Here is a 133,636-nt window from a genome sequence, read left to right as displayed (position 1 = left end):
TCGACCCCCAAACCCACATGTTGAAATCCTAAGCCCCAAAGATGATGGTATTTGGGAGTGGGGCTTTGTGGAGGTGATTCGGTCCTGAGGGTGGAGGCTTTGTAAATGGAATTTGTGTCTTTATAGAAGTGACCCCAGAGAGGCCCCTCCCCACCTCCACCCTGCTGGGGCACAGGGAGAAGGCACTAGCTATAGCCCTGGAAGGGGGCCTTCACCAGAACGCGACTGTTGGAGCCTTGATCTTGGACTTCCCGGCCCGGAGACCCGTGAGAAATGAATTCTTGCTGTTGATAAGCCACCCGGTCTGGGGTGTTTTGTTATAGCAGTCCCAGCAGACTCAGACCAAGGGGAGAGGCCTGGGATGCTGGAGGTTGCTGTAAAGCTAATGAGCGGGAAGTACAACTGAGTTACGACCACGCGCAGGTGTGGATGTGTCCCGGCTGTGTAAATAAGGTTTGCCTCACATTTTAAATGTAGTTAGGGAGGTTACTATTTAAAGAAAGCCTTTCTGGAAGGAGGATATTTACACCGTGAGGAATCCAGAGCCACACATTTGATGTTTCCTTCAAGTAGATGAGCACCGTTACCATGGTCTTTCGTCGGCATCCTTTCCTTCCCAGGATGTGTGTCTAAGCCCCCACGTGAGGATGCAGGAGCTTATTTGTCCGACGTCAAAGCTGCCTCTTTCCGTGGGGGAGTTCATTACTTCCACGCCTCCGTGATCACATTCAAGGCCGGAGGACACATTCACAGATGCTTAAGATATCCAGGTGATCACGAAGAAGCCCTTCTTTGCTTATGATTTATCTGAATGTTTCATAGGTCAGATTCATAATGATTCTTGGAAAAAACCAACCATTGCCACTTAACATCCTCCGTATATCTTTTAAACCCAGAAGACCATCTAGCTAGGGAAAATCCGGCCTGTCCGTGGTAGGCCGCAATGTTAATCTGCATGGCTAAAGGAAGCCAGGTGGTCAGCGGCCCCCACATTCACAGCGCGAGTTTAGTGAACAATCACAAGTTGTGTATAAATCGGTTTCCATGGTTTGTTCATCTCAGCTGCTCTGCAGGTGGCTGAGGACACACAGTTTATCTCTGCACGTTATGGAATGAGCCATGTCACATTTTCCCCTAGCGTATTAGACACGAGTGTTTCATAAATATAAGGCTCTGTGTCGAAGACGGGAGTTTTACCCTGACAGGTTAAGGGACAATGATGGTCCTGGCTTTATTATTTTGTCTTCTGTCTTTTCTGTTTCAATTACCTTTTGTGTTGCCCGCAGGAAACATTTCTCTCAAATGCATGCAAGACACCGATGAATTCCTTTCCGATTTGAATTCAGTGGAGCCCAAAGAATACGCTCTAAGAAGTAAGTAGGTTTTTTTGTCCTGTTGGGTAGGTGAACACAGGGCAATCTAGCTTTGGGCTGGGAGGATTCTAGAAAAACTCTTGGTGATTAAAAACACAGAACCAAAGAAGGAAGGCAAAATGAGCCTCAACTTACAAATTGCTCCAGGGCTCAAGGAGGGAGATGCAATTTTTATTGCACAAGAGCAAGAGAGGAAGTGGTATTTAATTCTAGCCAGAAGGAATCTCATGAGGACCAACCTCTTAATGAGACGAGAACTGTTTATAAATTGTAAGATGCTGTTTACTATTATCGAAGTTGGTAGCATTTTACTGTCGTATGAGATAACGTACTAATTTCTTTTTCTAGATGTTTAGTCTGCTTTTGATAATGAATTACTTCATTATTTAGGGAGCAAGTTTTACCCATTATGTACTTGACAATAAATTCTGAGGAGTCTGTTGGTGAAGGCACTGGCCCACACCGGAAGAAGTTTGACTCTAGCCAAAGCTCTTTGCATGTCAGAGGCCGCCATAATTTATTTTTGGTTAGTTTCCCCAAATTATTCTCACAACTAAAGGGACACATACCTTCCTGCCAGAAAGGGGCAGGAAATCAGCGAGGTAACCTCTCTTGGAGAATGATCCACTGTGGATGCTGAAGAAAACCACTAACAAGAAGCAACGTAAAAACTCAACTCTTTCCAAAACCAGAAAAACCGCCCTAGGGATTTCCATTTGCACTTGAACGCATGACTAATTTATTTTGTATTGGAAAACAGTAGCAAATACACATCATATAGAGAGACAAAAGTTGTTTTGTTTTTTTTTTAAGATTTTATTTATTTATTTGACAGAGAGAACAAGTAGGCAGAGAGGCAGGCAGAGGGAGAGGGGGAAGCAGTCTCCCCGCTGAGCAAGGAGCCCGATGCGGGGCTGGATCCCGGGACTCCAGGATCATGACCTGAGCCGAAGGCAGATGCTTAACCGACTGAGCCACCCAGGTGCCCCGGAGAGACAAAAGTTTTGATCTAATATGGGGGAATTCAAAATAGCACACATGACTGGAAGCAATTGCCACTCAACACTGGATTACACGTCCTGATATTTAATGAGACATTGGAAAACATATAAATCCAACTAATTCAATGGCCATCTTCAAATCCCATTTTATTTATTTTTATTTATTTATTTATTTTAAAGATTTTATTTATTTTTTAGAGAGCGAGCGAGAGAGAAACAGCATGAGAGGGGAGAGGGTCAGAGAGAGAAGCAGGCTCCCCGCTGAGCCGGGAGCCCGATGCGGGACTCGATCCCAGGACCCTGGGATCATGACCTGAGCCGAAGGCAGACGCTTAACCATCTGAGCCACCCAGGCGCACCCTCAAATCCCATTTTAGAATTGATGATGTTTTGTTAGAACAATTGCTGAAACCAAACAGGGAACATGCTGACAAACCTGGGCCATACACGCTGGCCAAGAAAACCCTAGGGTTCAGGGACCGGCTGAGACCGCTGGTGATGAGGTGGTGGTGCATATTGTCATTGTTAGTCACACAGCCATGCTGACACTCTGTTTGCCTCACAAGTTACTCCGGTCGTGTTCAACAATATTCTGTTGGTAGGGGCCTGGAAATTGAAAATCTTTTTTTTTTTTTTTCAGTGAAAAAAGTTTCCCAAAGGTGAATGGTCCAAGAAAGACTCAAATGATTTATATAAGTGGGATAGATGACCATTAGTTAATTTAGTAGAGGAATATTACCTGTAGTTGTTGTAATTGATTTACTTTCTTTTTTTTTTTTAAGATTTTATTTATTTATTTGACAGAGAAAGACACAGTGAGAGAGGGAACACAAGCAGGGGGAGTGGGAGAGGGAGAAGCAGACTCCCTGCCGAGCAGGGAGCCCGATGCGGGACTCGATCCCGGGACTCCGGGATCATGACCTGAGCCGAAGGCAGTCGCTTAACCAACTGAGCCACTCAGGCGCCCAAGAATTTTTTTTTTTTTTAAGATTTTATTTATTTATTTGAGAGAGAGGATGAGAGGAGAGAGAGAGCACATGAGAGGGGGGAGGGTCAGAGGGAGAAGCAGACTCCCCGCCGAGCAGGGAGCCCGATGCGGGACTCGATCCCGGGACTCCGGGATCATGACCTGAGCCGAAGGCAGTCGCTTAACCGACTGAGCTACCCAGGCGCCCGTAATTGATTTGCTTTCTAATGCCCCAGAAAACACTTGACACTGTTGCTTTGACATTTTGCCTGAGAGTTTTGAGCACACAGCGTGGTTCTGACCTTCCTTCTCAGCGTGGTCTTCCTGGCACTCATGTGAATGGAAAAATGATGAGTCGATATTTAGAGAGCACTTTTACATGGAGGACGGCTCCCAGCCTACTGAGTTCCAGCAGCCCCACTATGAACAGGGAGTTTTCTCTATTTTATAAATGAGAAAAGGGAACCACAGCCCAAAATAAGTGGGAGAGATAGGATTTGAGCCCAGGTCATAGGATTCTCAAGCTTGCACTTACAATCACTGCCTAAAATAAGCAACGAGAGAAACAAGAAAAAATATGGCAAAAAGGAATAAAGCAGAAGCACACGGGCCAATGTGGGGGGAATATGCAGAAAGAACATCAAGAAAGAAAGTTGTAGGGGCGCCTGGGTGGCTCAATCGTTAAGCGTCTGCCTTTGGCTCAGGTCGTGATCCCAGGGTCCTGGGATAGAGCCCCCCATTGGGCTCCCTGCTCAGCGGGAAGCCTGCTTCTCCCTCTTCCACTCCCCCTGCTTGTATTCCCTCTCTCGCTGTGTCTCTCTCTGTCAAATAAATAAATAAAATCTTGAAAGAAAGAAAGAAAGAAAGAAAGAAAGAAAGAAAGAAAGAAAGAAAGAAAGGAAAGAAAGGAAGAAAGAAAGAAAGAAAGAAAGAAAGAAAGAAAGAAAGAAAGAAAGAAAGAAAGGAAGAAAGGAAAGAAAGGAAGAAAGAAAGAAAGGAAAGAAAGGAAGAAAGAAAGAAAGAAAGAAAGAAAGAAAGAAAGAAAGAAAGAAAGAAAGAAAGAAAGAAAGGAAGAAAGGAAAGAAAGGAAGAAAGGAAGAAAGAAAGGAAGGAAGGAAGGAAGGAAGGAAGGAAGGAAGGAAGGAAGGAAGGAAGGAAGGAAGGAAGGAAGGAAGGAAGAAAGAAAGAAAGTTGTAGAAGAATACATGCGGGACATAAAGGGGCCAAACATGAAATTAAGGTGCTGTGTTGCTCAGGGAGATGGGTGTCCATCAGACAGACAGTGGAAAGAGAGGCGTGAGAATGATGATCTCCAAATTGAGTTAGACGTCGCCTCCGAGTGGGACCAGCTGGTCAGGCTGGAGGTGCGATTGGGGTCCCGTCAGATCTCAGATGATGAGTCACGTTTCACTTTTTCATCTGGGCGATAGGAACATAGGTGTTTCTTATTTGTGTCTTTTTAACACATCAAATGTCATGTAATCGTGTGTTAAAGTTCCATCCCCAACCTGAAGCCCAGAGAGGACAGAAGCAGGACCTCAGAGTACAACGGGGAGAGAGGGTTCCGGAAACTCCGGCAGGGAGGTTTGGTGTTGTAGGAGGGAGCTGGAGTCGTGGCTGTTCAGGGCAGGGGAGAGACTGACCTTAGCGCCAGCTGTGGGTGGGGACTCCAGCTGTGGGTGGGGGAGCTACGTTAACGGGTGTGGATGTGGCTGGAGGGACGAGTTTGGTGCCGGGACTCTAAACGGAGTTCCATCTCCCCCTTTCCATCATGCTTTTCCAGTTGCTTTCCAACACATGTCCATCATCTTAAAGGGAACAAAATCCATCAAACACTATTTGTGTGCTTTGATTTTTGCCACCCTCTTGGGTTACCATCTGATTTTATCCCCCTTTTGTTGCTGAAGTCCTCAGGCCAGTATTCTGGCCCCTCTCCTCCTTTCGTTTTTTGTTTGTTTGTTTGTTTCTTATTTGCTTTTAAACTCCATAATCCACTGCAATCTACATTCAGTCTCATATCACATACAAACCTCGCCCCCTAAAAGACCTAAAAGACCTCCTCCCTCCTGGCTAATCATTTTCCCCCCCTCTCAGTGGCCTTTCTCCTTGAGCACTCTGGCATTATCTGCCTTCCTCCTTACATGCACCCATTTCTAATTCATATTAGTTAGGCCTCCTGTAACAAAGTACACAGATTGGGGGACTTAAAGAAGAGAAATTAATTTTCTCCCAGTTCTGGAGGCTGGAAGTTCAGGGTCAAGGTGCTGGGAGGGTTGGTTTCCTCTGAGACTTCTGTCCTTGGTTTGCGGATGGCTGATGACACCTTCTCCTTGGTGTCACTCTGTATGTACAAATATCTGTGTATATGGACGCTAGTCAGATGGAATTAGGCCCTACCCTAACAGCCCTGTTTTCACTTAATCACCTTTTATTATTTTTATTATTATTATTTTGAGAGAGAGAGAGGTGGGAGGGGCAGAGGGACTCTGAGGGAGAGAATCCTAAGCAGGCTCCACACTCAGTGCCGAGCCTGACGTGGGGCTCAATCCCATGACCTGAGATCATGACCTGAACCAAAATCAAGAGTTGGATGCTTAACTGACTGAGCCACCCAGGTCCCCAACCACCTTTTTTAAAATACCCTAACTCCAAGGATAGTCACAGGCTGAGATGCTGAAGGTTAGGGTAACAAATGAATATTGGGGGAAATATTCAGTTCAGCCCGTAACACCCTGTAAAGCCCATTTTGGACTTCTAAACTCCAGAACAAAGCCACAAGGTTCTGGTAATTTGTTTCAGCAGCCATGGGAAACTCATACAGATTTGCAGGAAGCTCACTTTTATTAGTTTGGCCACACAGCTCAGTGACCACATTTCTTGTTGTTTGTCCTGTCCTTTTTCTCTATCACCATTTTCCATTCTATGCCCCCACATCTCCTTGTTTTTCTTGCTGTGTTTTAAATATTGGACCATAATGTGGAAAGGTGGATTTATAGAATTTAGATGTAGATGTATCTATATATCCATATATCCCTTTGGGTTGTTCTTTTTGGGTACTTACTCCTTTTGGCTTTATGTATGTTCTAGAATAGTGATTTCATGTCTCTTGTCCTGTCCTGTCTTTTCTCTGGAAGAAGGGTTCCTGGAAGCAAAGGCTTGTGGTTTATGCCCTTTCATATAGGCACTTGGTATATATGCAGTCAGATGCTCTACCCTTGACCTACAACCCCATAGAGATTTGGTATATATGTATATAATTTAATGAGCAGATGACCAGAATACATAATAGAAACTCTATTAAAAGGAGACACTGAAGTCGTATTATGTTTCTTTGGTCCTAGTAGACAGCTGATTGGTTATTTCTGCAGATCTTTTGCCATGGCCCACCAGGTTCTCCGACATCCATTATCCTGGGACCCCATCTCTTTATAAACTTATCACACCTACCCTGAGCACATGGCTGCTTCTTACCTCCAGGCCCACAGCATCCCCAACCAGGTCACACAAACATCTTTGGTTTGGATTAGAATACCCTGGAGAGTGTTGTGGGTTGAATTGTGTCCCCAAAAAGATATATTGACATACCCTAACCCCTGGTACCTGTGAATGTGATCCTATTTGGAAATAGGGTCTTCGTGGATCTGCTCAATTTAGGATGAAATCATGCTGGGTCAGGCAGTGCCCTAAGACAATGACTGGTGTCTTTGTAAGAGGGAAATTTATACACAGAGACCCACAGGGAGAATTGCTGTGTAAGGACAGAGACAGAGATCGGAGTGATGCATCTACAAGCTAAGGAACACCAAGGATTGCCAGCAACCCCTAGAAGTCAGGAAAGAGGCATGAACAGATTCTCCCTCAGAGTCTCCAAAAGGAACCAACCCCCCTGACCCTGTGATTCCAGACTTCTGATCTCCAGCACTGTGGCACAACACATGTCTGTTGTTATAAGCTACCCAGTTTGTGGAAATTAGGACAGCACTAGAAAACAAATACAGAAAACTATGGGCTCCCAAACACACTCTCCAGATTAAAAAAAGCATGCATCTATTTCTGAGATGAAAAGCAAAACAAACAAAACAAGCGGTCTCAGGTAGATCCTGGAACTCATTTTCTTTGAGATGTACCGGGCCCGCCCATGACCATTTCATAAAATCCACCCAGACCATTTATAACACCATCTGCAGCAGAGGCGTTTCAGGGGATGCTATTTATATGGAATGAAAACTGCTCAGCAGAGCGAGGCCCCCCTTGGGTTCACATGATGTCTGCATGTTCCTGCACTTAATTCCTCAGGGACGGAATGGGGGAGGGGGGGCTTCTGGTTCCCAAGCAGTCTGCTCGGCTTTTCATTTCCTGTTTTCTCTAATCTCATAACATCCTTGAAATCTTCCCCAAGCAGTTATTTGTGCTTTAAAATTTTTTAACCCCTCAAGTCCCTTCTCCCTGGTCCCCAGGTCAAATTTCTCCGCCCAGCCTGATGGCGGGGTTGCTGAGCTTCCTCCTCTGATAACTTACTCCCTCTGGCTTCATCTTTCATCTCTTGGAATAGTTATTTCCTGTCTCCTCTCTGTGTGTCTCATCTTCTTTCCCGGAAGGCAAGGCCGATCAGGCTAGCTGGTCACTGGTCCCAGCTGAGCCTTTGTTCTCTTGTTATCACTGGAGGACTGACCATCAACTTGACTTGGATTCTCAGACGTTGCCTCTTTTCCCATCTGGCTGTCGGTCTGGAGGGTATTTTACGCCACGGGTACTGGAGCTAAGGACAGAAAAATTGCTGAAAAAAATAAAATCTAGTAGAGAAAGGGTGAAGGGTGGCATCCACTGAAATCTCTGGATTAGGCTGGAACATGGCCCCCCGAATGACATTGACATTCTCGTTCCTGAGACCTGTGAACCTTACCTAATATGGAAACAAGATCTTTGCCCATATGATTAAGTTAAAGATCTTGAGATGGGGGAGATTATCCCTAAAGGTGATCACATGTACCCTTAGAAATGGGAGGCAGAGGGAGATTTGACACACAGAAGGGAAGGTGATGTACATAGAGGCAGATATCAGAGTGATGTGGCCACAAGCCAAGGGATGTCAGCCGCCGTGAGATGCTGGAAGGGGCAGAGAATGGTTCTTTCCTGGAGCCTCCAGAAGGAGGGTAGCCCTGCTGACATCTTGATTTGTGCCCAGTGATACTGATTTTGGACTTCTGGCCTCCAAAATTGTGGGAGAACAAATATCTGTGGTTTTAAGCCACCAAGTATGTGGGAATTTGTAATATCAGTCACAGAAAACTACTATACCTGCTATTCTTGGTCTCTGAGTCCAAGATTAATAGTTGACCAGACACAGGGGGACTACAAGAAGGTGTCTGTAAAACGCTGCTTTAGGAACTTTGGATATCAGATTGTAGCACACGAAGATCACTTTCTTGCTAACAAGGAGATCTCTGGCAATAGATGGCTGGCATTCTAGGTGTATGTCCTGTATCAGCAACTTAGTGCAAGGACTATTCAATTCTCGTTTTTAAAATTCTCCAATGTAACACAGCAATCTGGGAGGTGCTTAGTAAATATTTGCTGGTAATGCTGTAGATGATCATTACTTTCAGGATTTATTTGTGGCTTAGCATTCTAGAAGCTTCCGCTGCCTTCAGCTTCATGGTATAAATGCATCCATATTTTAAAATATAAGACCACTGACCAGGGTCTGTCTTTCCTCCTTTCCAACCCAGAAGTTAATCAACTCCACATTTTAATATCCACATATTATCACCACCATGTGAGAAAGCCTATCTGTCTGCCAATTAGCCCAGCAGAATTGAAACGGGTTGTTTTTCATCTTTTGGAAATGAAAACTTGAAACAATGGCCATGTGATTTGAAGTAACGGGTGGGATTAATCATTAGTTTATCCTATGCCTCCCTCCCAAGACAATCATAATGTATTTTTATTTGGATGGCACCCACGGCCCAGCATCTTGGGCTCCTGATAGAAACCAATTAAGCAGGAGGCAAGAAAAGGGCAACTTGTCCCTTTGAGTTCATAATCAGAAAGGAAGCAAATGCAATTGAAAATTTGCATGCATCCAAAATAACCTCAGCCAGAAAACCATAAATCCAATCAGTTTACAAAGCAGAACACCAACTGGGAAAAAAAAAAAAAGAAGAAGAATTTGATCTTCTCAAGTGAATAATTGGATGTCTCTCTATATTAGTGCTTTAGAGTTTTATCTAAGGGTAAAGTCAGGCTCAGTATTGACATCTCTCTTGTTTTTATCTCCTAGGACTCTTATAGTTCCAGATCCTTAAACTTCAGGCTACAGCATTTGGGATACTCAGTGATAGAGAAAGGAATCGGGAATCATTTAGCTTATCTCTAATAAACACATCCAGTTTTTTAAATTGTTGCTGGTTTTCTTGACACACGGAGGACCTCAAAATACATTCATGGAGCTGGATTTGGGGCATTTAAGTTTAATTTTTTCAAGGTGTAATTCAATCCAGCAAATGTTTTTAGAGGTCCTCCTCTGAAATATCCATTAATGGAAATAGGCCCTCCCTCACATGGGAGACAGACAGGTAAACCATTACATGCCTTTTAGTGTGATACACCAAGCAAGAGTCTAGACAGCTTCCCAGGGGAGACCACCCTTCTGCAGAGACCCAAAGGATGATTTAGCATTTTCCAGGCAGACAGGAAGGACATTCCAGGCAGAAACGCAGACAAGTGCAGGCCTGGTGAGTTCTGTGTAATGGAGCAGAGGAAATGGGTGTGGGTGTGAGAGGATGAGCTTGGAGAGGCAGGTCCGGTCACGAAGGGCCTTTTAAACCACCCTCAGGAGTCTGGAATTAATCCTAAAGATCAGAACAATTGGGCCTGGCTGCACAGAGCATCACCTGGGAAAATTTAAAAAACCAATTAATGCCCAAGCCACACCCTGACTTCATTCTTCGTGAGGGTGAAGCCTGGGTCTTAGTATTTTTTAAAGATGCCCCAGGGGATTCTCATGTCTGCCCAGGCTTGAGCATCACAGCTCTAGGTAAGAGGTCTGCAGCTTCCCTCTAAAGGACCAGATAGCAAATACTTTGGTTTTGTGGGCCACACAGCCTCTGTTGCAACTACTGAACCCTGCCTGTATCTAGAAAGCAGCGTTAACAACACGTGAGCAAATGAGATGCTATATTCCTATAAAATTTTACTTACAAAAAATAGGACCACAGTGTGCCAACTCCTACTCTAGATAATGACAACTGAAGAATTTATTTTAAATGTACACTGATTTTTAAAATTTTTAATATTTTATTGTTTATATATTATACTTACTGAATAATATATGAATCTATTCTCACTGTAAAAGAATCAAAACAGCACAGACCAAGTTTAAGTAGTTTTTTGTTCCCTCATTTAATTCTCAGTCCCCTTCTTGGATGACAGTTGTTATCAATGGGTGTATATCCTTCTAGAACTTTCCAGAAACTTCTTGCATTTTTGTGTATATATATCTACTAGAAAGATACTGTTTTGGGGCGCCTGGGTGGCTCAATCATTAAGCATCTGCCTTGGGCTCAGGTCATGATCCCAGGGTCCTGGGATCGAGCCCCGCGTCGGGCTCCCTGCTTGGCGGGAAGCCTGCTTCTCCCTCTCCCACTCCCCGTGCTTGTGTTTTCTCTCTCGCTGTGTCTCTCTCTGTCAAATAAATAAATAAAATCTTTAGAAAAAATATTATTTTGTTTTGTAAAATATATTTATTATTCTTTTTAAAAAAAGATTTATTTGAGAGAGAGAGAACACTCGAGCAAGGGGTGGGGCAGAGGGAGACAGAGAATCCTCAAGCAGACTCCCCACTGAGCATGGAAGCTCACCAGATAGGAAGGCCAATGACCTGCTGAGCCCGGGTCTCTCTGCCAGTTGGGTCCATTCCGCTGCCACCCAGCTGACCACCAATAGAAGAACGAAGCCCAAGCTTTGCTTTGGGCCTTGACTTACTCCACACTAGCACTGGGAGCGGTTGGACCTCATGTCACAAGGAGTGGGAGAGTAGAGTGACAACAGCTTCCTGGGACCCTGCCAACCTCTGTGGTGACAGGAAAGAGCACCTTGATTTTCTGTCAAGACTATGCACAGTTGGGGAGTGGTAATTCTCCAGCATCTAGTTGCTGTTCCCAGGGATGATAGCTTCTAGGAGCCCAAACGGAGAGAAGCATCTCTTCATATTCTTACTAACACTTAATTCCATCAACCTTATAATTCTCTAGCCATCAGATGAGTAGAAAAGAATGGTGTCTAATTGTGGTTTGCTGGGGAGGCTGAACAACTTTCTCAGATTTATTGGATCCTGGGATTTCCTTCTCCAAGAGTTGCCTGTTCACGTCCTTTGCAGATTTTATTTATTTATTTATTTTTATTTTTTTTAAAGATTTTATTTATTTATTTGAGACAGAGAGAATGACAGAGAGAGAGCACATGAGAGGGGGGAGGGTCAGAGGGAGAAGCAGGCTCCCCGCCGAGCAGGGAGCCCGATGCGGGACTCGATCCGGGGACTCCGGGATCATGACCTGAGCCGAAGGCAGTCGCCCAACCAACTGAGCCACCCAGGCGCCCTCCTTTGCAGATTTTAAATTAGCTTCTTTGACTTTTAAAAAATTACTGATTTGTAAGGGTTCTTTATATAATCCGAATGCAATGCTTCATCCAAGTTTTTAATACGGTAAATAGGTCCTCTTCTCCGAGAGTTACATTTAACTTTGTTCATGGTGCCTGAGAACAATGGTAAAGAAGGGAGGGACGTGGTCAGTCTTGTAATTCAGACAGTTTAGCTCAAAAGATGGTTGCTGGTTGCAAATGACCGAGTGAATGCCAGCTCCAGGGTTCTGCGGAGACAGAGAGTCATTCCCAGGGGAGGGAGTAAGGGAGGCTCAGTTATTGTCATTACAGCATCAACCTGGAATACTTCGAATCATTTAAAAGAGGCCAGTGATAACAGATCCCTGCTGGCTGAGCCCAAGAAGCCTGAGCAGCAGAACTGGCCAGAAGAGTCAGGAGCACATGGTGAAAGTCAGGTTACCCCAGACAGCTCATCAAGGACTGTTTGCCTAGTTCTGGCCGGGAGGTTTTTAAAATCATGTATTATTATTATTTTTTTTAAAGGCACACATGCAGCAGAATGCAGTTCCTTCCATCTGATTTTTAGGTTAACTCTCAGAAACCCAATTGTTAGTAAAGAGAAAGAAATGCAAGAAGAGATGCATAATCTGCCAAGCTGTATGTGGAGTTTTTCTCCCCACTCATTCTAAGGACTATCATTATCTTTAGTTATATATAAGAACTTATATACCAAACTGACAAACAAAAATGGGGTATTTTTGTGTATTTTATTTTTTTTAAAGATTTTATTTATTTATTCATGAGAGAAAGAGAGAGAGGCAGAGGGAGGAGCAGGCTCCCAAGGAGCAGGGAGCCCGATGCGGGACTCGATCCCAGGACCCTGGGATCATGACCTGAGCCGAAGGCAGACGCTTAACCATCTGAGCCACCCAGGCGCCCTATTTTTGTGTATTTTAGAGGGCAAGAGGCTATGGGTTCAGGTCAAGATGGATTTGAATACATAGCTCTGATCATTACTAGCTAGTTTAAATACCCAGCTCTGATTCTCGTGAGCAATTAAAAAAGGGCAGATTTATATTGCTGTTTACATTATTTACCATCTTTTGCCTCCATTTATGAATCTGTAAAATGGAGATTAAAATGATTACTCATAATCTCATAGGATTGTGTGAGGGGTAGAAGAGACAATGGACAGAAGGCATTCAAAACAGTGCCTGGCACATAATAGACTCCATATGTTGATTGTTGTTGGCATAATGTGAGGATCTGGCTCTGGCAACTTAGGTCATACCAAGTAATTTTAAGGGAAAGTGATCAACTGGACCATATTAATCAAGCTTAGAAGAAAATCCAACTGTATCCTATTTACTATATTCTCGAAGCTAATGACAGTGAATTGAACAAATATGTATACTACATGAAGCTGAATTATTGGAACAGATGGTCATCAAAGATTTAAAATAAACACAGTAGGGGAGCGTGGGTGGCTCAGTCAGTTGAGTGTCTGACTCTTGGTTTCCGCTCAGGTCATGCTCTCAGGATCGTGAGGACGAGCCCCACACGGGGCTCTGTGGTCAGAGGGGAGTTTGCTTGAGATTCTCTTCCTCTCCTTCTCCCTCTGCCCCTCCCCTTCTCTCTCTCTCTTTCAAATAAATAAATAAATCTTTAAAAAATAATAAAAATAAATACAATAAATAGAATCAGAGAGCTAATGGAGAACATTGGTAATACAAAGTGTGAATAAGAAATCATAAAGTCAAGGGGCGCCTGGGTGGCTCAGTTGGTTAAGCATCTGACTCTTGATTTCAGCTCAGTCATGATCTCAGGGTCCTGGGATGGAGCCCCACGTGGGGCTCCATGCTCAATGGGGAGTCTGCTTAAGGATTCTCTCCCTCACCCTCTGCCCCTCCCCTGACTCACGTGCATTCTCTCTCAAATAAATAAATAAATCTTTTAAAAAATCATAAAATCAAGAGGGACTATTAGAGTAAAACTAGTTGAAATAGATAAATAGCACAATAAATGGGATAAGTAGTAAGTAAGGTAGATGGAGGCCAAGGACCACGAGGAGCTGGAAGATCCATTTAGGAGAACTGCAAGTATAGCCGGAAGGGATAAAGAGCTGGGAAACAAAACACTGAGAGATTTTGGGGCCAGAAGTGCCGTTGAAGGAGAAATGTAACCAAACAAGCAAAAGGAAGAAATATTTAACAAATAATAGCAATATTTTCTCCAGAATTAAAAGAAGATAAAAGACCTCATATTGAAATGACGTCATTTCAGTCCAGACTGATAAAGAAAATTCACATCCCAGCGTACCTGTCAGGACCCAACTAAACTTAAGAACATGAAAAACAATGAGGAAATTGTAAAAATTTCCAGAAAGAAAGATAATCAGACACATGACTTCGAAACAACAAAGGCAGAGCTAAAAGAGAAACGCTACGTGTATGGAAACTGAGTAACATGTTACAGAGAACCCCTTTGTCACAAAAAGACCTGATAGTGGAGGGTTCACAACATGCTCACAAAACACTTAGAACGCTGGGTGACAGTGAAACACCAGCTATCAAAATGAAAAATTCTAAAAATGGAAAAGCTGCCCAACACTCTCTAATAAATAAATAAAATCTTTTAAAAAAATAAAAATAAAATTAAAATGCTATCCAGTTGTTTTAACTTTCATTTCTCTAATTACAAAGAACTCAGGATATTTTTGTTTGTCAGCCAGCCATTGAAGTTTTCTCTTCTGTGAAGTACTGTGTGTATCCTTTGCCCATTGTTAATGGATTTGCTCTTTGATGTGCAAGAGCTCCTTGTTACTCTAAATACTGGTCCTTGTCTACCTGAGTCACTGAAAACACTGAGACTCAGTAGGTTATCTGTGCGCTCCTTATCCACAGCGTCCTTTTTGGGGCAGAAATCCATTCTTCTGAGCCTTCACTTTCTGTTCCAGTCTTTCGACAATCTTTGTTCTAGTCAAGACTGGCTACATAATTGGCAGGGCTAATGCAAAATGAAAAGGCATGGCCTCTTGTTTAAAAATTATTAAGAATGTCAAGATGGTGACAGCAGATCACACGTAAAGCAAGTGTGGGGTCCATGTGACTACACAGGTCACATGCCCACGAAGCCAGTCCTGGTTCTAATACCGGAACCATATGGTTTTTATTATTATGGATTTGTAGTATATTGCCTATCTGCCTTTAGTCTTCTTTTGTTTTTTGGGATTTTTTTTAAAGATTTTATTTATTCATTTGAGAGAGAGCACGAGCTGGGGGAAGGGGATGGGCAGAGGGAGAAGCAGGCTCCCCGCTGAGCTGAGAGCCCAAAGTGGGGCTCTCGATCCCAGGAGGCTGGGATCATGACCTGAGCTGAAACCAGACCCTTAACCAACTGAGCCACCCAGGCACCCCTGCCTTTAGTCTTCTTGTCAAAGTTGAGCTAGTTAATTTGTAGACCATTAAGGATTCATACAAATTTCAGAAAATTTGTATTCAGAAAATTTCACAAGAAGTTTATTGAGCTCCTTGGAATATCCAACTAAAATATTGATTGAAATTGCTTCAGATTTATAGATTATATGGGGTAAGTTGACATCAGTTTTGTATTAAGCCATCATTGGGTGTCATGCAAATTACTCCAGTCTTTTTTTGTGTCCTTACGTGAGATTTTACATTTTTCCTTGGTAATCTTAAATCGTATAAACAATTCCTATTCTATTTTTACTACTTCTGTGTTTCAACTCTATACAAGCTTTTTTTTTTTTTTAAAGATTTTATTTATTTATTTGAGAGAGAGCGCACACATGAGCAGGGGCAGAGGGAGAGGGAGAAGCAGACTCCCTCGCTGAGCAGGGAGCCTTTTATGGGGCTCAATCCCAGGACCCTGAGATCATGACCTGAGCTGAAATCAGACCCTTAACCAACTGAGCCACCCAGGCGCCCCTGGATAGCATTTTAACTTTCTTTTTTTTTTCTTTCCTAAATAAGCTCTACACTCAATGTGGGTCTTGAACTCATGACCCTGAGATCAAGAGTTGTATGCTCTACTAACTGAGACAGCTAGGCGCCCCTGGATAGCATTTCATATCCATTCATTGCCAAAAACATGAAAGCTGGATGATGCAAAGAAGAAATAGGAATTGGCATCTCTGGGGAGGGTATACTGGGGGAGTCACTCTGGAGCACAATCTGGTGGGATTTACCAGTATTTATCTACTTTATGACTCAACAATCCCACTCACGGTTGTATATCTGGTGTGTGTTTCTGAGCGAAAGCCTCATGTAGGTCTGTATGGAGACATTCGGGGTGTTTCTGTGGGTGGAGGCCATCTCTGTGTCCATCACCCAGGGAATGGCTGAGTCTAAGATTCTGATGAATTATTACAAGTAGTTAGAAGGTCTGAGCATAGTAACACCATAAATATAGCATGAATAACACCACAGACGTCGCCCTGAGTGACATGTGTAGAAACAGGAGATCCGAAGCACAAAATCATTTATATAAATTATAAATACACTTACACAAAACAAGAACACCTACGAATGAGAGGACAGATGTCAAACGTACGGGGTGGGGGTAACAGGGAAGGGAGAGAGGAAGGGAGAGATGAAGAAAAATGAAAGGAGGGGCACCTGGGTGGCTCAGTCAGTCAAACGTCTGCCTTCGGCTCAGGTCATGATCCCGGGGTCCTGGGATCGAGCCCTGCATTGGGCTCCCTGCTCAGTGGAGAGTCTTCTCCCTCTCCCTCTGCCTGCCGCTCCCCCTGCTTGTACTCTCTCTCTCTCTCTGTCAAATAAATAAATAAAATCTTTAAAAAAAAAGAAAAATGAAAGGAAATGAATTATTTAAAGTGAAGGACACAAGGACACATACGAACATAAACAAAAGAGCTTTGCAGGACCAGGGTGAAGAGTGCCATTAACAGGGGAACATGGTGACTGTTCTACTCCTGAAGGAGCAAAAAAAAAAAAAAAAATTGTCTAAAATAAGGTCCCACAAAACTGGATAAAAAATGTTAAAGACTGAGTATTTTCTCCTGGCTGTACGGGGGAGAAAGAAAAGCTACCAATTTTTAGCTATGTCTTTTGACTCCCTCAAAGCATTTATTATTTAAAAGCATTCATATTCCTAATTTTTTTTCAGCAACAGACCAGGCAACCAACATGAGAACATACATCACTGTTCTCCCTCAGTGAAGATGGGCTGTGGATACAAGATGCAGGCTCACAGAGTGGCAGCTAAATGCATCTGTCTCTCTTCTTTTTTCCGTCATTTCAGATTGATTGCTTTAGGAGGTGGAACCGAGTGCCTATAAATTCATTTGAAAGTAGCAGAAAGAAGCTAACCTTGCCTACTTCTTTTGCTTTGGAATTCAGTGTACGACTCCGTCGGGAAGCTGGGGAGCAACGTTCTTAACGGAAACGTGGACAGACTGGGATCGTACAGTGAGTGCCTCTCCACGCACGCTCCCTCGGGGGGCTTCCGAGGGCAGTATTGCAAGCTGCATGTCCTGCAGGTGAGCGTGGCGGGTGCGCACTCGTGCTCTCGGGGGACGGCGGAACTTCGCGATAGGGCACCCCGTACAAGCCCATCGCTTGTTTCTCTTAGTAAAAAAGCCCCAAACTCTAAAGATGTTTGGCAAAACGTTAAAACTAAATTGCAAACGGCTGCACTTGCATGTTCTGAGTGTGGGACGTTACAGGAGGCGGTTGTCCACAAACCGCCTGGGCCTTCAGACATTCCTCCCGCCCCATCGTATGGGGCAAGCCTTCTGGACAACCTCCGTGTAGAATCCAAGGTCAAGTCCCAGCCAATGTTTTTGGCCATTAACTCCTGACTCACCATCCGTTTTGGGAATACCAAAAGGTATCTCAGAGCTCTGAGATAGGAATTTGAGGTTATTTTAGCAGATGGGCCCAGACTTCTTTGAACATCACTGCATGTGCCTGAGGTCACAGGGCTTATTATCTTCAAAGCATGATAGTTCTTTTACTGCTGGAAAATAAAACCAGGAGCAACACAGCCTCCTGTTAAATACAAAAATAGACTTTATGACATCACACCACACTAACATAAAAATAACGGGTTGGCTAGAAACAGTCACATAAAATAGCAAGAAGAAATCCAAGCTCTCTAATATAAATGCTATAAAACGGTCTTGCAATGGTTAACCACTGGAGATAGAGAAATTATCACCCAACTCCACTTGTCCCACTGAGGGTTATGATAATGACTGCTTGAGAGTTTAATCAGTGTGTACAAATGTTGTATCTCATTTTTGAAGCAGATTAATGGTTTTGATATCAGAGCAAAAGGTCAGGCCTACACAATCATGTAAGTTACATGTTTAGAAGAAGCATTCCCGAAATTTTTATTTACGGTTTGATCTTTTCTTTATTGGGACACGCATTCTAATCACGGGCTTGACTGATGAATAAAATCTTTACTTGAGATGTTGTGTCCTGCCATAGAGAAATCGCCACTTGGCAATTCTGTTGGAAATCGTAGGGCCGCCAAATCTTAATATGACCCGTTCCAGGGGGGGCAAGGGGGGGACAGATGCATGGGGGCAGATCCCACACTGGTGGTGGCTTTGTAAACAATCAGCTGCGAGCTTTGATTTCAAGATGAGTGCATCTGGTCTTCTGTAAATTTAACTCGAACCACTCTGTAAAGGGACAGCCATCTCCAAAGATGTCAGCAAACTTCTTTCAATACCTTTCTCTCCCCTGTCCTAATCTTCTTAATTCTCGGGCAGTCCACAGCAGAGGCCTCAGAAAAGATGGTGCACGTATACTGTGAACATTAAAATGAAAGAGCGTTGTGGCATTGTGTTTTCCAGGATGGAGCCGAATACAGCGTGGGTGTGTGTGTCCCTGATTCTTGTGCCGAAAAGGATGTGACTGTGATGTCTCAGTTGGGTAGGTCCGAAAGATACCCAGGGAAACTATTGTCTTAGCATAAAGTTTGAAGACTCCCAACTCCTTGGAGCCAAGAAAGGCCATTCCTTCAGGAATGACCAACCTTTCATCCTGATAAGTCCAATACCCGGAGAACAATGGCATTTTGGGGATTTGGGAATGGAGGCCAAGGGATAGGAAAGGAGTAGTAGGAAGGAGGAGAAAGAATAAAGAGAAGGTAAGGGCTGAATCTTCACACAATCAAAGTTGAAATGTAAACAATCTTCCAGGTGTCCACAGTGGCCCGGTTAGGCCTGAAGAGAGCAGGTGGGCCGTGTCGGGTTTCTATACTGTGAATGTTCTCTGCTGTGGCCCATGTGTGGGAATCTGTCAGGTGCCAATTCCAGAAGGCCATTCTGAACTGGGATTGTGTGCAGCTGATGTGTTGTCATGGATTAGCGCTAGGAGCCCCGCGTTTGGTCCTGATTGTCACCTCGCAGCTGTGTGATCCTGGGCAAATCACTTAATCTCCCCACATTTTAGTCACTTCCTCTGCACGGAGAGGGGGTGGACCTGGAAGTTCAGTGTGGCTCCCTGCGGCCTTGCAGACTCTTCTGACCTTCGCCTCACAGAATGAATACACTTCAGTTCACATGGAAACTGGTTTGGTTTCCTCTAATTCTTTCAAAGTGTTCAAAGAAAGAGTTCTAAAGCCCAGAAGTTTTACTGCTAGCATCTTTTGTATTTATTCCGGTCATCCAAATGAGAACTGACACGACACATTAAAAGGAAGACACTGGTTCTCTATACTGACTGAACACTTCTGACACCAAATGTGTGTGTCTCCCCCCCCACCCCCACATTCCTCAATTCTGACACTACCTAGAGAGAGTGCTGACCCCACAGGTTAAGGGCTCATTCCCGCAAGACTCTCCCCCACTAAAGACACCAATCCCAAGTAGTGGGGCCTGAGGTTACCCACACTTCTGTCTGACGTGGCTACAAATCAGGGGTTCCCATAGTATCTTCCACAGTTCTGATAATTCACTCTCATGGTTCACAGAATGCAGAGAAACAGTTTACTATTACTGGCTTATTATAAAGGAAGAGCCAAATGGAAGAGATGCACAGGACAAGCTATTGGGAAGGGACGCAGAGCTTCCTCACCCTCTCAGGGTGACCCTCCACCCCAGCACCTCGATGTGTTCACCAGCCCAGAAGCTCTCAGAACCCCTTTGTGTAGGGTTTTCATGGAGGTTCCATTATGTAGGCACAATGGATTAAATCACCGGCCATTGGTGATTGACTCAATCTCTGGCCCTCCCGGAGGTGGGGGATGGGGCTGGAAGTTACAATCTAATCCCAGGACTGGTTCCTCTGTCAACCAGCCCCTTCCTCCTGGAGTCATCTTGTTAGCATCAACTCAAGTCTGGTTGAAAGGAGCTTATTATGAATAAGAGCACACCCTCCTCCTACCCCTCTCACTCAGGAAATTCCAAGGGCTTTATGAGCTCCATGCCAGGAACCCAGGCGGAAGGCCAAATATAGGTTTCTTATTATATCACAATATCACACACGTATTAAACATCTTCCTTTAAGTGTTGATATTGCGATTAGTTTTCAATAACCTGACACTGTCCTCTGAATTTATGATTATCCCTCCAGATTCGGGTCCAGTATCTGTCTCCCTAGACAAATATTTTATGTGCTGTTAAAAAGAAAACCAATTGCTATGAATTAAATCTCAATTTCAGTTCTGGTTGGCGAAGCCATCAATATCCTAGCAACAAAGATGAATGTGCAAAGTTGTTATTAGATTAGCATTTCAAGTGAATAAGTGGCTCACTCAGTCTGAGTTAATGTTCATTATTATTTAAGAGATTTATCAATTAGCCTCATTTTTTCTGGCTAATGCTAAGCTGATTAGCCAGAGTTGACATTAGAATAAAGTGGAAGGTGAGACGCTATTATCAATACAAAGATATCTTGATTGTCTTTGAGGACCTGGGAAAAGGAAGGGCCCTGCCTGGGGTGGGCCAGGCTGACAGGGGTAATGTATTAGGGGAGCTTCCTCGGCCGTTCCCTAAAGCTTTTTGGTGGAATTGCCATTATTTCCTTTACAGCTGTGGGGGCAGCCAGCCCAGCCATGGTGCCCTGTAGCTAGCTGTCTGCAGGCCTCGCTCCCCCAGAGCAGGAGAGCAGGGGCTTCCCAGGTGGGCACCGTTGCAGACAGGCCTAGAAGAAACAAGCCCAAGGGGCGCCTGGGTGGCTCAGACAGTTAAGCGTCTGCCTTCGGCTCAGGTCATGGTCCCAGGGTCCTGGGATCAAGCCCCGCATTGGGCTCCCTGCTCGGCGGGAAGCCTGCTTCTCCCTCTCCCACTCCCCCTGCTTGTGTTCCCTCTCTCGCTGTGTCTCTCTCTGTCAAATAAATAAATAAAATCTTTAAAAAAAAGAAATGAGCCCAAGATTGCAGAGAGAGGGAAGACAATTCTGGGCAGGGCAGAAGGTATTACTTCCAGGCAAAAAAACTGCACCGTGTGGTTGCCATAGGATCTTATAACATTTCAGTCACCTGACTCGGTGTGAGTTCTTGAGAATGAAAATATGTCACACCTGGGTGTTGAGAGTGTGGACCAAAAGGAAGCCAACCTCAAAGTAGGTTAGTATTTATTCATTGTCTTCCTGAGGACAGTGGCCCAGGAGACAGTAACTCAGGTTGCCCCAAGGAAGGGCTCCGAAGCCCGTCAGCTACAGGGGATTCTATACGGGAAGCAAAAGGGGGTCGCACGCTTGCAAGCAGTTCTCCAAATACGTGTGAGTCACAAGGCATAATTTGTTCAGTTGTAAAAATCAAGGTTTTCTGATTTCCACAGGGACATGTGGAAATTTTTTTTAAATTAATTTATTAATTTAATAATTAATTAAGGCAGACGCTTAACCGATTGAGCCACCCAGGTGCCCCTAAAATGGAGCTATTTTAATAATGACTCCCTGAACTACCCACAGAAGCGCCTCAAAAGGAATCCAAAACATTTCACGGAATACCATGTTGTGTTCTCAGTTTAATTCAGGAAATATGTCCCGAGTACGTTTGCCTCTGGTCTTTGTGGGAGATCACATGTGTGTGCAGAGGGGGGAGAATCGAAAGCATTGGGAGTCACTCATTTGGGGAACCCTCCAATTTAGTGAGTAGGAAAAGGCCGTGTGTGCCCGAAGTGAGAGGCGCTCAGGAAGTACCCACGGGAGCTCCCGGGGAGAGCGTGGGACAGGCGGTCGTGAAGGGGAGCTCTGGGGAGCCGCGGGGTTCGGGGCAAGAGCCACACTGGAGGGGGCAGAAGGGGACGCGCGGGCCTGAGCGGGCCTGCGAGAGCAAAGGGGTTGCTGATGGCGCGTGATGAGATGTTGGTGGGAAACAGATCAGAGGTCCCCTATTCCCCTGTATAGACCTAGAATCTGGCCGTGTAGACACTTAGCTTCAGTCGACTGCACACAGGCTGCCAGCTGGATTTATTAACTACAGCAGGATTTGGCACAGGGTGTTGGCACTTCCCCTCGGTGCTGCTAGGACCCAGGACATCGAGTCCGGTCATTTGGGGAGGGCGGCCGTGCCCAGCAGACCCAGCCGTCCACAGGCAGCCCCATTCCCGAGTCTCGGCTGGGTTCCCGGGCCCGCGCTGCCTCAGCCCGTGTTGCCACCTGGCGGGTCGCTGTGTTTAGGTGGCTAGGGCTGTCCCTAACAAAATACCACAGACCGGGGGGCTTAGCACCAGAGATGCACCTCTCCTGGTTCTGGCGACTGGAAGTCCCGGGTCCCGGGGGGCGGCTGGGCTGGTCTCTCCCAAGGCCTCTCTCCTGGGCTTGCTCGCTGGGTGTGTGCTCACATGTGTGTGTCCAGTCTTCCTTTCATACAAGGACACCGGCTGAATTGGATACTGTGATGGCCTCGTTTTCACTTAATCACCTCTCTAAAGGCCCTACCTCCAAATCCAGTTGCAATCTGAAGTCCTGGTGCTTAGGGCTGCAACATAGGAATTTGGGGGATGGAAGGGGGCACAATGCAGTCTGTAAGAGTCTCTTCCCAGAGGCCCTTTGATTTTAGGGCCTCCAGGGCCCCATTCTGTTCTACTCACTCTCTCCTCTCCTGACGCTCGGCCCCCCGGAGTCCTGCGATCTCCCCAAGAGGAGGGTACGCGCCTTGGGGGCAGGGGGAGTGGTGTCTACAGTGCAGCCCTCGGACCTAGGCCCCCCACTTTAGGGACCACTCCTCCGGCTTTCCGCTGGCTGTGTCCTCCCCGATGAGATGTCTGTGGGATCAAGGGGACATGCCCACCTTCCCCTTCTCTTCCAGTCACACTCTGAGTATCTAGAACCCCAGAATTCCCTGCCCAGCTGGCTGCCAGCCCCCCTCTAAGGGGGTGCTGTGGGAGAGGGTCAGGCAGGTGGGGCTTAGGTTGTCCACACTCCGCAGGTAAGGCACTTGGTGGTATAGGAGCAGGGAGAAGGTGGGAAGAGAGAAGTGGTGGGCCGGGAGCTGGAGGGGGCCACCCTGCAGAGCCTCCCTACCATGTGTTCTTACCCCCGAGGGAATGGGGAGGATAGGCCTGAGTGTCTGGAGGCCGAAGCTGATGATGACTTCAGTGTAACCAAGTTTAATTCTTTGGTTACCTCCCCCAGCACACACACACACACGCACACACACTTACACACACAGCATCGTTCTGGCTTCTTGGCTTGGCCAGAGCTATCCCGGGGTTTACAAGTGTAAGTATCCAGCCCCCTGGAGTATCTTTGGGGTCACGAGGGCAGTGTTAACCCTCCTCTGTCCTTCAGGGTCTGGACACTGTTGCTCAGTGCTTCAGACTCCATCCAGGGGCAAGCGCTGACTCCAGAAGGGATTCCCCTGAGGCAACGGAGGTGAAGTGGGTTGTAACTTGCTTTAATAGGCTTTGGGGCCTGTGAGGCAGCCCCCCTAGGATCCAGATACAGGAAGATGATCGTTGGAGACAACTGGGAACATTTTCTGGCTGCTATGAAGCCTGTGCTTCTTGAGATAGGAAGAGTCAGACCTAAGGAAAAGCAACTTTTTAAAAAACTATGGAAGATGAAGGAAGTGTAATCTGGAAGGCCAGACATACACGTTATCATTCTGTTCCTACTTCTGTTGTCTTGTACTTCTTGTTACATTCAGGGCCCTAAGTTACATTTTTTTAAAAAGGTTTTTAAGAGTGTAGATAAACTACGAAGCTTTTTGCCATCTTGATTTTGGATTTCCCTGTGGCCCCCAGTACGTGCTGTGCAGTTAAGGCTGACAAAGGAAGGTTCTGGCTGCTGTGGTCTCCAAGGAGGTTTGCAGGTCCCTGCAGGGACGGAGCTGGGCTTTGCCTCGTAGGTCTGGGAGGTTGACTTTCTCGGGGCGTCCGGACTCATCAGGCTGGAGGGCCTGATTCACATGGCCCGGAGGCTCCGGAGTGGGTCATGGATCAAACAGAAGGCCAGTTGATTCCTTTTAAAATTCCAGCGAGGACGGACATGGTGGCTGGTCTATACGCTTCTGTTTCAGTGGAAGAGTTTATTTGGTAAATTCAAGTACAACCAGGCAGTAGCCGTTGGGCGGGGGGTGGGCATTGATTCAGAGCAAATGGAATCAGATACTGAGGAAACTGCCACCGTGTCCCCTCTGGGGACCTGCTTGATGGAGCACCCTCACCCGTGGCCAGTGCTGACGACACGTGGACAACCCCTCCTTCCTGTCTCCATCCTTAACAAGTCACGATTAAGAATCACAATTAACACATATTATTAATCTTGTAGTGACCTATTGGGACATTTCAGAAACCCTCTGGTCACAGTCATGGAGGTAGAAGGACCTTAGAAGACACCGTGTCCAACCCACCCTTCCTCATTAGCCAGAGGAGGAAATGAGACCCAGAGAGGTGAAGTAACTTACCTAGGGTCACACAGCAAGCAGGCTCAAACCGAAGCCTCCTGAATGCAAGTCTAGGCAACGTGTTGTGGTGAAATGAGGTAGCGTGAGGAAATAAAAAGACCGCACTCTTCAGGTTCATACAGACCTGAGTGGGTTCTGTCCCTGCCACTTAGCAGCAATAATAGAGACAGCAATGTTTATTGAGCTCTGACTGTACCAGGCACTTCCTAAGTGCTTTATAGCTATTGCTACATTTGGTTCTCACAACAACCCTATAAGGAACTGTTATCTCCATTTTACCAAGGGGGAAACTGAGGCACGGAGCAATGAAGTCACTTGTCCATGGTCATATTATAAAGAGTAGATACAGGCCCTCAAACTGCAGAACCTGTATTCTTAGCCACTTAATACTCATGCTTATGTGCACGAGTATCCGAGGAGAACTTTCCTTGTCTGTAAAATAAGGTAAATAATAGTTTCTTGTAGGTTGTTGATGGATTAAAGATAATGTCCAAAACATGTCTCATACCTAATGGGCACTTAATATTTTATTTTTTTGGTATTTATCATTGCCACTCCCCAACATTTGCCGAAGTTCTGGAAGCCCCCTGGTCCTGTGGTGCTCAGTGTGTGTGCTCTGATCAGCAGCACGAGCACCTGGTTTCTTGTTAGAAATGGAAATTCTCAGGTCCCACCCCAGACCTACTGCATCAGCCCGCAGGGAGGGGAGACAGGGAGCAATCTATGGAGCAACCCTCTAGGTAATTCTGGGGCACGAGAAAGTTCCAGACCACGGTCCTCATCTTACCACTAAAATCCCTACTAATTACTTGCAGTGACCATGAGCTGTGCCCTGAGTTGGTGCTTCTGAGTTTCCATTTTAAACTGCACCTTTCCCCAGCCTGTGGGCTTCCACTGTATTTTTTCATTTCATATTGCATTTATCTCTCTCTTGTGGGAACCTGTTTGCAAACAGATTTGAGCTGGCCATGGCACCTTTTAGGATTGTCCTTCCCAGTGCTGTGCTGGGAGAGGATTCGAGAGTCTGGGCGGGCTACAGATTCTGGAGAGCACGGTCCACATCGCGCTGGGCTGAGTTCCTCCTCCTGTGAATCTCAGCATCTTCGTGCCTTATTTTCCCCATCTGTACATCAGATATGTGAAAAGCCAGCTGCCCTGTTTAATGTCAAAGTTTTGTTTTGAAATAACAGATATGAAAGCTCTTGGAAAAGTTTATTTATTGCAAAATAAAGTAGTATTAATACAATCTCTCTTTTTTTTCCCTTGGTAGATATTTTAAGATTCAGAAATACTTCATTTTTGGCCCCTTCTCTTTCTCTCTTTACAATAAATTCTTCCTCCTCATCTGGCGTGGTTGTGGCTAGATGCGCTACTGGAATGTTCCCCTTCGACACCTTTGTTGCCGTGTGTCTGTGAGTATGGGCATCTGGGGTACCTGGTTGGGATGTGTATGTCGGGGCTATGTTATCAACTTCCGCTCACCAACGATGCATAGTCAATTAATTTTCATTCCTGAGTGATGTCTGGCCAACGTTCCATGGGAGATCACCGTGTACCTTAAACGAGAAAATTCGGAAATGTTCAAGAGGAAGGCTGACCACACCCACATGTGATTGAGTTTCAGAGTCACTGAGAAATGTATCCTGTCCCAAAATAGTCCTGTTCCTGTCATGTGACTTCTGAAGATTAATTTCTTTTATTTGAGGCATGGCTTCTCCCACAAACACCTCAGCAATCCTACCTGTTACTTTTTGTTTGCATCATGCACTGGTCCTCCAGACAAGCTAATAGAATTGCTGGCCTGTAGCTGGAATAATTGGTAAGAGGCTTTCCTGAAAACCTCACTTATATAACTGCCCCTCCTGGGAGACGTCCATGTCTTTACCACCACCCCGTCACCCGCATCAAAGGCTACCTTTATAAAAACTAGTACCAATTTGATCGATTAAATAAATTGGTTTAATGAACATTTTAAAAAATTGGTAACAAGGAGTTCTTTCCCCCAAGTTCAGCTGCTATTTCTACTTTTCACTCCTGTTTCTATGCATGTCTGTGAGTTGGGTTCTTATTCATTTTGAAACTATATAATTCAGGTGAAAGATATGAATCCTTAGTCATATCAGCCGCAAGTATCTTCCTCAGTGTTTGGGTTGCTTCTGTTTATTTATTTATTTATTTTTTATAATTATAATAAGGAATTTAGTGAAATCCATTCATCTTTGCTTTTATCATTTCTTTCATTATTTATTCTAGAACACCACTCCCACTCCTTAAAACTGTTAGATATTTATCTGTGTCTTAGTCGGGGGCTTGAGTGGTTTGTTTTTCACTGGGCTCGTTTCTCTCATGTTCCCGTGGCATTGGTGTGAGGGGAGGCTTGGTCACACCTGTCTTCTCCCTGCAGGTGCCTCACCTTGCTGGGCGTCGTCCTGCCCCTGGCCGGGACTGTCTACGTGGCATTCAGGGGGAGGGGGTGTGACGACAGGGCGCCACCCACCCCTCCGGCCCCTGACAGGAGTCTGCCTTTGAGAGAGACACAGAGGACTGAACCGAGAAGCAGAGCGGGTTGCCCGGCCCATCTCTCACTATCAGGAACCCCAAGCAGAGGAAAAAGTAGGCATTTTAAGAAACTAACACCACTCATGAGAGGTGACTCAGATGAGTCGCAGTTGGAAAATAAACCCTACGGTGCTGGAATCTGGTGAATGCCCCACGGCTTCTAGATGCCAGTGTGGAGGTTGGGTCTCTGCTCTTTACAATGCGGTCTTTGTTTGCTATCAGAGTGTTAAGGCAAGGCCGCTGGAAATGCTGCTTTCTTTCTCGGGGACAATTATCCAGTGTGTCTTTGTGCTACCCAACGACTAGGTCAGAGCAGAGCTTGGCTTTCACTGGAGTAATCCTTTCGAGAACAATTCCATGATCCCAGTGTCTATTTTCAGTGTCGCAACTATGCAGATGACTCACAGAACCCCCCTGGCATCACTAAGGTAAAGGATTTACGTAGAAATCAAAGCCGGGGGTAAGTGCGCAACTGGCTAAAGGCGGGCGGAGGGTAGCTGAGCCAGAGCGAGATACCCCACCTAGTGAAGGGAGAGCTGGACGGCAGTGAGCGGTTGGTCACCTTGTGTTGTGTTTCAGGGACAAGTCAAGAGCATTTCCTTCATTTCTGCCTGCCCATATGGCAACGCAAAGCCCCCTGCCCCGCCCCCTCCCCCCACTCTGAAACAAGAATAGTGTCCTCGTGCAAACACCTTTAGGACGTGGGGAATCATGTTCAGCAGAGCCCCTGCAGGGGCACAGAATTGGCCTTCCCTTCTTCCAACTAAGGAGATAAAAAATAAGACACCATTTCAATGAATGGGCCAAAAGATTATGAGTATGTGATCAAGTAGCTTCAGGGAGTATGTCCCCTGTGGAGGGCACAGATGATTTTATCCGATCCTGTTTGGGATCTTCAGGCAAAACCAAAAACAAAGGTACCACCACCACAAACTCCCAACGGCAAGGAAAGCAACACAAAGCGTGTTTGTGTCAGGATGATGTAACAGAAGAGCTGAGAATGCTCGCCCTCCTTCCCAAGTCAGAAGGCGGTCCCTCTGCACCCATGGTCATCATCGTGGGAAGCGTTCATTGTTAAGCTCCTGCGCGGAGTCAGTCCCTGCTGCTCTGTAATTTCTACTCACAGGCCCTCATTTGGCCCTTCGACTTGGTCTCTTGTGTCTATTCCTCCACATCAGATACTGGGGACCAGTTATGATGGGCTCCCCCAAATCTCAGAGCCCATCAGTGTCTCCTCATGTGATGTGGTTCAAGAACTCAGCTGCCCGGCTGCCACATAGAAGGTTCCATGGGCATGGCAGAAAGAGCCCATGCTTAGCGATCCCTGGTTAGACCTGCCTTGGTTTCTAACTCTGCCCTTGGTCAGGTTGTCTGACCTCTAGGAAACTCAGTCTCCACCTGCGTAAAATGGGGGCATACAATGGGATTTGTTGAGGGAATTAAACGAGATAATGTGAACTGTCCTCCTCCTGATTCGTTGCTCTTTTCCTCATTCTCTTCCCTTAAGCCAGAAGCGGGAAAGGGGAGCAGCTTTAATTGGCCAACCCCTCTCGCTAACACTGACCTTGCTGAGGTCAGCTGGGTTCCAGGCACCTGCCGCATGCTTCTAGTTGTCAGACGGAGGGTGAGCCTGCAGTCCCCAAAATTTACCTTTGCCTATTATTAGTTGGAAGGCTGAGCTTCAGAGCTTGGCATTTTAAGGCCAGATCACAGGATTTTAGGCAGACACACCTGGTAGGGAGTCAGCAATCAGCCACTGAAACATTAGGGTTTTAGCCCAAAATAAGACTCTCTATGATCAGGATACGAAGGTTATGTTAGCTTTTTCAGCAGCTACACTTAAGTGCGGCTTCAGAAAGGTGTATGGGGTGGGGGTGGGGGGGTTCCATGTTCTGTTGCTGTAGCAATTTTTTTGTATTTAATACCATCAGTAAAATATCGCATCCTGAGTGGCTGGAAATAAAAATCGACATGGAGAGAGCCCCAGGGTCAGCATCTTTTTTCCTTTCCACTTTTCCACTCACCAGCGAGTCAAATCAACTTAAGACTACCGTGTCTTCTAGAAGCTTAGAGCCAAATTGGGTATTTCAGATGCCTGGTTCTTTATCCTCCAAATAATCATTGCATTCGCTCAGAGCGGTTTCCTGTTACATGAGCCTGTCCTTTCCTACTTAGATGAGAAAAATACGAGTGCATGTTTGGGGAAGTTTCCATGAACTAAATAGCTGTGGATTTCAGCCTCTGGAAGTCAGGGCTCTTAATCTGTGTTTGGTCACTTGAAGTGAGCTCACAGTAATAATCACTGAGAAAATCCAAAGGGGCCGCAAAGTTTTCCAAAACACCATCACACCCTGTGGTTCTCCAACTTCGGGAGCCTCAGAAGCACCTGGGGGGCTTGTCACAGCCCAGGTTGCTGGTCCTGACCCTCAAAGATTCTGAGGGGGTAGGTCTGGCGTGGGGCCTGGGACTGTGCCTTTCTAACAGGTTCCCGGGTGATGCTGAAGCTGCTGGACTGGGAACCCCCGCTTTGAGGACCACTGACCACATGCATCATTTCAACCGACCCTCCCCATGCCCCTTCGGCTTCTCCTTTCCATGTACAAATGAGTACAAGGGGCTCAGAGAGGCTGTCCTCCCCAAAGACCAGTTATTTTCAGACAGTGTTATAAGCTGCTACTAGTTAAGTTCACCCACAAGCAGAATTTAGCTGGAAAAAAAATCAAATGGTAGCAAAATGTATTCAGTACTCGCTTGCCAAGGTAGGCGTCAGGCCAGATGTTTGACAAATGTACTCAAAGGCTCACAAGAGCCCTGCCAAGAAGCCTGCTCAGTTTAAAGGGGAGGGAAGAGGTCCTGAGAGGCGGAAGAGTGGGTGAAACTGGGCAGAGCCCGGGGCCGTATCTCTCCACAGTGGCACGTGGCTTCTCGGGAGCCGAGGGGGGCCGGGACTCAGGACATAGGACACGGCTGATTGTGCCATGCCAAGTGCTAGTGAATGAAAATCCCTCTGTCGGGGTGAGCTCCGTGCCTTCAGGCAGGAACACTGGAGAGTGACTCCGAGGGAAAAACTCCTATTTACAGCTGGAGCCTCAAAAAGTTTGGCAATTACATTCTCCCATTTAAGAAACTGAGTTAGAGTTCCAGCACCTGGTTATAAGCCAGATCTCATTTGTAAATAGGTCTCAGTTCTGCAACCTTGCACCTGCAATGTGGAAACGCCAAGCCACATCCGAGAGAAAGTATGAGTCCCTTGGAGTGGCTTGAGCCTTCCTTTGGAGGTTCCCGGTTCACAATTCCAGCTCTCTGGAATTAATCTAAGTGAATCCAATTAAACTTTTTTAGAAATTAGAAGGAATAAGTTAAGTGGAAGGGATTAAAGCTATAGGGCTTAACGAGTGAGTAGATCAGCTGTTATGTCATCTCATTGGTTCTTCATGCGAATCCTAAGATTGTAAGATCAGCTTTGATTCCCATTTTGTAGATGTGGAAACATAGGCACAGAGAGGTTAACTCACTTGCCAGAGGTTGCAGAGCATCTAACAAAGGACAGCCAGGTTCAGAGCCAGGAGCATCTACCTAGAGGGCCAGCCTCCTTAACTGCTGTGCTATGCGCCCCTCTGTTTTCATCCCTGTACTTGACAGCTAGGGATGTGGTTTGCAAGTAATTCAGTCTTGGGAGGACAGAAGGAATGCCATTCCAAGTGGAATGCTGGCTTTATGGAGCATGTGGTTTCTGAATGATGTCTAAGACCCCCCCCCAACTTTGTAAAACAGGACTGGGGTCAGGGGTTGGCATCCCTGGGGCCTGAGCTTGGGCAGTGTATTCCGGGCACTGACCTCAGGGCACGCATGCTAGGGCAAGTCAAGGTTTACAGTGGAGGGAGACCCCATCCGAAGGTGCACAGATAGATCAAGAGGGGACCATGGAGAACTGGGTTGAGCAGTCCAGGGTCACAGCAAAGGAGTGTCTGTGTGACAACCGAGATCACCCACGGTGTGTGTGTTTTGACTCGTTTGTGGGGCAGCGTGTGGATTGATCTGGCTTTCAGGGTGGATGGTAACACCTGTGCTCTTGTCCAGGATTTTTAGGAGCCATGGAGCATGCTCTGACATGCTTTTCTTGGCAGAAGAATGTGCCGGCCGTCTGGACAACAGAGACTCCAGGGAGCCCGTGCTCTGTGCTGAACGGCATCCGGGTTCTGAGTCTCCTCTGGATCATGTCGGGGCACACCAGTCAGATGACTGCATGGCTGTCTTTGGGTGAGGAGAACCGATGAGTCCTTATGAGCAGTTGAGGAAGAGAGCTTTCCCGTGAGGGGAGTCTGTTGGGGCTGCAGCCTTCCCCAAGAGCAGCCTTCCTTCTATTTCAGAGAGATAGCCATGACCTCTCACAAGTGACTTTCCCAGGCCAGTGCCCAGCGGTCGCTTTACCTCCTCCCGGGTGTGAATCAGGCCCCTATGAACAGGTGAACAGCGATACCTGAGGATGGCATATTCCTTGTCCAAAGAGCTGGATTCCTCCTGGTAATGATGAATGAATCCAGAAACTAACGTTTCTTTCTCCCGGAAAAATAGTCAAGCGTAAATAAATATCGTGCACTGGTGTTAAATTAGGGTTTCTCGGCCTTCTGCCTGCGGCCTCACCTCCGAAGCACCCCTGGAAGGAGCCGCTCTTTGTAAGCGGGGCCAGCACGTGGGGCGGAGTTGAGGGGAGGGGCTGGCCTGGGGGGGTTTGGAGAAGCCCCCCGGCGATGTGCACCAGCCCGCGGCGGAGGGGTGACGCTGCCGAGCCCCTGAGCTGCGGGCACTGGGAGGGTAGGAAGCGGCTCAAAGCCTTGGTTACGGGTCCATGGTGGGCACTATCAGGTGTCTTGGTCACCATTTCTTAAGCCCATCTACCTTGGCCTCTCAAGCTGTGGGGCTGCACGACATCCTCTTGAAGCGATGAGAGTTGAAGGCGGTTCCTCTTGCTTGTTCTGAAAACCTAAATCACAGGACTTTCTGCTGGGAAACGAAAAGACACGGTTTTCATGTTTGTTGCAGATAACGTGCTCGAGTGGAAAACCAGAGTGCCTAAAAACCCACTGTACCTTTGTTCTCGAAGCGGCCCGTTCTATCTTGGGGTTGACACATTCTTCCTGGTCAGGTAATAGGGTGTTTTTTCCGCTGTTGTGCACGTTTGTCTGGGGACGTGCGCGTGTGTGTGATGACGTCATCGCTCCAGTGAGAAATACTGAACGGCTCACACTGATTTACTCCCTTGACCTTTGCTTCTGTCCGACTGTAGATAGCCCTGTTGTCATCAGCTCCTCTCTTCTGTATCTTCAGTTTGTTAAGTGAGGTAGGATGGCTCTCTAAAATTTTCTTTAAGATCTTATTAATTGATTCGAGACAGAAAGCGTGAGCTAGAGAGTGAGAAAGAGCATGAGCAGGGGGGAGGGGCAGAGGGAGAAGCAGGCTTCCCGCCGAGCAGGGAGCCCCATGTGGGGCTCGATCGCAGGACCCCAAGAGCATGACCTGAGCCGAAGGCAGACGCTCAATCGACTGAGCCACCCAGGCGCCCCTCCAATTTTTTTTTTTTTTTTTTTTTACAAAAGGTGATTTTATCTGAATCAAAGTTGTTTATTTCAGTGGTTCTCAAATTCTGGCCCATGGACTGATGCAAATCTGTGATAAAGTTGCCGGTTCTCACTAGAGTGAAATGTGAACAAATCTGAAAATGGTGTGACATTTCAGAAAGCTTTCTCTATTTAAATTAACTACTAAGAGGTACATTTTCTTAATTGTGTGATACACGTCAGGCACTGTGTTAAGTGCTGCAGCATTACCTCACTTAATCCCAACGATGTCCCCCTAACAGGGGACCACAACATCCCCATTTTCTTCCTTTTTTGTTGCTAGGGTGAAATTCACAACGTATCATAAAATTAAGCCCCCCAAGTGAACAATTCAGTGGCATTTAGTACATTTCCGGGATTGTGCAACCACCACTTCTAACTAGTTCCAAAACATGTTCAGCATCCCCAAAGGAGATCTCGTACCCATTAAGCGGATCTTCCCCACTCCCCCACCCCCCAGTTCCTAGAAATCTGCTCTCTGAATCTGTGGATTTACCTCTTCCAGGTATTTCGTATAAATGGGCCACAGAGCGTCTGGCCTTTTTGTGTCTGTTTCTTTCACTTAGCGTGATGTTTCTGAGGCTCATGCACGTTGTAGCACAATTCAGTACTTCATTCCTTTTTATGACCGAGTAAGATTCCATTGTATGGATGGACTACAAAATCTCTACTTTAAAGGTAACTGAGGGAGATAGTCCTGGCGCTGACCCGCTACCCAAACTCAGGCAGGCTGACTCTGGAGCCCGTGTTCTCTGTCACCGTGCGGACCTGCCTCTACCTCTTTGGGGTTAAATGTCTCTTCCTTCACAGAGAGATGGTGACAGTAGATGGCACTTGCTTCCATCAAATGCTAGGCATTCATCCATCATCTACTGAATTCCTGTTTGCTGGGCATCGTTCTAGGCCCTGAGGATACAACCATGGATAAAACAAAGGAGGACTTCTTGTGGTCCCAAGACTGTGTGTGTGTGTGTGTGTGTGTGTGTTTGTCCAGCAATAAGCCAACAAACAAGAAAAAATGTGGTAGTAATAAATACTAGGAAAGAATAGAACAGTGGTCTGTGAGAGCGAGTGGGTACCTATTTAGAGTCGTCAGAGAAGGCTTGTCTGTTGAGGGGCTGCTGTTGGATCTGAGCGGCAAGAAGGAGCCAGCCATGGAAAAATCCAGGACGGAAAAGCTTCAGGCAAACTGAGGCACTGGTGCAGATGAGCTAAGGGGAGAGAGAGAGAGAGAGAGAGAGAGCCCCGATAAAGGAGCAGAAAGAAGGCTGAAGCATAGTGAAGGTGGGGAGAGTGGGAGGAGAGGAAAGAGAGTGAGCCACGCAGGGCCAGACCACAGAGGACCTTGTAGCAAGACTCAGGAATTTGGACTTCTGTCTCCGTGGAACAGGAAGTGGTTGAATAGCTTTCATTTGAAAAGCGGTATCATCTGATATCTTATTTTATTTTTTTATTATATTTTAAAAAAAGATTTTATTTATTTATTTGACAGAGAGAGAGATAGTGAGAGCAGGAACACAAGCAGGAGGAGCAGGAGAGGGAGAAGCAGGCTGCCCCACTGAGCAGGGAGCCCGATGCTGGGCTTGATTCCGGGACCCTGACTGACTGTGGGTGGGGGGCCTGCACGGATGGCAGGGTATGGAGGGGCTGACTGTGGTTGGGGGAGCTGCACAGTGGCTGGGGATCAGGAGAGGTCCCAGTCATGAGAGGGGATCCGAGAACACGTCTACATTACATGCTAGGAACGACCAAAGAGGAGCGACATGGGGATGGATGCTCAGATTGCCGTTGGCCAGACAAGGGAGCAAGCTCTGATGAGTGCCTCCTAGTTTTTTTTCATTTTAAAGTCTATGACATGCCAAAGCGTACGAACCACTGACCCACCAGATTAGGAGAGAGCCAGCTCGCAAACAGAAGCAACAGGAGGCTGAGGATGCCCATCATGCCTGCAGCACTTACTTCCCTGAGCCACTGTGGCTAGCCCCCTCCTTCAGGCACTTGCTCAAATGCTGCCTTCCCCCCGCACCATGCTCGTGCCCCCTGTTTAAAATGGACCCACCGGCGCTCTTAACTTCCTTTTTCCTAATTTAACTTTTCTCTTTATCTAACATACCTAGAGATGCCACTTACTTATTATTTCTGTATTTATTGCCCATGTCTCTCCCCTGGAATATAAGGCAGGACTTTCTTCTGTTTTGTGTCCTGCTGTCTGGCCAAAAACAGTGCCAAGAGTATAGTATTGCTCAATAAGTAGTGGTTGAAATGATTTCTTTCTTTCTTTCTTTCTTTTTTGGAAATGGTTTCTTAATTGTTTTAGCTCAAGCCTCTCTTGTGATAGTTTCTTGGGGGAATGCAGAGAAAGTAGGGTACAGAATGAGCTGAGACCTGGCCTCCAGGGCAGAGCTTATGCTAGGAGGTGGCCAGGGTGACTGTCGAGTGGCGAGGGTCAGAGGCTACCATCTGCAGTGATATGGGGGCCAGTAGGTACCAGACTTTCCAAGAGGGCACAGCTGGGCCTAACCAAAGCAGGCAGAGCCCAGCTGCGGGGGACCTGGACCGGCCCCTGGTGGGTGGGGAGGTCTGCCCAGGGGACAGCATTCAAAGTCCAGAACTCTGTTCCCTGCAAGAGGACTAGTAAGAACAAGGCAAAAGGAAAAAAAAAAAAAAGACACCAAATGCTGGATGGGACTGATTGGCAGAGCTCCAAACCGTGGGAGGGAAGCTGGCAAGGCCAGATCGGGATGCTGGAACCAGAGCCAAAACTCAGGCTGGAGGATTGCCACCAGGAGGGAAGAATGAAGGCCTGAAGAGCCACTGGTCATGCCTGGACTCTCGGTGCGAATCTCTGAGACAATAGGGACACCACCGGGTCAGTCCTAAGATACCCACAACACAGGCCAAGGCTATGAAATTTCAGATGTCCAAGAAACGACAAATAGGCGCCCCTTTATAGTAAAGGCTACATATCTGACCCCAGGCTCACTCTGGGGCCTGAGGAGTGCCGGGCCTCTTATCAGTGGTTCTCAGAGTCTAGTCCCAATGCAGTTGGACTAGCCTCATCTGGAAGGTTGTTAGAAATGCAGATTCCCAGGCCCATCCCAGGCCCACTGACTCACAGTGTCCTTGGGGTGCCGTTGCCTCCTGCTAGAGTCCGTGGACCACTGCGTGAGCCTCGGCATAAGGAGCTGAGGATGGCGGAGTGGAAGCGAGCAGCTCCTGACCCGGCCTAAGAGGCCAAGACATCTGTCTCTTTTCTCTTTATCCCTGTTTGCTTCTATTTCTCTTTGCCTGTCTCAGTAACTGTTTTCTTCCCCTCCAGCATTCATTTTGTTTACTTTAGAAAGTGCACATTGGGGCACCAGGGTGGCTTGGTCGGAAGAGCAGTCGACTCTTGACCTTGGGGTCGTCGGTTCGAGCCCCACATGGGGAGTAGAAAGGACTTAAATAAATAAACTTAAAAAAGAAAAGAAAGTGCACATATTCTCTTAAATAAAATTTTCATTTGGACAATGGAAATATTACTAAGGGATGCCTAGTATCGCCTTCGTGCTAAGAGCCTACAATCTTTTATTCCATATACAATAAACCCAGGAAGTTAGAACGAATATCATGCCCATTTTTATAGCTGGGAAAGTTGATGTGCAGAGATGAAATAACTTGCCTCAGTCTCCCCCCACCAGCTAGGAAAGTTAGAATTAGAACTGAAACATTATGTTTGTTTCGGGCCCAAAGCCTGTCTTAACCCACCGTGTCATTCATATTTTACATAGTAAAGCCAAAGACCCCTGACTATCGCTGGGGACGGTCGGGGATCCCTTTCTACCTCTCCCGCTGACTCCGCGCAACTCTACGGCAGGATTGCACTCTTCCCCCGTGGAGGCAGGTCTCTGGGTCTTCCCAGCCTCCGACAGCGACTTCTCCTGCTCAAGGCCTGTTTTCTCTGCCACCTTTCTCTTTGTCCTCCAGACCAACTGAACGGCGGGCTGGTGCACGCCCGCACACAGAGACAGACCCCGATTCATTCTTTCCTGAAATGAAGAGGAGGCCGGAATTGGAATTGGCTGTCTCACTTCCACAACTCCGCGCCTTTCTGCACGTCTCTATCAATTGTGTTCCTATTCTAGTGACTCCAACTTGCTGTGTTTCAAAAGAAAATCGTGCTGGCAGAGAACAAAGACGTTCTCTAACCCTCCCTGATCCCTTCCAACACACACACAGCCTTCTTTTGCAATAGGAAATGCATTTGTTCCTTAGGGAAACACCCACAAGGATCATTGGCATCCAGGTCAAAAGGTCAGGAAACTCCCTCCCAAACTTGCTTATCATCAGGTTAGAACTCAGAGACGTAGCCTGTTTCTTTAGCTGAGCATTCCGGGTAACACATTTGTCATCAGGATATGTTGGTGGAGAATCTTGGGCAACCCACTGAGTCCTTGCGCTTCGGTATCCCTATTAGGTAAGCAGGGATAGTAACATCTTCCCTTTTACCAATCACTCGCTCAACAAACATTTATTGCAAAGGAGTTTGGTATTGCTCTAGAAGCTAAAGCAACACCGTCAGCGAGAGTACTTTGAAAACGAGGTGGTACCATAAAAGCGGAAGGCTTTGGATGTTATTATTTCAAAAGGCTAATGTGGTAGCTCATAAAGTTGTTCACCAACTATTTCTGGCTCTCTTCCCTCCAGGCCCTTGGTAAGAGTCTACTTCCTGGCCCTGTGGCGGTTGGGTGGGAACTAGTTCTGGCCAATGAGGGGTACCTGGTGTTGCCAGTATGCTAAGAGCTTTAAACATGTCACTTCTGGGCTAGAGCATTTCACTGGTGGTCTGAAGCCCTCCAGCACGCTTTGTTCTCTGCCAGGATTGCTGGTGCTCTTTCAGAGAGGGGCTGCAGCCTCAGCCTGGGTCTCCTGGTGGGGAAGATGCTGAGCTCGAGGTGACTGGCCGTGGGCATGCAGCATAAGCAAGAAAGAAAACTATTATTGCTTTGGTGTTGGAGATAATCTTGTTCCTACAGTATCACTTACTGTACCCTGATAGAGACAACCACGTTAATCATCGGATGAAGTGTATCATGGATCAGTAATTCCTGTGACTCATCCTCTCTCTCTCTCAGTGGCTGGTTAAGTGCAAGGTCGTTTTTAAAGATACATCAGAATTCAGACAAAGGAACAACCCTCAGAGTCATACTCAGATACGTCCTCAGCCGCCTTACAAGGTAGGTCTGTTCGTCTCATCTCTTAATTCATTATTGCTGTGTAATCATTTATTACTCTTTTGAAATAATTTTCAAAGAAAAATAAACCGAGACATGGTTTTCTTCATAAAGTTGATTTTTGCTGGCTTAATGGCTTTTGCCAGTAGAAGATACCAATTTTTGTGACAATTATCCTAATAGAATTTGAACTATATTAAACCAGCAAAAACATCCTTATCCCTCAGCTGATGGGCAGCAGATTTCAAGAAATGTACTGTCAGGTTTCCCTGGAATGTGTATCCAATGGGAGAAGGTGCAGGGCTTCTATAAATTGGTAGTAATTGGGTCCTGTAACTCAGAGTACTAAGGGTAATGATAAAAATAAAATAAGATATAACAAGGAGAGGGGCAGGTGATGCTTGAGACAATGGTGCTTCTGCTCAGAGGGAGGCAGGGAGGACATGGTCCTTGTTATGAACGTGTGGATGGTTGGGGCAGAAGGGGATACGGTTCTGGGATGGAGTATGGGGTCAGTGGGAGCGCAGACAGGTTGTGAGGCAATGAGACCCACACTCTGCTTAGGCTGAAGAGGAAATTTCAACTCACGTAGCCCAACGTTCCTTTTGGACCTTCTCTAAACCATGGCTTGTTGCTGGCTGAGCTGGAGCCAGCTCTCATTGCTTAGGGCCCATGCCTCTCTTGTCACACTTCGTTATCATGGAACAGGAAGGAGGGTCTTGACACAGTCTTCTGGGCTAGTAAAATGGAGTGCGTAAGATCTGACTGTAGTTGGTCTGCCTGGGCTTGCATTCTGTCTCAATCCTCTGCCAGCTGTGTGACCCCGAGGAGGTGTTTCAACCTTTCTGCGTTTGAGTTTTCTTATCTCAGAAATGGGAAGAATAGTGGCACTCACGCCACTGGACTCTTGTGAGGATGAAACGAGAGAACATGTGCTAAGAGTAGAAACGTGTGTGACACGTAGTAAGCTCAAGCTGCCATTATTAACTGTTGTTGCTGCTTACACCTTGTAACTTTTCCGGTAAATAGGTTAAGAATGAGTCTGAGCCAGGAAATAGACCTCTACTGATGTCTTTTCACCATGACCTTTGTGGTTTCTTCCAAACACTATTAAATCTAGCCCTTGTCCTGCCTGCTTGACAGAGTGCTTATTCCTTCAATATCTTCTGGGTAACTTGGCACTGGGGTTAGCCTATTCTACCCTGTGGTCTTCTGTAGAGGGAGTGGTGTTAATGAGAGATGCTGATGGGTTGTTAGGGGGTGGGGCGTGGGATCCCCTGGCTTGGTGGGTTCTGCCTGGGAAACCTGCTTCAGAAGAAAAGTCCTAGAGTGGGGGACTGAAGAGCGGGAAGTGTTTTAGCGGGAAGATAAAGCAGTAGTGGGGGCAGGAAGAGTGTGTGTGTGTGTGTGTGTGTGTGTGTCTTTATGGGGCAAGATGGCTGCGAGGATCCCATGAGTAAATTATTGCAATATCTGGGCAGGACAGCAGATTTGGGCTGGTGATTGGCATTGGGAATGGAGAGAGGGCAAATCAAGCACACTCAAATTTTCCAGCCTCAACGACATGGTGGATGGTGGTAATGTTCTTGAGATAGGGAGCTCTGGGAAAGTGGCAGATTGAAGCCAGGAAGAGAGAGTCTAAAGTGGGACAAAACTTTGTTGAAAAATCAGAGGAAGCATCACCAATCGAGTTTGAACTCACTCTCTAAGGTAAACCCAGTGAGAAAGCAGCCATACTCCTAGCCAATTTGATGTTCTCATTCTTGTTGGCAAAACCCACTGTTATTACTCAATTATAATCGATTGCTTGCCTCCTTACTTCCAAGAGGACTGGAAGTAAGATCATTTGTTCACTCACTCTTCTGTATTTGTTGAGGGCCCCCTGTGTGCCAAACACTGTTGTAAGCTCTGGGGACTCAGCACTTAATAACCATGCAAATGCCTTCTGGCCTGGGGGTTATGTTCTAGTGAATAGAGATAGACAATCAACAAATAAATATGCAACATTAAGCTGCAACATGCAAATACGTTTCTAACAGGTCAGTGATGGTAAGTGTCACAAAGTGTTAATTGGAAGACTGAGGCACCATGCGGTCTTCCTCTGGAAGGGTAGTCAGGGGAGATGACATTTGTCAAAGGAAATAAAAGAAGGTTCTAAGCAAAGAGAATGCTGTGAGGGAAGAATGGCCTACGTGGGGAGTGGGTGCAGAGAAGGGGACACTGTTGGTGTGTTTGGAAGACCGCAGAGAGCCTGCTGGAGTGGAGGGAGTGGTTAACTTGGAGAACAGAAGGGAGTGAGTTCAGAGAGGTGGGCCTGGAGCTCCATGGCCCCGGGGCATACAGGACCTGTTAGCGGCCCTAAGGACTTTCTATTTTATTTGGAGACCAGAGGCTTTGGGGGATTCCCGGAGGGGAGTGGCACGGTCAGATTTACATTTTCCAAGAATCACTCTGAGAATAGACAGCAAGAGGACAAGGGCAAGAGTTGGGCGACAGCTGGGAGCTATCATGGCTTTAAGAAAATGCAAAAACCCAGCTTCCAAGGGTCAATCAGAACAAAGATTACATAATGAGAAACAAGGGGAGTAGATGTTCCAGACCCTTAAAACTGTGATTATTCCAACCAGGAGCCACATTTTAAAAATCAAGAGAGTTTTTTAATAGGTAAAAAAATTCCTGGTAAAAATGTCTAACTGTAAAACTAATGATGTAATGTATGGTGATTAACGTAACATAATAAAAAAATGTCTAACTGTAACAGAAGGCTATATACTAAAAGTAAGGGTACCCATTCCAGTCTCACTCCCCACAGGACACCTTTGATAACAGTTTCTTGTGAATTCTTGCAGATACTTTCCGTGTATTTCTATGCATTAGGATTTTTTTTCCCTCATGAATAGGTTTATACTATATGCCGCACTATTTTGCGTGTAGCTTTTTTGCACTTAATGATTAATGTTGGCATGTCTCTCTCTCTCTGCATGAAAGGACTTCACTGACTTCAAAGGTTGCCTGGGATGGTGATGTGTGGGTGGACTGTTAGGAGTTTAACCTGTCCCCATTAATGGGCATGGTGGTAATTCCAAGTTTTTGCTATCTTAGACAATAATACAGTGTCTCTACATTTTTGTGCACTGTTGTGAACATGTTTGTGGGTAAATTCCTACAAGTAGAATTGGTAGTTTGGTGCATCTAACATTTTGATGGACGTTTTCCGATTTACCTTCCCGCCCACCAGGTATGAGAATGCCTGCTTCTCACGCCTCTTACAACAGCCGAAGTTGTGCTTTTTAATCTTTGAAAACCTTGACTTTAAATCTTCCAGAAGCTTGGACAAAAATGAAGAGCATTTACATTTACCTGATGCTTTCGATGTTTCCCACTGTTTTCTTACTGATCTCATCTGGTTCTCAAAAAATCTCAGGAGGCAGGAATCATGAGCCTCCTTAAAATAAGGAATTCTTATTCCCCCTTTTCCACAGAAGAGGGAAGAGGGAAGTTATATGATGTTCTCAGTATGAAAATTTAGATAAAACCAGAACGCCCATTTCTGTAGCTTTGCTCCTCAAGGTGAGACCCACCCCAGCAGCCCCTGCCTCGCCCCCGCAGGCCCCAACTCAGAGGCTGCGCTGGGGAGGACGATGCCCGGACCCTGCTCCCTTCTGAGGGCATCTGACCTGAACTGTGGTTCTGAGGGGAGCAGGGGGTTGACGTACTCTCCCCGGGGAGGTGACAGATGGTGGGAAGGGAGGCTTGGGAGGCCTGTGGGAGCAGCTGCAGGGCAGCCTGGTCAGATGGCTAATGTGGCAGGGCCCAGGCCTGGGGAGGGCTCCATGGCTGTTGTCTGAGCTGATCGGGGGAGACACGTCTCGGCACCGTCGGCAGAGCCCTTTCTGACTGTGATCTGCAAGTCCCACCTGCTCCCTGCATGCCCACAGCCCTCCAGCCTACCGGACACATGCTAGGAGGGATGCTATCATCGTGGGGAGGACGGGAGGCCAACAGGCCCGGGGCCCGTGCAGACCAGAGGCTGGGTGCTGCCCCCGCCCACCCCGGAGTCCCACCCTTCCCATCTGTCACAGCCCACCCCGCACCCTGGTGCCCCCACTGAAATGTTCGGAGACACTGCTGGGCCATGTGCTCTGCTCTGAATTTCTAAATGTGTTCTTTTAAAAGATGGCTGGGGTCCTAGCTCACCCAGAATCCATGCCAGGACCGTGTCCCTCTCCCCGCTACAACCTCACTTCTAAACTCGAGGCCAGTGAGGTCCCATAGGTAGCCACCCGACAGGTGGCCCTCGGACATGTGGGCGAGTAGTAAATGTACACACCGGATTCGAAAGATGTAGTCAAAGAAGAAAGGATGTTAATCAGCTCACTAACTTTTGAGATTGATTACCTATTGAAATAATATTTTGGGGGCGCCTGGGTGGCTCAGTTGGTTAAGCGACTGCCTTCAGCTCAGGTCATGATCCCAGGGTCCTGGGATCGAGTCCCGCATCGGGCTCCCTGCTCTGCGGGGAGCCTCCTTCTCCCTCTCCCACTCCCCCTGCTTGTGTTCCCTCTCTCGCTGTGTCTCTCTCTGTCAAATAAATAAATAAAATCTTTAAAAAAAAAAAAGATTATGAAATAATATTTTGGATACATTGAGCTCTATAAGGTACAGTATTAAAATTCACTGTAGCTGTTTCTTTCTTTTTTTTTTTTTACGATTTTATTTATTTGTTGGACAGACAGAGAGCGAGCACAAGCAGGGGGAGCGGCAGGCAGAGGGAGAAGCAGGCTTCCCGCCGAGCAGGGAGCCCCGTGCGGGACTCGCTCCCAGGGTGACAAACGGCGGCTAGAATGTGTACCCTAGGTGGCAGATGTGGCTCCAGTTCTGTTTCTAAAGGACACCTGTGCCTTTTTTCCCATCATCTTTGTAGCTACTTCAGGTCCTGCTCGGGACGAGGTAGGGTATGAAGGGAGGGAGGGAGAAATAAAGAGCAGGAACCGATGTCTGATCTCAGCACCGCGGTAATGGCTGGGCCACCTCGGACGAATCGCCCACACTTAGAGCTCTCATTTCCCCACCAGTAAAATGCACGTAGTATTTCCCTGAAGGAGTGTTCCGAGGGTTAGAAGTATCTGAGAAGCTCCTAGCACAGCGGCCAACATGCTCAATGACTAATAGTATTTTTGCATCCACAGCACTGGAGCTGGCTCAGGGCTGGGGGCTCATGATGTTTGACCCAGGAATGTGGGAGTGTTTGCGGTGTGGCCGGGAGCTGGTCGCCCACCCGGTACAATCTGGTTTGCAGCATCTCTCGCTCACTCGCCCAGGGGACCAGGGGACCGAACGGAACCCCTGTGGAGAGTGACCTTCTCTCCCCCGGCTCTCCCTGCCAGGCTGCAGCCTCTCCACCTGTATTCCGTGTGCCTGTTGGTTGGCTTGTTCTCTCTTGTTCCCTGGGGACCTGTCTGGGACGTGCCCAAGTTCCACCTGGATAACTGCCGGCAGGCGTGGTGGACAAATCTGCTGTTGGTCAATAATTTCCTGTCGGTCCGAAACGCGGTGAGTCCCCTGTTAGGGGCTAGCGACAGGCAGGCGGGCAGGGGCAAACGCTGGGTCTCCCTTCACGTGGTTTGGTGAACTTTCCAAGGGCCAACCCGAGTCCAGTGCCCTTTCTTCTGGCATATTCTGTGGAGTAACAGCGAAGCCATAGTAAGGTGGGCTGCGGGCAGGGAGCCTAGCCCCTTAGGATGGGTGAGCGTTACCAAACCAGTCCTGGCAGGGAGGGTTGCTGTGACAGGCGGAGGGGGGGAGTAGTGGGCATTGCCCACCGACCATCGAGGTGCCTGTCCCGGATGCAGCCGGCCTTGCCCCGTCGGGTTCCTGTTCCAGCCCGTGTCACCCCATGGAGAAAGGACACGTTCTTCCCCTGTAATTGGGATGGAACACTGCACTGCACCTTCGCCGTAATGAATTCTTTTCCATTTCAAGCCACAGCCTCTGTATATGTGGGTGGGGGCTTCCCCAAAGCCCTCCTCTCCTCATAATGACGTTGGAGTAAACGCAAGTGAAATTGCTGTAATTAAATCATGTCACTGACGTTTGCACATGCCTGGAAAGCAAGGCTGACAAGAGAATCGCTAGAGCGTGACTCATCTCTGTGCGTAACTACTTACCAACGGGGTGGCTGCCCTCCGTCAGCCAGTGCCTGGCAGCTCGGACAGGGTGTCCGTCCCAGCCTAACCGCCTTCAGAGGGGCCCATGTCTGGGACAGGGCCCATGGAGGACAGGCTGGCCCGTTCGCCCAGATGCAGACTGGCTGGGGCCGTGCGTGGGCAGCGGGGACAAGGACACGAGCCAGCCCCTCCTGGAGGCAAAGCCCGCCTCAGGTCCCTGAAAGCAGAAGTGTGAGACCTGTCAGGCCTTGAGTCCTCACAGATTTGCCCATCCTGGGAACTTCTTTCTAGCGGGGACAAGGAAAGATGTCACTTGCCCTGGATAAGTCTGGTGGGGGATTGGAGGGAACAAGGAGCCTTTTATCTCTGAAGCCCTGGAGAGAATTGCCCCGGGAATCTCCTCACATTGAAGAAGAAATACAGGTAACTGCCTCCCTCCACACAAAGGCGGACAGCCTCTGCAGCGAGGTGGCTTGGGCCAGAGGACCGCCTGTCAGGCTCTCGTGGGAACTCTGGGCCTTCCCAGAAAAGCTCGTCAGGAGACAGGCCTCCATGCTAAGTGAGCACACTCCTCCCCTGGAGGCTGGGAGGGCCGGCAAGGCAGGGAAGAGGGCACAACATGGACTCTGACGGCACCAAAACCATGGTTGTTCCTTACATCTGGGTCATGGGATGGCATTGAGCTCCCACGAGGGTGCTGGGAGCTTAGCTCTTACTGCTTTTTTTCAACAAGCGAGAACACTTGCCCGCATTTCCATTTTGTAAGCTGGCAATAATAATCCCCACCACCCAGGCTTGTTCCCGGATTAAATGAGATGGGGTACCTGAAATACCTGGAACTCAGAATTCCTTTCTCTTCCCATGGAAATCCACCACCTGCCCCCCTCCCCCCCTCCCCCCCGCAGCTGCCCAGTGAATTCCTCCTCCAGCTCCAGAAAGGTGAGACAATGTGGGGTGCCCCATGAGCGAGGGAAAGGGGTCACCTCTGCTCCTCTCGTTTCAGTGTAATGGCTGGACGTGGTACCTCGCCAACGACTTTCAGTTCCATCTCACCACGCCGGCGATCGTCCTCATCCACGGAAAGTGAGTTTCCCTGGGACAGGTGTGGTCTCCCCGTGGGGTGTCTCCCACGGAACTCTCAGCGAGTCCTACAGTTTTGGGCACAGCAGCCTTTACAGTTTAGGAAACACACTTTTCAGAACAGTCTGGACACCACATCCTCCACTGTTTACCTTCCTCCGCATCCTCCTCTGATCTTTGTCCTACTCGAATCCCACTGTGTTTTTGCAGAGTTGCAATCTGTGTGTATTAATATCCTGTCTCAGCTTTTTCCACTTAACGGTCTTTGTAAACATTGCCACATAGTGACACGATCTGCATACTTGTCAGTTTTCAGAGTAATAAACCATTTCTGTGGTTGGCCATCTAGGTTAGGTCCAGTTTGTCATGACTCCAAATGACCCCTCGATGACTGTCTTTGAACGTACTACATTTCCACCCTTCTTCATTTCCGTGGGGCCCTATTTCAAGGTGGAATTACTAGGTCAGAGGGTAGGCACAATTTGGGGGTGCTTGTTACATAGTGTGTGATTATTCTCCAGAAAGAGGGAGGTAATTTACAGTGCCCCAAGCAATGCATCAGTGTACCTGTTCCCCACATCGGATATTTATTACCTTAATTTTTGTTAGTTCTAGAAAAGCTTAAGGCCTCAATAATTCATGAGGAGACTTATAGCTTGGGGATTATCCATGCCATATTTTATTTTTTTATATAATTTTTTAAAGATTTTATTTATTTATTTAAGAGAGAGAGAGAGAGAGCACAAGCAGGGGGAGTGGCAGGCAGAGGGAGAGGGAGAAGTAGACTCCCCGCTGAGCAGGGAGCCTGATGTGGGACTCGATCCCGGGACCCTGGGATCATGACCTGAGTTGAAACCAGACGCTTAACTGACTGAGCCACCCAGGCGCCCCTCCATGCCATATTTTAAAAGATGTTTCTTTTTTTGTTAAAATACACGTTCTATTTAAGAAACATTGGAAGGTAATAGGGTGAAGAGAGGGGAAAACCATCACCCTCAACCCATCCCTCGCTCAAGGAGAAGTGAATTCCATGTTAATATCTTCGTGTTTATTTTTCCAATCTTTTTTTCTGCATAGCTTTTTGTATATGAAAGGATTCTGTATCTACACATTAGTATCTTTCTTCTAATAGTTTTATGACATAAGCAATTTCTTATATTATTTTACTTCTGAGTAAATATAATTTTAATGTGTGCATCATATTCCATTCCATGAATGAACTCTAGTTTACTTATACCTTCCCCTATTGTTAAACACTTGGATTATTTCTGATTTTATGCTTTTATAAATAACAGTCTGATCAATATTTTCATGGTAACCATTTTTCTCCAACTCTGATATTTCTTTAGAATGCATATCTTAAAGGGGAATTACTAGGTCAGAGAGCATGAATGTGTTCTAGGCTCTTGAAACATAATGACAAATTGCTTTCCTTAAAGGTCTATCAATATTCAGTCCTCTGGCCATCTAATTGCACTGTTGCCAACATGGAATGTTAATAATAAAACAAAACAGGGGTGCCTGGGTGGCTCAGATGGTTAACCGTCTGCCTTCGGCTCAGGTCATGATCCCAGGGTCCTGGGATCGAGTCCTGCATCGGGCTCACTGCTAGGCGGGGAGCCTGCTTCTCCCTCTGCCTCTGCCTCTCTCTCTCTGACTCTCATGAATAAATAAAACATTTAAAAAAATAATAATAAAACAAAACAAAATACAAACCTTGTTATTTTGATATGTAAGAAAACATTCATTTTTCACATCTAACTTGCAAGTCTTCAATTACTAGGGGTGCAGCTGAGTTCCAAATATGTGTTGACCAGCTCTGCATCATGGTTTCCTGTTAATGCTCTCTGTAGGACAGACCTTTAAACCACAGGCTGACCCAGGATGTTGCCCATTCCAGCTACATGTGAACATTCATGCATCCTGGGCAAGGGAAATGCATTCTAATTTTTTTAAGATTTATTTATTTATTTAAGAGTTTATTTATTTATCATTTGACAGATTGAGAGAGACAGAGAGAGCACAAGCAGGGGGAGCAGCAGAGGGAGAAGGAGAAGCAGGCTCCCGGCTAAGCAGGGAGCCCGATGCGGGGCTCGATCCCAGGACCCTGGGATCACGACCTGAGCCGAAGGCAGACGCTTAAAGACTGAGCCACCCAGGCGCCCCAAGAGTTATTTATTTTAGAGAGAGAGAGAGAGAATCCTAATTTTAACTTAATTAAGAATTCAGCACCTAAAAAGAAAAAAGGAAAATCTGCTTTTTCACATATCTTAAATACACCCTGCTTTCTAACTTTAAATGCAAAGAGGTGTTTGTTTGTTAGTTTTACTAATCATTAAAAAAAAAAATGTTCCATGGATTTCACTAAGCACAAAGGCAGTTTGCTGGGATCGTGAGTTTGGTCAAAAGACATGGGTTCCAATCATGACTGGTAAGTCACTAGCTAGGGGACCTAGGGTAAGTTGCTAGACTCTCATCTTCAATTTTTGTCTCTATAAAATGAGCTGGTAGTGCCTCACCTCAGCGTTGGAGGACAAAGCAAGATCATACACATGGGAACCAGCACAGAGCTTGCCTGTCAGTAATGTGCGACCACATGTCACTCAGCTACCTGTTATTTGAGATGCCATGTCATCGTCATTGTCCCCAGCTGCTGTCCCCAAGCAGGGGCGGCCCCTTGCCCTCCCAGTCTCGCAGGGACTGGGGGAAGGGTGGCTGGATAAGCCATGGTGAGCGTCTGTTCCTCCCCTAAACCCATTTAGGGGTGGCCATCTCCCTATCTTCTCTGCTCCATCCCTATTCCACAGAGGGTCCCCTTATCTGGGCAATCAGTCCCCTTCTTTGGCTTCTCTAAATACCCTTTCCAGAAGGTATTGGTGTGGAGCAGATGTTAACAAAGGCCTCCCACGTTGAAGGGTCTGAGGTCCTCTTGCTTAGCCTCACCCCTTCCTCCACACTTGATGTTTCACCCCTTCTTAGTTCCACTCCTCTGAGGTGGGTGAGAGGGTGTGGAGACATGAACAAATGCCCGATGCTGAGGGGGGTGTGTGTGTGTGTCTGTCTCTGTATGATTGCTGTGGGGAGAGCAGGGAGGTCCAAGTGCTCCCCCACCCATGAAACAAAAGCATCTGAATCGAATGGCCTATTTTCTCAGAGTGGGGGTTGAGGTGTGGGGAGTGCAACAATTTTTGATAGCATAACAGAACTGATACAAGCATATGAGATTGAAATAAAATCTGGTAATAAGATGGAAATGAGATCTAATAATCACATTGCTATTTGTTTGGGAAATGGAGATTTAAAAAATTAACTCTGAACATCCTCTGGTAGAAAGACCTACCACTCGATGCCTGCTTAATTGATACTCACATCTCCCAGGATGAAATCACTGAGGGTGGTGGGAATTAAGAATTAGTGGGACCTCCTCCCCTCACCCTACCATGGATCAGGCAAGAAAGGTGGAGAGGAGGTAAAGGTGGCTTTGGGATGCTGACCAAGTCTCCACCCCCCACCCCCTCCCCGGCCCCTTAGAAAGGGTGGGCTGATTCCCCGAGCACTCCTGGGTCACTGATCTCTCCTGCTGCTAGGGGAGGGGCTCCCTGAGCAGCAGCTGAGACCTGCTCAGGCCCACAGGGCCTCCCCTGGGGTGGACTCTCCCTCCCACAAGGCAGTCAAACCCTGAGAGCTCCCTCAGGGGAGGGGGAGCTGCTGGGCCCAGCAGAGCCGGGCTGACCCGTTCTCTGTTCTCTGGTGCTGTCACAGGCCTTGGCTCTGTGCTGGACTGTGGCTGCTCGAAGGGCTCCGGAATCCTTGGCAAGTGCCTGCAGGACCAGGTGGATCAGGTGTGAGGCCTCAGCAGGCCCGGCAGCCCTGGCAGAGGAGAAAGGGCAAGCCTCTACAGGCTTCCTCAGGGTGGCATTTGTAGCAGGATGTGTCCAAGTATTTAGTGAAGAAAGAGCAAGAGAAATCCTGTAGGGAATCCTGGCCAGGATGCTGGGGGCTGACAGGCTTGCAAGGAAGACACTCAGCCATTCTGCTATTCCTTCCTCCTCTTGGGCTATGGCCCCTGAATGGACCTTTTTGAGGGACCATCCCTCTTGAGAGAATGGGGATGGTGGTCAGTGCTTGAAGCTCTGGGACTTTCTCAATCCCGCTGGCCCAGGAGTAGTCCCCTCAACAAGCCAGAAAATATAGCCACTAACCTGAGTTGGCAGAGGGAAGCCTTTGGCACTGGGCCATTTGTGCCGTGGTCAATGGCCCTGATTAGCGGCTCAGGGCTCTGGAGGACAAAGGACTAACAGGAGGTAAGGCGGGGCATGTGTCTGTTTTGGCCCCTATGCGTATTCGCTTGCTGCGGCTGCCCTGACAAAACCATACACTGGGTGGCTTAAACAGAAATTTATTTCCTCATGGCTCTGGGGATTAGAAGTCTAAGATCATGGTGTCAGCAGGGTTGGTTTCTTCTGAAGCCTCTCCCCATGTCTTCACATGATCTTCTCCCTGTGGTTGTCCGAGTCTTAACCTCCTCTTCTCAGAAAGGCACCGGTCAGATTGACTGAGGACCCATCCCAATGACCTCATTTCACCTTAATTTTCAATTTAAAGACCTTATCTCCAAATAGAGTCACATTCTGAGGTGCTGGAAGTTGGAATTTGAGGGGACACAATCCAGCCCATAACAGTCTATATCAGGACACTTTATTCGTTTTATTATAGTGGTGGTTAGCCAGGGGAGACTTGTCTGACTCCTGAGAGGAGGTCCACAGATTGGGCTCAAGTCCCCCAGGGAGTTAAACAAATATTTACTTGGGTGGATGTGGGTTTTTATTGGATGGACTGACTGGATGACTTACCACCCGCCTAAGACAATGAATTCTTAGTACTCCCCAACTCTAGACCTACTGGGGACTTACTTGAATGTCCTTGTGACTTAGGAGCCCTGTCCCCAATGTCAGCATCTTTCCTAGAGGCTGTCGTGGAAGACAGATTTCAATCCCTCAGCTAAAAACCAGCCCTATCCAAGCTTGCCGCCATGCAACTAGACTTAGCTTCTAAATGGTGCGAGGTAAAAAAGGTAAGGTTTTTCTTTAGAGAACACACTCATATAGAATGCTAGTAATTCAAGGAGGGCAGAACTAGATGGTCTGGCAAATGGCACAGTAAATAGACAGCATCGTTGTCATAACTTCCCAGCCCACGCTCACAGCAGACATTACTAATCAATCATAGCACCACTGAGCTAACTAACCCTTCTCCATTCCAAGCATTAACACTAAACTAGAATTGGCACTCTGGATTAAAATCGTTTGCTCCCTGCATCGCTCATGATATACAAATGGTACCTTATCCCTTCTGCATGAAGAACCATGGCAACTTCAAGCAGTGGAATGGGCTGGTCAGAGGCATCACCCAGACAGGGTTGTGCCTGGACAGTCTTGCACCTGTGTTTGACATTTCTTCTCTACCACTGCAGATCGTCTTGGTCCCAGCCCTCACAATTCTGAGTAGGTGCAACCAGACATTGCCTTGCTCTGAGCCTGTGTCTCTAAATCTCATTCCCTGCCCCAGAACCTCCTACATACTACAGCTGGGACTCCTTCAGGACTTCTCTTGGCCTTAAACATGCGTAGTCCCTAAGTGTGACGGCATTGACATTTGTGGGGCCACCCTTGACCCATGGGGGATAGAAGACACTAGAAAAGGCTTCTTTCTTTCATAGCCCAAGACAGCTTTCAGGTGCATTTCATAAGGATCCATAGAACATTCTGGAAGAATGGAGCGTTAGTCACTTTCATAGTGCATCCTTGTATTAGCTTTCCCTGCTTCCCTGTTCCACACCCCATCCCTCATTCCTAACCCCATATCAGCTCCCAGCACCCAGATATTTGTCTCAGATTGCATCTGGGTGGGGGAAGAATCCCTGCCCCCCCCTTATGCTGTTCCCCTCCCTGCACCCCCCCCCGGGCCTGACAGTCATTTCTCTCCTAAATCAACCACCACTTATATCCATATAGTGCCTTGTGGGTCGCAAGGGACATTCCCAAGCATGGTCTCATGTTGAGCTGCATGGTAAATTTCAGGGTGAAGATGAGGAAATTCAAGTTCAAGGTCCTGCCGAGGGTCGCACGGCCAGCAAACGGTCAAGTCTAAAGGCTAACCCCGTTCTCTAACGCCAGCCCACTCTGCCACGGCTGCCCCCACAGCAGCCTCTCTCAATGGCAGCCCTAGCAGGAAGTGCCTCCGATTGCCAAGCTTTCAAGTCTTTCGTGGCCACAGATTTTGCGGTGACGGAAACTGAAGAGCGCTTCTGTCCATGCCCTCTCTTTGCAGAAGTAAACATGTCCTTGTCCTCCTCGGGGCCATGCTGTTCTTGGCGTCTTTCACCGCCTCAGCTCTGCTCACACTGGCTCATAGCCTTCCGGTCGCAGCTCCGTCGGAAGCAAGGTAACCCGCAGTTCCCAGCCAGCTGCTCTCGGCTTCCCTGCCCTCCGAAGGGCCAGGACCTCCCAGGGAGGCTGCTCAATGAGGGCCGGCCTCTCGGCGCTGTGTGCACTGGCTCGTGGAAAAACTGGGTGGGAAACGTTCAGCCTGGATGGGAATATTGATTGCGTTTTTGTTTCCAAACTTCCGAACCTTTCAACTTGCACAGGGGCGGGGTGGGGGGGGGGGGGAGGCGGCGGGTAGTTGTCCGAAAGTTCGGGGAACACACACGGCTGCCCGTTGAAATGCTTCTTGGAGGAGAGGAGCGCCCCCATGTGGCCGTATTGGGTTTCTCCTTCAGTGGCGAACTTGTGCTTGGAAGCTCTTATTGGCTGGAGAGACGGAAATTTAAGGAAGTTGGGGTTATCCCTTGAAAGTCACAGGGCCGGTAAGTGGCACAGGTGTGAGTGGAAGCTAGGATCTTACCCACTATGCTCTTTGGCCTCCCCAGTGAGGTATAGATAACGATTCTTCCTTATAACCACCCTGTGTATCACACGCGGAGAAGTGGTCCGATTTCCTGCTAATCTCTTCCCAGCGCAGCAGGCAGAGTGATAGATAGAAATGGCAATCAGATCCTGTCAGTCACCTTCTCAAATTCCTCCCGCGGCTGCCCAGTGCTCTCAGAGTAAAATCCCTGTCTGACCTCATCTATCACTCGCCTATGTGCTGACTCTGGACCAGCCACACTGGCCTTCTTACCTCCACGCACCCAGCATGCTCCCTCCTCAGGCCTTTGCACTTGCTGTTCCCTCACACTAGAATGCTTTTCCTTTAGAATCTAGATCTTGGCGGGGCTTTCCTACAGGTGTCAGTACAAATGTCATTTCTCAGAGCGGCCTTCGCTGACCTCCCGATGTAAAATAGCCCTGAGCCATGTCTGGTACAGTGCTTACTATGTATTTGTGAGGGGAATGAAGGAATGAATGCATGCACGAATGAATGAAGACACCTCAGGTTTTTTGATCATGGGAGCACCATGCCCTTCCCGCCATGGCCTCGTTTTCTGTGGGCACTGCCAGGTGACTGAGGAAGAAGCTCATTCCCGTCTAGCCCAGCGGTTCTCAATTCTGGAAGCACATGAGACTCACCTGGGGAGCTTTTAAATCCAAGGATGCTTCCAGCAAGCACCATCTTAGACCCCCTGAATCACAATCTCCAGGGACATGGCCCAGGCAACGGAATTCTGTAAGAGCTTCCACGACGAGGTTCACTCCTGAGAACCAGATTTTTAGAACTATCCTGATGTACCAGCTACCAGAAACAACTATTTAAAAGGAACACGGTCGTCATATTTCCTCAGGATCCAGGGTGGAGGGGCCCAAGGGAATGTGGAATTTTAGCAAGCCAGCTTGGTCTAAGGCGTTACTGTTTGTGGATCATTAGTGAGGAAATGAACAAATGTACCCCACATTTTCTTTCAGACTTGATGATTGCACCAATGGACATCTGAGAAATTCCTTTTTTCAGGTCCAAATCAAACAGACCCTTTTGCCTTCTGTTCTTGTGTTTTGTTTTGTTTTTTAAGATTTTATTTATTTATTTGAGAGAGAGAATGAGAGACAGAGAGCACGAGAGGGAAGAGGGTCAGAGGGAGAAGCAGACCCCCCGCTGAGCAGGGAGCCCGATGCGGGACTCGATCCCGGGACTTCAGGATCATGACCTGAGCCGAAGGCAGTTGCTTAACCAACTGAGCCACCCAGGCGCCCATGTTCTTGTGTTTTTCAGTGAAAATGTGACTGTGTTGTATTTCTCGGAGTATTACACTAAGCCCTACTGCAGATACGGGCCATTCCTCGTGGGCCTCTTTCTGAGCATTTTCATGCACCAAAACCACCAGGCAAACATTCTTAAAACCAAGGTAAGCTTGCCCCATACCTCACTGTAAGGGCTGGGTCTGCTTGGGACTGGAGTGGCCCATTTGGCCAGGCTCGTCAAAAGCCATGGGCAGGAATCAGACTGCTCAGTACTTTATTGGGCTGTGGTGTGTTAGCAATGTTTCTTGGTGCTAGAGAATAAGAGAGACCTTATTTTCTTGCCAGAGCCTGATTCTCTGCTTTCCTCACTGAGTGCCTTTAAGAAAGCTCCAGAACTGAAACACAGTGGTGTTCCATCCATTGGAGTCTCGGTACAAACCCAGAGAACTCACTGATATGGGAAAAACATACCCAGTGAGTTTTTGCACCGGCAAGGCCCTCTTCTGGAAGGGCATAGTTACTTTTTAATAGCACATGCTCCTTGGTTTCTATAGACAGGATTCTTGGTCAGATTCAATGGCTCCATCTGGGCATCAAGACACAAGGTGTCTAAGGGGAAAGAAGCTGTCACTTTGTCTTCCAGGTAAAATTGCTTCCCTGGCTCCTTTGTGGTTAATCATTCTGGTTCGCCATCCAACCTCTTTACTCAAGCCGGAAGGTTGTGTTCATCTTTGATACATCCTCCTCATTGACCCCTCCTCCCAGGCAATCCTTCACCAAGCCCCCCTATTGTTTCTTTTGCTGTCCTCTTAGCCTGTCCAACTAACCTCACTGAAGCTCTTCTCATCTCTTGCCTGGACTTCTTGTCTTGTCCATCTCAAATCCACCCTTGGGGCAATCTATTTAAAACACTACCTTGGTGTTGCCCTTGAACTGTGCAAAAGCTCTTCATATGGCTTTCATTGACCCATAAGACCTTGAGGGTAGACTATGTCTTACTTATCTCTGAATCCCCAACATCTGGTTCTGAAATCACTGAAGGCACTTAATAGATGAATGAATGAAAGATAATGTGCTTTTCAATGGACGAAGGGCCAAGAATTCCTTTGCACTATTAGGGTACAGTGACAGCCCCATTTCTTCTCTGCTAAACCCTACCTTTGTTTGCCTAGGTCTTGTGGGTACCTCACCTAGATGCTTCGGAGAAGAGGCCCTTGTCTTTGGAAAATCTTGTGTTGCTCACGGTAGCAACAGGAGGGGATAGGGCTTCACTAGACAGAATGGATGTACAAGGGCTACATGACTTTTCCTGTAGGTTGGAGTTTCCCCTAAAAATGCACAATTCAGTTGTAGATTACAGCAGAGTGCCATTATGTCATCCAGGTTCCAGAGTGCCCAGGGAGCAGAGGGGAAACCTAAGACGATGACAGAGCATTTGCGAACACTCCAGAGGTTGAGTCAGGACCAGGGAATATGAAGCCAGAACACAGGTCAAGCTGAGCTGGAGAAACAAGGTAGAAGGGATGGGTAGACCAAAATTAAACCTCTAGAGGCCAGAAAATAAGAACACAGAGTCCAAGCTTGAGGCAGCTGGGGCCAATGCCCCATGCTAGGAATGAGACGAGGTAGGGTGCATTATCAGTGAAAGAGTGAAGGGGATCCTAGCCTAAAAGAGGGGGCTTGTGGAGACCCCCCCAAGGAAATGCCTTTACTTCCATGTAGCCAGAGCCTAGCACAGGGATCTGAGGCCAAGGAGGGGAGAGCTTCTCTTTAGAGACTAGACAGTAGACTGACAAGATGCTAGTTCATTCATCATAGCAACTTGGGAACTGGAACAGAGAAGCAAGAGAGATTCTTAGAAGACAGGTGTGAGGTGACATAAGATCTAAGATCTTGAACTGAACCCAATAATAGAATTTAACCCATGGGGCTCTTCTCTGAGCTGGAAAGTTCTCCGTTCTCCCATTCCTGCTGCCATCTTATGAGCCCAGTGACTAGGGTGCAGCCCAGGGACAGACCTGAGCCAAAAGCCCTTGCATTGCTGGTGGGCACGGAACCAATGCAGGAGCCTTATTAGGTTAAGGAACAGAATGGGAGGTCAGAGGTGGGTCAGAACATTATCTTTTCTTTTTTCCCTTCTAACTTCCATTTAATAGTTATTTGAGATTCGCAGCAAGTTGCAAAAATAGTACAGAAGGTCTTATGTACCATTGACCCAGCTTCTTTCACTGGTAACATGCAACCAAGAAATTGACATCAGCAGGATCCATAGGGCTTGGAGTCACCAGTTTTATGGGCACTCAGTTGTGTGTGTATATGGTTTGGGGCCATTTTAGCACATGGAGAGTGGTGTAACCACTACCACAAGCAAGGCATCACCACGATGATCTCCCTTGTGCTAACTCTTTGCGGTCACGCCCCCCACCCTCCCCTGCCCCACCCCAACCCTAGCCCCTCATAACCACTAGTCTGAACCTTCTCTTTTAGTCCAAGTTGGGCACTGATGGAGGTTTACACATAGATACCTGAAGTGACACTAAAAAGAGAAAAAACTGAATTAGTGCAAAAGGAAGTAAATATGCCATGTCCTCAATGGGCTTGACCCACGTCGCTCCTCTCCCCGTAGGTGCAGGCCATGCTGGGGTGGATTTGCTCCCTGTCTACCCTGTTCATAGTGGTCGCCCTGGCGTACGTGGTGGATGACGCCCCTGCCACCTCCTCGCCGGCCGCTGTTCTGTACCAGGCCCTCCACCGGACCCTGTGGGCGGCGGCCGTGGGCTGGGTCATGCTGGCATGTCGGGAAGGCTACGGAGGTATGATGAGGCACAGGCTGTTGCTCATGGGCTCATGCTGTGTCCCTTTAAAGGCGACAAACGTGAAAACATGGCGCACACAGAGGGGCTTTTTTATTTGCTGGAGTGGTTGGTGAATGACTGATAATTGACTCAAAAACAGCAACTTGTTTATGTCCTGGGGGAGAACTGCCCGCATATTCTGTTTTAGATTTTTACCCTGGTTTATGTGCAAATGCAGGTTCTGAAAGAAAAATCTGCAGCCTTTCCAATGAAGCTAGTTTCGAAGCTGGAGGAGGAAGACAGGGTCACGCAGTGAGAACAAAATACCAGTGCTGGAGACAAAAGTTCTGGTCGCGCTCACCCTGGGCCTCAGTTTCCTTACCTAAGGCTATATAGACTGAGTAATTCCCAAGATCCCCTCAGCCCTTTGATAAGCGGGGAAACTGTCTCTACTGAGTCCGTCTGTCAATGTGTGGAAAAGTCAAGCAGAAGGGGCTTAAATGGAAAGAAAGGGATTTTCTCCAGATTAGAAATGTCTAGTTGTAGAAAAATTAAGTCAGCAAAGAGCACAGGTAAACCAAACACAAAAGAACATTCCTAAAGCAAACAATATCCTGTTCATGTTGCGAGCTACAATTTGGCTCCAGCCAACTACTAATCACATTGACTTAATGTTGTTAATTCAGATATTATTGGTTTTATAGTTTTATGGTCACTCTATTATCTTTTTTTAAGATTTTATTTTTAAGTAATCTCCACACCCAACCTGGGGCTCGAACTCACAACACCAAGATCAAGAGTCACGCATTCTACCGACTGAGGAAAGTGGTAGTCAGGTCATGCAGGGTCTTCACGGCCATGGGGAAAAATTCGGATTTTATTTTGAACGTCATGTAACATCATCTGACCTGTGATTTAAAAGATTACTTTAGATGTTGCATGGAGACTGTAGGACAGCAAGAAGGAGAGCAGAGAGACCAACAGATCCCTTAGGAAGCCACTGTAGTGGTCCATGGAGGAGGAATCCATGGTGGATTCGATGAGGGGGTTTGCGGAGGAGATGGGGAGAAAGGGTTCAATATGAGATAGGTAGTTTTAAGGGTAGATTGGCAGCGCTCTGTGGGATATGGGAGGAAGAACAGAATCTGGGATGCACCAAAGATTTTGTCCTGAGCAACTGAAACAACTCGAGATGAGGTTCATGGAAAGGAGAGACAGAAGTTTTTTCTTTTTCTTTTCTGTTTTCTTTTCTTTTCTCTCTCTCTCACTTTCCCTCTTTCTTTCTTTTTTTTATTATTTATTTTCTTTTTTAAAGGTTGTATTTATTCATTTGAGAGAGAGAGAGCACACGAGAGGGGGGAGGGTCAGATGGAGAAGCAGACTCCCTGCTGAGCAGGGAGCCCGATATGGGACTCGATCCCGGGACTCCAGGATCATGACCTGAGCCGAAGGCAGTCGCTTAACCAACTGAGCCACCCAGGTGCCCCCCCCCTTTTTTTTGAAGATTTTATTTATTTATTTGACAGAGAGAGAAATCACAAGCAGGGGGAGCGGGAGAGGGAGAAGCAAGCTCCCTGCTGAGGAGGGAGCCCGATGCGGGACTCGATCCCAGCACCCTGGGATCATGACCCGAGCCGAAGGCAGATGCTTAACCATCTGAGCCACCCAGGCGCCCTCTTTCTTTCTTTTTCTTTCTTTCTTTCTTTCTTTCTTTCTTTCTTTCTTTCTTTCTTTCTTTCTTTCTTTCTTTCTTTCTTTCTTTCTTTTCTTGGCTTAAAACAACAGAAATTGATTCTCTCATAGTTCTGGAGACTAGAAACCCCAAATCAAGGTGTTGGCAAGGTCCTACCAGAAGCCCTGTGGGGATCTGTTCCGTGCTCTCTCCATCCCCACCCCCCACCCCCATGGCTGCCAGCAAGCCCCGAATTCTCTGGCCCGTGTGTGCCTCACTCCACTCTCTGCCTCTGTCTTCACATGGCCTTCACCCAGTTCCTCTCCTTTGTGTGTTTGTGTCTCCTTTTCTGTCTCTTATAAGGACACTGATTTTTGGATTTGAGGTCCACTCTAATCCAGGATAATCTCATCTCGAGTTCCTTACCTTCATTTCATCTGCAAAGACCCTCACTCCAAGTAGACCAAGGTTCCAGGTGGACATAGCTTTTGGGAGACCACTCTTTAACCCACTACAGAGAGCAGGAAGTCCTGTGCAGAGAAGGATGTCTCATTGCACTTCATTTGAATGAATTTAAATTAAACAGCCCGAAGTAGGTAGTGGCTACCATGTGGGACAGCACAGTTCTAGAAGTTATAGCGAGTTACAGAATATTTGTCCTGAAAGGGACTAGAAGCTGGCCAAACACAAGCTCCTCCATAACAGAGGACAAGTCCCGGGCCTGGCGATGCCACTGCCTTGTCCCAAGGCCCAGCGGATCCTGTGCTGCATCTGGAGCCAGAACCGAAGCTGGCGGAAGGACTTCGCACCTCGTCTTACACGTGGCATGTCTTGTGTTCCGGGCGACTCTAAACTCTATATTAGCATCTCTTATTTTTTTCGTATTCCCGCAAAGGGAAGTGTTTTTTGTCTTGTTTTCTTTTGTCTTTGTTTTGGGCACATTCTCTTAAAAATGAGAAGAATAAAGACCTTCTTTTTTTTTTTAAGATTTTATTTATTTATTTGAGAGAGAGAATGAGATAGAGAGAGAGAGCATGAGAGTGGGGAGGGTCAGAGGGAGAAGCAGACTCCCCGCCGAGCAGGGAGCCCGATGCGGGACTCGATCCCGGGACTCCGGGATCACGACCTGAGCCGAAGGCAGTTGCTTAACCAACTGAGCCACCCAGGCGCCCCTCATCTTTTTTTTTTTTTAAAGATTTTATTTATTCACTTGAGAGAGAGAATGAGATAGAGAGAGAGCACATGAGAGGGGGGAGGGTCGGAGGGAGAAGCGGGCTCCCTGCCGAGCAGGGAGCCCGATGCGGGACTCGATCCCGGGACTCCAGGATCACGACCTGAGCCGAAGGCAGTCGCTTAACCAACTGAGCCACCCAGGCGCCCAGAATAAAGACCTTCTTAGAGGAGGTTCACACACTCAGGAGCGGGGCGCCGAGGGAACGGGGATGTCCCCGCGGAGCCAGAGAGGCGCCCGAGGCTCCATAAACCTCGCTGTCGGTTCCCTCCAGGTCTGGTGGACCGGCTGCTTTCTTGCCGGCTCTGGACTCTCCTGGCCAGCATCAGTTACGCTTGCTACTTGGTGCACCCCATCCTCATCATGCTCTACAATGGGCTTCAAGAAACGCTGATCCACTTCACTGACACCAACATGGTGAGTCCCCGCTCTCGGCTCTGGTGTGACTCTGCTGGAGCCACGAAGCCACTGGCTGGGGGAGTAGTGGGTTCTGTTGTTGTTTCGGGGAGCCTGTTGCCCTTTGTTTTACTTGAGGGAGCGCTTCAGGATAATATCTTCCTTTGATTGTATTTATTCTAGTTTTAATGTTCAGGGCACTCTGTCTTACAGATGCATTTCGTACAGCCGGGAATCTGGTAGTGAGATTGCATCCATTCTGCCCCTTTTTCTCTCCAGTTCTATCTTTTCTCTGGACACTGTTTGCTGACCTTCGTCACTGGGCTGGCCCTGACGCTGTGCATTGAGAAACCATGTCAGGAACTGAAGCAGCACCTGCTGGGACCAATGCCTGCAGGGCCATGAATGTTCTGGTACAACCCGGAAGAATGGATGGGTTCATTCTGTGGGTGATGAGCGAAAGCAGGCGTGGCCTCGTTTATGTAATGGATGTTGTCCCCCCGGCAAGGGGTGTGAATCTGATTTTGTGAATGTTTAAGATGTACAACTTCTCTGTGCTTAATATGTGAAAGAGTTCTGAGTGTTTACTATATAAAAGGGTTCTGTGATAGCCTACCTAGTAGCACAATAATCACCCTCTGATATACCTTTTCAGAAAAAAACAAAAAACAACCTGGATTTTTGGGGTCTTGTCCTCCATGTATTTTCTATACCGATGATCATAGGAAAACCGTAACCTAGCAAATTTAATGCAATTTCGGTTATAATGTTCACTTTTTTGGGTAAAATCACAGTGTGTAGTTTTTCACATCGTAATTGTCTTTGTGTTATCATGATACCCTTGTAGACTTGTAACTTTACCCTGGTGCCTCAGGATTGTATGACCCACTGGCGTGCACAATTCATGAGTGCATAGTGACAGGCCTTCCAAACATTATCTATTTTACAGTGTGGTCCCTGTTAGGGGAGTTAGTGGATCTGTTAGGAGGACCACTGGGCGGGGGAGAGGGCTGCTAACCTCAAATCCTTCAAAGGGCAGTTGACAGCTAACCTTGTCTTTTTCCAGCTCATCTCGGGGAGCCACATCTCCCGGAGGCCTGGTCTATTCTGCTGGCAGAATGTGCTGTGAGTGAGGAGACAAGTCCCCGCCTGGCATGTTTACAATCTCTATTAGAATGCACCAAGTTGGATCTTTGGGCAACCCCAAAGTTCACGGAATTCTTGGGAGCCCCCTGATGGCTGATTTGGCACCTGACCCCTCTGACTTAGGTCTCAGAGAAGATCTTGAGGGTGGGTGGCATTTACAGGAGGAACACTACAATCTGACGGACCCCAGTGGAAAATGACTCGCCTGCCAACATTGCTGGGCAGTCAAATTGCCAAGGGCTTCTAGTTGTGAGGCTAGAAACCTGGGGCCCATGGAAATAGCTTTCATAACTACTAGCGACATTGCTTTTGATAGTTTTTTTTAATAAGAAAAAAATACCCTCTCCACTATTGCAATTTCATAAAATATAAAGTAGGGATAGAGAAATCCAATTTTGTTCTGGTTTTTGTTTCGATCCGGAATTCCCTAGGAGTTTAAGATTTATAGAATATGGGGACCTCCTTTGGATTCCGAAACAAACTGTAAAAAAGCATATGACATTTATGAGACAGTTGGAAATTTGAACACCACCTGGCTATTCGATGATATTAAGGACTTATTCATTTTTTTTTTAAGAAAGATTTTATTTATTTATTTGACAGAAACACAGCAAAAGAGGTAACACAAGCAGGGGGAGTGGGAGAGGGAGAAGCAGGCTTCCCGCGGAGCAGGGAGCCCGATATGGGGCTCGATCCCAGGACCCTGGGATCATGACCTGAGCCGAAGGTAGACACTTAACGACTGAGCCACCCGGGCGCCCCAAGGACTTATTCATTTTTTAATGTGGTCATGTTTTGGTATTGTGGTACTGTGGTCATGTTTTTTTTTTTTTTTTTTTAACAGCCCTTATGTTTTTGATGCATACTGAAATATTTATGGACAAAATGATAAAATCTGGTATTTGCCTCAAAATAATATCAGGAGGAAGTGGGATAGATGAAACAAGATTGGGCATGTAGTGATCATTTTTGAAGCTGGGTGATGGGTATGTGGGTCCTCATTATACTGTTTTTTTTTTCTATTTTTGTGTATAATAAACTCAAGCAAATATAATTATAAACTTGTGCAAATTTATAGAGACAGCAACATCAGCACAGAGTAAGCATCAACTGATGGGTCCCTCCTCTAATTCTCCCTAAATTCTGAAATCCATGTTTCATCCCCACATACCAGCCCATGGATAAAAATAGGTCATATTGACCCTATAGTCACCCCCAGGAGATCTAAAGGAACTCCAGCCCTCCTTAAGTTCCTCCTGACTGGTCTTGGGAGAGTCCAGGAATGTCTCGCTTGTCTTATAAACACCCAGACCCTCCTAGCTCCTTTTTTTTTTTAAATTTTTTATTGTTATGTTAATCCCCATACATTACATCATTAGTTTTAGATGTAGTGTTCCATGATTCATTGTTTGTGCATAACACCCAGTGCTCCATGCAGAACGTGCCCTCCTCAATACCCATCACCAGGCTAATCCATCCTCCCACCCCCCTCCCCTCTAGAACCCTCAGTTTGTTCCTCCATCGTCTCCCTAGCTCCTTTTTTAATGGTGCTGGCTCTCCTTAGAGCTGCGCCCTCCCTCCATCCTGCCCTCAGACTGCTGAGAGCTGCTGGTGGGGCCAGCGCCTCCTACACCTGCTGTCCCCGCTCCACTCTTCAAAGCATGCCGCCTTCTCCTGACTTCTCCGGGCAGGAGGTGGGCTGGGCTGGTTGGGTGCTCAGGCCACGGTGTCCATTCACAGCACAAGTGATCTCCACAAATGGCACAGATAAGTCCCCTCTGCCCCCCTTGTGCCATCTGTGTTTTCTCATTCAGGCTTTGATGCAGGGCTGCTAAGTGCTCAGCATGTTTTTGTAGAAACTGCTCTTGCAGATTTTCCTTATTTTAATAGGGGTCGTTCTCCCTTGGATATACTATGAGTCTATGGGCGCTGGGATGGAGGGTGATCAGAGTGACAATTTCTTCCTCTTCACATTTACACCCTATTCACCGCTAGCCCTGACCTGGCACACAGCAGGTGTTCAATAAATGGCAGCTGAAATAGTGATGGAATCAACCCCTTCTTTTTTTAGGTGAATTCTTTCCCGGGAGCCTCCTCATGCATACAGGTAGGCACCTCTCAACCAGGTCTTCGATATGTTCAGTTTTTGTTTTTAAAGATTTTATTTGACAGAGAGAGAGACAGCCAGAGAGGGAACACAAGCAGGGGGAGTGGGAGAGGGAGAAGCAGGCTCCCCGCGGAGCAGGGAGCCCGATGCGGGGCTCGATCCCAGGACCCCGGGATCAGGACCTGAGCCGAAGGCAGACGCTTAACGACTGAGCCACCCAGGCGCCCCTAGATATGTTCAGTTTTATGAGAACCTTTCCCTCAAATGGCCCAACCAGACCCCCTTCCAGGGAAGGTCAAAGTTCAGATGCGCCAGAGTACTTAAAAGGATGAGAAGCCTTTAGAACGGTATTTCCTAGACCCCAACTGGGACTTAAAACAATGCTGTGCTAATATACACTCAGAGGCAGCCATTTTTGGTGGCCCACCCACCTTCAAGTCCCCCCGCGCCCCGCTCCCGCCAAACAAACTCTGACGTCCTAGCATCAAGGCGCCAGACAGAGGGCGGAACGGTCCAATGACTCCCACTCAGTAAAAGCCAGTTTTGTGTCCTTTGGTGCTTCTGCCGATGATTGGGCCAGGCGTGGTCATGTGACCCAGCTCTGACCAATGAGACTAAGCAGAAGGGTGCCGGGCACTTCCGGGAAAGATTGTCCTCGCTGAGACCGGCGGGGAGGGGGCGTGGAGCGGGAAGCCTGTCTTGTCCTCCCCTCCTGCCGTCTCGGGAGGGTGTGGTGCCGTTGGGAGCCGTGGCAGCATCCTGTGAAAGGGAAGGCGGCGGGGCCGACCCACTGAGCCTGAGGGAGGGCCTGAGGGCTGCCCGGCACAGCCGAGGGTGAAGACACTACAACAGCACGGTGTCTGGATCTGGGTGCTCAAGACCCCCGAGCCCCAGCACGCAGATCTCCACTCTCCAGGTAGGAGCCTGGAAGTTGCTTCTCGGGGGATTCTGACTGGCCTAAGATGAAACCCTTAAAAATATTGACATAAGAGCTCTCCCCAAAGTGCCCTCGCCAGGTCCCCGCCAGTGCAGCTCACAGTCGACAAGTTCAAACCATGATGGACATGAGCTCAGGAACCGCCCATCCCTGTTTGCCCGGGACGGAGGGGTGTGTGAGGATGGGGGAGCTTGGGTGCTAAAATCGACAAAATCCCAAGCAAATGTTAAGACTCCAGCGAACTCCAAACAGGGATGGGCGGTTACTGAGCTCATGTCCATCAGCTTTTTATTTTATTTGTTTATTTTTAAGATTTTATTTATCCGAGAGAGAGACAGAGAGTGGAGGGAGGGGCAGAGGGAGAAGGAGAGGCAGAGAATCCCAAGCAGACTCTGCGCCGGGCCCAGAGCTCCATGCTGGGCTCCATCTCACCACCCTGAGATCATGACCTGAGCAAAACCAAGAGCTGGAGTCTTAACTGACTGAGCCACCCAGGCGCCCCTCTATCAGCTTTTTAGTTCCTCACTCTTTTTTTTTTTTTTTTTAAAGATTTTATTTATTTATTTGAGAGAGAGAATGAGAGAGAGCACAGGAGAGAGGGGAGGGTCAGGGGGAGAAGCAGACTCCCCGCCGAGCAGGGAGCCCGATGCGGGACTCGATCCCGGGACTCCAGGATCATGACCTGAGCCGAAGGCGGTCGCTTAACCAACTGAGCCACCCAGGCGCCCCTAATCTAAGATTTTTTTTTTTTTAAAGATTTTATTTATTTATTTGAGAGAGAGACTGAGAGAGAGAGCACATGAGAGGGGGGAGGGTCAGAGGGAGAAGCAGACTCCCTGCCGAGCAGGGGGCCCGATGCGGGACTCGATCCCGGGACTCCAGGATCATGACCTGAGCCGAAGGCGGTCGCTTAACCAACTGAGCCACCCAGGCGCCCTAGTTCCTCACTCTTAATGGTGAGCAGAACAACCAAGGTTCCCACACACCTGAGAAAAGTCTTTAACATCCGGAAGACTGAGTCTAAAATGAACACACAGAGCAAAGGAATTTGGAGGGAAAAGGCTGTATGGGGAAAAGTAAAGCTACCAGAACTATTGCTGTCCTTGAAGAGATGAGAGAAGAGACTACCTCCGTAAAGATGCTGAGACAAAGTGATTCTTCTTTCTTTTATTCAGTCATTCAGTCAGTAACCAAATATTTCTAATAACCACCTATTTATAAGGACTTTAGGACTATTAATATGAATGTCAGAAATCCTGTTTTGAAGACGCTCTCATCTCTTAGGGCAGCCAGAGCTGGGAAGAATGGCCTGGGGCTGCATTTTGCTTTGGGTTAAGGAAGGGACAAAGTGCTACATATTTTAGCAGATTGTGCAGTATAGATAGATCCTTATGTTTTTATTACTTAAAATGTCAATTGAATTTTTAAAATGTATTGATTATGACTAGGAATGTATTAATATATGCTTTCAAATAACAATAGAATTTTATGTAGTATTTCATTTTTTATTAGATAAGCTCACAAAATAATGTCTAATTCTGCACCTTTTGCTCCTGTGCTTATTAGATGAATTTTTTCTTTTTTTAATTTTAACTTTTTTAAAGATTTTATTTATTTATTTGACAGAGACAGAGAGTGAGTGGGGAGACGGACAGAGAGAGAGGGAGAAGCAGGCTCCCCGCTAATCAGGGAGCCCAATGTGGGGCTTGATTCCAGGACCCTGGAATCATGACCAGAGCCAAAGGCAGACACTTAACTGACTGAGCCCCCCAGGCGCTCTCTTTTTCTTTTTTTAAATTGAGGTATAATTTATAAAAATTTATAAAAGTCTTTTGTGAGTTTGGACAAATGCATATAGTTGTCACCACCATGACCAAAATATAGGATTCCATCACCCCTCAAAATTTCTGGGGCTCCTTAACCTCTATACTTATCCCCAGCCCTTAGCAACTATCTATTTTTCATCCCTATAGTTCTGCCTTTTCCAGATGTACTTATTTTTTTAAAGTTTATTTTTTAAAAATATAAAATATTTCAAACATTCCAGCAAGTCTAAAGAAATGAAACCATTGCTAAGCCCACATATCCATCATCCCTAATAAACACAGGGTAACATTTTGTTATTTTTCTTTTCTTTTTTTTTTTTTTAAAGATATTTATTTATTTATTTGACAGAGAGAGACACATCGAGAGAGGGAACACAAGCAGGGGGAGTGGGAGAGGGAGAAGCAGACTTCCCGCCGAGCAGGAGCCCGGTGCGGGGCTTGATCCCAGGACTCTGGGATCATGACCGAAGCCGAAGCCAGAAGCTTAATGACTGAGCCACCCAGGCGCCCCATCATTTTTCTTTCTAATGTGTTTCTGTTTTAAAAATAAAACATTGTAAACACAATTGTAGACCTCCTGCATCCCATTTCCTTCCTCTCCTCTTATCCAAGTTTCATCCATGTTTTTTTATTTTTATTAATAACATGCATATGTCTATAAATGTTATATAGTATGTTGTTTTTAAGCACTATGTAATTGGATCCATGCTGTAATATCCTTCAAAATACAATTTTTCCCATTAAACATAGTCTGTATAGCTGGCAATTCATTTCTAATGCTCATTGTGGGTTTTTTTGTTTGTTTTCTTTTGTTTTAAACAGTTTACTTATTTATTTGAAAGAGAGAGAATGAGAGAGAGAGCACATGAGAGGGGGGAGGGTGAGAGGGAGAAGCAGACTCCCCGCTGAGCAGGGAGCCCAATGCGGGACTCGATCCCGGGACTCCAGGATCATGACCTGAGCCAAAGGCAGTCGCTTAACCAACTGAGCCACCCAGGCGCCCTAATGTTCATAATGTTTTACTGAGTGCATGTGTGCCTTAAATATTTATCCATTCACCACTTGGTCGGTAGAATTTGGTTTTTCATTTTTGCAAACATAGTTGTAACGAACTCCTTGTATGTGTTTCTTCATGGAGATATGTTAGTTTCCAGGGTATATAGTCAGGAGAGTAATTGCAGGATTATCAGGTGTATGTACATTCTGATAATACTACACAGCTTTCCAAAGTGATTTTGCCAGTTTATGCCTCCACTAGTGGAGGAGGAGAGTAGATACCATTAGTCAAGACCTTCCCCAACCCCTGGTTCTATCAACCTGTTAATTTACTGTTAAATCCCTGATGAGTGGTAGGGTCTGATTACTTCAATTTTCATTTCCCTGTCTACCAATGGGGTTGAGTGTTTTCCATGTGTGTAATGGCCCTTGGAGCTTCTCTTTCAGAGACTGGCTACCATATCCTTTGCCCATTCTTCTACTGAGTGTTTTTCTTGTTATTATTGATTCAAAGATGTCCTTTATATATCCCAAAGACTAATTCTTTGTTGATTATTTGTGTTGCAAATACTTTTTCCCAATCTGTGGCAACATTGTAAGTGATAAATGCTTTTATCATCTATCATTAACATTTTAATGCAGGCAAATTTACCACTCTTCCTTTTGGCTTGTGAGTTTTGGGGTTTTGTTCATGAAACCCATAGAAATATTTTTAAATATTTTCTCCATAGGGGAAAAGGCTCCAGTAAAAATTCCTGATCTAATGCTAAAAGTCCTTTGATTCATTGTAAGGTGGATTTGTAAGGTTAGATAAACAATGTAATAAATTTGTAAGGTTAAATAAATAAATAGTGCTCAGTGGGGCAGAGAGGACAATTTTGTCTTTCCAGGGGAGGTTTGGCAATGTCTGCAGATATTTTTGTTCTTCTTTAGCGGGCAGAAGCCATGAACGCTGTTCAACATACTACAATGCAGGGGCAGCTGGGTGGCTCAGTCGGTTAAGTGTCCAATTCTTGATCTCAGCTCAGGTCTCTATCTCAGGGTTGTGAGTTCAAGCCCCACATTGGGCTTCACGCTGGGTGTGGAGCCTACTTAAAAACAAAACAAAGCAAAACAAAAAAACCCAAACATACTACAATGTGTAGGATAGCTATCCCCTCCCCCCTCGAGGAATTATCTGATAAAAGCCAATAGTGCCCAGGTTGAGAAACTCTGAGTCTGGAATGGGATCGCTTTGATTGCTGTGTTCTCACAAACCAGAAACACTCAGGTGCAGAGCCCCTACATGGAGGGACTTGGCATTGTGTCTGGGGCCGTCAGCACTTAGACAAGTAACACCGGATCATTCTGTCTTGAACTTGGCAAATACACCCCAGCCAAGAGTGGCGAGTCTACTGGTGGAAACTTGGCTGAGTCTGCCAGACACCCTAATACCTTTGCTCAGATCGCAATAGGAGGGGGACGGGGTGCTGCCAGGGCTTTCTCATCAGGGCCTTATTGCCATGCTAATGAACCCCAACATGCACATTATTTGTATTATGCACTGTTTCAAAAAGCATACCCTATTTTCTGGTCCCAACCAAATTATGTTTACTTCCTTGTTCATTAAAAAAATCATGCTATGCATCTTGACATGGTGTCAGTGTGCCTCTGCTTCTTTCTCTGTAAAATGATGGAATTTGGTAACAGGAGAGGTTCTCCGATGCTGGTCTATGCAGGCTGCAGAATCACCTGAGGAGCTTTTAACAAATACAGGTCCCCAGGATAAACTCTGGGGGATTTGCAGGTGGGGTGGGACTCAGCAATCTATACCTTTCTCAAAAATTCCTGAAGGATTCGGGACGCCTGGGTGACTCAGTGGGTTAAACGGCTGCCTTCGGCTCAGGTCATGATCCCGGGGTCCTGGGATCGAGTCCCGCGTGGGGCTCTCTGCTCGGTAGGGAGCCTGCTTCTCCCTCTTCCTCTCCCCCTGCCTGTACTCGCTCTCTCTCTGACAAATAAATAAAATCTTTAAAAAAAAAAAAAAAATCCGGGCGCCTGGGTGGCTCAGTTGGTTAAGCGACTGCCTTCGGCTCAGGTCATGATCCTGGAGTCCCTGGATCGAGTCCTGCATCGGGCTCCCTGCTCGGCAGGGAGTCTGCTTTGCCCTCTGACCCTATCCCCTCTCATGTGTTCTTTCATTCTCTCTCTCTCAAATAAATAAATAAAATCTAAAAAAAAAAAAAAAATTCCTGAAGGATTCTAGTAAGTAGCCAAGCGTGTTTTTGAACCACCAGACCCACTGAGTGATGGGATTCGTTCGATGTCACAGAGTCTGAATTAATGACACTCATGTGCAAACAGCGACTTCTCCAAGACATGCACAATCTTTGGCTCATAGTGGGCTTTCTCATGCCCAAAGGGACTCCCTACAAGGCTCCCTTTGGGAGTCATAGTCAGTCTGTCAAGCCACCAGGTATCCTTTGGCCAAAGATGTCTTCCATAGTGAGTTTATCAAGGGATATGGGGGCTCTGGCTCCCTGAGGCTGCCTCCCTTCATGCTTGGATGCAGGCGGGCACTCACTCATTCCCTCACCCATTCCTGTGGGAATTATATGTCAACAAGTGTTTACTTGCTCCTGCCATGTGCCAGGCCCTGCTAAGCACTGGGAATACAATATTGACAAACACAGAGGCAATTTCCGCTCTCTTTGACCTTACAGTATCCCAGGTGAGGGCAGTAATGAACACCACCACAAATACCTCATCACAACTTAGGTGAGAACTGTGGAAGCCTGACTCTAACTGGGAGGCTGCCGAAGGAATTTCTGAGAAACTAGCCTTAAGCTGAGATTTGAAAGACAGTAGCGGCTGTATTTACCTAGGGCTATTACATGCCACACACTATTCCAGGCACTTTGTAGAAACCAAGGCATTTAATCCTTAACTTCCCACGCTGAGGGAAGTACCGTTCTCATCCTTACTTATACACACACAAAGTGAGGCACAGGAGAAGTCATTTGCCTAAGGCCACAGCCACGTGGGGACACCAAGATATGAACCTGAACAGTTTGAGTCCAGAGCCCACACTCTTAGGTACCATGTCCTGGGGCAACCTGGGGCAACCAGGCAGGGCCTGTATGAAAAATTCCTTCCGGAAGTTTGGCTGTGAGGGGAAGAGAGAGACAATGGGGAGCTGGAGTGTAATGGGAGTTGTAAGGATAGAAAGACAGCACGTTTACACTCCTTGCAGATTCTGAGAGGACTTTCTCCTCAACACTTGAAGGAAAATGAGGACCAAGGAAGTTTAAGGGAGAGTCTCACAACCAGACCTGGCAACTCGGGGCTCCTTCCAATACGCTGCTTTTCTGCAGCCTCACTCAGTCTCCTCACATCTCCCCAGAAGCCCCCCTTGCTCCCTCCCCGTTCTGCAAACATGCTCAGGGACTTCACAGATCTGAGCCAGAGACCATGGAGACCCTTCCAGAGGTTGGCAGCCTGTGATTTCCAGATCCGCGCTGGGAATGGGATGGACCTGTGCACTGAGAGCTGGTAATTCTTCCTCCAGCATCAAATGAAGCTCATAAAGCCTTCTGAAACATGGAGAAGCCCCTTCTTGGGAAATGTCTTCATTTACAGAGAATGACCTGAGACAAATGTGCTTGAAGCCTGTGAAGTGTCTCGATATTCTACCCTCCAGTGCCTGCTCTTGGGAATATTGGAGAAATACTCCACCCGTTCATTACGTTTTAAAAATCCCAAATATTGTGTTCCAACCTTGGGCCTCATGCATAGACCTTTGGTTGGTGAAGTAACGCTCCCCAGTTTCCGAAATCTGATTTGCGAGTCACTGTTTGGTACAAGGCAAGGAAGCAGGTGTAGTGATCGCACAGACGAGGATCAAGAGACTGAGCATATCTAGGTATGAGCAAATATCAGCGGAGTTTCACTGAGGAGTGGGTGGAAAGGGGGCGGCAGAGGGACCAGATGGGGATGGCGGTGGCAGCGTCTGCCCGCATGGCTGCTGGAAGCCCCGCAACTGGCCGACACTGGAGGGAACGGAGGACGCTCTCTCTACTTTGGACGTGGATTCGCAATGGAGAGCGCCTCTTTCCCCAGACTGTGCCTTCCCAGCTGGGAGCTAGGAGTCACATCCCCTCTGCCTCCTCAGCGAGGAGTGGCTGCTGACACGTGATCGCCGGCCTTCTGTTCTCCAGCCGCCTGGCTTCTTCATCGACGTGGTAACTTCTGGGATGATAAACGGGATGCAGCCCACTCTGCTCTTGGATGTGACTCTTTCTCATGGGAACGCTGACGCTTCACTAACCTGGCATATGGCCCTCCCGTGGTTGAAGGCTCCACCGTGCAGGAGAAGGAGAGTTCACAGTCTCCTCCACCGCTGGTACCTGCTACCCAAGCAGCAGCAGGGCCAAAAGCTCCAGCTTGCCCTGCTTCCACCTCTTTCTCCAGCCACTCAGTGCTGGCTCGTCAACAAGGCCATCGACCAGGTGGCATGCTGGCTGCTTAGGAAGAGGCTGGCTGACATCCAGAGTGTGCCACCCTGCTCGCCTGATTATTAAGAGCCTCATATGCAATGGTACTCTTTGGTGACAGTTACATGGGATACAGTTATTGTCACACCTGGGACTCATTCTGCGAGGATCTTACGTATAACTTTCTCCCAGATGTCTTAACAGTTCCCCTGGTCTCACTCCTCCTGAGCTTCTAAGCCATCCAGCCAGATGATTAGTTGCTGCCCAGGAATTAGTGAAGAGCTAGGTCTCTGACCATATCTCCTTTCAGGAACCCAAAATTCTGCTCGTTGCAAGGATTCCTCTGTCCTATAGGGCTGCCCCGCAGCTGGTGTCAGTCTTCTGCCTTGTTGCAGACCATTGTGGGGAACCTTCTGAAAACCAGACTCAACTCCTCCTCGGTCCAAGGGACACCCTCCCCCCAGTCCCCCCACCATGAAGTCACGGCCAAGGGGAGAAGGCAGGTGGCAATGGGGCAGAAGGTGTTGTGTTGGGGTTGTGTAGCATCTGTTCCAGCAGCCTAACTGTACCCCAGGACCTGCCCATGTATTCCATTGTCACTTGATGATGGGGTGCCTCTGCATGCATCCAACCTTGCTGGGTTAGGTAACAGGCAATTTCTGATGGAGAGCTTAAGGCACGTGGCTACCAACGTCCCATGGCCAGGTATTCTATCTTCACCAGGGCGCAGCAGCAAGTTCAGGAGCTATTTCTCAAGAGAAGAATATTGATAGCCAGAGAGAGCTTGGTTTTGATCCCTGAACTCTGGGGCCTATTAGGGCTTGTCACGGGCTCCACAGAGCACCTTGGCTGCCCCAGGACCTTGGAATACCAGTGGATCACTTGGGTCACAGGGGCCAAATAGCAAGCTAGATCCCTGGAGAGCCTTCTCTTGCTCAGAACTTCCAGGAACAGCTCTCAGAGGCACACCTCAGTACCACGAGAACTACTTCCTCTTCTGTGACCAGAAAGTCACCTGTCAGTATGGGTACTCAGCTTTGCAGCTGCTAACCCCCGAGCCATGCTTCTGCCGCCATGTTTTGGAAGCCAGAATAGCTAGGAACCTGCCATGATCAGGAAGCCAATACGATCAGAAACAGGCATGACCAGGAAGCTTCACAGAAAAACCAGACATGTCCAAGAGGTTTTCTAGCAGATGCTACAGAAGCTGCAGAGGTTTCGTGTTTACCTCCCTTCTGCCTTCCAAGTCTCACCCGAATGCCTATTTGATAGAATCTAAATCACAGTCACTACCTGTGTTAATCTGCCAGGGCTGCCATAACAAAATACCGAAGCCTGAGGGGCTTAAACAACAGACATTTATTTTTTATTTACTTATTTTTTTAATTGAGGAAGAATTGACCTATAGCATTATATTAGTTTCAGGTGTACTACATAGAGATTTGACACCTGTATATATTGTGAAATGATCACCACATGAAGTCTAGTTAACAACCATCTCCTCACGTAGTTACAGGTTTTTTTCTTGTGGTGAGAACTTTTTTTTAAAATTAATTAACTAATTTAGACAGCTCGAGGTGGGGGTGGGGAGGGGGAAAGGAGGAGGGAGAGAGAATCTCAAGCAGTCTCTGCTGTGTTCAGAGCCTGACGCGGGGATTGGATCAGGACCTGAGCCAAAACCAAGAGTTGGACGCTTAACCGACTGCATGACCCAAGCGTCCCTCTTGTGGTGAGAACTTTTTAAAGATCTCCTCAATTAGCAATTCTCAGATATTCAATCCAGTAACACACGTTTATTTTCTCACAGTTCTGGAAGCTGGAAATTCAAGGCGGAAGTGCCGAGGGGTTGGCTTCTCCCGAGGCCTCCCCCGCTGTGGCTTGTTGGCCGCCATCTTGCCGGGCCTCACATGGCCTCTCTGTCTGTGCACGCACGCCTCTGGCCTCTCTCCCTCTTCTTGTAAGGACACGAATTCTACTGGTTGAGGGCCCCGCGCTGATGACTCCACGCAAGCTTAATTACGTCTTTAAAGCCCTGTCTCCGAATGCAGTCACACGAGGGGGTTAGGGCTTCAACCTATGAATTCTTGGGAACATAATTCAGCCCCTACGAGGACGCTAGCTGCAAATGAAGCGAAGGAAGGCAAGGCCTGGCTTTCTAGACTCTACAGAACAGTAGTTGGAGGTGGAGAGGAATAATTCCAGCCAGTCCCCTGCATCTCACCCACTGGGAGGAGGCGCGGGTCAGGGGGCCCCAGCCGGAGGGCCCGGAGCCAGGCAGGGACACAGCTTCTCAGCATCACACATGGCGCATCTTCCCTGGGGCCCCAGCTTTCTCTGGGCTCCACACAGATGTAAAGCAAAGCAGCCTCATATTTCCTGGGCCCGGGGAAAGCTTGATGGGACCTAAGAATATCCTTCTGGCTAGCAGTGTTGAACCTAACCTTCCTTCTCCACCCTTCGGAACTAGGTAAGTGGACTGGTAACCAGCCTAAACCTCTCCTCACGTATTATAACAGGTGCACCCCTAGTGACCCACGGTCTCTCAAACGTCTCGTCTCTTTGAAGCAGATACTATTACTATCCCTGGTTTTGGTCTCAGGACCCCTTTACATCTTCAGAATTATTTGGGACCCCACAGAGCCTTTGTTTGTTATGTGGGTTCTAGCTGTTGATATTCACTGTGTTAGAAACTAAAACAGAAGGAAATTTTAAACACTTATTTACTAAGGTATTCAAACAACAATAAATCTATTACATGCTGACGTAACATTTTTATGGAAAATATATCTTCAAAACTGAAAATAAGAGTAAGAGGAATGTCCTTGTGTTACAGTTCTGAAATCTCTTTAATGTCCAGCTTAATACCTCTGCTTCTTTTATATCTGCTACTGCTTTCAGTTTGCTGCAATATGGCACATCATGTAGATTCTGGAAATCTCCAGTGTATACTCATGAGGGACTGAGAGAGTAAAAAAAGGAAATAATGTCTTGGTATTACAAAAATAGTTTTGACATTGTGGGTCCCCTGGAAGGCTCCCAGGGACTCGGGGTGTTGTGGGGGGGGGTGGTATCCAAATTACACTTTGAGAATCACTGCCCTAAGTCAGCATGTAAATTAAAGCAACGAATGCCTGGTGTGTAGCCTGCCTAAAAGAGGAGCTCCATGGTGAAGCCTGATCCCAACAGCTCCTGAGCAGGAATTGCTAATTTACAACAATAAAGGACGTGGTAAGATACACACAAAAATTTTAGGGGAGTGTGAAAAGAAGAAAAAGAGAAAAGCAGAGACAAGACAATTGAAATACCCTGAGTGAGATTCAAGAAGAAAAATGGAACTTTCCTACATAATATTGAAAATCTCAAAAAGAGGGCAGCACGGAACTAAGCCAGAATGACAGCATCGGGAGTCCTCTGCTAGAGGATGTGGGAAGAGAAGCAGGAAGGCAGGCAGGCAAAGGGGAGGCAAAGTATATCAGCTGGGGCGTCTGAAATGAGTGACGAGAAGGGGTTTCTCTTCCATCTTGTTTTAAGTAGTTTCAGAATCTGGAACAGGAAGGGACTGTAGCGATTATCTGTTCCATGACGGCATTTTACAGTGAGGCAGCTGAAGCCCAGAGAGGTTGTTACACATCCAGGTTCACACACCTGTCATCAAGCAGCCCGCACCAAAACCTGTTCTTCCTGCTCGCCTGTATGAGCAGGACAGAAGAGCAAAATAGACCCTTCTGTCTCTCCCTCTGTCTCTCTCTCTCTCCTTACATATACTCAGACACAGACAACATACACATATTCATGTTTTTTTTCCCCTTACTTTCCAAATTTCCTATTAACAAAGTCTAGGGAAATCAGTATGACCTGCCTCGATGATTTCTCTTACCTCCTTTGTGCACAAAACATGACGCAGCGACAGTCGTGGCACCAGGTTCAGGCCTGTGGAAACATCTGTGTGTGGCAGATGTGACACCACCCTTCCCCCTTTTGTGAGAGAAGTCAGTTCTGGTCTCAGCTCCCTTTGATTTGAAGGAATAGATGTGCAGGATCTACAAGAAAGCGTTAGTTTGCATGCGTCCGGGCGGCCACAAGAGGGCAGCACCTGAAAGAGCAGCGCAGGGTCCCTTTGCCTTGTGGAAACTCACCAGAAGCTTCCCGGGAAAATTGCAGCCTTGCTGAACCGTTAATTAGAAGAGTCAGAGTATTCATGGTTTCCTCTTAAATGGCCCGCCTAATAGGAAAATTAGACCATCATCGTGAGGACCAGAATAAGGTTTCCACTGAATCCTTTTGGAAATGTATCTATTATTTCTAATCTATTTGTTATTTTCAACCGAAAACAACTTATAATCTTCTCCATGATTTCCACTGCCTTGTTTCTGAGGAAGTTGAAATGAACCTTATGTTTCATGTATTTTTTCAATTGTTAAGATGAGGACTGCCTGTCACATCTGACTGCCTGTCACACCTAAAGACCCAGAGTTCCTGGATCTTTAACACCCGGTGCGTCAGACAAACGCCCAGATGCACCCTTTCCCCTGCCCCCACCCAAGCTAAGGGACAATGCTGGCTCCTCAGTGATGGAAATCCCTTTGGGTGGACGCTGGCATTCCTGGGGCAGAGGGCAGCTGGGAGGACTGCTCAGGCCCATGCTGCTCTGGGGGTTTCAGGACCCGTGATCTGATCCGACTGTGGGGCCAGCCCAGAGATATCACAAACCTGAGCCCGACCCCCCTTGGGAGTGAGGGCAGGTCTGACTGAGTGCAGAGTGACTTGGTAGCCCTGGCTGAGGCATGGCCCAGGGAGGTGTCTGTAAGCCTTTATCTCTAGCGTTGCCCCCAGCCCAGCAGCAGCACCTGGGAACTTGTTAGAAACGCAAATGCTCAGTTTCCACCCCAGACCAGCAGCGTCGGAGACTTCGGGGCTGGGGCCCGGCAGTCAGTGCTTCAGCAGGGCCTCCAGATAATTCTGATCCACACGCAAACTGGAGAACCAGCAAAGCAACATTTCAGTGGCAGTGTTCATGGTTGCAAAGCCAGGGGAAGCTTGAAGTAAATTATGGAGGAAGCACGCGAGAGAATATAGAAAAAAGAAGAAAAATGGAGGAAAGGCATTTTCAAGCGAGTGTAGAATGGAAGGGCTTCTCCTACCCTGCCTGGGTGTGTGAGGACTGCTCCTGCCCCATGGTATTGTCAGCAACTTCGTATCTGCCCAGAGCTTTCCCCTCCCCTATGTCAAATTTATTTGGCTAAAAACAACTTTTGTGGTAGTGACCTTTTATTCAGCTAATATTACTCCCCTCACTGCCTCCAAAGCACACAGAGAAATTGGAGGGCTGATGAAAATCTTTCAGGCCTACTAAATACTAAAGCCTTCCCAAACACTGTGTACTTTTTAGAGAGAGTTTCTTTTTATTGGGATTTTGGATTATTGAAAGGTTATCTGTGTCCTGTTCCTAGAGGGATTAGAATAAAACAAAAGAGAGCAGAACATATCGTGATGTGTGTCGTGTGCCGTCCTCCCTCAACTAGCTCCGCTTGTCTGACCACGGTGTGGGCAGCCGGTGGGAAGAATCTGAAGTCATTCCAGAAAATATCACCATGAGCCCGGGAGGCTGAAGCTGATGCAGATGGTTGCTCAGCAGCCCCCCGAGAATGTGAAAATTCTCCCACGTGAAGTGATTCCTTCCAGACTTCTGCAGCTCTAGCTGCGGGAGGTGCGTGTGACGTCCTCGTGCCTCAGTTTCCCTTTCTGGACAATGAGAACTTCAGGGCCTCAGTACCTCTGACAGCCATATGGACCTTCTGCCCGACTCTGTTCCTTCTCTCTTCTCTCGCTGTCCCCCTTGCTCTGTTCTGTGTCATGGCCATCTCCACTCCTTGAAATTCCTGCTCTAATCCACATATTTTGTGCTGTTTCACAATCTTAAATTAATTCTCATTCAATCCAGCAAGTTACTTGCCCATCTTGTTTGTACCCCATGAACTCTCTGCCTTGAGGTATGGAAGTAGACACTATCAATAGACCTGTTTTATAGTTGAGGGAAATGAGGTTCAGAGGAGTTGGGTGAGTTCCCCAAGATCACACAGCTAGTAAATGACGGGGGGGGGGGGGTTCCAGTCAGGCATCTGACCCCCGAGGCGGTGCACTCAGCGAGTCTCATTACTAATACTGGCTTTTCCTACCTTACAGTTTTGTTTTAGAAGGAAATGAGACAGCATCTGTAAGAAACTGTCAAAAAAGTTAAACCCCATAAAAAGGGAAGGAAGGGTGCTCTATTTTTTCAAGCTAGTAGGAGACCCCACATTCCATCCTCCCTGATCAGTTTCTGTTCCCGTTCAAGTTGTCTCATCATCTGACTTAACCAAAGTGCTCAAATAAGAGGGAACAACGATGTTCAAAGTCTGAAGCACCAGCTCCACAGACCGCAGCTGCAGGATGAATGGAAGTGCAAGCAGGTGAGGCCGAGCAGTAAGACCGGCGTCCCTCCCCACTGAGTCACGGACCCCAAGCGCAGAGCAACAATCAGAGCCCACAACGCTGCGGGGACACAGCGGAATCTGTCCCCACGGCTTCCCCTCAGCCAACGGGGCTTCTTCTTCCACTTACAATTCTCTCTTCTCCATTCTCATCTCTCTCACTCTGATTCCCTCTTCTATCTTCACACTTTTTTTTCCCTCTTCGTGAGAGAGACTGCTGTTTGTCCACCCACATCCACTTGCTCCCTCGTTCATAATAGCAGACAATCAATAGCCAGGCACGGGGCTGCCCATCGGGAGGCCACTTCCCAGCCTCCCTTGCAGGTGGGTCAGGATGTGTTGCTGTAGGCTCATCAACTAACCAGCGTTCCACTCTGGTGGGGGCCGTTCATAGTGGGGGGAGGCTATACACGTGCAGTGAAGGGGGTGTATGGGCAGTCTCTGTATCTTCGCTCAGCATTGCTGTGAATCTGAAACTGGTCTCATGAAGTCCTTTAAAAGAAGCAACACATTCTCAATTCAGAAAGCTTAGAGAGACTAACGAGGGGAAAGGAAAAGAAATGAAACGAAGGAAAATCACTCACAATTCTACTTCCCCAAGCTGGGGAAAGATGCCTGTTAACATTTTGGAGTATAAACTTCCAGGATTTTCTTCCTATGTACACATTCACTTTGCCCTCTGCACAAATTTAAATGTTTAAATTGGCTTCCAGAGTAACTTTATCACTTCGTGTCTTAATATATCCTTGTTGTCATTGTTGATTTTTACATTACAAATGATAACTCTGAAAGCACATGATAAGAAAAGTTTTTCCTTTGGTATTTGAAAAAAAAAAAATGCCCATGGGTTCACATAAAAAAGAAAAAAAATCCCTCAGTAATGGCATGAATATAAGAAAAAGTTGTTACCTAAAAAAAGCCCTTTAATATAGTTTACCAGAAATTCATGTCTATTTTTTTATGTGCCAATATACATATTTCTTTGTTTTCTTAAGATTTTACTTATTTATTTGAAAGAGAGAGATTGAGAAAACAAGTGGAAGGAGGGGCAGAGGGAGAAGCAGACCCCCAGCAGAGCAGGGAGCCCAACACAGGGCTCGATCCCAGCACCCTGGGAGCATGACCTGAGCTGAAAGCAGATGCTTAACCCACTGAGCCACCCAGGTACTCCAGTATACATATTTTGTATTCCTGACTCAACAATTAGAGACAGACACGTTTGCCCTATAAAATCCAGGCAGAGGCTGCCTGATGGCTGGCCCTGTGGGCAGAGATGAGCTGGATGCTTATGAATTCAGCAACGCTGATCTCTTCTATTCTGTTACTGGACTCCTCCCAAATTCAGACACAAACCGGCTCTGAAAGAACACAATTTCCCAGTGCCTCCCTGGCTGTCGAGCTTACTCACATTACTTCTATGCCATGTCCTCTTAAAGTGTATGTATGCTCCCTCTGCATCACAGAAGGACAAGCCACTTAATTCTCTAACCTGTAGACCATCGGGGGACCTGTGCCTAGACCTCAGATGCAGGAAGAAGGAAACACAATTTCCTTTCATCCCCCTACTACAGTGTGATCAAAGTATCTTGAGAACTTGAGCTTCCTAGGCCAAAGGACAAAAGTGGGTAAATCACCATTGTGCTCCTCAGGGTCCACTCCAACTTCTGCAGTCCAAACCATGCATGGCTTAAACAATCAATGAGGAAGACTTCGGTCAGATGCCCTGAAGAGGGGAATCATTCTTGTTTGGGGCCACGGCTTCTCTGGTGTGTCTGATACGGGATTTCTGACACACTCTGTTGTTTGGATGGTCCTCCAAAATGCAGTACGGTTGCAGAGGACAGGCCCATGGGATGGAACATTGCGGATGTTTCCTGGCAATGGCCCTTTCTCAAAATCCAATCAATGGAGCTGTTGGGGCCCAAAGAGAGATGACCTGAAAGTGGCTGGGACCCTGTGGGTAGCTGAGAGGCCTCATTCAGAATAAGGCTGGAGGCTCACTTGTGCACATGAGGCTGCTTCCAACTCCACCCATGTGGCCTGGCTGAGTGCTAAGGGGTGGAGGGGACCAAGGAGAAGGCTGGTGTCCAGAGCCTCCTGTCATCACTACCTGTGCCCTGCCTTCATGTCAGGCAGGTGCACTTACCCACTTCCTATCTCCATCATCTTGACCATTCCCTGATAAAGAGTTCTAGAAAAGTTCCTCTGATGGGCTAAATGTTTGCCTTAAGGTCAAGGCTTTCTTGTTTTTCACTTCCAGGGTCATTTGTCTTCAACGGCAGTGCACACAATATTGCATTTGGTCTGTGGCCAGACTTCTCCCCGTTTCCTGATCTGCTTCTCCTGAACCTCAGGGAAGTCTGGGTGGCCTGCTTATTTAGGATTCCTAGTGTTTTTTCATCCCTGACAGCCCTGTCTTCCTCCCCAATGTCCATGTTCTTCTCTAGGTTCTGTCTCACCTTTCTGTCTGGTTTGCCTCAAACCCCCTCATTCCCATGGAGCCCTGGTCACTAATCTGATTTTGATCATCCCATTGCTCAGGAAAGAGTCTTTCTAGAATCTGTATACTGACCAGAAATATTGAAGCTAGGGACAGACACCTGTGCCGAGTCAGACATGAGTAGACAAATTGAAGAGTCAAGCATGGGTGGGGAAGGACCTTGGTCAGGAAGGAAATGTCAACAATCAATGATGAAACCTGAGCCAAAGAAATGGGAAAATCCCACGTCTAAGAAAAACCCAAGATAAGAGACAGCTGGGGCTGGTGTGGGTGTAAGCAAGAAACCACACATGTTGAATCTGCATGAACTAGGTAGAGAGACGTCTGCTGAAGCAGAGTGGTTTCTGAAGGCTTCCGGTGGTGTTTGAAGCCTGGCTTCTGATCAGCATATGCCTCTATTTCGAGACCATTCAATGGGCTCCTGAAGACTGGATCTGCCTTGGTTCCCTCTTCCCAAGGCTCTTATGGATCCTGGCTCCCTTTGGCCATGGTTGAAAAAGGCATCTGATTTACACAGCTGGTTTGGCCTTCTCCATGAAACATTTTAGTTGAATTGTGTTAGAACTGGGATTCTTTTCCTTGGAGTGTCTTTGGGTGGTTACATGGATGCTCTGGGCAGGAAAAACTTTGAACCACTGGGGATCATGAATCCCACAGTCCCCCAAGCCCCAGAACCCACTGCTGAGTAACAGAGTCCCAAAGCCTTGTGTTTGGGATCCTGACTTCTCTTGACATCGTTCCCTCTCTTCTGCTTAACCTCCTGTCCTCACTTCTCCTGATCCTCACAACTCGGTTGTATGGCAGGCTCCAGAACTTTGCTTGCTTTATGGGCGTGGGGCAGAGTCTGAAGACTTTAGCTCTTTCCTGAAACATTTATTTATTTACCTATTTATATAAGATTTATTTATTTATTTTAAAGAGAGTGAGCTGGGGGACGGGGAGAGGGAAAGAGAGAATCTCAAGCAGGCTCCCTGCTGAGCTCAGAGCCCGACGAGGGGCTCCATCTCATGACCCTGTGATCATGATCTGAGCCGAAATCAGGAGCCAGCAACTGAACCGACTGGGCCATCCAGGCACCCCTCCAGAAGTGTTTTGTTCGTAGAGAATATATTTCTGTTGTTTAAGTTCCCCTCCCCCCCGCCTCCGCCCATTGTCACTCTTTGGGGTGGTAGCTCTAGCCAACAAATACACTGGCGGGGCATCCGGGTGGCTCAGTCATTAAGCGTCTGCCTTCGGCTCGGGTCATGATCCCAGGATCCTGGGATCGAGCCCCACATCGGGCTCCCTGCTCCGCGGGAGGCCTGCTTCTCCCTCTCCCACTCCCCCTGCTTGTGTTCCCTCTCTCGCTGTATCTTTCTCTGTCAAATAAATAGAATCTTTAAAAAAAAAACAAAACAAAACCAAACCACTGGCATGGGCTGGAGCCAGGCAGCAAATCCAGGCTGGGCTCCAACGTCCCTGCTTCAGACTGTGAGGACGAGGCGTGCCATCAGCCTGCTGGAAAGACGGGGTCCTAAACAACACATTACAAATATACTTCCGAGTGTTTTAGAAGAACCACTAGGGATGAGGAGAGGCAGTGCTGGGTGAATTGACCCTCAAGGCTTTGTGTTCCATGTCCTCTATGTTCCCGGCATGGGCAGTGAGAAGATGAACTGCCAAGGTTGATGACCGATGCCCAAGAAGGGCAGCAGGCCCGCGGGGAGGGCCCTCTCGACAAAGCACTCCCCAGACACTCACACGATTTCTGGACAAAAGGTAATTACAAAACACGGTTTTGTCCTTGCTTTTCACCAGCTGGACTGTGTTTGCTGTTCACAAAGTTTGGTCCCTACTAATCTCCATGCTTCAAATCAGGAAAACACTTCTGCTATAGCACTTCAGTGGGCTTCATGGAGGCAAGCAGACCTAGAACACCTTATTTGCTTTATTTGCCAGATAAATAGCTGGAAGGCTTACGGGTGCAGAGACCTGTAAGCAGCTGAAGTGATGGGAAATGCACTATTTTGCGAATTAAAGTTCATCTGATGAGGGGCACTGGGGAAGATGTGCTCATCAAATACGGAGGGCGTGTGTGGATTTAAACCCTTGCTTCAGTGCAGATCATCTGTAATCATTCGGAGGAAGACGCCCCAACACAGCCACAAGATGCAGGGAAGAGTCTAAAAGCAAGATTACTATGATAGAAGCAAAGTATTTTCTAATGACTTCTATACCATTCCTTGTCAATGGTGGTACACACAATTTAAGCTATACCAGGTTATTTTTATATACAGCTCACTTGGTAAAAACCAAACCGAACCCAAGCCAAAATAATAACAACATTCTCCCAAATCATTCTTGAATGGAGGAGAACCTTTTTTTTTGGTGGGTGGGTGGACAGTGAATGAGCAGGTGTTCCTGTCTCTGGGCATCTGACCGAAGCCAGGCCAGGCAGAGTCCTTCCTGGGATGGCAGAACTTGCACGGAGGAAAAGGGTCAGTCTCTCTGTCTGCTGCTGGAGCTGGGAAACTAGGCTCAAGAACTCTTGGCAGGGATTATCTGTGGCATGTGGAGGAAGCTGGTCTGCACCGAGAAGGAAGAAATGAAACCTCTCCTGAGAGAAGCAGAGACCAGAGGGACAGAACGAGAGAGAGCCCCAGCTCCATCACTCCCTCAGCAAGGTCCCGAGAGAAACACTTTCTTTAGTTCTGGGTATTATCTCAGCAGCCTGCTAAGAAAACTGTTTCTTGTGTATGTTGGAGTTCAGTCTTCTGTCATTTGCAACCAAATACTTTGGAGAGACCAAGGTGGAGATGACCACTGGAAGCCAGGAGTGAGTCAGCCTGAAGGACAAAGCAAAGACAAAGGAATAGAGTGGGGGTGGGAATGTTCCAGAAAGGATTGTCCGCTGCCTAAATAGAAACCTTCCCAGGCCTCTACCATTTTCCAGGTAAAGGTGCAGCCAGTTCGTCAAACTGGGAGTCTGGAAATTCTGCTAATCGGCCTTGCTCCCCAGAAATTCCCCCCTGACCTCTTTGAGCTTACTTATAAAACCTATGGGTCACTCTGTGCTATTTGTTGGGTCAAAGTATCAGAACTTGAATTTCCTAGGCCACAGGACAAAAGTGGGTAGATCACCATTGTATTCCGCAGGGGCCGCCCCAACCTCTGCAGTCCAAACCACATGTGGCTTAAACAATCAATGAGGAAGGCGATTAAAAAAATAATAATCTCACAGATCAGGTAAGTCCAGAGATAAGGCACACTCTAGGGTTCTAGGGTGCAACTCAGTGATGTCAATAAGCCCCCAGGTTCTTAGGTTCTTTCCATCCTACCTAGTTTGTATTATTGTTCCCCAGTAGTTACTGTTCCCTTCTGTGAAGACTGCCATCCGTGGTATATTATCTTCCTTCTCAGATTGGTCTTAGATTGATACGGCAATTCCGGGCATCACCTCCTGGCATGACAACATCCAGAGCTAGCGGAGAGACCCTCTGTTCCAGGGGCTTCCTCCAAGAACAAGGGACTTTTCAAGGAGGCCTCAGGAGACTTCCTCTCATGTCTTTTTTTTTTTTTTAAGATTTTATTTATTTATTTTGACAGAGACAGCAAGAGAGGGAACACAAGCAGGGGGAGTGGGAGAGGGAGAAGCAGGCTTCCCGCTGAGCAGGGAGCCCGATGCGGGGCTCGATCCCAGGATCCTGGGATCATGACCTGAGCTGAAGGCAGATGCTTAATGACTGAACCACCCAGGTGCCCTCCCTCCCCCCCCCCCTTTTTTTTAAAGATTTTATTTGTTCATTTGAGACACAGAGATACACAGAGAGAGCACACGTAGGGGGAGAGGCAGAGGGAGAGGGAGAAGCAGGCTTCCTGCAGAGCAGGGAGCCCAATGTGGGGCTCAATCCCAGAACTCTGGGATCATGACCTGAGCTGAAGGCAGATGCTTAACCATCTGAGCCACCCAGGCACCCCTTCCCCTCATGTCTTATTTGCTGCATGGGGTAGATGAATACTTAAAAAAAAAAACAAAAACAAAATCTAGTTTCTGTTAGAAAGGAAAAGCGATGAGGGAGTGCTCCCAATGGCGGTGGTGGGAGTCCGTCCCAGGCAGAGCAGGAGATAAGGCCATGGCCTGCCCAGGTTGACGGCTGTGCTTGCCATGCTCCCCCAGTATGGCTCGGCTTGAGTGGCCTGAAGCTTCTCCGTATTCAGTAGATGGGTCAGCAGTGGAACGTCTATTAGTATAAATAACACTAATGAAAAATAATCAAAATCCAAAAAAAACCACTAATCCACAAAACTCCCTGCCTGAGCCCACTCTTCCCCAAATCACATTCCTATCTAGCTTCAGGGGGAAAAATCTGTAGTCACCGAGTTCCGTATTTATACATACATTCTAGTCACTGAAGAAATAGAAGACATAGACCCAAACCCTCAGAAGCCGCTACACTCTAGTTAGGGAGAGAAAAGAATCACAGCGGAAATATTCAAAGAACAGAGCAAGCCCACGGGGCAAAAGTCTCCAGCCTGAGTTGCACGGACCCCAGGAGCAGACAGGGACTCGGGACCGAGTGGCGTTTGTCTCATCCGCTAGAGGGCGCTGGGGGGCGGGGTGGGGGCGGGGAGAACAGCGGGAAGTCTGTTCTGCCCCATCATTCCCAGCCTCTGGCAGGTGTTCAGGCAGTGTTTCCCCAGATTAGTTAGAGGGCGTCCGGGAAGCTCTTCTGCTACCTCACTCCACCTCTCTTGGCTTATTTTCACACTGACCTTAAAATGTGTATGTGTATGAAATACATCGTGTCCTCAAAAGTGTGTATAATGTACCTTTATTTTTATTTTTATTTTCTAGGTAGGCTCCACACCCGGCGTGGAGCCCAGCTAGGGGCTTGAACTCACAACCCTGAGATCAAGACCTGAGCTGAGATCAAGAGTTGGATACTTAACTGACTGTGCCACCCAGGCACCCCTATCATGTACCTTTAAAGTTAAAAAAAAAAAAAAAAAAAACTCATGTGGCCACCAACCATTTTAAGAAATAAAACATGGCCACAGCCCTTGAATCTCCCAGAGGCCCCACACTTTGCACAGAGGTAACCATTCGTCTCATTGTCGCTCTCTTGCTTTACTTTAGAGTTTTACCGCAAATGTATGTATGTATCCCTATGCAATGCACTTCGGCATAATTCACTATTTGTATTTAATATTTCATTGTTTGAATACAGCGTCATTTATTTGTCCATCCTACTGTGGATGGACATTTTGGTTGCTTGAATTTTTGTTATTCTGAATAATGCTGCAATGAACTTGCTCGTGTATGTCTCTGATGTACATACGCGTGTAAGAGTTTCTCTAGGACTCAGGCTGACAACTTGCACTGCTGACTCACAAAGTATGCACACCTTGGGGCGCCCGGGTGGCTCAGTCGTTAAGCATCTGCCTTCGGCTCAGGTCATGATCCCAGGCTCCTGGGATCCAGCCCCGCATCAGGCTCCCTGCTCAGCGGGGAGTCTGCTCCTCCCTCTCCCTCTGTGCTCTCTCCCCCCCCCTCTCTCTTTCAAATAAATAAATAAAATCTTTAAAAAAAAAAACAAAAAAACAAAGTATGCACACCTTCAGTTGTACTAATTCATGCCGATTTCTTTCAAAAAAAATTGCGCCAGTTTACTCCCTGACCCGCAGGACTTGAGAGCTTCTGCTGCCCTGCATCTTCATCCATTCTTGTCCCACAAGACTTTTACATTTGTGTCCATCTGGGCCATGTGAAATCCCATTACCAGTTTTGGCTGTATTTCCTTCTTGATTACTAATGGGGTTAGGAAGTGTTTCCTATGTTGATTAACTATCCGTGATCCTTCTGCGAATGCCACTTTTTAAAAAAATGTCTTTGAGTCAACTGTTTTACTTTTATGGAGTCTTCTTACCTTTAGTAGCAATGTAGAGATTTACACAGGTTGAACAAAAGCATGTCCTCCATTATTTTTAAACCAGAATATAACTGGACAAATTGATTGCGCAGCCTAGGTCAAGCCTGGAGTGTTCTCCATGTCCCTGCATCTGGTAAGACAAGCCCACCAGTGAACGTGCCTCATGTCGCTGTCATTTTAGGGCATTGTCTGACAAGCTTCCTCAAGGTCATTCTGACTCTCTGGATAGGGGAAAGCAACTCTGTTCCTTTTACTATTTTCTACTGATTAGGACCAGGAAACCTTACAACTCTGTAAAGTTAGGTGTTTATAAAAATACTTGCTGGTGAGATGCAGATTTTTATCTGGTAAAGGAGATAATTCTAAAAGTTATGACTTGGGATACCTGGGTGGTGCAGTTGGTTAAGCGTCTGACTCTTGGTTTCAGCTCAGGTCATGATCTCAGGGACGCGGAATGGAGCCTGCCGGGTTCTGCACTCAGCGGGGAGTCTGCTTAAGACCCTCCCTCTGCCCCTCCCCCCCACTCTCTCTCAAATAAATAAATATTTTTAATAAATAAATAAAAGCTGTGACTTTTTTGCCTTGTAAGATATTAAGCCATTTAAAAAGTATAATTTAGAAATCACAATCTAACCTTTTATCTATATATCTCTATCACCTATCTATCCACACATATATGAATTTCTTATATCTTCCCTTGAACTGGCTTTGTCATTCTGCTGGTTTTCTCATTAACGAGTAAAATGAAACTTTGACATGTGCTCATTATGTATTTGTGTGTTTTTAAAAACAATTTTGAAAAGTATACTTGGATATTTCTGTCCCCTGTGCATGTGCCCATTAAAAGTCAAGCTCCAGGGAGCCTGGGTGGCTCAGTCGTTAAGCGTCTGCCTTAGGCTCAAGTCATGATCTCGAGGTCCTGGGACTGAGACCCGCATCGGGCTCCCTGCTTGGGGGGGAGGGGGGGAAGCCTGCTTCTCCCTCTCCCACTCCCCCTGCTTGTGTTCCCTCTCTTGCTATGTCTCTCTCTGTCAAATAAATAAAATCTTAAAAAAAAAAAAAAATTTCAAGCTCCAGGCCACCAGGGGTCAAAAAATACCAGCCATTGTATCGCTTGCCCTCTGAATTCAAGCTTTATTGTCATATCTGCTCTCTGAGGAATTTCTTTACTTTCCTGACAGTTCAACTGTGCATTAAATTAAGAAACAAATTCGGTTGTGCTGTATTGAAAGGGTTCTGTCTGAATATATAGTCTGCCATATGGATCAAAATGGAAGTGCTTCCAACTGATTTTTTAGCCGTTTGATGTTCGTTACATTTTGCTAACCAAGGCCTTCCGGGAGCAGGAAAATGCCTCTGCTCTCTGGGTTTGGGGAGCCACAGGGCGGCACGGAGGCTGTGGGTGTGTAGGGCACAGGAATGGGGAAGAGACAAGGGAAGGCGGGCACCCCTGTAGGAGGGTAAGGTCGGGCCCACGCCCAGGGGCTTCCCCGTTGTGAAACTCAGGGCTACCCCAGGGTGAAGAGGAGGCTCATGCCCAACAACAGCAGCAACAAAACTGACGCCTCCTGCGCTGTGGGCATGGAGACCGCTGCTGTCCCCCCCCCTCCCCGGGCTGGAGGCCCCGTCCCTGGGTGTCTAACCCCCCAAAGCGGGGTTTGCCTTGCATTCTGCTCCCTCTCTCAGAGTCCTGCTTGCGCCTCAGGGTGTGGGGGGCTGACTGTGCCCAGCGGACTGAGAGCCCACAGGAGCTGGACGATTGGCCTTGCTGTCCTGATTGCACTCCCAGAAGCTCTGAGGCTTGAGTTGGCCCTTTGCATGGCATTGCAAACCCCAGCAAGGAGACAAAGAAACCTTAAGAAGAAAGAGAAAATAACAAAACACTGTCAGGTTGTGAAATTCAATGTGTCTGAGCATCTACTATAGGGGAGGTGCTATTTTGAGAGTAATCAGTTCTTAAGGAAAAATTCCAGATTTCCAAGATGGTCCTGCTTTCAAATATTCCGCCCTAAAGTCAAACTAGTTATCAGAACTTTGTCTCCATGCTTGGACTGGAAACTATGTAATGTATCCAGACCATGTCACTTCTTTCTAATCTGGAATCTGCTATTTACTGGTTAAATAAGCACCAACAAGTCACCTACTCTCTCAGCCTCTGCCTCTTCTTCTGCAAAATGCAGAGACTCCTACAGAGTAAACATCTACCCTCTGGTTCTGCCTGGAACCTCCTCTGTCTAATGGGGACACTGTACCCATTTGGAGAACAACCCCTCTCCCACTGCAGCCTCCCAATCATGGGGTTCTACAGGGGGCTACAGTCACAGTTCCCATTACTCCTTTCCTCTGGGGGGTGGCATATATCTCAAACCAGTTAGAATCCTCCATAATCCGGGGCGCCTGGGTGGCTCAGTCATTAAGCGTCTGCCTTCGGCTCAGGTCATGATCCCAGGGTCCTGGGATCGAGCCCCGCATTGGGCTCCCTGCTCGGCGGGAAGCCTGCTTCTCCCTCTCCCACTCCCCCTGCTTGTGTTCCCTCTCTCACTGTGTCTCTCTCTGTCAAATAAATAAATAAAATCTTAAAAAAAAAAAAAATCCTCCATAATCCACCCCCCCCTAGAATTAAGTGATTCCTTGTCTTTCTATCTGTGAAGTTGGGCAGGTAATGTCTCCCCTCTTCCCCCAGCTGCTGGCTGCTAGATTGGGGCCCCACAGAGCCTCACTGAGCCTGCTGGGCTCTCATCCATCCAGGACAAGCCATCACTGTGGCAGACCCAGCTCAGTGTGGGATGGGGAGGGGCTTCCAGGCTCCCAGGAAGTCCCAGCCTTTTGGGGCCCCCTGTGTTCCCTCCCTGTTGTGGGGAGCTGGGGGACAATCTGCCAGGTGGCCGGTGACCCTCTCCAGGGCTCCCTGGGATCATGTTCAATTTTAACAAATGCACAACCCCGATGTGTTGGCGCTTCTGGCAAGAACATATTTTGGCAAATGCAAAATTGCTAATGAAATTAAGTACCATTCCACGTAGCATCTGTTCTGTGACCAATTTACCAGCTTCTGAGTGAATTGGCACTTGAGCCTGTCCTCAGACACAGCCTACGACGCTTCTTGCTTCCGGCTGCAGAGAGCCTCTGTGGGGAGAAGGAGTCAGGGAGGAATGTTGACAGCCCACCATTTCCTTCTAGTATTGAAGCCAGCACTTCCTTCCCATTCTCCCCACTTCCATGTGCGTCTACCTGTACAACTGTAAGAATGTTCTGTATTGGGTAAGACTTTACTGGTCACCAGTGACAGAAACCTAGTTTTACCCAGGTTAAACCACAAGGGGATTTTATTATAAAAATACCAGAGGTATCACGGAGCCCAGGACGGGAATGAGGGGACCTCTGGAACATGGAACTCAAACGTGGTCGGGGCTGTCCATCTCTCAGCTCTGTTCTGCCCTGTACATCCCACTGGGTCCTCCTCTCCTTTCTGTTATCTCTCCTTGTGTGATTCCCGAGGAAACATGACTGCATGTAGACCCAGATACCGAGGGAAAGACTTTCTGTGCAAACTGGGTATGGTGCCCACACCTGGACAGGACCACTAACGATGCCACAACAGGATAGGCCCTGAGGCCAGCCCGCTGGGGCCCGGAATCTGCCAGGACCTGTGGTCGGGATCAGGATCCTGTTGGAACATGGGGGCTGCTCCTGGCCCTCTGCCTGTCTCCATACCCTGTTCTTAGAAGCTGAGGGCTTGTGGGCGCCTGGGTGGCTCAGTAGGTTAAGCGACTGCCTTCGGCTCAGGTCATGATCCTGGAGTCTCGGGATCGAGTCCCGCATCGGGCTCCCTGCTCAGCGGGGGGTCTGCTTCCCCCTCTGCCCTCTCCCCTCTCGTGCTCTCTGTCTCTCATTCTCTCTCTCTCAAATAAATAAATAGAATCTTAAAAAAAAAAAAAAAAGCTGAGGGCTTGCTTGGGAATGGGTCTGTGCCTATACTCCCCTGAACTATCTCCCAGGAGCTGCCACGCCCCAGAGGTGTCCGGCCCCAGCAGGTAGACATAAAAACAGATTCCAAATCTTCCTGAGATTTAGATGACAGCGCTGGCTCCTCATCATTCATAACATTATACATGTCTTATACATGTCTAAAATTACCCTAATTATTTATATTTACTTGTTTATTGCCTCTCTCTCTCCCTACTACAATGAAATGCCATGCAAGCAAGAACCCTGTCATGTGCCCCTTGCAATCTGTATTTTTGTATCCTCTGGGTAAATACCTAGTAGTGCAATTGCTGATAGGGTAGTTCTATTTTTAACTTTTTGAGGAACCTCCATACTGTTTTCCAGAGTGGATTCCCACCAACAGTATAAGAGGGTTCCCCTGTCTCTGCATCCTTACCAACACCTGTTGTTTCTGGTATTGTTAATTTTAGCCATTCTGTCCATGTCCTACTTATTAATCTCTTTGTTTGTACCCCAAGATTCTGTCTTTGCCCCAACATAACATAGATAGCCAAAGATGAATTACCTCCTTTGGGGAGTAAGGGGTCACTTCAGAATCTGAGACTAAGGTGGTGAATTCTTGACTTCTAAGATCAAAGGTACCATTCGGATGTAAAAACAAAGATATGAATGGGGATGCTTTCTCTTTTTTCTTTTGAATCCCTTTGAAAATTCTAAGCCCAGGCATGGAGAGAAAAGTTAGAGTGGACCTGGTATAGATTACAAGGCTGACTCTGCTTTCCCCCTTCCAGCAGAGTCCTAAAGGTGGAACGAGGTATAAAGATACATGCTGATTTCTAAGATCAGTAATTCCAGAGTGGAAGTGCATCATCTGGACCTCTGAACACCTTGCTAGGGTCCCCTGAGCCGCAATGATGGAAGATAACACAATAGAAATGGATGGAGGGTTTCAAGGCCAGATGACGCTGAGTGATGTACCAAACTCACCTGGGAGTCAGAAAGACTGGGGAAGCTAGCCAAGAAAGGACCCAAAGAGCAGAGCTGGTGGACCCCCAAAGCCTGGGGCTTGAGTTGATGTGTGTGCATATGAAGACCGAGGACATGACAGGACCTTGGGCACTTCAATGAAGGGGCAGCGAGGACAGAAGCCAGTGACTCAGCAATGGAAGGCTCACATCCAAGGACCAGATACGACAAACTACATTGTCAAGATTTCTAGAACAGGAGTGGGACAGATCAAGAGGGGGAGGCAGATGCAAACAACAGTCCCTAAAAGTCAGGATTTGCCCCGCTTAACTCAGTTGTCATCTGGGGTAGAAAGAGAGGGGTAGGAGAGAGTATTCAAATACTCGCAAATTGACCCAGTTTTAAAACTGAAAGTGACTATATTAAGTTGCTGCAAACCAGGCGGGAGGGGGCTTTAATATAACTTTTCTTTTTTTTCTTTTAGATTTATTTACTTATTTATTTGGGAGAGAGAGAGGAGGAGAGAGAGGGAGAGAGGAGGGGCAGAGGGAGAGAATCTTCAAGCAGTGAGTGTGGAGCCCAATGCAGGACTCGATCCCACGACCTATGAGATCACAACCTGAGCAGAAACCAAGAGCTGGATGCTCAACCGGCTGAGCCAGCCCGGCACCTCTTTAATATAACTTTTTTAAGCTTTAGGAAAAGATAGTTACATTTTGCTCCCCAGGGGCCATGACTGTGAAATTTATACCTGCCCCAGAATATGAGAGGCCACAACTTTGTTTCTACAGACGGGGAAACTGAGCCCCGAGGAGAAAGATGGGTGGTTCAAGGTGGTACTGCCATGCGCGGGCACAGCAAGGAGGACAACACAGGTCTCCTGAATCTTGTTCCGGTTGCCCAGCAACAGGGAATTACCTTCCTGTGTCTATCTAATTCTTGCAAAAAGTACTGAGCCTCATGGATGGAGCAAATGTAAGAAAATGTCTCCCTAACTTTTTTTTTTTTAATAGTGTTAAACTGAGATGCCAAGTTTTAAAAGCTCTCGAGTCTCCCATGTCAGCCAAGTAGCATGGGACATAGATCGAAATGAGCATCTTTGGTTAGTGAATGTCCTCTTACTTCCCCCCTTCCTGGTACTATTCCTGACAGTATAAAATCCCTCCTGTGTGGTTGTAATGACTGTAAGGCATAGGGAAGTAATCAGAAGAGCTGGGTGGGATAGAAGAGGTGGCAGCTGGAGAAATGGCTTATTTTGACAAGAGCACTTAGGCAACAGGTGGGAGATAGATGGAGGAAGAAGGAGAGGCAGCCAAATTTCCACGCTCTGATGATTACATCCCCGAGGAACAGTGCAGCTCTTCTGAGGCGTATCCTTCCACAGATGCAGGAGACAGCAAAGCACAGAGCGACTCAGAATGTTGGTGTCTGGCACCGTTAACCAGGTGCTGCTGATTCAGATCTGACACAAAGCGACTCATTCGTGCCCAGCCAGACGAGCTCCAGTGTTCCCGCTGGAACTGACCAGATTCCAAGTCATCCACCTGATGTCTTCCTGTGTGGGTGCTCCATTTAAGAACGAGTCCTACCTCTCTCCATCCAGCTCAAGTAGACCAGGATCCCTGAGATTCTGCTCATGATGATTTCTAATACCATCAGTCTGTAGGCAGTAGCTTGAACTTAGAAACTGAAAGTTAGAATTCCCACCAGGAACTGTGTCTGCTCATGCAGTCCCAGGGGCTGCAAAGGGCAGAAAAGAACAGAGGAGAGACAGCGTGGTGTAGGGAATGAGAGCATAAGTTTGGATTTGGCAGACCCAGATTCAAGTTCTGGTTCTGTCTTTTCTTAACTCTGTGACATTGGGCAAGCTGCTTATCGTCTCTGAGACTTTACTTTCCATTTTCTGTAAAATACAGTTTTTGTCATTAATAGTAAGTATAAAGAAGCACTTATCTGATGCAAAGTATGGGAAAAATATTAGCTGGTGTTGCCTCTGTAGCAATTCCTCTCCCCACTCACAAGGGCTACGCAGATGTGCTAAGAGGGTTCTAAACTAGATCGCATACTTTTTAGTATGCCCCACCCCTTTCACCTGTTACCCTATACGATAATCATGTCCTGCACATTTACAGCTTCAACTGGATTTAAGAACTGTGTCTTATTCACCTCTGGATTTCTAGTGCTCAGTGGAGCAGACAAATCAATAATTAAGAGAGTGGACCAATTGTGGTGTAGAAGATTTCTTAGAGTTTTATTTCTGATTATGGCACTTGAAGGAAGAGAGGGTGTATGGCATCAGCCTGTGTTTGGGGGATTTCACTCAGAAAATTAGTATGCTTATTTCTCCATGGAAAAAGGATAAATAAAGCAATGTTATGTTTTAGTTTGAGATATGCAGTAAATCAAAGACAATTCCAGAAGCAACACCTAGGCAGACGATTGGTTGATTTCTGGCACTAAACTAGACCTCCCCAGATATTGGCAGCAGGGTCTACAGTAATTAAACTCTGCTCCTTTTCCTGGGTCCTTGGAGGAAATAAGCCACTAGGAGTTAAGATTCTCTATTTGAGGGGCGCCTGGGTGGCTCAGTCGTTAAGCGTCTGCCTTCGGCTCAGGTCATGATCCCAGGGTCCTGGGATCGAGCCCCGCGGTGGGCTCCCTGCTCAGCGGGAGGCCGGCTTCTCCCTCTTCCACTCCCCCTGCTTGTGTTCCCTCTCTCGCTGTGTCTCTCTCTGTCAAATAAATAAATAAATAAAATCTTTAAAAAAAAAAGATTATTTGATATCACAGCACTGCTGGAGATGGTGAAAAAGGAGCTGAGAACAGAGACAAAGAGACAAAGTCCGAGCCCTAGTTGGGTGGCTTCATGGTACTTTGAGACCTCACTTGACTTTAATGACTTTAATGACTTCCTTCGTAAGAACAAGACTGGGGGCCCAGTAGCATCAAGAGTTGATTCCCGAGGGATGTCCAAGATCACACCTGTCACAACCACATCACATGGAGGAGTGTGGACACTGCCCTTGGTCAGGGGTAGGTTGGAAGGATGGCTGGTCGGGTGTCACAGCTTCCGCTTTGTCTCCTTCTTCAAAGGGCCTCTTTCTCTGTTTTCAAGAGCATAGTGCTAAGACCATTCCTACACCAGGATGGCAGGGAATGACCATGAACCACATAAATATATCTACTAAACCCAAACTAAATGTATCTTCAACTCAACTTCTCCTTAGGTGGAACCTCAAAATGCTCTTTGTCCCTCCAACATGAAGTATGATGGAGGGGAGGTTGGAATGCAAAGAAACAAGATTCAACCAATAGCAATTCAAATATCTTGCTTTTGAAAATTTTACAAAACTATTTGGCCATTTTCTTCTCCAGGTCCTTGGAAGGGGCCTTTGCAAGTAAAGGGTCCCAAAGTTTACCTTTCATTAGCTTTATAGTGAGTTCGTTTCTGGGATATTTTATTTATTTATTTTTATTTATTATTTTTAAATTAAAGTTTTTTTAAGGGGCGCTGAGGTGGCTCAGTCAGTTAAATGTCTGCCTTCAGTTCAGGTCATGATCCCAGGGTCCTGGCATTGAGCCCCGCATCGAGACCCACATCAGGCTCCCTGCTCAGCGGGGAGTCTGCTTCTCCCTCTCCCTCTGCTGCTCCCCCTGCTTGTGCTCTCTCTTGCTCTGTTAAATAAATAAAATATTTTTAAAAATCTTTTTTGAAAAGATTTTATTTATTATTTATTGAGTGAATGAGTGAGTGAGTGCGTGAGTGAGTGTGAGCAGGGGGAGGGGCAGAGGGAGAGGAAGTGTGAGAATCTCAAGCAGCCTCCGCACTGACTGAGCGCAGAGCCCTACTCTGGGCTGGATCTCATGACCCTGAGATCATGACCTGAGCCAAAATCAAGAGTCTGATGCTTAACTGACTGAACCACCCTGGGACCCCTGGGATAATTTAAATTGCAACCTGCCCCCTACACCCAGAGCACCTCATTCCTCTTATTCCCTTTTCTTATTTCCATAGCACCACTGCCCTCTAGGTACTGTATAATTTACTCATTTATTATATCTACTTCTGTTAGAAGGTATAGAATGTAAGTTTTATGAGGGCAGGCATCTTATTTTGTTCACTGATGTTTCTCAAGTGCCTAGAAAAGGGCCAGGTGCATAGTAGATGCTTCAGAAAGAGTTATGAATAAAAGAATGAAATAAATAATGCATAACTGAGTGAATGAATGATCTAGCTAATCTACAATTGGAAATTGTAAAATTTGAGTCCTATTTCAGACTCTGACCCTTAACCTTGGCCAGGTCCTTTAGACTTTCTGTGCCTGTTGCTTCGTGTATAAAATTAGGTGGTTATTTATTCGTTCAATTAATATTTATTGCAACACAACACAACATGGTCAAGAGGATACAACGATGCTTCCTCGCATTCAAATCCTACTACTTCTTGCAGAGCGTAGAACTCTGCGACTTCAAAAATCCCGCCTCTTCCAAGCCCCGCCCACCAGCCATGTTATTCTTTAAGCTCCTCCCCGATTCAGCCCAGCCAGCTGCCTGTGTAGAGGCCCCGCCTCCGCTCGGCGCAGTCATCCAATGGCTAAGATACACGGGCAGGCGAATGCCGGGGAGCTTTAGGTGTCCTCTTGGCGCCTGACCAGAGCCTTGAGGAGTTCAGTTCCTCTTGAATAGTCGCTTCCCCGAGTTGTCCCTGCGATATGCAAGATCACCCTCTCCCCCAAGTCCGCTCGGAAGGGTCGGACAAGGCTCCTGAGTCCCGTCGCTGCCCTCCCTAGAAGCCCCGGGTCTTCACTGGACGAGCCTCTCGCCCCGCAGCATTCTGGGAGTGGTAGTTTTCTTCTTCCCAGTTCCTTCCAGGCAGACTGGTGGCTACGATTCGCAGAGAACTACCATTCCCAGGCGCCCGAGCGAGTTGCCGGTCACGTGACCAGCAAGGACAAGGGCTGGTAGGCGGGGGCCGGGTCGGGTCGGTGCTCAGCGACTGTCTGTGACGCCCGGAGAGGGTGGGCAGTCTCGGCCCCTGGAGAGCCCGCCATGGTGCGCGCGGGCGCCGTGGGGACGCATCTCCCGGCGTCCGGCTTGGACATCTTCGGGGACCTGAGGAAGATGAACAAGCGCCAGGTAAGGGAGGCCCGCGCGGGGCGCGCTCCCCGGACCGAGAACCGGCTGCAACTGCGGGGAGTCGGGGCTTTCTGGGTCGGGCTCCGGGAAGGACAGCGCCCGGGGACTGGGGCCGACGGCGCCCCCAGGCTCCCCCACCGGCTCTCAGAGGCCCTGGGTTCAAATTTGCGCAAACCCACGTGTGGGCACGGGTGTGCGCTGTCTTGACTGATAAGAGCGCAGTGAGGGGAGGGTGGCCAGAAAGGAGAAGACACTAGGAATCTAGTCCTACGGATGTCAGATGTGGTTGAGCAAGCCAGGAGAGGTGACTCGGCCGAGTGACAGCTGTCTGCACGTGTTTGAAGGGCCAGCCCCTGGAAGAGGGAATAGATTTCTCTGTGAGGCTCTGGAGGCCTGACACCCCGAGGAAGGCTGCCCGCGGGTGGAAGGGGCGAGAAGGCAGGCGAAAGGAAAGAACTTTCTGACAGTGGAAACTGTCCAGTAATGCCTCCCAAAGTAATTTCTTCGCATTCTGGGAAGTGTTCTCCCCACTATGCATCAGGACTAAATAAAGCTTCTTGTGCCTGGCGATCTCACTGGGGATGCTCAATCGTTTTAGACTCAGTGTTCCAGAGGGGACCCCGGAAGTCTTCCCTAATTTCTTAGATTCTGTCATCTGGCTGCACCTTGAATATAGGAAGCAGTTAGCGTGGGTTCTCTGGGCAACTGGGGTTGATTTCTCACTCTTCTGTGACCTCAGAGGAAAACTTCCTTCTTGCTCTCTCCTTGGCCAGCTCCTTGGCCAGCATCGCTGTCTTTGAGTCTTCAGTATAAGGCTGAGTAGGGACTGGAAAGGAAGCCCTCTCAGCCGGGAAAAATGCAGTTGCTTAAGCTTCTAGATAGAGAATTTAGGGGACCTGTAGGGCATGATAGATCCTAATGGATCCTAATACGTTTATTGGTATGAATAATAAATTATGCTAAGAAAAATGGAACCATCCTATTGGCAATTTTGATCGTCTTTGAAAATGGTATAGGGGCTCCTGGATGGCTCACTGGGTTAAGTGTTCAACCCTTGATTTAGGCTCAGGTTGGAGTCCCAAGATGGAGCCCCACATGGGGCTCTCCGTTGGGCATGGAGCCTGCTTAAGATTCTCTCTCTCCCTCTTCCTCTGCTTCTCCCCTCCTCCTCACCCCTTCGTGCTCTCGCTCTCTAAAACAAACAAAAACACTTAAAAAGAAAATGGTATAAATTCTCATGATTTTGACCCATCCTGTCATTTTTGCCACTATATTGTGGAGTGGGATGATGCCTATGGCATAGCAGAACTTATGCCTGTGGACATATGGGTTTGGTTTGGTTTGGTTTGGTTTTCCAAAAAGAATTGCATACTAGTGCGGTAGTGTGGGAGAGCTTGGTGACTCAAGTCACCAAGTCTAAACTGTTGTTTAGAATCTGGTTGTTTCTAGGTGTGCATGGCTGATGAGCTCTTAGGCGTTTCTGTGATTAAGACGAGTTGTGGCAGTGATTATCACCAGCTTGAAAGACCAACAGCTAATTCCCTAAGCACTGATGCTGTTCCCAAGAAAATCCTCCAGAAAACAGAGCTTTATTTTAAACTCTAGACCTAATTGGCTAGATTTTCAAAATGTCTCTAAAACTGGCACTGATTACTGGTGGTTATAATTGCAGACTATCAGAGACGGCCTTCTGATGACCGTCTCAACTCCTAAACTAGTTTGCCTTTTGAAAGATCTGTATATTCCCACTCTTGGTGATAAGGCCTGTCAGTAGCTGTTGCATTGTCTATGTTTTGCTAGTTTTCTAATTAAAATGCAGAACCTCAAATCTGCTTCCTCCTGGTACTTTCATTCTTCTTCTTTTAAGCTTTGTCCTTTTGTTTCTTTTTCCCCTCCAAAATAGCATCCTCTGACACCTTGTCAGGCATGCATGCTCCGCCAGTCTTGGAAGTGGGACCTCCTTTCTCTGCTGCCCCAGCTTGCTATAAAATAAGGCAAGAGCCACATGCAAAAACAAGGACTCTTTGTTTCTGCAGTGAGGAAGAGAGGAAGGAAGAAATACAGCTACTGGCATTTCTGCTGCTTTGTCGGCCAGAATATCGGGTCTGAAATGTTTGTTTGAAACTCTCAGACATTGGCTGTTTCATCTTTGGTTGACAAAGACTGAGTGTGCGCTTGCTTCTGAACTTTTGCTTTGGCTCTGAATTGCCGAGCTTAGAAAGTTGGGAGGTGAAGATGGACGAACAAAAGGCACCAGTGAAACGTGGTGGTGTATTTCTTACATCCCAGTCAGTTTGTCAGTAGTTCAACCAAAATTATGTTTCTGAATTCTGGGATTTTAATCCTATACTCAGATTAGTAGGTTCCTTAAAGGTAGGGTGTTGAAGTAGGATCTGCGGTTTTGCAATTAGCTTGTTAGGTTTTTGTATGATCGGTTATTTTTTTTAGCCAATAGACGTCTTGCTCAGAGGACTTTTTTTTTGAGGAATTGATTTTACTTCCCCTCGATAAATTTTTCAAGCATAGAAAATCATGCTGGAAAAATTGTCAGCCTTTATTACATAAATGGCAAGGTTTTATACTTTGCTTTTATCAGGGTGGAGCCCGATGGTTTGAAAATCTGTCTAAAAATGACAATTTCTGTTTAAAACTGTGGTTTGGGGCTTTCCCAGTCAGATCTGTAATTCATAATGAAACAACATTTATTTATCAAGTCCTTCAAGTCAGGCAGAGCAGGTGGAGAAGTTTTCGAATGCGAGCTACAGCGAACAGCCTCTGCTTTAGACTGATGTGCCTTGCAAGGCAGATTTTACTTCAGAAGCAACAATTTAATGTATTATAGCCCGATGCTTTAACAGTATCCGCTTGGCACTCCAGTTTCCTTCTTTGTCTTTTGGGGATTTAGTGAGAGTTTCATAATTTGCTCTTGACACAGTAGCCAAAGAGCTGTTTTGTTTTTTTTTTAATGGTGTGTAACTTTAATTTTGAATTACATTTATCTTCTTTTCAATTATTACATCAGAATAGCTTCATGGTTTTTTTTTTTAAGATTTTATTTATTTATTAGAGAGAGAGAGGAAGCGGGAGAGTGAGAGTGAGTGGGGGTGAGGGGCAGAGGGAGAAGCAGGCTCCCCGCGGAGCAGGGAGCCCGATGCCAGGCTGGATCCCAGGACCCTGGGATCATGACCTGAGCCGAAGGCAGATGCTTAACCGACTGAGCCACCCAGGCGTCCCGCTTCACGGTTATTTTAATTCATTTTTATGTCCCCACTTCCAGTTATTTCCTCCATAAATACCTGGAATGACATAATTTCACAGATGTGTAATAGGAGCAATATGAGCTCTGCTTTTCCTACCTTACTGCCACGTCAGACTGCGTGTTCCTGTTTTGTCACACTCTTCAAAGTAATCATTTTAACGGCCATATAACATTCTGTCAAGTTCCTTTAAACATTTATTTTCCCCAGACTTTGGAATTAGCTCATGTCCATCACAGAAATTTTAAAGAATAGAGAACAGTTTAAAGAAGAAAATTCAATCACTCATAGTTCCACCATGCTAACATGGCCTCTGTTGGCCTTTGAGGGCACCTCCTTGTGTTCATTTTACAAACTGCTTTGCAGTTTGTGGAGATTCTACTGAGACTACACTTTTGTTTTAAATAGTGCAGTTACTTGCCACTATTTTACTCAATCATTTCTCTGTTGTTGCTCATTTATTTCCTCTTCTCTGTTACTAGAAATAGGACCATGATGCGTATAGTTGGGCCATAATTCCCTATCTGCCTTTATCGTAGACGAAATTTCTAAAGTAGGATTACTGGGCCCAAAGTAACCTCATGATTCTGGTGCCAGATTGGTCTCAGAATGACCGTGTCTGCTTGCCTTCTCACCACAGTGCACCCTGGGACAGCACCGAGTATTAGCATTAAAAAAACAAAACCCCAAACTTGAAGTTTGCTAGGCATAAAAAAGAAGAGGGGAGGAGGGAGGGAGGATTGGATTTGAACACTCTAAGTGTTTATTCACCACTTGTATTTCTTCTTTGGAAAATTAATAGTTTTAAGCTTTTACCTCTTTTGTTGTTGTTGTTTTGGGGATTTTAGTGTTTTTCTTACTGTTTGTGCCCACCATATATTAAAGATGTTTATTTTCTCACTATTTACTCAACAAATTGAGTACTTACTTTTTGCCAGACCTGTGTTGAACTTTGGAGGTACAGCTGTGAACAAGGCCAAAATGATCTTTGCCTTTGTAGAACATACAGTCTAATGTAAAAGACACATTAAAAATGATATGTATAATTATAGTGATGGATGGTATAAAGAAGTGCAGAATGCAGTGAGAATATGTAACAGGAGGACCTAGGCTGGTCTACAGCAGAGTAGCAAGCTCCAGCCCACCATCTGTGTTTGTTTGTTTGTTTAGAGACTTGGGGGGTGGGAGGTAGGGTTGGGGGAGGGGCAGAGAGGAGAGAGAGAATCTGAAGCAGGCTTCATGCCCAGCGTCCAGTGCAGGGCTCAGTGTCACGTTCCTGAGATCATGATCTGAGCTGAAATCAAGAGTCAGACACTTAGCCGACTGAGCCACCCAGGCACCCCCCACACCATCTATTTTTATTTATTTATTTATTTATTTAAAGATTTTATTTTATTTTATTTTGACAGAGAGAGACCCAGCGAGAGAGGGAGCACAAGCAGGGGGAGTGGGAGAGGGAGAAGCAGGCTTCCCGCGAAGCAGGGAGCCCGATGCGGGGCTCGATCCCAGGACCTTGGGATCATGACCCGAGCCGAAGGCAGACGCTTAATGACTGAGCCATCCAGGTGCCCCACCATCTATTTTTATAAATAAAGTTAATTGGAACACAGCCATATTCATTCTTTTACATATTGTCTTTAGTTGCTTTCTCGCTACAATGGCAGGGTTGTGTAATTTCAACAGAGACTATATGGTTTGTAAAATACTTATTATGTGGCCCTTTATAGAAAAAGTTTGCTGACTCCTAGTCTAGTGGGTCAGGGAGGGCTTCCCTGGGAAACTGGTGCCGAAAGTAGGATTTAAGATGCGTGAGCATTAGGTATGCTAAGGAATCTAGGGAGAGAGCGTCTGGGCAGAGTAAATAGCCAGGTCACGATCCTGGAGTGGATAGGAGCATGTGCTCTCTGAAGCACTGACAGATACCACTCTCGTACCTGGAGTGCAGTGAGCTTCACCAGCTGAAGCTAGGGAATACGGGGATGTACCAGACAGGGCCGTAGAGACCATATTCATCCTCAGAGTAGTGGGATCCAGTTGAAGGGATGCAATCGAGGGGCAGCTGAAGCAGGGCATAGAGGTGATCAGATGGCCAGAGGTGCATTTGCAAGTGAGTGTAGAGTGTAATGTGGAGAGTGCATTGACAGAGGTGTGTATGGACGTCAGGAAACTGGTTAGCAGGCTCTTGCAGTTGCCCAATGGGTTCTGTTGGTGACTTGGATGAGAGTGGTGCCAGTGGGAATAGAGAGAATGCAACAGATTCCAGGAATGTTTAGAAGGTAGAATGTATAGAACGAAGTGGGAGGGGGAGTGACAAGAGTCCTGCCATGTAGGTGAGCACATATGGCAGAAGAACAGGTGTACATGGGCAGGTAGAGGGGGGATAATTGAATTAGAGATGTGGGGATTGAGCAGTTTCAGTTCCAGGCATGTTGTTGAGAGTGGCTGGTTCAGGTGGAGGGAGAAGGACTTTGGAGTTGAGGATGTCTAAGAATTGAGACACTAGAGTGTTGGGTAGGCCATCTATGTGGCTCTTCGGATTACCCAGGACAGGGGTTGTGGGGAGGAAGATTGAGGCAGGTACTAGAGTAAGGAGCCATCCTGTAGGGCACTAAGGGCAGATGCCCTGAGGGACTTACATTCCAAGTAGTAGTAGGCACAGTGACTTTTGTCCCTACAGCCTCTTGGAAGACTGTAGACATCTGGCCCAACAATCCAGCTACAGTCCGATATAGGGTGTTGTGAGGTAGGCACGTGTTGCTTTTCCCCCCTGTAGTCACCAGGGGTTGGGTGTGGCAGGCAACTGTTAGCAAGGAAGAGCCTTGAGCTTTGGCAGGACAGGCCCTGTGGATCTTAACTCTGGTCTACGGTGGAGCAAGATCAGCTTAGAACTAGATATTATCTTGTGTGGCTTTCTGCCTATGTTCTTTTTTTTTTTTTTAGAAAGTTATTTTTTTTATTATGTTAATCACCATACATTACATCATTAGTTTTTGATGAAGTGTTCCATGATTCATTGTTTGTGTATAACACCCAGTGCTCCATGCAGTACGTGCCCTCTTTAATACCCATCACCAGACTAACCCATCCTCCCACCCCCCTCCCCTCTAGAACCCTCAGTTTGTTTTTCAGAGTCCATCATCTCTCATGGTTCATTCTGCCTATGTTCTTAACCAGATATTGTTTGCTTTTTACTTTTTAAAACATTTATGGAAAATTTAAACATCCAGATGTTTAAAGTTTTTGTTCCCTTTGCAATGTAATTTCAGACGCAGAACAGCCTCATCGCTAAGTACTATAGGACTCTGAAGCCTCATTTGAGGTCTCTTTGGCCAGGTGGCTAATGAGTGGTTCTAGGTAAACCACACTGCGTGCATCAGGCTCTCAGGTCTGACGGGTAGTCTCTACACTAGAGCAGGAGGCCCTCGGGGTAGAAGTTGAATAACAGGACTCTTCAGGGTTAAAGGTTCTGGGAAATCCCAGAGAGGTAAGTAGAGTCTTATCGAGGCTTTAACAAAGTAGGTCCCATGGATTGCTCTGGGTTTTTTCTCTCATTGCTCACTGAAAGAGAGATAATATACAGAAGGCTCATTCCAGGGACAAAAGTTGAAATACTACCTGAGTTTGCAGTTTGTGTGAATTAGCTTAATATCCTAAAATCACAACTTAGCTTTTTGTTTTGTTTTTTTTGTAAACAAGCTCATCTCCAGCTTAGGGTTTGTGCATATTCTTCCACTGGTTTTCACTTTGGGTTTGGCCTTTCTCGTTCCAGCTCTATTACCAGGTTTTAAACTTTGCCATGATCGTGTCTTCTGCGCTTATGATCTGGAAAGGCTTGATCGTCCTCACTGGCAGCGAGAGCCCGATCGTGGTGGTGCTGAGGTAGGTTCCGCACGCTGTCTCGCTCCTGCCCGAGACAGAGGAGCAGTGTTGCCTGAGCGAAAGCCTGCGTGACAGCCAACGCTCAGTGTTTTCACTGGGTAGACTGTTAGAGTTTCCTTTGTTGATACCTGTTTTCATTTCGTTCTGGCCTTTGTTGAAACATCTTACCTTTTTCAGCACGCACTTCAGAGCTTTCATCGTGGGGATGCTAAAGCCCCGGTACTATATATTTGCTTTTGCATTTTAATGCTTTAATGCACCTAAAATAACAGTCCTATGGGATTATTTGTGTACAAATTGATTTTAAACATAAGTGGTTTGAAACTGTGGTTTGGTTTTCTTTGTACCAGACAGGGAAGCGTATCTCCCCAGTGCCCAGCAGAGTGTGCTCTGTTTCAAGCGCCTTCGACAGCACTGTGTGCGGGGCTGCTCTCTCCCTGAGACTGTTCTTCTTCTAAAGCACAGGACGTTAATTTGAGAAAAGTTAATACTTTAGTTAACTTCATACGGCCATAAAGTCGTGCAAGGGGGGAAACGTAATCAGTTTGAAATCAAAGAAACATGTTAGGGAGCCCTTAGGTGCTTCAAGATGCTCCCTGTCCAGTGTGGCCTAGACCATCGAGCCTTGCGGGGTGCGGGGGAGAGGGCCGGGGGTGATGGAGCCCGTGTGCTTTACAGGGGGAGCAGTTGGCTAGAGCATGACCGGGCAGGGTCACCTTTGGCCCGTGGAGGAGCCAAGGTCAGCACGCAGGGTTCGTGCCTCCCAAACCAGTGCCCTTGCCCTCCACTGGGCCTTGCTGCCATATCACGGGGCTTCAGCCGTGGCCCTGGCTTCACCAAGTTGCCCTGGTGTGGCTGGCCAAGGGGCCTTTCTAGAGAGACACTGCTTTCATAAATTTAGGAGCCTTAGAAGAGCACACGGGTTTCTGATTCGCTGGCGTTCACACTGTGCCCTAGGAGTGCCCTGGGGTCCAGTGGATAGGTTAGGAAGGAGAAAGGGAGCAAATACATGGATTCTAGAGGCCTCAGCCTTGTTTCAGTAATAACAGCTCCATTTTTTATGTATTGTATATGGGTATGCAGCCTGGTAAGATTTCATTCAAAAGAAGGATTTTAAGCTTTTTTTTTTCATTAGAAATTAAAAACCTCTGGGGCACCTGGGTGGCTCATTCAGCTAAGCGTCTGTCTGCCTTCGGCTCAAGTCATGATCTCAGGGTCCTGGGATCGAGTCCCACATCGGGCTCCCTGTTCAGTGAGGAGTCTGCTTCTCCCTGTGCCCCTCACCCCGCTTGTGTGCTCCCCCCTCAAATAAATAAATAAAATCTTAAAAAAAAAAAAGAAATTAAAAACCTCTAATTTAGATGGGCCCACCTACTTAACAAATAAAGAGCCTGAGGCCCATGAAGGCCAAGCCACTTGCATCTTACAGTTAGTTACTTTTGACAAAGCCCAAACTAGATCCCAGATGTTCTGGTTTTCCTTAAATCACACAGACACACTTGTACACAGAAACTGTTGTAACATTGCGGTCTGTAGGGACTTCTTTTTTTAAAAGCACCCTTTATAGTTCTAAATTTGGTTTGTCAACATAAACTATTGACATCGTGAGAGATGTGTGACCTTGGGGAACACTGACCTTTGGGAAATCCCTGGACTGTGAGGAAAGCAAGTGTAAGTTGATATTAGTGAAACATTCCAAAGAAGTGCATTCCTCATGAGACATGATAATGAGTCTTTTTCTTTTTTTTATTTTATTTATTTATTTATTTATTAAGATTTTATTTATTTATTTGACAGAGAGAGACAGTGAGAGAGGGAACACCAGTAGGGGGAGTGGGAGAGGGAGAAGCAGGCTTCCCACTGAGCAGGGAGCCCGATGCAGGGCTCGATCCCAGGACCCTAGGATCATGTCCTGAGCTGAAGGCAGACGCTTAATGACTGAGCCACCCAGGCGCCCCTCTTTTTCTTTTTTTTTTTTTAAAGATTTTATTTATTTATTTGACAGAGAGAGACATAGCGAGAGAGGGAACACAAGCAGGGGGAGTGGGAGAGGGAGAAGCAGGCTTCCCGCTGAGCAGGGAGCCTGATGCGGGGCTTGATCCCAGGACCCTGGGATCATGACCTGAGCCGAAGGCAGATGCTTAACGACTGAGCCACCCAGGCGCCCCAACGATAATGACCCTTGATGACAAACTGTACTCTTCTGCTTCTGAGACTTATCCAGGAGGTTTTTCTAGTTGTAGTTCTTAAGTGTTTGCTCTTTTTTTCCCTCATAGTCATTTATATTTCTAGCCCTCTCTCTGTTTTTTATTCAGACTTCCTATTTTTGAATGCTAGATCTGTTATGATACTTAGTGTCACTGGTTTCACTTAAATAATAAACACATCAGCAAGTACTTAGTGACAGGCAAGTCTCCGCTGTGTTTCTCTTTGCTGATCTGCATGTGCTGACAAGTTTAAGGTGGTCCAGGGCCTGGAGGGACAGGAGGGCCAACTTCTTGAGCTGCTGCCATTTTAACTCACATTTTCCTTTAAAGCACTCCATTTCTTCACTAGTCTGGTTCTTCCTCACTGCATCCTGCCCTCAACAAACTTCTCACTGGTTTTTGATCATACAGCCTCTATATTGCAATATTGTTTGGTCTTATTTATTTTCTCATGCATTATGACACAGCATGAGCATATGGAAAATGAATTCTGAATGGATTAAAGACCTCAGTGTGAGACAGGAATCCAGCAAAATCCTAGAGGAGAACATAGGCAGTAACCTCTTCAACATTGGCCACAGCAACTTCTTTCAAGACACGTCTCCAAAGGCAAGGGAAACAAAAGCAAAAATGAACTTTTGGGACTTCATCAAGATAAAAAGCTTCTGCACAGCAAAGGAAACACTCAGTGAAACTAAGAGGCAACCCACGGCATGGAAGAAGATATTTGCAAATGACACTACAGATAACGGGCTGGTATCCAAGATCTATAAAGAACTTCATTGTGATTCAATTTCAGTAGCCAGTTTTCAACACTTAAAAAACAAATAACCCAGTCAAAAAATGGGCAGAAGATGTGAACAGACACTTCCCCAAAGAAGACATACAAATGGCTAACAGACACATGAAAAAATGCTCAACATCACTAGCCATCAGGGAAATACAAATCAAAACCACAATGAGATACCACTTTACACCAGTTAGAATGGCAAAAATTAACAAAACAGGAAACAACAAATGTTGGGAGGATGTGGAGAAAGGGGAACCCCTCTTACACTGTTTTTTGGGAACGCACGCTGGTGCAGCCACTCTGGAAAACAGTATGGAGGTTCCTCAAGATGTTAAAAATAGAGCTACCCTACGACCCAGCAATTGCACTACTAGGTATTTACCCCAAAGATACAGGTGTAGTGATCCGAAGGGGCACATGCACCCCAGTGTTCATAGCAGCATTGTCCCAATAGCCAAACTGGAAGGAGCTGAGATGCCCTTCAACAGATGAATGGATAAAGATGTGGTCCATATATACAATGGAATATTATTCAGCCATCAGAAAGGATGAATACCTACCATTTGCATCAACACAGATGGAACTGGAGGGGATTATGCTAAGTGAAATAAGTCAAGCAGAGAAAGACATTTATCATATGGTTTCACTCATATGTGGAACATAAGCAATAGCACGGAGGAACATAGGGAAAAGGGGGGAAAACTGAAGGGGGAGAAATCAGAGAGGGAGATGAACCATGAGAGACTATGGACCCTGGGAAACAAAACTGAGGGTTTCAGAGGGGGGTGGGGGTGGGGGATGGGTCTGCACTTCTGAATGAAAATAGTAATGTATTTATAGATGTAGAACCTTTTTTTTGAGGCTAAAAATTGGCAGCTTTTACTTCAAAGTGTTCACATTATACTTGGTTCTTTTTCTACCTAATACAAAGTACAGTGGGGCCTGCTACTATCCTTTTTATACTTAATCTAAGAAGAAATCATTTCCTTTCTCACTTGATGTCATCATCGTGAGCAGTCAGAAGGGAACCACTGTGGCATGTTTGATAGCTCCCAGACCTACCTGACAATTGATGGAGGTGGACACTTTCACTGATAGGTTTATTTTTGTGTTCTTCATGAATTGAAAAGTTCCCCTGTGAGCCCAGGCTAATTGGATGTGATTTTGTGTTTCTTCCCAGTGGCAGTATGGAGCCAGCCTTTCACAGAGGTGACCTTCTGTTCCTGACAAACTTTCGGGAAGACCCTATTAGAGCGGGTGAAATTGTGGTCTTTAAAGTCGAAGGACGAGACATTCCAATAGTTCACAGAGTGATCAAAGTTCATGAAAAGTAAGGTGACTTGACTTCTTTTTGGTGGTGTTTTATAAATTTTGGTAGCCAGATTTATTTTATTTATTTATTCATTCATTCATTCATTCATTCCACTAGCACTGATTGTTATCCAACTTTTTTTTTCCATTTTTTCCTCAAGTTTTTATTTAAATTCCAGTTAGTCAACATACAGTGTAATATTAGTTTCAGGTGTGGAATTTGTGATTCAATTTCAGTAGCCAGTTTTCATGGTTGAGTAGAAAGTAGCAGATGCTCTGGATTGTGCTCCTAGTCCTGCCATTTACTAATTGGGTCACTGCGGACCTGCTACTTTACCCAGTCTGTAAGACGGGCATGATAACATTACCATTTCCCATCGTGACTCACAGGGCGAGTGTGAGAACTGAACAGACAGGTGTTTCCGGAAGCACCCAGTAACTTAAGTTGCTGCACAATGGGAGGTGGAAGGTACGACAGTTTAATAGTTATTTGAAGGAGTATCAGAGAAAATCCAGTCCCATTGCAGCTGAGGATGATGATGATGTGAGGACTGTTTTGTGAAATGCAGAAAGCTGCCTGTTTCTGTGTGTCACTTCGGGCCAAGCGGCATTCACAGCTGTAGCCTTAGCCCTGGACGGCGGCCCCGCTCGGGGTTCAGTCACTGCGTGTCCTGCTTCAGTTCTCCCCCCACAGATGGTCTTCCTTTCCTTTAAATGCCAGTGGTGGCTTCTGAAGACACTTTTTGGGAACGAGAAACACTGACTTCTACCTCAAATATATTAAGTTCCCAAGGGAGGGTACAGTCACATGATTAGTGAAAATATTACCTTCTATATACTGGGTTATTCATTTACCTCTTGCAGCTTAGTGTAGCATTTTTACCTGCCTGAGTTATGGAATTAAACTGACGTGTGTATTTGTGTTTTTTAAATAACAGAGCGTTTCTCATCGCGCCTGGGTGTGTGTGGGTGTATGGGTGGGTGTGTGTACACACGAGTGTCCTGTAACTATTTGTGTATCTCCAGTGTTAGGTTCCCATTCCATTCGCTGCTTGCAGGGGTCCCCCAAGAAGTCGATACTTAAAATTGTCACTTTGCTTTGCTGTAAACATTGGAATGACCCTGTTTCCGTTTGCGTTGCATTTGTGGTTCTACAGGATGGGACTTGATGTCCACTTGTTAACTGACTGATAAAGAAATATGCATGGTCGTAACGTGACAGCTGACTTAGAAATAATTTCTACAGATGAAAAGTTATTCACAGTTGAGGAAATAATGGTGATTTTCTGTAATTTGCATGAGTTGTGGGAGAGGCTGCTCGGGGTTTTATCTTCTTGATTTCCTTTATAACCGCAGCTGCACATCAGCTTGCTGCTTCTGGCTGGTTTCAAATCGTTGTGGGCTTCTAATATTTTATCTAATTGTAATAGTGCTTTTTTTCATTTGTCTTATTGAAAGAAGACCCTCTTTATAGCTCTGTAATGCTGTAATGTTGTGTGTCTAGTGTCAAGGCTATGTAAGCGCCGGTTTAGAATGTTTAAAATTAGTCCCATGGGTCTCTTTAACACACTGGTTTATGCCATTTGTGATTCCTGTTTCTTTGCAAACCGGATTTTATACCACTTTGCTCAGTGCTGAAGGAAACAATGCATTAACATTCTACATTTGGCAAGGAGAAGTAAGTTTGAGGAGGGGTAAGGGCACACCCGCATTGAATTAGCTTGTGCTCAAATCCGTGTGATCTAGGACCACGTTCATGTCTAGAGTGAAGGGGAATATAATCCATGTTCACAAGTTGGTCTTTGAGGACTAAGAGAATGAAAACAGTTGCTGGGAGCTAATCATTGCCTTGCTGGTGCCCTCGTGCTTTGCCATGCTTTTTGGTTATCAGGGTAACATGAGCATTTTAGAATTTGAGTCTGCAAAATCGCCAGCAGACCTGCGTGTTAGTTGGATGGTTATCTGTAAGCGATCACCTTAGACCAGGAAAGATCTAGTTATTGTCGAATGCTCATCTGAATGCCCGTATCCGACTGTGACATGCTGGGTAAACTAATTGTTTTCTAACGATGCTGTGCTGAAAATCATTTGTGAAAGGACATTATTTTGCTTTCTAGAGATAATGGAGACATCAAATTTCTGACTAAAGGAGACAATAATGAAGTTGACGATAGAGGCTTGTACAAAGAGGGCCAGAACTGGCTTGAGAAGAAGGATGTGGTGGGAAGGGCCAGAGGGTGAGCATTAACTTTTAAGTTATATAAAAGATTCAGGAACCAGAAAAATAGTAACAAAGAAACTAGGGGTGCCTGGGTGGGTTCAGTTGGTTAAGCGTCCAACTCTTGGTTTCAGCTCAGGTCATGATCTCAGGTCATGAGATCAGGCCCTGCACTGGGCTCCGTGCTGAGTGTGGAGCCTGCTGGGGATTCTCTCTCTGCCCCTTCCTCTCTCTCTCTCTTTCTCTCTTTCAGTCTCCCTCTCTCTCTCTCTCTCCCTCCCTCCCTCAAAAAAAAAAAAAGAAACTAAGAAACTAAGCGTATAAGATAATGGAATCACTTGTAAGTAGTCCATGTACTGCATTTACTGTGTAAATACCACTCAGAACTAAGGAATCTAAAACTGAATGCAAGTATATTATCTATATCATTGGTTTAATTCTGTTTTTGAAAGAAATCGTCACCTAGAGATTAGTTATTTGTGGTTTTAAATAGCAGTTACAAGAAATCCTCCCAGAGATAACCACTGTTTAACACTCAAGGGAATATTCTAGACATTCCCTGTACCTATGCAGATGTGTGTACATATACAATATGTAATTTTACATAGTAGAATTTTATTTTATTTTTTCACCCAACAAGAAGTTGGAAATAGATTTCTGTGTCAAATCTACACCCATGTATTTTTAAGTGGGTATGTATTGTTGTTCCACTGAGAATCATAAAATCCTAACTTAGCCAATCCTCTTTTGGTGGACAGACTATTTCCTGTTTTTCTCTACCAGAAACAGTTATGTGATAAATCTTTTAATATTCATCTTTACATAATTGTTCCAGCAATGAGTTCTGCTTCTGACTGACACAGCAGAGCGTGTATCCTCTTATTAAAAAAACAAAAAAGGCAATTCTTCCCCTCTCTTGGTGACTGTTTTTTATGTTTAACCCTTGTTAGAAGTGTCTTTTTAATCTTCTCTAAATCCCTCGAGCTGTTTAAGGCTGGAGAACTTGGTTACCATTTTCTAAGATTTAGCTCTATCAGTCAGATTGTGGTTTGAGACCTCTGCTCATCTTCTAACTCCTTTACCCTATTGCGTTTCCACTGGAGTATCTGTGGGGAGAAGAGAGAGACTTCCAGCTAGTCAGTCCTCTATTTTTAGATGTCCTGGGTCAGGCTTCATATAAAGGAGAGCTTGGAGCTGCTGATCTACATAGGACTGGTTGCCTTACCTGGTTTCCCCTTAGTGAGGTGAGGCTTGGGTCCACTGACTGCATCCTTTTTTTAAAAGATTTTATTTATTTCTTTATCAGAGAGTGCACAAGCAGGGGGAGGGGCAGGCAGAGGGAGAAGCAGACTCCCTGCTGAGCAAGGAGCCTGATTCGGGACTCGATCCCAGGACCCTGAGATCATGACCTGAGCCAAAGGCACTTAACCGACTGAGCCACCCAGGTGTCCCCACTGATTGCATCTTCTCATAAATTTTGTCAGGAGAATCATTGGCTCGCTTATGCCCCAGACCTTCTGTGTCTGTGATCATAATCATGTGGGTATAAATTACAGGACTCACATCTATATTCACTGCCCAATAAGCCTGTTTGTTACATCTGAAAAGCCCCACGAAATGAAAATGATGATGGTTCTTCCAGTTACAAGCTAATTCTCCATGTATTTTGAAAGTTTTCCCTAACAGCCATCTTTATATAGGCTGTCTAGATGTGACTTCTCCACTAAAAAAATTAAAAACTAGCTTGATAGCAGCTGTCGGTTCCATTGGTACAAGTGGCTCAACTAATTATATTATTTATTTTTTTTAAAGGATTTTTTTTTTTAAGATTTTTTTATTTATTTGACAGAGAGAGAGACAGCCAGAGAGAGAACACAAGCAGGGGGAGTGGGGGAGAGAGAAGCAGACTCTCACAGAGCGGGGAGCCTGACTCGGGGCTCGATCCCAGGACTCTGGGATCATGACCTGAGCCGAAGGCAGACGCTTAATGACTGAGCCACCCAGGCGCCCCTCAACTAATTATTTTAATTCTGTTTGGGTGAATGCAGTGAGCGAAGACAAGTGGCATCTCTAGTTGAAATCATGTGCTTGCCTAAAAAAATCATCCTGCTGTTAGTCATGATGCTTTTGATTAAGAAAGCCTTTTGAGGCAGGAGTAAATGTTAGTTTTACAGCCCTAATCAAGGCTATTCCCAAGGAAGATTTGTGTCCTAAGGCTGATTTAGAGTGTTTTTAAATGTTGCTATCATCATTTTACAAACAATTTTTATATTTCTGGCTTTTCATCCCACAATTTAGGTTTTTACCATATGTTGGTATGGTCACCATAATAATGAATGACTACCCAAAATTCAAGGTAGGAATGTGTCTGTATGTCTGCATTAAAAAAATGTATATACATTGGAGCTTTTTGCACGTGCCGCTGTAAAGATGCAGTCTGTTTAAAATGTTTTGCTGGGTTTTTTTGTTTTGTTTGTTTTTTGCAGAGTGTTTGTATTTAACTACAAATTAATATAACCATTTAAATTAACACTTAAATCAGTTATTTAAAATAGCTACTTTCATCTTTTGTGTTCATAGTGTATTCTAAAATGGCACCTCTATATTTGTTGCTTTTTATCACGGAAATCTTTAAACATACAAAAAAAGTAGTACAATAAACCCAGTAATGATGATCTCTCAACCTCAATAAAAATGGTATCTATATTTTTTAAAAAACCACTTGAAAAACAATAGGGAACCTACGCAAGAATGAGCAGTGAATTAGCCGTGTTTGTTGGGTGCTTGATCCTTAGTCCATCAATATATTTGGGGGGCGGTTTAAACCATAATGTGGCATTGAACAGCTAGTTTGGAGAACCAGGCAAGGGGGAAGAGGTCATCTTTTGATTCTGTCCTCAGTCTAGCACTGAGCAGACTTCATCTGAATACATTTATAGACCAAACTAATTTGTAGAGCTCACAGTAATTTCCCACTGTGTTTTCTTTACAGTATGCTCTTTTGGCTGTAATGGGTGCATATGTGTTACTAAAACGTGAATCCTAAAATGAGAAGAAGTTCCTGGGACCAGATTGAAATGAATTCTGTTGAAAAAGAGAAAACCTAATATATTTGAAATGTTCCACTTTCTGTATAAAAGGAAACAATGTGGAGACATTTTTGTCTTGTCCAAATAAATGATTCATCAGTGAAGATTGTTTTCTTTTGTGGGCTCTGATTTGAACCTGCTCAATCTATGTGCCACTCGTGGTAGTCATTCTAAGCCAAGCACCGGGGTCTGGGCCACTTCTGGACCTGCTGCTGGGGATGATGCATGGTCCCCACGATGTAGTCGTAATGTCTGAGTTTCAAAACTAAAACTCTTTGCATGGCATAATAGCATTTCTGGGGGGGAAACGAACAGGCCCCTAAAAGGAAATGGTTTCTTATTTACTAAAGTAGAATCTGATAAGTTAATAAAGCCTAAAACCTTTTTAAAAGGAAAGATGTAATCTGCTTTGTGTTTGTGGTGGGATCTATCTTGAGATAGTTGGATAAATTATTTGAAAAGTGCTTCATAAATTAGAAAAACAGTGCATCCTCCCTTGAAAACTTACAAAAAGTACAGAAGGGTGAGAGGCGCACGTCCCTCTCCGTAGTTTCCCAGGGACCTCCACTGTGGGAGTTTTACACAGTATATCGTCCTGCACAGAAAGTGGTCCTTCACGGAACTATCTGTCAGGCATTTCTGTCCCAGCTATCGCCCTAGGTGCTGGGGCTGTGGAGTCCTAGCCTGGATGGAGTTTGCAGCGTGTGGGAGGAACACTCGGATTTCAGAAGTGACGATTGCTCTGAAGTAAAATTAAACAGGGTCAGCTGATAGAGAGCCAAAGAGAATTCTTGCTTTGCATGTAGAGGCCAGGGAAGACTCAGAGGAGGGGACCTTGAGCAGAGTTAAGAAATCAGGCAGGTAAATCCTGGGGAAGAGCATTCCAACCCAGAGAAGGGAGGGATGCTCTCAAGCTTTAGTGAGCGCGCAGAGCACCTGGCTGCCCTTAAAGGCAGGTTCTGACTCAGGAGGGCTGGGGTGGGGCCCAAGGCTCTGCATTCCCAACTCCCTCCCGGGAAGGGCGATGCTGCTGGGGCCTGGACCACAATATGTGTAGCGGTGTTAGAGGAGTAGAAAGGAGGCCAACGATGTTTTCAAATGCCCTCTTCAATTTTAACGGAAATGTTCTCTTTTCACCGAATATCCTTTTGGTGAGAACTTACAGGTCTCCGTCATTCTTTGAGGTCTGTCCAAATCTGGTGGAAGGGCTTAGAATCCCTAAAAGCCACTTAACCACCGCTCGGCCTTGAGCAAGCTCAGTTCTCTCAGGATCGAATGGAGGATAGGAGCTGCACTCAGCTCCCTGGCTGTCCCCAGGAACAGGAAGCTACCTCACCGAATGCTCTGAGCACGGGCGCTTGACGTGTGTGCAGTACGCGATCAGTCGCCCTTCCCCATTGTTAGGTGAGTTTTCCTTTTCAGTGTCAGCCTGTGCCTCGTCACCCACCTGCACAGCTCCTCTCTGACGGAGCCCCTGATCTGGGGAAGAGCAGCAGGGGTGAGCCGCGGGGGGCAGCTTGCCCTATAAGCAAGCTATCATCCTGTCGAAATAGCGAAGCGAAAGAGAAAGAATTTACAGGACGCTTTCTACAAACATGATTCTCCTGTGCCCTTTAATAAACTCCTTTCTTAAGAAAAAGAGATTTGGGGGCACCTGGGTGGCTCAGTCGGTTAAGCGTCTGCCTTCGGCTCAGGTCATGATCCCAGGGTTCTGGGATCAAGCCCCCGCATCAGGCTCCCTGCTCAGCGGGGAGCCTGCTTCTCCCTGTCCCTCTGCCTGCCACTCTGCCTACTTGTGCTCTCTATCTCTCTGTCAAATAAATAAATAAAATCTTTAAAAAAAAAAAAAAAGAGATTTTTATTCCTTTAACTAAAAATGGAATATCAAAATGTTGGGTCAAAGCTTTACTATTCTATCATCTTCCTGGGGGTTTGTCGTTGGTTAATACAAACTTCAAAGGAGTCTCACCGTAGCCGAGCTGATCGTTAATTCTTTCCGCATGCCTGACATCCTGGCATAAACCCTACCGTGGCTCGGCCGGCACCACTTGATTGTGGCTAGTTAGCAAGCACCAGCTCTTTGGGCCTCTTAAATGCTGTCGGGGCTCGTGTGGTAGAGGTGATGGGGTTGGTGCTGCATTGAAAGGCCTTTTTCTGGGGGTCTCCGCTGCAGCCTCGCTGTTGGGAACACATCCACAAGAACCGGGCCGCCATCCAAGCAGACGCATGGGCACTGTGACTTCCCAACAGCCTACTCTGGAATCTTCAGGAAGAACCTCTTGCTGGGAGCTTTCGGGTGCTCCTGGGACACACATTTATTACAGGCTGGGCAACTGTTTTCCACTTCCCAACAGCTTCGAAGCCTCAAAATGGAAGGTGGCTGGTGGGAGCTGGCCAGACAAGAAATCCCCACTGAGAAGGGAGAAGACAACAGGTAGCAACGGGAACAACGGTGTCAGGACGCCCCCTGGGGTAGGGACAGACAGCCCACGGTTCGGCTCCCCGAGGCCTCCCCATGTTCTAAGAGGACTTACGGGGTTAAATGGTGTTTGCTCTACTGTGTTTAAATCAATACAGGTTTTCCGTCAAAAACTGGAAAGTGCCCACTATGGGAGTAAGCGTCGGTTTTTCTAACGAGGTAGTGGTAGAACCTCTGGTTTCCCAGTCCACAGGCCTCAGTCGGGCTCTTTCTCCTTCGACAATGAATGCGTCAGTCTTACTCAAAGGCCACATGCACACTCGCACGGCAGCGACCAGCCTGTGGGCTTTAAACCGCTCTACGAACACTGTGGGCCTGCCACTGTCACCAGCAAGGCAGAGCAGACGAGGCATTGCTGTGAAGTTGGAGGAAGTCTGACTGGTCGAAGTGAGCAACGTGGAAGAATCCTCAGATGAGGGGGCGCAGCACGCCTGGGCATCTGCGCTTTAAAACCCGCTACGTGACGTGTCCGCACCGGGGTGAGAAGCACCGAGAAACATCTGCACGGGTTAGTTGGGAGCAAATGCGATTAGGATGCTTGATCGTTCACATTTCCCTCTGTGGTCATTTTCAGATGGCAGGATAGGAAAAGCCCAGAAGCGCAGCGTATCCGTGTGCCCCCTTCCTGTCGTCATTTTCCAGTCTGATGTTAACGCCTGCGTCCGTGACCATCTGGTTTCGGCTCGAGCACCTCTTAACCAAGCAGCCTCTGGCCCGGGGCAGAGGACAGTCAGTCAAGTCGCATCCAGAAATTCCGGGCAGAGATCCAGCCACCGCACTCTTTGGGTTCAGCAGGTTCCCTCCGTTTCTAGTAAGAGGCGTGGGTTGGAGTGAGGCGGGGTGCAGTGAGGGGAGGGAATTGCAGTCACATGGAGGTTTAAGCCCTGCCTCCACTTACGAGATCCGTAGTCTATAACTGACTCAGACTCAGTTTCCTTGTTTCCAGAATTAATGTCAAGGTGGGGCAAGAGTTTATTAGATGCTCCTTTGGATCAAATGGAACTTTACCCTTTCTTCCTTAAGATCACTGGAGTTTAGGGGCGCCTGGGCTCAGTCGGTTAAGCATCTGCCTTCTGCTCGGGTCATGATCCCGGAGTCCGGGGATCCAGCCCCGTGTCGGGCTCCCTGCTTAGGGGGGAGTCTGCTTCTCCCTCTACCCTTCCCCCTGTTCCATTTCTCTCTTGCTCAGCCACTCTCTCTCAAATAAATAAATATAAAATAAAACAAAAGATCACTGAAGTTTAAATACTGAGGATCAATTGCCTCCCAATCATCTTGAACATTCTTTCCTATCATCTTTGGCCATAAATTCTCTATTCTCTCTGAATTTCGCATTTGCATCCCTACATTGTTGCAAACATATCCTATGACAGCGACATTCTGCCTTGGAGTCTCAGCTTTTAGCCACAGGAAGCTTTAGGATGATATGAAGAGAGCAGAAATCCCTTACACGCTTGATCTTGCCTCAGTGCCTGTTCTGTGCGGTTCTGCACCAGTGTGAGCATGGAACACTCCCGCCCATGCTCCCTGTGGCTCAGCTTCTATTGGGTTTCCTCTGGGCTTCCCTCCGCCATCACCTAGTGCCATCCACCGCAAGCCTCTCATCAGGTTTCATGCTTTCCCCAAAGTGCTCAGCTTTCGCCATTCAGCAGGAATTTCTTTGAATGGACTTTATTTTTTAGCGCAGTTTTAGGTTATGGCAAAATTGAATGGAAAGTGCAGAGAGTTCTCATGTATTCCCTGTTTGCCCAAACCCAGTACCTCCCCACCATTGATGTCTGCCACACAGTAGTAGTGTATCTGTTACGATGGATGGACGAACCTACATCAGCACGTCATTACCACCTGAAGTCCATAGCTCCCATGAGGGTTCGCTCTTGGTGTTGTACATCCCATGAGCTTTGACAGATGTATGATGACATGCACCCATCATTATAATATCATACAAAATAGTTTCACTGTCGAAAACTCCTGTGCTCTGCCTCTTCATCCTTCCATCCCCCAACCCCTGGCAACCACTGATCTTTCTTTTTTTTTTTTAAAGATTTTATTTATTTATTTGACAGAGAGAGACACAGCGAGAGAAGGAACACAAGCAGGGGGAGTGGGAGAGGGAGAAGCAGGCTCCCTGCAGAGTAGGGAGCCCGATGCAGGACTCGATCCCAGGACCCTGGGACCATGACCTGAGCCGAAGGCAGTCACTTAACCAACTGAGCCACCCAGGCGCCCACCACTGATCTTTCTTATTGCTTCCATAATTTTGCCTTTTCCAGAATGTCCTGGGGTTGGACTCACACAGTATGTGTAGCCTTTTCGGGTTGCTTTCTTTCACTTAATTATTTGCTTTTAAGTTTCTTCCGTATCTTTTTTTTAAATTTTATTTTATTATGTTAATCACCATACATTACATCATTAGTTTTTGATGTAGTGTTCCGTGATTCATTGTTCGCGACTTTTTATGTCTCGATGGCTCATTTATTTTTATCACAGAATAATATGATTTCACTGTATGGATGTGCTGCAGTATATTTATCCCTTCACCTACCAAAGAATATCTTGGTTGCCTCCAGGTTTGGCAATAAGTTAAGTCGTTATAAACATTCATATACAGCTTTGGTGTGGACATAAGTTTTCACGTCTGGGTAAATACCAAGGAGCATACTGGATCTTACATAAGAGTATGTTTAGTTTTGTAAGAAACTACCGAACTGTCTTGCCAAGTAGCTGTACCAGTTTGCATTCTCGCCAGTAATGTCTGAAAGTTCCCATTGTTCCACATCCTCGCCAGGATTTCGTATTTCAGTGTTCCAGATTTGGGCCATTCTAATGGATGTGTAGTCAGTATCTCATGTTGCTTTACTTTGCATTTCCCCAATGACATACGACATGAAACACCTTTCATATGCTTATTTCCCATCTGTATATCTCCTCTGGTGAGGAATCTGTTAAGGTCTTTGGTCCATTTTTAAATCAAGCTGTTTTGTCATTGTTGAATTTTAAGAGTTCTTTGTATCTTTTGGGTAATAGTCTTTTATCACATGTGCCTTTTGCAAAGATTTTCTCCGAGTCTGTGGCTTGTCTTCTCTTGCAATTGTCTTTTGCTGAGCAGAAGTGTTTATTTTCATGAAGTCCAGCTTGTCAAATATGTGTTTCATGGATGATGGCTTTGGTGTTGTATCTAAAAAGACATTGCCATACCCAAAATCAGCTAGATATTTCTCCTGTTATCCTCTAGGTATCTGACAGTTTTGTATTTTACATTTAGGTCTATGACCCATTTTGAGTTGATTTTTATAGAGGGTGTAAGGTCTGTGTCTAGATTCGTTGTTTTGCATATGGATGTGCAGTTATCCTAGCACCATTTGTTTTGAAAAGACTGTCTTTGCTCCATTGTATTGCTTTTGCTCATTTGTCAAAGATCAGTTGACTGTATTTATGTGGGTCTCTTTCTGGGCTCTCTACTCTGTTCCATTGATCCATGTGTCCATTCTTTCACTGATACCACACTAATTACTCTAGCTTTATAGTAAGTCTTGAAGTCAGACAGTATCAGCCCTCCAACTTTGTTCTTCTCTTTCAGCACTGAGTGGCTCTTCTGGGTCTTTTTTGCCTCTGCATGTAAAGTTTATTTTTTTATTTTTTTATTTTTTTTAAAGATTTTATTTATTTATTTGACAGAGAGACATAGCGAGAGCAGGAACACAAGCAGGGGGAGTGGGAGAGGGAGAAGCAGGCTTCCTGAGGAGCAGGGAGCCCGATGTGGGACTTGATCCCAGGACCCTGGGATCATGACCTGAGCTGAAGGCAGACGCTTAACGACTGAGCCACCCAGGCACCCTGCATGTAAAGTTTAGAATCAGTTTATCAATGTCCAGACTGCAGGATTTTTACTAGGAAAATTTTATATTTTATATAATTTTATATTTGGAAAAAACACACAGTCCCCCACTGCTTTATTCCTTTGTACGTTTCATTCCTCAAACCCAACTATGAAGAAGAATTCCTGCCTTCTTTAAAATCTCAAGTTGATTTTTATCTACCTTCCCTGATTCGTGCATTGTTAAAGAAATAGCTGGGCCTCTTCTTCCCCTGAGATTCACTGGGAGCTTCCTTGGTTATTTTTCTGTTTTGCTGCGACATGTCTGATATCCTCCACAGGTCTGTTTGTCTCTGTGGCTCCGTATATATCCCCTCCCTCTTGGTTATCAATTTCAAGAGTTCTTGATTAGATCAGTGGATTTAAAGGCAGATTGACTGTGGCTTCTCACTAAGGAAAAAACGTATCATAACAGAATCAGGCTGCCATTTAGAACTCCTACCTGGTAGCTCTGGGAGCATTCGACGGGAGCTCAATAGTAGATGAGAGATCCAAACGGAGCCTGGTGATTCACTCTCAGAGTTAACAAATCATCCTTAAGATGGGGTAATGTAATCCCTGTGAGTGCAAAGCTATGCTTCATGGTCCCACTTCATGCATTGTACATAGGCCAGATGCCTTTTCAAGTCAACATGGGAACCAAAAATGGAAAATAGCAGTAAAAGATAAATTTTCACATTTTTATGCTTACAATGTTATATTTTCTACTTTCCAATTTTTTTTGAGAGAGAGAGAGAAAGGAGGGGGAGGGGTAAAGAGAGAAGGGGAGGGGTAAAGGGAGAGGGGGAGAGGTAAAGGGAGAGGGGGAGGGAGAATCTTTTTTCTTTCTTTTTTTTTTTTTTAAAGATTTTATTTATTTATTTGACAGAGAGAGACACAGCGAGAGAGGGAACACAAGTAGGGGGAGTGGGAGAGGGAGAAGCAGGCTTCCCGCGGAGCAGGGAGCCTGATGCGGGGCTCGATCCTAGGACCCTGGGATCATGACCTGAGCTGAAGGCAGCTTAACCGACTGAGCCACCCAGGCGCCCCAGGGGGAGGGAGAATCTTAAATGGGTTCCATGCTTGGCATGGAGCCCGATGCAGAGCTCGATCTCACCACCCTGAGATCATGACCTGAACTGAAAGCAAGAGTTAGACGTGTAACTGAGCCACCCAGGTGCCCCTCTACTTTCCAATTTTTTTTTTTTATTTTTTTTTTATTTATTTGAGACAGAGAGAATGAGAGAGAGAGAGCACATGAGAGGGGGGAGGGTCAGAGGGAGAAGCAGACTCCCCGCCGAGCAGGGAGCCCGATGCGGGACTCGATCCCGGGACTCCAGGATCATGACCTGAGCCGAAGGCAGTCGCTTAACCAACTGAGCCACCCAGGCGCCCTACTTTCCAATTTTTAATAGAAAGTGAACGAACCACTGTGAAACATTTTAAAGCAGAGCAAAGACCCATAAAAGAGCTTCCTTACATGTATGTAGAAAGTTGGTGTTTTCCAAGCGCTTGCTTGTCACTTGCCCTCTGGCCCGTTGGGAGTGAGGTCAGGTGCTACCTTAAAGGTCATCGTGAGTAGTCTTGGCTACTCAGGAACTAAGTGGAATAAATATTCCCATGGAAAATATTCTCCTCTGAGGTTTTGAATTTTATTTTCAAAGAATCTCTTGAATCTATTGCTTCACAGAAGCCCGGTCTGACCATATTCTTCCCATGAGAAAGGTCTCTCTTAGACATTTCTAGACTTCCTCCCAGACTGAGATCCTAGAGGTGGAAAATTTAGACAAGAGGGCCTTCTACATCCAGAGAGTGACTACAAATGGGGTCATTGCAGATGCCTTGGTAGGTGAGGGAGAAACACTGGGGGTGTTGATTTCCTGGGCCTATGGGATCACATTTGCTTTGATTAAACAACAGGGGTTGTTATGAGGTGCCCTGCACCAAGCTCCTGCCCACAACTTCTCCCTCAGCACATGCAGACCCACCCTCTCCACACACACCCCACATGCGCTTGAAGTGGTTTTTGATGGATTGGCCGGTTTAAAGTTGTGGTCCAAATTGGTAAAAAATAAATAAATAAATAACAAATTTGTATCATTCCAGCAACTGATAGGAACTTGCAAACTGAGAATCCCAATGGGGACTCTGACAGGTAAGATGTAAAATGGAGATTAAGGGGTTTAAGAGGAAATTTGAAAAACAAACAGTCTCAGATAAAAAGATAAGTACAAAAACTGCACAGTAGTGGGGCTCCAGACAGCACCTGTAATTCTTCCCAGCTCCAGACTGGACCTCGCCCGGGGACACAGCAGGGAGAGAGCCGGACTGTCCGCTCCCCACCCCCCACCCCACCCCCCGGGATCTGATGGCTTTTCCCGTCAGAAGTGGCTCTCACTTGCAACTTGCAGCCCAGCCTCGTGCTGCTCGGTCCTGAGTCTTAGAGCCCCCCTTGCACTGTGGAGCCCCACCCCCTCTCTGTCTTTTACTATTTCTTGCCAAGTGGGGAGGCAGTTGGGGAGAGGAGGGAAGAGCCCAGTGGTGGGAAGGGAGCAGCTGGGGTAGGCCTAGGGCTTTTCTAACTTAAGTTTCTATATTTCATGTTCGAAGTTTCTCATCATCAGTGGTTTGCAGGCCTGGCCACCCAGGAGAATCTCCTGGGCACTTGGAGCAATCCGAGTTTCTGGGCTCCGCCCACACGTTTGAAAGAGGCTCTTTGCAGAGGGGGACGAGTCGCGGCCTTCTGTGGCCTGTCCAGGCGACCGTCACAGGCGGCCAGGGTTGCTGTTGGTGGGCTTGCGAGGCCCTTTCTCACCTCTGTGCGGGACGAGTGTGTCCAGTAAGCGGGTCAGAAATTCCTCTTTCAGAGGATATTTCCAGGGCAAGAGAGCCGTGCATCCCCAACCCCCTCAATTCGCCAGAATTTCTGGAACCTGATCTACCCACCTGGCCTTTACTTTGGAGCAAATGCCTCTCCGGGAGGGTGCTTCTTCACTCGCCGCCTCCTCAGGCCCTATAGCAAGTCCCTGTCTTCCCATAGCAGTACAGTATCTAAGGGGGGCGGTGGATGAAGAAGTTGGGGAGGGGGCGCCTGGGTGGCTCAGTTGGCTAAGCCTTCAGCTCAGGTCATGATCCTGGAGTCCCTGGATCGAGTCCCGCATTGGGCTCCCTGCTCGGCAGGGAGTCTGCTTCTCCCTCTGACCCTCCTCCCTCTCATGCTCTCTGTCTCAAATAAATAAATAAAATCTTTAAAAAAAAAAAAAAAAAAAGAAGTTGGGGAGGGAAGGGAGGTCAGCACTTTGCTCCCCACCCATGTAGGTGTCCCCAGGTCAGCACTTTCAAACCTTGACTGTGCATGGGAATCGCCTGGGGGGTCTTGTCAGAATGTGGATTCTGACTCAGGAGGCCGGGGGTGGCGCCTGAGAGTCTGCATTCCTAACACACTTGCAGGTGCTGCTGGCGGTGCCCGTCTCGGGGCCCACTTGGAAGAGCAAGGCCATAGGATGCCACTTCCCTCCACCCCTTCCTTGGAAATTTTTCGGGTTAAATTTGGACCCACTGTATTATGTGGTTTCATAGGTGAGGGTAGCGGGATGGAGGGGGACCTGGGATCCTTGCCTGGGTGGAGTAGGACATGACTGTCCTGATTTGACTCAGACAAGGTCGCGGGTTGGATGTAACACTGAGACAAGAGCCCTGGTGAGAGGGATGTCTTCTCCTCGCCAGCTAGCTGAGCAGGGAGGCTTATCCGCAGAGAACCAACCATGACCTCCAGGCAGCAAGGAAGGATAGTCCCTCTCCCGTCCGTGCCCTCTGTGACTGCCCATGTAAGGCTCCCATCTGTGCTCACGTTCCTGCTTGTACTGCGATCACCTGCTGTCACCTGTCCTTCCCCCAAGTGCCTGTTCCTGTCCTGCTTCCTTAGTGCTCCAGGAGAGATCGCAAGAAGCAACACACGTAAAAGTCTTGAGCTGAGAGTGGGTGCTCAATAAATACATTTGTTGAGTGAATGTGAATAAAATAATTGGCTTGAATATTCCACTCCGTCTCTCCGCAGCATCAGCATCAGGACACAGAGGCGCCATTGAACAGGAAATATTAAGTGGGGCCCCCTGTTGCACACACGCTAGCTACCACTTAGGGGGCTTCTTTGATGTCATTTCTTCTCCAAACACTGGCTTTCTTCGCTGTGAGCTCTCAGTCTCTAAGGTAAGCCTGTCCCCCGGCAGAGGAACGAGGCAGGGCCTCGGCCACCCTCTGAGGAAGGCTGAGCCTATTTGCATCTCTAATCACAAGGAAATAACTACTGACAGCCCCAACTAAAGGAGAAATATTAAGAATGACACTGAAATTCCTGTACCGGGAGAAAAAATGGAACGTTAAGAAAAAGTACCAGAGGCCAGAGCATAGCAGTAAGTTGCAGATTATGAAACCATATTTGAAGGCTGCTTGAAACTCAATTCCCTTGGAATTTGCAAAAGTGTGTTAGGCTTCAACTGGCTGTTTCAGAATTCTTTGATTATGATAGGTCAGCGTATTATATATATATGGTAGGGGAGCTTGCACTGTGGTCAAATATGCTGTAGAATGTTAGTTCTCTCTGGTCTCCACTCAGAGCCACCAGCCGAATTGGAGACTCTGTGGGTTGGTCAAAGCAACACACTCACACGCCGTGTATGTTGCTTCTGAAATCCAAAAAGGCCAATCAAACATTGCACCTCCTTTTTCCTAGTAGATGGTGCAAGGTGCAGGGATTTATCTTTCACCTTAGGGGGAAAAGCTTGACGTGTCCCAGACCACCGAACCCCCAGAATCATCAATTAAGTGGTGGACGCCTGAATTATGTGAGATTTATTCTCAGCCTCTAAAGAGCACGTGCCTTTAGTAAGGGCATCTAGAGTAACTTCCTATTTCTTACTCATCAGATTCAATCAGTATGTCTGTGTGGTACCCCGGTGTGACATTGTGTGGACTGCCAAGCTCCATCTGGACCATATTACGGCAGAGGGCAGGAGAAGTGACAAAGGCCTGAGGCGAGAACATCAGGGTGTACTGTTGGTTCTGCCAGGTAGCAGCAAATTGCTTTTTGGTTGCTGGTCCTTGCACACTGGGATGGAGAAAAAGGCTTTATCTAGGTCAACAGATGTGTACCAAGTGCCAGGGGTTCTGCTGATTTGTTCAAGTAAAGATACTACACCTGGGATAGGGGCTGTAATTGGAATCACCAGCTGCTTAAACTTACAAGAGTCTGTAGACATTCTCCAAGATCTACCCAACTTCCACACAGGCCAAACAAGTGAATTAAATGGTGATGGATATCACCACCCCCATATCTTTTAATCTTTTGGTGATGGCCTCGATCTCTACACCTTCCCTATCTTGGTAGGGAGGGGACATTTAATAGGCTTCTGTTTAGCCCTTCCCACCCTAATGACCCTTACTCTACAGGTCAGAGAGAATTTGGAGAGTTTGAAGGGGCCAAGTACATCTGTTCCGAATATACAGCTAGGAACTGGGAAGTAACCACTGGATGGGTCTGTAGATCAATTAATCCCACTGTGACTCAAACATGGGCTAAGACAATCATTCACTTGACTACTAGAAGCCCTCACCTTGATGTTCGAGAACAGTCCATTTAAGTCCCTAGGAATTATAAGTCAATTCAGAGCCAGTGTCTAGTAAGTCCCCAAAGGTCTAGACATTTCCATTTCCCCAGAGCACCATTCTCTCTAGTCAATGGTTTCAGGACCTTTTGGAGAAAGCTTTGAGGAAGATTTAGAACATGTACATCAGTTCTTTGTATGTTTATAATATGTATTTTATGTGCGTTTTATACATATGTACTTCCTCAAGAAGACCCAGGTTCCCTGCAATTAAGGACTTTGGGTCTGGTAGTTGATTCATATCTGAAGATTCAGTGAGTGGTCATGACGGTACTAAAGTCAGGTTTTGGGCTATCAGACCTAGAGTTTTCCTTGTCACATTAAACCAGCAATACTCTAGTAAGCTATCTATTGTCTTCCTAGGGACACCAAGATCAATTCACCACCGCTAAAGATCTTTGAAGCTCCAGGCATTCTTATTACTGGTACGTCCATGCTGCCCTTTCCAGGAGATAATGCCCACTTTGACTTTGGTAGTTGAATGCAGCCGTTTGTTTGCTGCTCCTCTAGGGTTCCCGTATCCCCCATTGAAATGGTGGAGCCCATCTCAGTGGTGTTTTCCAGTACTGTCATACCTAGTCCACAAGGAGAACAACCACACACTTTTCATGGGTTCAGGTTCTCCCCTCGCTTGTGTATTTCTCAGTGCTTCAGTTGAGAGCGTCTTCTGGCCCTTCTTGGGGAAAGTCGTTGGGGGAGAGTGGGAGAGGGGTACAGATTTCACATGACAAACCCAGTCCCACATTCCTATCTAACCACATTGCAGCAGAACTAATCCCACCAAAAGCTCGGGTCAGTGTTTCCTCCCTTGAATCTAGCTGGGGACATGGAGCTACCCTGGCCAATGGAGTATAATGGAAATAAGTTATGAGACTTTAAGGCTAAGTAAAAAAGGAGTATGATCTCTCCCCCACCTCCTTCTCTCTCTCATCACTTGCTCTGGGGAAGCCAGTTCCCATGCCATAAGGATACTCAATTAGCCCTGTGAAGAGGTCCTATAAAGAGGAACTTAAGCTTTCTGCCAATAGCTAACAACATTCTAATTCTGGGAAGGAGCCACCTGGGAAGAGGTTCCTCCCTCATTCCAGCCTTCAGATGATTGCCGCCCCAGCCAACATCTGATTACAACCATAAGAGAGCCCAAACCAGAACGGCCCTATCAAGCCACTCTTGAATTCCCAACCCATGGAATTTATTTCAAGACAATAAATGATTATTGTCATTTTAAGCCACTATGTTTTAGGGCAATTTCTTACACAGAAATGGGTAACTAATACATATGCATTGCTGATGGATACATACATATGTAACAAAAACAGAGAATGACATGCATGGCTGTGGTTGCTATTTCAGGAGAGTTGTTACTTCTGGGGGTAGAAAAAGGAGATGGGACTGGAGGGGAGTGCAAAGTAAGCTTCAGAAGTATCAGTGATATTTTAGTTTTTAAGAAAAGATCTAAAGCAAATATGGCACACGTTAAGATATGTTAAATCTGCCTGATGTATACATAAAGTATATTTTATATTATTCTGTACTTTTCTATATGCTTAAAAAATGTAAATTAAAATACTGAGGGTGAGGGGGTAAAATATACTTTTGCCTAGATCACGATTTGCCAAGGTTGATTATACTCCAAATTCTCAATGGCAGAGTCTGGTTTTGGCCATTGGTTCTTTACTTGATCTGTCTGGTCTTTAGATTTTCATCAGAGACGTCAAGATTGCTCTGCTTGCCATGGAGAATGTGGCAGAAGAATGTCCCCAAATTACTCTGGCAGTCCTCCTCTAAGTAGAGCCGAGGGAGTTTATTTTCTAAAGCTACACGTACACGGAGGTAGCTGTTCATAACCCTCTAAGGGATTGCTTTTATAGGTTTTGTCTCTGTGAGTGAGAACATATATGAGGGAATTAAAGGAACATAGCGTTATGGATCATAGAGTTTTAAGGTAGAAAGGGAACTCGCGTTCACCCTGTCTGCCGTGGCAGGGAGATCTTTTACAATGTCCCTGACAGCTAGTGAATCAAGCCCTGCTTCTATACCTAATGGTGACAGATACTCATTCCTTCCTGGAGCAGTGTGTTCTGTGGAAAAGCATGGAAAGTGCTCAATTCCTGTTGAACAGAAGCCCCTGACTCTCACCCACTGCTTTTAGCTTCTAGAGCAACACATAGAAAGTTTACTCCCTTCCACATGACCACCCTTCGAGTGTTTGAAAACAACAATCTGGTCCCTCTTCAGACTTCTCTCCTCCTGGTAATGCATCCTCAATTCCTTCAGAAAGCGAGGAATCTAGCAATTCTTGAATATCTGTTTCTATGCCAAGTGGTTTATATCCAGGGTTTTATATCATCTTCAAACTCCCTGTGATTCTCCACATCACAGATAGGGAAACTGAGGCTCGGGGAACTGAAGTAACTTAGCCTACGATCACAAAGCTCATAAAGCTGCAGAGCTAGTCAGTCTGACTAAGCAAACTCTTTGTGAGACGTGGGGTCCTCGGAGGACGCTGCAGCCCTCCCTGCTTCTCCTGCTCTAACACACAGCTCCTGAGATGGGATGCCGAGAACCGGACATGACATAATGAGCCTATAGCCCCTTTGTAATATTTTGGCTTATTTGATCCTCTCTCCAACCCTGTGAATATGTGAGAAAGGCATCAGAACTCATGTACTGCAGATCAGGAAACAGGCTCAGCAAGATGGGTGGTGCAAAGAAATCAACCAACCCTTGAATAGGAGAATTGAGGTGCAAACCCAAGCCCTCACATTCAATGTCAGTTCTTTCAGTTGTGCCCAGATGCCTCTCCATGATCCAGAATCCCATGAGCATTAAGAAGAGGTCCCACCCTGGGGCGCCTGGGTGGCTCAGTCGGTTGGGCGTCTGCTTTCGGCTCAGGTCGTGATCCCGGGGTCCTGGGATCAAGCCCCGCATTGGGCTCCTTGCTTAGCGGGGAGCCTGCTTCTCCCTCTGCCCCTCTTCCACTTGTGCTCTCTCTCTCTCTCTAACAAATAAAGCCCTTAAAAAAAAAAGAACATGTTCCACCCTAATGAATCTGGACTTAAGTATCGTAATTGTTGATATATAGCCCAAAATGGCCTTAGCTTCTTTAGCAGCCACATGACACTATTCTGTAGTGTCTGAGATGGGTTCTGTTAGTGGGTGGCCCCCCAAATCTCTTTGTCTGTTTTACAGATACACCTGTGACGTCATAGTCTCTCTGCACAATTGAGTTTACATTGCTCCTTGTAAACCTTCCTCTTCCCTCCATCCCACTGAACCCAGTCCCAAGCTCTAGCCTTGGAAGGTGTTTTGAACTCCCACCCTGTCATCCCATGTAGCAGCGACTCCTGGTGACAAGTAGTAGCACCAGGTGACAAGCCCCTTGACAAGTACCTGTTTGCTCTCATCATGGAGTTCTTGACGCCAGAGGGGAAAACACAAGGCTAAGCGCAGAGCCTGAGGATGTGGGTTCCCAGCACAGTGCCCCGGGGAAAGACGATGGCGGAGGAGGGAAGTCAATGTGGGTTCAGATGCCCCCCTGCACCATGACTGGGACAGCATGAGCACCAGCCCCCTGGGGACATAGTCCCTCTATACAGTGGGCAGGCAGGGGGGGGGTGAGGGTTAGAGAAATTGATGGGTTTGGGAGGAATGAGACACACATGGAGACCCTCCCCACATCCTCCTAACAGGAAACCATTCTAATTTATGACGGACCTGCTCAACATCCCAGTGAAGGTTATTCAATGCCATTGCCTTCCCCCACCTTTGCCTCATTGGTGGGATTCCAGTTTGGAAAAACCTCATCGCAGCTGCCTGCCTCTGGAGCTTCCCCTCAACTGCAGGAGACCCCCTCGCACCCACAGCTTGCCTCTCTCTAACCGCTTAGCACACCCTCCTTTTCTGGTACCGTTTCTCCCAAACAGATGGTGTTCACAGACCCGAAAGACATGGAAGTTATTGAGCTGCAAGGCTGGTAATCAATACCCCAAAACCCGCCCTCTATTGATGCCAGTGAGAGGAGGGGTTCTCCCGGACGCAGCCACTGAAGGAGCTGAGAGAGACCCCTCCCCCGCCCCCGCCACCGCATCTCCAGCCTGGCCTGGGCTGTGTCCGGGGACAGGCTGACAATCTATTGTGCGTCACTGACTAGGGGGCATAAATGGATGTGTTCCCTGCAGCTCTTTCTTCTTCGGACTTCAGGGCTGTGTGTGTGCAGGTTTTATAGTCTGCACAAACAGAGACCTGCTTCCCCGCCACCTCCCCCGAGCTGTGGTCCATCCCGCCGCTAGGAGGTATTTATTGAGCTCCTGCTCGATTCCCGAACTCTCTGCGTGTGGCTGTGGGGGCCCCAGAGAAATGCCGGGGCTCTTGGACTGACGAGCAGGCTGTGCTGCCAGGGCAGCCTGCCCTTTGAGAAACGTCCTGGGAGAAGGTAGAAGTAAAATAGGAGGCAGAGATGGAGTGGGGCGGGCAGTGAGTTTGTGTGTGAGTCCTGGGAACAACAGGAACGATCCGTAAATGTGGAATCACTTGCCCATGCACGCGCATGTGTACATTTGGCTGCCAGGAATCTGGGGTGCAAGGGAGGGAGGTTTGGGGTGAAGATGAGGGAGGCGCCTGATTTCTGAACCAGCTGCTGGGGGAGCTGGGATGGAGGGGTGTGGCCGTGAAGAGGGAGTGTGGGGGGCATGGGGGCCCCCCCGGGTGCTGAAAGAGATCATGGAAAAGGCCACAGGTTCTCCCCATAATCCCAGGACAAGGGGTTCCTAGTCACAGACAGGCTTCCTAGTGGGTCAGGGGCCTATCTGTAAGAGGGCCTGGCAATGCATGGGATTTCGAAGCAGCCCCCACAGCTCAGCCAATAACAGTTTCAGAAACAAACCTCTCTATGGCCGCCTTTTCTTCCCCATGGAAGGTAATGTCTCTTTTGGTCGATGCCTAAAATGTCTGTAGCAAAGATAAATACTTTTTGTACTAGAATTTGGGGTAAGGCCTAAAATGCAGCATGTGCTATGGCAGGGGACAACCCCACGTGGAGTTTAGAAGGACAGGCTGTGGATTCCACTAAGGCCTGGGATTCCTCCCAGCTCTGCCATTTGCTTCTTAGGTGATTTCTTTTTTTTTTTTAAGATTTTATTTATTTATTTGAGAGAGAATGAGAGAGAGCACATGAGAGGGGGGAGGGTCGGAGGGAGAAGCAGACTCCCCGCTGAGCAGGGAGCCCGATGTGGGACTCGATCCCGGTACTCCGGGATCATGACCTGAGCCGAAGGCAGTCGCTTAACCAACTGAGCCACCCAGGCGCCCTCTTAGGTGATTTCTATCACTCTCTGGGCCTCATCTTCTTCGTCTGCAAACTGGGGTCTACAACTGACACTTTCCTTACAGGACTCTTGTAGGGATTAAAGGAGCCGATGCATTTTTTGTGCAGTCATATTTGTCAACCACCACCAAATAGCAACTGTTATGAGCCCACCCATGCAATCAAGTGGAAAAGGTTCATTGATCAGCACATAAGTGATAGGGTCTCTCTTTATATAAGGGGACAAGCAAAGAGAACTCAGAGGATGCTGAGGGACTTAAAGAGGAAGAATGGGGAAATTAGCAAAGACCACCAAGCCTGGCAACTGAAGGTAGGGGGAGGCACAGGTCCCCCACCCTGCCCAGAGGCACTTCGGGTTCCCTTGAGCACACTTAGTGAGGAATTACTATCCTGTTATCAGTTGGTGAAGCAGGTGGCTCGGCGCCCGATCATTTCTGGGGATATTTCACTTGGGTAGAGGAAACTCATTCCCAGGGCAAGTGCTAATTAAGTAGGTTGAGACTTGGTCTCTGCCCTCAAGCCATATAGTCTGAGTGGGGAGATCAAGTACATGGCAGGTTGAACTGGGAAGGGGTGGTGCACTCGCTGTGTGTTGAAAGCAACATCCCCCCACCCAGGGGGCTGGAACAGCCAGCAACCACCAGGAGGAGTGGCATTTCCCACTGAGCCTTGAAGAGTAGGGTCAGTGTAACCAGAGCAAATGGAAAGGGCATCCCTGCTGGGCAGGACAACAAAACTGACAAAGTGGGGAGACCTTCTCCCCGGGGGGTACTAGGGACATGTGGGTCCCAGCTGAACCTGGGTAACGTTCTGACAAGGTGCAGCTCAAACAAAGTCACGCTCCAGGGTTGGGGGAGACACATTGATCTCCCGAAGGGTGAGGAAAGGAATTGAGAGAACCGAAGGGCAGGAAGATCAAGGCATGGTTCCCCAGGACTGTGATACCACCTCAGAAACTGCAAGGACAGACGAGCAGGACATGCTTGGGGAGCAGGCAGGCTGTGGCAGGGGTCTTGTCAGGGGCAAGTTGGCGCTGGAGTGAGGGAAGGTGACATTGGAGAAGGACCAAGTGGAGTGGGAGGTTTGCTGAGGCTCTTTAAATTAATAACAAATCCTATTGCTAATAAAAAATATAATTTAATCAACTCCCCATAAAGATTACAAACTTCCAGGAAATCAGACAGTAAGTCTACCCATGGAAAAAAAAAAAAAAAGACTGAGCTGGTGTGTTGTCTGACTCTGTTTTCTAGCTTTTTCCCTCCCTTGCATCAAGCATGTGTAGACAACTGCGTCCCTTAGTTGAATATTCAGTTCATATCAGCCCTGGACTTTATTTTATTTTATTTTAAAGATTTTATTTATTTATTTGACAGAGAGAGAGACAGCGAGAGAGGAAACACAAGCAGGGGGATTGGGAGAGGGAGAAGCTGGCTTCCTGCTGAGCAGGGAGCCAGATGCGGGGCTCGATCCCAGGAACCTGGGATCATTACCCGAGTTGAAGGCAGACGCTTAACGACTGAGCCACCCAGGCGCCCCAGCCCTGGCCTTTAGAAGTAATTGTAGCTTCGATGCTCTAAGTTGAATAATGACAAATAAATGGCAGTTTTTATTTTTGGTTTTTGTCATTTCCATTCCAACTACTTGAATGGCAGAGCAATGAAATTGCCAGCTTGAAACCCATTAATGTCTTCCTGTCCCCAGGCTCATTCCTGGATCATTTTGCCCGAGGCTGGAAACAACAGTAAAGCATCTTCCTTCTAACTCGGGGTTGGGGGTAGAGGGGATATGCTTTGGTATTCATACTCCTAAGTCAATTAAAATTGGTTTATCTGGCTTCTTTAGACTATAGGAAAGTTAAAAGGTCATGATTTTTCTTGGCTCCAATTAAAGAATTTCCCCATGACCAACTCTACTGTTAATTCGACCTGTTTCTTCAGGAGATTTAAAGCCTCCAATGAGAAATAAAAAGTCAACCCCTTAGGAGACTTAGAGTCTGAGCTGTGATTAAATTTACGCCTCGATTCAAAAATTATAGAAGGTAACTGGGAGACCCTCCAGCCAAGCCGAAGCCAGGTTTATAACCCCCACTCCATTCATCAGGATTAACAGTTAATTTTAATTCAAACTCTGTGCAAGCGGGCCCTCCAGAGAGCCTCGCCCAGCAGCCTGGAGCTAGCACACTGATTTCCTGGCAGTCAGCTATTTTACCGAGAAGTTCCTAAATGGTGACAGGCTAAATATTTCAGGCAGAAATGACGGAAGTGAGGGTCCCAGGGATATAGCACTATTTACAGGTGTCCTCTGGGAATTTGGAAGTAACCAGAAAATTCCAAATGTGCACATATTCAGATAGGACAGTTCCATCCTCTGGACTCTACGGTGCAGAAATATTCACACATGCATACGAAGATCATGCACCAGGATGTTTATCATGGGAAAGCCAGGCCCATTGAACAGCATAAAATTCTCAGCACAAATGACTCTGTCCAGCCCTCCACACTACGAGGCTTGACCAAACTCTAGCATGGTTTCTATCAGCCCAAAACCGTGTTCCTAGGATGACCCTCGCCTTCTGAAAATGCCTATCCAAGACAGCTCAACACTGTCCGAAGAATTTACTGTTTGTTCCATCTAACACCCCGACTACGGGTCCCAGATGTCTGTTTTCTTAGAGCAGCTACTTTAGAAAAATTGCAATTACAAATCCTTTCTCTGCCCCTCTGAGATGGAAATCTTCTACCACCCAGAAATGTTTCCTCAAGGATCTGGGAGCCGCCTCTATGGAATGCAGACACCTAGGGTGACGGCTCCCTGGCTCCCAGGCTCCCAGTCTGGTGGGAAAGTAGGAGCCCCACTTTGGTGGGTGCCTTGTTCCAATTCGCAAACTATCTCCTGTGCTAAAGATATGAGAGGCCTGTGTCTCCTCTGGATAAGCACCGAATAGCAAACACAGATGGCCTAATCACACTGACCCCCACTCCCAACATGTCCTTTAGTAGTTTTCCTTTAGCACAACCCAGTGTTTAAAAATTCTCCACCCGGGCGCCTGGGTGGCTCAGTTGGTTGGGCGACTGCCTTCAGCTCAGGTCATGATCCTGGAGTCCCTGGATCGAGTCCCGCATCGGGCTCCCTGCTCGGCGGGGAGTCTGCTTCTCCCTTTCCCACTCCCCATTTGTGTTCCCTCTCTCGCTGTGTCTTTCTCTGTCAAATAAATAAATAAAATCTTTAAAAAAAAAGAAAAAAATTCTCCACCCACTTGCTGCAGGTAGCACTGCCCCCCACCCCCACCTCTGAGCTGTGACAGCCACGAAAGTCTCTAGGTGTTGCCAAATATCCTGGGGCAGGGGCGAGGGAAGGTGGGGATGGGGGTGGGGGTCAAAATTGGCCCCGGTCGGGAACCACTGGATTAGAAGGTAACGCAATGTCTGGCTACTTAACAAGGTGAG

General features: G+C 46.9%; 2 protein-coding genes and 1 long non-coding RNA gene across 4 annotated transcripts; all 3 read left to right on the top strand.

The window, feature by feature from the left end:
- Positions 1-13,989: 13,989 nt before the first annotated feature.
- Positions 13,990-62,077, top strand: LOC123853228 (O-acyltransferase like protein-like). The gene is made up of 15 exons (XM_064578787.1): positions 13,990-14,041; positions 17,324-17,463; positions 18,790-18,868; positions 26,065-26,206; positions 27,199-27,407; positions 31,434-31,613; positions 32,397-32,499; positions 38,086-38,187; positions 43,572-43,737; positions 45,355-45,434; positions 51,762-51,875; positions 53,640-53,772; positions 56,235-56,421; positions 59,581-59,723; positions 59,982-62,077. The coding sequence occupies exons 1-15, from the start codon at positions 13,990-13,992 to the stop codon at positions 60,105-60,107; spliced, it is 1,956 nt and encodes a 651-aa protein (XP_064434857.1). The 3' UTR covers positions 60,108-62,077.
- Positions 62,078-63,336: 1,259 nt separating this feature from the next.
- On the top strand, positions 63,337-66,495 carry LOC129046161 (uncharacterized). Its single transcript, XR_008506965.2, has 2 exons — positions 63,337-63,871; positions 66,068-66,495. It is a non-coding gene; the product is annotated as an uncharacterized LOC129046161 (long non-coding RNA).
- Positions 66,496-95,920: 29,425 nt separating this feature from the next.
- On the top strand, positions 95,921-112,970 carry SEC11C (SEC11 homolog C, signal peptidase complex subunit). 2 transcript variants are annotated; one of them, XM_045886619.3, is made up of 6 exons: positions 95,923-96,115; positions 103,142-103,251; positions 107,429-107,578; positions 109,677-109,796; positions 112,076-112,133; positions 112,770-112,970. In XM_045886619.3, exons 1-6 carry the CDS (start codon positions 96,029-96,031, stop codon positions 112,821-112,823), a joined length of 579 nt encoding a protein of 192 aa, XP_045742575.1. In that variant the 5' UTR covers positions 95,923-96,028; the 3' UTR covers positions 112,824-112,970. The 2 variants fall into 2 exon arrangements, with proteins under 2 accessions (XP_064434888.1, XP_045742575.1); XM_064578818.1 differs by lacking the exon at positions 109,677-109,796 and having other exon boundaries at positions 95,921-96,115.
- The last annotated feature ends 20,666 nt before the right edge of the window (positions 112,971-133,636 follow it).

Source organism: Mirounga angustirostris, unplaced genomic scaffold, assembly GCF_029215605.1.
Source record: "Mirounga angustirostris isolate CCGP_5_RB_7025 unplaced genomic scaffold, mMirAng1.0.hap1 SCAF_14, whole genome shotgun sequence".
Lineage (NCBI taxonomy): Eukaryota > Metazoa > Chordata > Mammalia > Carnivora > Phocidae > Mirounga > Mirounga angustirostris.
This window is presented reverse-complemented; position numbering and strand designations above follow the sequence as displayed.

Excerpts from the sequence above, each read along its gene's own strand:
- LOC123853228 (XM_064578787.1), top strand. The coding sequence starts at position 13,990 with ATGGAGGCCAAGGACCACGAGGAGCTGGAAGATCCATTTAGGAGAACT. Across the intron at positions 14,042-17,323 it reads TCCATTTAGGAGAACTGCAA|TGTACGACTCCGTCGGGAAG; the intron begins GTATAGCCGGAA and ends TTTGGAATTCAG. Across the intron at positions 32,500-38,085 it reads GACACATTCTTCCTGGTCAG|TGGCTGGTTAAGTGCAAGGT; the intron begins GTAATAGGGTGT and ends TCTCTCTCTCAG.
- SEC11C (XM_045886619.3), top strand. The coding sequence starts at position 96,029 with ATGGTGCGCGCGGGCGCCGTGGGGACGCATCTCCCGGCGTCCGGCTTG. Across the intron at positions 96,116-103,141 it reads GGAAGATGAACAAGCGCCAG|CTCTATTACCAGGTTTTAAA; the intron begins GTAAGGGAGGCC and ends TTCTCGTTCCAG. Across the intron at positions 109,797-112,075 it reads GTGGTGGGAAGGGCCAGAGG|GTTTTTACCATATGTTGGTA; the intron begins GTGAGCATTAAC and ends CCCACAATTTAG.